Source organism: Neolamprologus multifasciatus, chromosome 7, assembly GCF_963576455.1.
Source record: "Neolamprologus multifasciatus chromosome 7, fNeoMul1.2, whole genome shotgun sequence".
Taxonomy (NCBI): Eukaryota; Metazoa; Chordata; class Actinopteri; order Cichliformes; family Cichlidae; genus Neolamprologus; species Neolamprologus multifasciatus.
In genome coordinates this window covers 13540119-13684297 of record NC_140445.1, presented here as the reverse complement: position 1 = coordinate 13684297, position 144179 = coordinate 13540119, and the positions used below count along the sequence as shown (strand labels likewise).

Genomic DNA, 144179 nt, shown 5'->3' with positions numbered 1-144179 from the left:
GGCTGACCATGTTCATCCTTTTATGACCACAGTACACACATCTTCTGATGGCTGCTTCCAGCCATGTCACAAAGCTCAACTCATCTCAAACCGTTTCCTTGAACGAGTGAGCTCACTGTACTCAAATGGCCTCCTCAGTCACCAGATCTCAACCGAACAGAGCATCTTTGGGATGTGGCGGAAAGGGAGATTCCCATCATGGATGTGCAATTGCTCAATACTATCCTGTCAATGTAATCAAAAGCTTTGTGGAATGTTTCCAGCAACTTGTTGAATCTATGCCATAAAGAATTAAGATAATTCTGATGGTAAAGCTGGTACTTGAAATATGCACCTAATAAAGTGGCCAGTGAGTATATATGATGAGTTTTGAATCTATGAACTTCTCCATTTCTACTTGCTACTCCTTGGGCATGCATAGCATCATTAGATTGTAAGTCACATCCGCCTCAGATTGTTGCTTTATTATTGCTTTTAGAAAGGTAAGACAGCAAAGATTAAAAACAACTCAAGGCTTCACAACAGGAGTCCATAAATTGGTTGGTAGAGTCCATCCTTAGTATACTCTTTATGGATCATACGCATTCCATCTCTACTTTCCATCTGATCTTGGTTATAATAGTTTTAATCTGACATGATTAGAAGGATTTCATGGTGACAAAATCTGTCCACAGACACACATGCACACACAGGCTCGGTGTAAAAACAATACCAGCTTTACTGTTTCTGCTGGTAAGTGAAAAAACCTTGAGATTACCTTGATTAGATTAGAGATTAGATAACGCATTTGCATTTTCATATGGACTAATGATGTGGTGTGCTTTCTGGATTGCTGCCTCTCTGCTGGACCTTACCGAAAGCATGACAAAGGAAAACACACCCTTAATTTGGCTAGTTTGGCTTTACAGACATGAAATTATGTTGTTACAGTTGTTTAACAACGTGACTGAACCAGATCCATAATTGTTGCTGGTTTTAATAATAGGTGCAATAACAATATGCGTGTGTATTCAATTCAATTCAGTTTTATTTATATACCAAATCACAACACCAGTCACCTCAAGGCGCTTTATATGGTAACGTAAAGACACTAGAATAATAACTTAATTATTATGTCTTCGATGCTGTGTGGCTTATACAGTTTCTGGGAGTCTTAGTTTACTCATTCTCTAATCTCTATATAATAATATAACTGACACTCTGGTCACATGTTTTCTTTAGTCATTTTCCTTATCATAATGCACATATTAGACAAATATTGGGACTGCTTTCTTGCATTGCAGTATCTCTAAATTTAGAAACATCTTGTCTCAGAGTGATGCTGAATATACTAGTTTCTGTAATTATTACTTCTAGGCTGGACTACTGAAACTAATTTTTATCAGGTTATTCTAAAAGCTCCCTGAAAAGCCTCCAGTTGATCCAGAAGGCTGCACAGAGAGTACTGACAGGGACTAGAAAGAGAGATTTCTCCCATATTGGCTTCCCGAATTTAAAATCCTGCTCCTCACATACAAGGTCTTGAATAATCAGGCCTCATCTTATCTTAAAGACTTCATGGCACTACATTACCCCAATAGAGCATTTCACTCTCAGATTGGGGGCTTAGTTGTGATTCTTAGAGTATTTTAAAGTAGAATGGGAGACAGAGCCTTTAGCGTTCATCATCAGCTATTGAATCATGTAACATCTTGTTTTTAACAACCACAATAGCCTAGCTGCTTTGGCTTTCACCTTATGAGCCTGTGTGTGAATTGAGAACTAGGCTCAAAGCGCATGTCAGAAAAGAAGATGTAATCTTTAAAAGCAGGCATGACAGTGGGTGAGTTGGACTGACCCACTTTCCAATCAAATGGAAGCTGAGTGCCCAAGTGGCAGAAGAAAAAAAAGAAATCCACAGTTAAGTACAAAACTGCAGTTTCTCAAGTAAGAATCAGAGTGGGTCTCCACAGACACTAATGTTAAAATCCCCAGCTTTAAAGCAGATTGGTTATGCTAACATAGACCGACTTGGATAAAAACACCTTTTAAGCATGTTTCTCATTAAACAAATGATCATTTCATTTAAAATTACAGATTCATACGAATGCACCATGGTTAGACAGCCATTAGTCAGCCATTGCTTCTAACCACAGACTGTTCAGAAGATGGATGTAGCTCCAGAGTCTGAAAATGAGTCAGAATGCTTTAAACATGTATTGTTTTTGATTGCCTATAGGGGCAGCACATGTAGTTGCAAAAAGACTAGATTGTTTGTGGAAAAATAAACCGTAAATGTTTGACCTCCATAAAAACTTTTCTGATGAATTTATGAGCACACTAACTACTTCCTGGTCATACTGAATGAATAAAACATGAAGTTCATTTTGTTAATTATGGTCATCATTAGAATCAGAGAAGAGAACGATACAGAATTTACTTTTTGCTTTATTTGTTTTTCTTTAACCAATGAGCATGCAGTGAAATCCCCCTTCCTTCACCTTTGTTTTCAAAGCATCATAATAGCAGCAGTGAACCCACTCAGTCATCCACTCAAGCAACTTGAGGCTTCACAATCTAAAAGCGTCACAGTGGCTATGTCCATCTTTTATACAGAGTGTATGATATTGCCCCAAGCAACCCCAGACTAATGTACAAATGTCCAATCCAGATTAAGAAAATATAATTGAATTTTTCTGTTATTCATTATAAGGGCAGGGAGGCAGTGCAGGGATGAGCACTGTTTCCTCTCAGCAAATGTATTCTAGGTTTAAATTTGCTAATCTAATTGGTGATTTCATACTGGCCGTAGGTTTGGAGGTGACTGTGAATGTTTTTTTGTCTTTATTGGTTTGTGCCCCCTCCAAGCAACCCCATAGTCAGACAAGTGATCTAAAAAATGCATGTACTGTTCATTTTGCACACATTTCACACATCAGGCTCGAGCTAAATATAGCCATGATGAAAAGAATAGTTACATAGTCATGCTAGTTTGGAGATTGGTAGTATCTGCCCTCTTCTAGAGGAAATGACATTTGACGTCTGCCGCGATTAAGCTATTTCAATGTGATAACGCAGTTGTAGAATGATTTATAATATCTAGTAGACGGACATGCGTACCCAAACCGATATGGTCTCTTTTTTTAATTCTATCAACTGTAAAATCATGTAATGTGATTATCACAGAGAAGCATATTTTCTTCTCCCCCCCCCAAAAGCACAAGAGTTGTGAAAGAACACATTCATCACAAGTCAACAAAGACTCCACAAAAACAGACAAAAACACATCTCTGACTGAAAAAAACCCTTTTAATCAGCTACTCGTAGCTTTTTTTCTCTTCAGCTGAATGCCAGAAATGTTCAGTGTTGTGAGTTTTCAGTGAAAGCGTTAACTGAATGCAACTTTTCATACACTGGAGAACATTTCTCAGAAATAAGTTTATCATGTAATCTTTTATGACCGACTGGGGGAAAAATAGCTGATTGCCATTGATTATTTGGGCAAAAATACGGATTATATAATAATTACAAAACATGTGAAATTCTTTCTTTACTCTCATTAAGTTATCAGATCCATTCATATTTCCCCAGCTGCTCTCACTGTATTCCCACTTAATTTCCTTTTCAAATATCCATTATAATAAATTATACATTAATCCACTTACATATACAAGCTTCCCCATTGGTCAGCTGCATACAGAAGAAGATGTGTGAATTGGACTGGACTCAGCATGACAAAGTGGGAAGGCTGGGCAGAAAAAGAGGAGATGGGGGAAGGGAAGGGGGGGGAGGTTGAAATAATCTCAGCTATGTATGTGTTCTCAGCACCCCGTCCTCCCCTGGCTAACCGCATCGGCGGCCACTTGAATTAGCGGCGGAGGATTATGGGCAGAGAGCCTCATTAATCTGGGCAACAAACAGTGGCCAGTGTGAATATTTGCACGCAGAAATTGAAAAGATTAAGTCCTATTTGACAATGACTGGCAGGCTCTGCGCCGCAAGAGGCTACTGTTAAATATTCATATCCTGGACTCCTTCTTTTCCTCTGTCAGCTTGTCACATGTGTGTTTGTTTATGTGCAAATGGAAGCAACATGCACAGACAGTAAGGAAGATTCTGGGATTTTTGTCAGTCATTATGGGCAGTCAGGCCTTCAAATTGAATATTTCTTTACATCAAACTGGTCGAACTTGAGCGTCTAATCAAATCTGCTGAATTCGTTTTGATTAGACTGTTTAAATCATAACTTGTGTATTTTTTTGACATGCAGAGGAAATATGTTGTGGCTATGGTATATATAGGCAACACTCAGCCTCATCCTTCCCACACACACACACACACACACACACACACACACACACACACATTAATGACCAAAAAAGAGGATGGGGTCTGCTGTAACATCCCATCATCCTGGCCGCCTTGTCAGCCTGGCAGGAGATTCCCTCCTCCAAACATTCAGCAAATACACCTGCTATTCATTTCCTACAAGGCAGAGAAGGCTCGCCAGACCTGACAAAGCTATTTACCCACCTCCAGCCCAGCCTGTGCAGACGCTATCGCTAATGTTTTCCCTTCTGCAGGAGATCAATATGTTTGGAGGCAGACAAACAACCCTGCTCTGCCAGGCAGGCTCTTCCCCGTTTAGCAGGCCACCACTGGGGGCCCTGACAGCAGATGTACACAAGCGAATCAACAAGCGACGCTTCTCCAGAGTCAACACTGGACACAATCAACAGTGCAGGATCTACAGTGCTAAGAATTAACACTGCAGCCCATATGTGCCATACCAAGGATCAACACTCATCCTCGCTGGTGTGCCAAGTTATGTCTGCTGCCAGAAAACAAACCACAGAAGGAATATTGATCCAGGCGCAAGCCAGGGGAATCGCTGAAATTTAAAGCTGTTGGAATGAACATAAAGCAGGAGAGTATAGTCAGCTGGAGAGCTGCTCGGTGCGAAATGCTTAGGACAGGAAAAGCGAAACGATTCAGACAGATTCAGAGGAGCACATAACTTTTCACCAGATAAAATAGGCATATAAGCTTGGGCAAACAACAGCAACAAACCCAGACAATACAAACAGAAAGAGCCAGACTAAACCAACATCCAGGTCTCCCAATCTTCTCCTCTGGATAAGCCCTCATCCTCTCTAGGGCCTCCCCTCTCCCACTCTCCTCCCATCATGTTTCCTGTCCTCTCATTTCACCCTCTAATCTTTACCTTTCTGCTCTTCTTGTCATCTCTCTCTTTTCTTGCTTCTGCCAGTTTCACCTTCTTTGATTTCTTCTCGTCTACTTTCTTTTTTTTGAATTTCTTCTTTTGTCATTTCCTCTCATCTTGTTTCTGTCATCTGTTTTCTTGTCCTCTTCTCCACTTTCCTGGCTACTTGTTTCATTTCTTTCCCCATTCTGTTTGATTTATATCTTCTTATTTACACCAAATTTCAGCTCTTCTTCTTTTGTATGCTCTCGTTTCTTCTCCCCTCCTCAGCTCTTGTATCTTCTTGTTTCCTCCTCTTCTCTTGTTTTCCTCTTCCTTTTTCGTCTCCCATTTATTCTTCCCAACTCCTCTGCCTTTCCTCTGCTCTGCCCTTGGTTTCATAATTTTATTCTTGCTTCCACTCCTCTTTTCCTCATGTGTCCCAGCATCTCATTTTATTTCTTCTCTTCTTGTAACTTCTCTTTTTGCTTTCTTTTGTCCACTCTTCTTACCTTTCATCTTTGTTTTTCCCCACTTGTTTTAAAATTTGTGTTTCTATTCACCTCATTTTCTTCTTCTTTCCTCTCCTCTTGTTTCCTTTCCTCTCCCATAGCTTATTCCCATCTTGCTTCCTCTCCTGCTTATGATTGTTCTCCTTTTGTTTCGTTTACTCTTCTGTTATTCCCTCAACACCTGTACCCCTTCTTTGTTTCCTCCATTCTCCAACATTACTTCCTCGTTTATTTCCTCATCTTGTATTCTCCTCTCTTCTTTTTATTCACTCAGATAAAATCCACCTGCGTTTTTTTCAAAGAGAAAGAAAAGCATTACCTTCTGCAGGCTGTATATCTGCAGGAAAATCTTACTCCAATTTGATTGTCACTGTGGTATTTTACATTGGTAAATGTCCATGAGGAGGAGAGGAACAGCCAAAGCAGCTCATTTTTATGTGCGTGCGTGTGTGTGCTGAAGGTCCATGGTGATCCACAAGAAATATGAACAGAACAAGTCAGTTCTTAATGCATTTGAATATTCTTTTCTTTTTATGGCATGTTGAAGCAGCTGTGTGCAAATGTGTATGTGTTTAAGGTGGTCATGGCATGGATTTCTGGTTTTACATGTGTGGGCGTGTGTGTGTGTGTGTGTGTGTGTGTGTGTGTGTGTGTGTGTGTGTGTGTGTGTGTGTGTGTGTGTGTGTGTGTGTGGGAGCAGCAAAGTGAGTGTGTAAAATTTGTTCTGTGTTGTGGAGATAACACTGGATCCCTATCAGCTGCATCGGGGGGCTTAAGTCCCCAGTGGGTGTGAGGGGAGAATGAATTTTCCTCACTACTCTGCATATTACAGGATTACACTGCACCTTTAGATATGCTTGGGCTGAGCCTATCTCTGCCTTATGGCTATACGCATGTAGATTATTGAAATAGACTGTCACACAGTGAATGAGCTGAAGGAACACCACAGGGACTGCACCGCGTCCTGAAATGAAACACCAAAGTGAGATAACCGTGATAGGATTTTGGTTTTTCTGACATTGTTTGGAAAGAATAGTGCTTTATAATCTGAGGGTCTGACATTTTTTTTAGTTTTTAGTTTTTGTACACAAAAATAACCACAAATGTGATTCCCTACTGCCTTTCTTTGTTCACTAAGGGAAAAAGAATCAGCAAAGCACCTATAAAAAGTAATTCTGTGTTTATTTTGTAAAGGTAAATCTGAGCTGCAGCCAGGGCCACTGCAAAGAATTTCAGGGGTTCCCTTGTAAACAGCTCTCCTAGGCCCCTGAAACTGCAATTTCTGGCATTATCCAGGCTTGTGTTAGGCTCCGGGCCCCCCCAAGCCATTCAGACGCCCACCTTGAGTTTACATCAGGTGTGACCGAGTCTTTCATCTGTTACAACTTGCCTACTGGTGCCACATGCAGAGGATGTGTAGGCAGAAAATATGTAGGCAGTTATCCTGCCTTATGTCCTCTGAGTTTTATCGCGGACAAAGGAGGGGGAGGTGGAGAGAGAGCAAGGAGGGGGCCATCTCCTTTTCTCTTTTTTTTTTCCTTCAATGCCTCCTTCGCTCAGGCTATCTTCACCCCCCCCCCCCCCCCCCCCCCCCCCCTCGCTGCCTCTGGCTAATTACTCCTTTTTTTCAAATGCAAAGCAGCGGCAGTAAGTGAGATGATTTCTCGGCGGCCGCTTTAGGGAAAAAGCGAGGAGAGAGGAGAGAAAGAAAGCCACAGCGAGAAAAGAGGAGCCAGAAGAAGACGAGAGAGGCTGAATGGAAGAAAGAGGTGACTTTCTTTCCTCGGCTGGCAGGGACCTTTGAAGTTGGGCAAGATGGAGAGGCGAGGGAGGGGGTCTTTCTGTGAGGGGACAGAGGTAAGAAAAAAGCAAGGGAAGATCGTGTTAACGAGATGGCCTCTAAAGACGAATTAAATGGTGGGAGAAAAGAAACACGATCAGGCCTGGTCCTACTTATAGACTCCTCACAGACTCACTCTTTTCAACACCACGGAGGTGTTCCAAAGCCTGAATTCCTTAGCTCAGCTCTTTAAAAGGCTTGGAGTGTGGGGTGTGTGAGTGAGGGCCTGCTTCGGGGGCAATAGGATCTAAGTGTGTGTGTGTGGGTGTGGGTGCAAATGTGTGCACAGGAGGGTCACCCGTCCTTTAGTCACACATCCCAGCCCCTCAATGGGGAGGTCAGGGACTTACACACCGATGGAGGGTCAGAAGTGGCAGGGATTACACGTCTGCTCTAAGTCCCCCTAGATCCTAGTGTTTTCACTCCCTCTCGCTGTTTGTTGTTTTGTGGCGAAGCAGACGGAGGAAAGAAAAGGAGACGGTCGGGGAATTAGTGTAAAGCTCAGGAGATGAATGGGCATCTTATTCGCACCTCTTGTAGGCTGTTTTTCAGCAGTACCCCCCCCCCCCCCCCCCCCAACAAAATAGCCCTCCCATTCCTTGTCATAGTGAAAGCACGTTAGGGTTGCCTTTGTGCAGACAAAAGGAGACTCCCCTCCTGGCTTTCATGCTCCTGGTGGAGCAACAAGAGGATTTGGCCTGCCGTGCAGCACCCGGAGCTGTTCCTGCTATGATTGGACATCGGCAGAAGAGAGCTCTGCCTCTCCTTTCTTGATTAATCAAGTGATTCCAGTGCGCTCAATAACACCTTTTTTTAAACACACTCTTTCTGTGTCTCCATAATCCTATCCCTCACCCACCACCCCACCACCACCACCACCTACAACACACCCTTACAACCTACATCTGCCTTTTTTTTCACCCAACAGAAGAACTTTTTTTTATGAGCTTCAAGTGACACTGTGCTTATCTGATGTGTGGGTGTTTTATTATTATTTTTATTATTATTTCGATGTGCTTATCACCGCTGACATGTGAAAACATTAACGGGATTAATTTAGAGGATTTTTACAAGAGTTGCCCAAGAGTCGACACAGCATGTCATTCAAAACACAAGTGGCTTCAAATTCAACTAATTTTTCGATGATATTAAGAGAAATGATTTTTTTGTAAACAGCAATCCACAGGATGAGACTATTATTTGAGCTTTTTGGATACACATCTTTCCAGCTCATCCATCATTCTGGTTTTGTGTATATATCTATTGTGATTTACGTGCACTGTACCGCAGTCACACTGGAAAGATTATTCTCCAATCATTTCTGATGCTGCGTCGGACTATTGGGTATATTCAGTTCAGTGCAATTAAATTTAGCTTATAGTTCAGTTCAGCTGAAATCAAAAGCTAATATACTCTGACAGCTATCCTGTGCTCGTATGAACTGCGTTCAAAATAATAATAAAAAAAATTCACAGAGGGTTGAGCACTCGCGGTTACAAATGATGTTTATTTATTTTAAGTGACTCACTTGGTCACTGTGTTCAGTCCACTTGAGCTACAGTTTCAGGATTACAGACAATATATGAGAAACTATATATAGAATGTGTCAACTGTGTAACATCATGTGATTATGTGGTGATGACTTATTCAGCTGACTTTCTCCAAGGAGGGACGATGCCTCTGCATATGGTGAAATGCACTGCAAAGGAGTATTTTGCACTTGTTCAAGTTTAGTTCCTGTTGCAGAATTTGTGAATATCAATTGTTGGATATGATGAACTTGGACAGAAGCTGTTTCTTAGCAACACAATTTCAGTGACATAATGATAGATCTGCTCTTCTCGCTGAGCTTGCTATGGTCGAGCTGCTGGGGGCACTCAACCCCAAGCACCTTGGAAATAAAGCAGCATTATAGGAAATAAAGAAAAAAGGTATTAGAGAGTTGCTTCATCCAACACCCATCAGCTCGCTCCCAATAAAAGATTTTTTGTTAAAAACTTCCAAAAAGCATATGCCACCCCATCCATTTTGAATTGATTCAAAGGTTAGATGCAATCTTTAGATGTTTTGCGCACCCCAAACTACCTAAAACGTATGCACTTGCACTGTATTGCGGCGACGACACTTGCAGTGTCCTGTATAAAAACTCAGAGCTATCTACATTACTATAACTATGAGTGAAAGTCATTGTCCTAAAAACCAAACTGACCCTTTAAATTAGCCAATTGGTCTCGATGTAGCACCATTACAGCCTCTGCAGAAAAAAAACACCTGATACTGTAGATGCTATTATACTGTATTAAAGTCGGCACTTTTTAATATCTGACCCCAAAGGAAAATCTTTTTGTCTTGGAGAACATTTGTGTCAATTGCTATATTTATGGAGCCCAGTATTGTGATTAATATCTTTAAAAAAAAATGAAACCAAAAAAACCTCCACCCCAGTCCCAACAAGCAGGCCAAAAATAATTCAACCAGGTTATTTCTGGCTATGTTCTTTCTTGTGTCCTCGGTTTTGATATAAATGTGTGGGGTAAGTTACCGCTACAGAGCTTCTGCTCTGGAGAAAGACAAATGTGAGCTTCTGTGCTGAGCTGTGGTTGTTTTGAATAAACTGAGAGACACATAATAATACCAAAGCTGCAGTGAAGATAATCTAATCTAATCATATCCGTCTTCAGATAATTGCTCAGACATGCCAAAAATAAGACAAAGGTTGAACACAATAAATTCATGATTTTTAAGCATGCCACACTGTTAGGTCATGTGCATCTTGCAAACACCAAAGGCTTCTCCTGTGTAGTATGTTTGGGCACTTAGTGAGGTAACTTCAGGTTTAACTCTGGGTTTTCAGGGTTATGAAGGTGCTTCACTTCTCACCAGGGTACATCGTCATGGTAACATAGGCTGCAGGCCTAACCTGCTCAGATTACGGTTGAGATAAGAGGTCAACATGCACAAAATCACCGTCCACGGATCAATAAGTTCTCTGGAAATTAGTGTCATCACTCAAGATCTGATGGAGCAGAGGTAGTGAAGGTGGACAAGTTTAAATACCTGAAGTCAACCATTTAAAGTAACGGACAGTGCACAAAAGAGGTGAAGATGAGAGTGCGGACAGGGTGGAGTGGGTGGAGACAAGTGTCAGGGGTGATTTGTCACAGGAGGATAGCAGCAAGAGTGAAAGAGAAGGTTTACAAGATGATAGTAAGACCTGCTATGATGTATGGGTTGGAGACAGTGGCACTGACAAAAAGACAGGAGGTGACAGAGTTGAAGATGCTATTTTTGTTAGGAGTGACCAAAAAGGACAGCATTAGAAATTAGCGCATCAGAGGGACAGCCCATGCTGAGCAGTTTGGAGACAAAGTCAGAGAGGAAAGGATGAGATGGTTTGACCATGTGCAGAGAGGAGATGGTGGATGTATTTGGCAAAGCATGTTGAGTATGGAGCTGTCAGGCAGCAGGAGAAGAAGATGTCCGCAGATAAGATTCATGAATGCAGTGAAGGAGGACAAGCAGAGGTTTGGTGTGCCAGAAGAGGATGCTACGGTAGATGGAAGTAGAGGATACATTGTGGCGACCACTAAAGGGAGCAGCTCAAAGAAGATGACCCAATTATCCAGTGGACCCAAGGAGTCTTTAGCTTTCATTGATGTGCATCATGATTCTCAGCAGGTATTTTATTGCCTGCTGAGAATCTTGATGGTGTCATTTCCTGTGGGAGAATTTTAAAGACTCTCCTAAAACAGAGATCACCAAGGCCTCTTGACCTTACATGGCAATCTACATTTAAGACTACTCATCATTTCAAATTCTTTTTCTTTGTCCTCAATGTCACCAGGACTTCATTTGAAAGAATACTACTGAAAATGTTTGACTCACTCTAAGAAATGTCTATGAAATATATTCATTTAATCAAGTAAACTAATGTATTTATAGACACACCTACCTGTGCCTTAGTGACAGCCAAAGTCTACTAATTGACACAGTTTACGTTTTAGCCTGACTTTCTTTCTGCCTTTTAATGGATTTCATTTGAACAGTGTTCTCTGGTCCTATAAACCACTCAAGTGCTTTTCACATTACACATTAGCATAGTGTTTTTTTTTTAATGCTATACCTACATACTGTCATATACTCACTGCTATACACACTCTACCTTTGACTACAACAGTTGTGCTGCTGTAGAACAATCAAATTAGCATACAGCGATCTTGAGTCTAGGCATTTTTCTAACATATCAAACACATTTCAAGTAAAATTTTATTTTATTTTATACATTTTATAATTGACAGAAATTGCACTACATACAAAGATGAAATTAGGCTAAACAATGGTAAAAGTAATAGTAAATGCCACCACTCAGTCATTCATGCTGGCTCGTTAACCCTGCCTTTACCAGTTTCATTATCTCCATGCATTGTTTCTGTGCTCCATATAACTATCAGGGATGCAGCATGCACTGGTGTATAAACTGAACACCTGTCCGGCTGGAAATCTCTTTGTAACTCAGCGATGCTGTATCTGAATTCCTTTTGCCTTATCACCTCAGCAGCTTTGTATCTAGTTGCAGGAATTTCAGAGAGTAGGTGGGTGGCTGCTATAGATGCTACAAAGACAAGAGAAAAACACACACGGAGAGAGAAAGGGGGGGTGAGAGGTGGTGATAAACAGAGTTGGGTGGGGGGTGCCTTGCAACGATAAATCAAGTTCCAGACTAATCTATTTAGCATGCTCTCACCATTATCCTGTCAGTGAAACAGCTAATTAATTAACTGATTCCACAATGAAGAGGTTTTGAATGAGCCCATTTAGATAATTACTACAAGGAGCCGATCGGGCCAGTCATTTACAACTGTCACACAGGTTCCTGCTTTGGCAGCTGCCCTTCACTCTGGCCCTGGTCTTCATTGTCACAAACATCCTCCATACTGCATGGCAACGCCATCGATGTGATGTCTGAGCACAGATATATGAAACATAGGTAGATTTTTTCTTAAATAGTGTGAGTTCAAATAAACTAAAGTCGCACCTCACTGAATCGTTTGAAACCCTAAAAGTGAGAATGTCAGCATTAAAAAGGCAACGAATGAATCCCAGTATATTTACACCTTTCTTGTTTCTGTTTTTGCCAGAATTGTTGCTGTTTCAAAAGCTGACAATTGGACATTTTATCAGCATGCAACAAGGGAATGCAGCAAAGTACAAAGTGAGACTGGGGATTACTGATGAGCACATTTAATGAGAAAAAAATCCAAAAGATACATGATGAGATTTCCCTTTTACAAATGACAGCCAATGACAATTATCAGCATCATTGGCTGCAAAGTTAATAAAAGCCATTTATGTTCTTGTTTTTCATGCAGAGGTTGGAACCTTGTCTGGATGCCTTGATTTGAAAATGAAATAATTCCTTCCTTTTATGCTAAAATGATGCTGATAATCTGATTGGTATTTTCAAAAGCTGCCCGCAGCCACTTGCCCTCAGTGAGGCTGTTTATCAAATCTGACTGAGGTGAGAAATAATTCAAAAGACCGTGAACCTCTGTGTCCTGCTTCTCTCTCACATATATCGGTGTGACGGTTAGCACTTTTGCCACACAGCAAAGATGGTCCTGAGTTTGAATCCAAGCTGGAGCCTTTCTGTGTGTGTTTAGAAAAGTTTTCCCCGTGTCTGTGTGCGTCGTCTCTCCAGATACCCTGGCTTCCTCCCATGTATGGGTTATGTTAACTGATAATATGTCTTAGCTCACACGGACTGGCAAACTTCACAGGGAGCACTCTTCCTCTTGCTCTGTGACAACACCTGGCATACGTCTGTATTATCTCTTTTTACACAAACTAATTACATAAAATTTACAAATGATAACATTACTAATGCTTTTTAAAACATTATTTCTTCTTCCAGTACTGTTAACAGTAAAACAACTAATATTTACATACTTTACCATTTATTACTGATGATGATTAAAGAGCATTAGCATGTATTGCATTCTACTTGTCAACAGTGACATTCTGATGACATTGACACACAGAACATTTTACTACATTCTGTTAATGATGATCAAATGTTTGAGTTAACCTTGTAATAAAGGTTTCATTACTGATATGTGTGTCTGTTCTCATTCCCAGGGTCTCAAATGATGGTTTGTCAAAGCTGGCGCTTTAAAGATAAGGACAAGGTGTCCTTTGCCAACACTGCTGTGATGCACCAGTCATGGCAATACTGACACCAGGCTCACTTGCAGCCTTTCACATATGGGTGCTTATGGAGGACTACTAGGAGTTTTTAATGAAACACCATCTTTTCATAAATCTGACCATGTACTTTTAGAACCTAAATCAAACCTAGAAACGCAGAAAACAAAAGTAAAAATTAAGTAAAGCAGGACAGAAAACCAGTGGTCTCCCAGAGGACGAGCTTGATATTTATGTCACTGGCACATCACCTGCCTACTTAAATGCTCTGTAAAAGAACTATTATAAACACACTTTTAGCCTTGTAATAGTCATCAAATAGACACACTACGTTTTTTTTTCTTTTTTATAGACTGAAACAAAACACCGGTATAATAATGATACATGGTTTATAAATTAATTAGTCAAACAATTAGTAAACATTATTTACTCTCTTTACAACGTTTTTCATTATAATTTATTAAAAACGCTCATTAGAAAGTGTTGCCCATGCGATCATAAGCAAGTTCAACCAGACCTTTTTTCATTGCCAGAACCAGTCCTGTAGTTTCCTTCAATTCATTTTCCACTCAAAATACTACACAGGAAAATCAGAGACTATAATGTGTAGCATGGCAGTCCTGCCTTACAATTATGAAAGGGTCTAGATTACAGTTTTTTCACAGTTGTTTTGGATTTGTTGTTGAATTGCAGTTGAAGTTGTCAAAGCAGCTACTACTTGTGCATGTCAGAAATAGCATTTCTTGATCTTTGGAAATATTTGCTAATTATTTAGGGGCTGACCAGCACAGTTGGTTACAATTTGAACAATTACTGGATCTAAATATATATTTGTGAGCAAAATAAATCATATATCTATCATTTGAGTTGTTAAACTCCCCAAAATAAGTTATGGTATTTCAGTGTGTTGTGTCACTAGATCCAATATAGTCCACATCTGCAGAGGATGTGAGTCAGATGCAAGAGTTGAATGTAATACCTTGTGCTTGAAATCAGCATTAACTTTGATAGACAGCATCCACAAGTATGGATGTATGGATTTTAGAAAGGTATTGCATTACTCGCCCTGTGTCACAGATTTTGAAGTAATGTATTCCAAACTAAAGCCACAGTAATAGCACTGTGTGATTGTTGCTGCAAATACATTGTATTTTTTACATGCAGTCTTTTATCACTGTGGGCATGGGCTAAACCAGAACTGGTCCACTTTGTCAATTATAAACATTTTTTACTTAGAATTCAGAGCTGCATTATGATAAAATTGTGAGGTTTTGCAGGTATAAATCTTTCTCTTCTATTTTCTTTTCAACTTGCAGTTGAAGTCCTCGATGTACTAAAGTGTCACACCAAAGAAACATGACAAGAGCTGATTTGGTAGACACTGTACAATCAAGTATTTTTTCCAGTGTAAACAGACTAACAGATAACAGCACGTGAAAAATAGGTTGTGTGCTAAAAAAAACAACAACAGAAAAAACCCACCATAACTATTCTAATCTGAGAGGGTCAAATCTGAAGTGGTCCACTCTAATAAGGAATTAAGGAAAAAAACAACCCACCATCGTAGGAGGAAGTTAATTAGCTGTGCAAGACGGGACACCGATACTTAAGCTGCTATCTTTTTAAATTAACAATTACTTGATCAATTCTGTTTGATTAAAGGAACATGATTGTCATTGTCATTGCTTCTTTCTTCTTCTTTTTTTTGTGTACAGCATCTCATTACTACTGCAGATTGCATTTGAAGACTTTTCAGCACATCTTCAAACAGATTTGGTGGAGTTGTGGATAGCTTTGTATATAGGTCTTATTCCAGTCCACTCCTTATAAAAGACACGTCTTATTCATTAAAACTGAGATTTCAGTGTTAGGAATTACTTTTTATACCTGAGACAAATTGGCTGGTGAAAAGAAGATGGAAGAAAAGGTATTGAAGTTAAGCTTACACAGTCTTTAATTGTTCCAAACTCTTAACCACATTCAGCATGCATTTAAATTTTAATGGGTTGCTCGAGCTTGCTGTGGTCATGTAGGTTGATGAGGGGAAAAACTGTTCTACACCCCTGGGTCACTCCGGTCACATCACCCAACTGTCCACATATTCACAGTCCAGTCCTCTTCATAGTGTGGGAAAGCGTGAGTTAAATCCAGACCACTGCTCTGAGTACAATGGCCCAAAGGTGGTTATCTCATTGCCTGAGTCACTGATCAGGGTTTTGTCTTGTCACCTTTTTTCACTCAAGCAGCATCAGACAGCTCAATCCACTCCATCAGATCAGAGCTGCTCTCTCCATATCTCTCCTTTCCCTCCTTTTCTTTCTCTTTCTCTCAATAATGGTCAATCCCACATCAATACGCAAGGCTTCTTTCACTGTGTCCATTCCCCAAGGTGGCCTCATTACCCTAGGGTGTTTTGTTTGTTTGTTCCTTGGTTAAAGAAGCTGAATTGAGCAGCCGGCAGGGGTGGATTGGAGAGAGAGAAGGGCTAAAAAAAAGGGGAGGGGGAATAAAGATGTGGTTTTACAAGGGAACAAGGGGCAGAGGACACAAGAGCTCCTGTGGCCCTGGAGAGGACAGATCAGCAATCACAGGGCAGGAGGCCATGGGAGAATGCTTGCATCAGTGATGATGATAATAAGAATGATCACAGGCAATATGATGCTGGCACTGATGATGATATATGTTGTGCTCTGTAACGCCATATGTACACGTTAAAGTGAACACACTGAATGTTGTTTTAGTGACTCCCAGGAATGCTGTCAGCTTGTTCATATGTGCAGGTAAATTGCGTGACCAGGCATGAGTGTTTACTTCAAGCATGCTGTCACAGACAATCTTTGAAGTGCTTCCTAAATACTAGTCATAGGTGAGAGCATTTACTCACTACAAATACAGCCTGCTATTATTGCTCTAGTTTTACTGTTATTCAGATAATAACTCATTGATTAATTAAGTGAAGTGAAAAATACAATTCAGTTTAGAGAAAGGTATAGTACGCCAATCCTAATCATAGACTGTATGGAAAATATGGACGTATCTACCCTTGTTTTTGTGTTTTAGATTATTTATTTATTTGTTCAAAAAGACGTTGGCATACTTTGACAAATGGAGAGTGTTGGAAATTTATGAGCTGTTGCTAGTGCTGGCTCCCTAGCACTTTTCAGAAGATGCATTTTTTTATTCACTCAGTGTTCTGAGTACTATTTGCCAGGCATATCTGTCCTTTGTTGATCATCCCAGACACTGGGACAATGTTCCACATTTTAATAAGCATATGTTTAACAAATATGTTGCTCAAAAGGAGATGTGCATCCTTACTAAAACCCAAAGAGAGCAACAACTGAAATAAGAATTAATTATTTAAGTACTTTTTGTAATAGAAAAAAAGGGAATAGGAGTGTAAAATGACAACTTCATAATCTCATAAAATCAATATATTTATGATTTTTGTATTTACTTATCATGTTAGTTGAGAAAAACACAAAATAAAGTACTTGTATTTGTTCTTTATAGAACTGATAACAAAACTATAATGGGCACTGTTTTTTGGAGGGTTTTTGTGTTTTGTTTTGTTTTTTAAAACTAAGATATATAAAATTTTCAGATTACCTCTCAGCATTAGTAACACAACCGGTATTACCTCACATAATTACGCTCTTTGCTCTAACGCATTACGTATGGTGGGAATGGCCACTGGACCAAACAGAAACTCCATGTCAACACACTTTACAAGGGTGTGTTGCATAGAAATAAACTTCCTGTGTACAGTTTTCATGAAGATACAATTTAACTATGGAGGCCAAACACATTTTTCATACAACGCTGTAATCAGGTTTTTTAGCATTTAACATGGAAGTCTGTGTGGATTGCCTTGTTCCTGGAGCCAACCTCTAATGGCAATTAGAGGAACATCAGTTTTTGACATTTCCAGATTCATTTTCATGCATGATTTTGATGTCTCATAATGCCTCACTTCCACATGAAGTAAGCAACATTTGTCAAGCAAATATTTCCTGTTACATAACACAAACGTTTAAATGTGGAAATTGATTTTATCGTTGGAAAGTCTTATAAAAACATTTAAAAGAGATGTCAAATAGTATTAAGGTTAAAAAATGAAATAAAACTAAAAATAATACATCACAGTTGAAACCCAGGATAACAAAGATAACCAAAAAGCAAAGCAAGTGGTTATAGCTATTATTTCCAAAGAGATAATAAGACAGGGTACTTAATTCACCTCTTTATACGTTACACAGTGAACTGTTTCAAAACTTTAAACTGACCATCCAAGTTGTTAACATGTATTTTATATTTCTGCTTATTTCCTTTCATATTTGTGAATCTGAATAGAAAATGACATATTCACACCAACCCACACACGCACACACTTTACACTTAGCGAAGGACATGAAGGCCGATTAATTACTAGGAGTAGGTCATTTTAAATCTGGTGGAAGGACAGCCTGTTGTTCCTGCAGAATGGGTTGTAATTAAAGGAAGCCGAGCTGCAGCAGGCAGAAAAGGCCACACATCAGCCCCTCATGGGCCTAAGATGCCACTGATGGGAATTTATGGTTCCCCCTCGCATGTGTACGTGCCCACTGCACAGCTTCAAGCCTTCTAAATCACCTTGCAGCCTGGAAATAACTGTTAAGATGCAACAAAAGTGAGCACCCTTTATAAAAAAACTGGAAAGTTTCCTATGTATAACAAGAAAAACATTAGCTGTACATTATGCAAATATAATATGTATTCACTAAGAAGAGGTCACTAGGAGATAACGTGAAATATAGTCAATAGGTAGCAGTCAATAAAGGCAGACATCGTGCGTCACGTCCACAAGAAGTACAATTTAGTATAGACAAATTTGAGAATGCTCTCTTCCCAAACAAATAGTGAATTGATTTTATGACTCCTCTCCAGCGGGGGAAGGGGATTTATTTGAACAAGCCTAAAGTGTCTACAGTACTTCACTAGGCAATGAAAACGGGACACTACATATTAAACTATTTTTCTCTCCCTTTCCATAAAAATAATATTTTTTTCTCATTTTCTACTTTTCTGCAACATTCATCGTCATTACATCCTGCCTCAAATACACACATTTTTCTTTTGCTCCCTCCCTTTTTTGTCCCCTTCCCCTGAACCGCGCACACAACTGCCCGTTTTTACCTCTCTGGGAAATTTTTTAACACCGCGATTCCTCTCTTCTGCCGCTCAGTTCTTTCCCTATCACTCCATAAAACACTCCTTCTACCCGCTGCTTTCTGACGTCTCTCCTTCCACCTCCATCCATCTCCTCCTCAGTCCCTCCCTCCCCTTTCCCTCTCTATCCCCTCCCGACTACCCTACCACCACCACCACCACCTCTCTCGCTCTCACAGCCGTTCACTCCATTTTTCTGCACATGAGATTTGCCTAACAATAAGTGGCTCTGCCCAAGGTCAGATAAGAGAAGCACAGCCCAGGAAGCAACAGCCACTGTTTCTTTCATCCCTTTTTTTTCTCTCCTCTCTCTCCTCACAGCTTTCGAATTATCTCTGCAGCACATAATAATAATTACTGAGGACGGCAACATAGAGATAAGAATGCAGAAGCTGAAATGGCGAGAGAGAAAGAGAGAGAGGGGGAGGGAGGGAGGGAGAAAGAGAGAGAGAACGAGAGAAGGGGGACAGGTTAGAAAAACTATAGCAGCAAGAAGAAGCATAGTAAAGGTATATTAGAGAGGCTGTGAGGCATGAGAGAATGAGGATGGAAGGTAGAAGTCAGATGACAATGTAGAGACAGGCACGAGGAGAAGCAATAAAGGAAAAATCGAGGGGAAAAAAGAAAAGGAAAAAAAACATGTTGGTGTTATTCCATATTTTTTTCACAGTCAAAAAAATCCCACGACTAGACTAAAATCAACAATGTATTAGTCCTTTTAAAATAACGTCCCAGTGCTGGCCTTAAGCTATAAGGCAATTGGTTCCTACTGAAGACATAAAATGAAAAACAGCTCACTGATATATGATTTAATTTCTGAAAGTAAATTTCCAAAGTTAGGGACTGTAATTTTTAACATATACTGAAAAGCAAGGATGAATTATAGAATTTGTTGGGGAACATTTTCCACTACCGATTAATGCGTAGTTTGTGCTCTGTTGTGAGTATTTACCAGTTCAATGTGACTGGGATTTATGTCCATATTGACTGATTCTGCAACTTATTTAGCTCCGGTGCAAATGTTACATGCCAGCAGTTATAATAATGCAACAACATGCTACTAAATGCGGCAGAGTGGCTTACTGATCAGAGTGATAACAACTAGTAACAACTGAGCTCTATGACACAGAGAAATGGGACACCGTATATCAACATAATGACAACGTCATTGTTGGTATGGGTCATTTTGGAGATTTGTTGCCACGTGCAAAAATGTATAATATATCCAAGGACACAACTGCTACTTCAAAATGAATCAATCCCCATACTAGTATGTCAAATTCCTCGAATCTATAACAGAAAAAAATAAATATTTATAGGCTTTTACAAAAATTATTTTGGTCTTTTCCAGTTCATAACAATTAATTTTTCAGGTGATTTGGTTTTTCTAACTCACCCAAATCCTTCAGAGCTTCAAGCTACTTCTGACTGATAGATAGACAGTATAGCAGCTTTAGCAGGATCATCTCTGCTTATTTGAGTCACTGAATGGGGCCTTTCAACCATATTTGTGTTTGTGCCTTTCAAAACATTTTTAATCTAGTTATCAAATAAACACTATGGATAACTGAGTGACTAAATTCTACATACAGCCTATCTTAGGGATGGAAATTGATAATAATTTAGCAATTTCAATCCCATAATTGATATCACTTATCGATTTGATTTTCAATGAGTCGCCACCATCACTAAGCACCATATCAAAGACATTACATTCATGCATATTAATTGTATGCAGTGTGGTCAAACGTCTTGTGCACGTTGGCGGTATTTCCCCACTTTGTTGTGAGCAGTGTTTGGTTCGTTACTCAATAAAAGTAATGTATTACAGATATTACACAGAACACTTTTCTTTAAACTAATCCAGAATGAATGACCTGAAATGAATTGTCTCATAATTACCATTTATCAATATAAACCTATAGACTACAGTCCCACACATCAAATCCCTATTCTAATGAGAACACCTTATGATCTTTCTCTTAGTATTTAGGTATGAACACAAGTATCACATAGATATCACCAGTGATTCTACTGTACAAACATGAAGAGGTAGAAACAGACACTGCAGTCTGACTGCTCATTAAGTTGTTACCTGTTGAAGTTCAAGGTCTGGCTGGTGGGCTAGGGTCGGCATTCACTCAGCTAACATCCCTCTGGGTTCTTGGCTAGTTTAGCATGAGCATGGTGTCTGTACATTTTCTTGCAACGAACCACAGTTTTTGGAATAATCCCACTGTTCTGTTCTGCATGCAATTAACACTTTACCATCGCACAATTGTTCTGTTGTGGAATAAAAATGAATGCCTATATCCACACTGCACTGCTACATTCCTCCTCCTGCACACAAACTGAAATCAGCTGATTGTAGCACATGTGCGAGTGGAACCGATAAGAGGAATGAGTAGGCAAGCAGACTAACCATTCCAATGAACTGAACTCCTGGGACCGTTTTCAATTCTCATCCCTAGCCTATCTGGAAGCTTGCCGTGTAGTTTCTGTGAGTGAAATTGTATTGGTCAACAAAACTGCTAGCATATACAGATAACTCAGCACTCCACCCACTCCACTCCTATCCAAATATTGTCACTTCATCTTCAGAGATTACACAAATCCGAGTGGGTGACAGTGCAGTGGCTACATCCATCCTTTATATACAGTCTATGGTTGACATTTAAGTGATAAATAATTCTTGCAGCTATATTGCCCTTAAGATTTGTCCATCAGCAGTAAAGGCGTAAATAGTGTTGCTTTATTTTGAAGGTTTGGTTAGAGAGATAGTTGGGTCAACAAAATGATGAGTTTTGATATAACAGGCTGACAATGTCTAATAATTATATTCACCATTTTTCACCATCTTAACTAGGCAAATGTTTTTTTCTTTCTGATTCAAGTTCTTTGACTGTTATTCTTCTGGAACTGTGATTTTTAGATGCATTGGAAGGCACTGAGAATGGATGTTGTTCTACAATCTGGGAGGAAGCTGAGAACACACTTATATGTGTAGCACATGTTTTTTGGCATTTAATTTGGAGGACTTGTTTAAAAGGTAATACACAGAAAACATGACTTAGTAACACAAATAAACTAAGTATTTAAGTAATTATTTTTTTAGACTCTTTCATACCCAGACAAATTTCTTCATTAATTTCTGGCAAACTTCTGCCCATGTGTTATCTAATCCAAGCGAGAAGTAAATCCAAGCAGACACAAAACAAAGGAAATTGCTTTCTCTCTTTTTAATGCTAACATGTGGTTCCGTAGCATTTCTGCACCTGTGACAATACAGCCCTCGCTCTCTCATCAGACCTGTGCTCTGCGGGGGTCAAATTGCCATTTTGCCTCACGATGAAGTGTCTCCTAAATTGATTATATTTTCTCAATCACTCTGAAAAAGAAAAAGAAAAGAGGGCAATTTCTCTTCATGAGTTGTTACACCTGCACACACACTCATCTGCCTGGCTGACTGCTGGGTACTGGCAAAAGCTATAAACATGTAGAACTTGCAGGGTGTAAGTCAGAACACACATATTAAGAGTCTCAGAAATTCTGATTATCTTGGCTCACAGGAATGATTTCAACAAAAAGTCAAGCAAACACAAGCACCTACACAAACACACATACACAAATTTGTTCCTCGAGCCATCCTGCCCTGCCTAACCCCTGACCTCCATATCGCAGGGAGCAGGGTAAGCTTCAAAGTCCCTGAGCTGCTGCTCCCATACCCCTCCACACACACGCACACACAAACGCTAACCGCCACTGCTCGCCACCTCCACCCACCCATGTCTCACCCCTCAGTACTCCGCCCCCAACCCCCAGAGGACCTGCTATCAGCTGGGCTGAGCCCTTCTGCACCAGCCTGATATCCACGTAGGACTGGAGGGAGGGGCACCAGCAGGGGTGAAGTACAGAGAGCTGTGATTTACAGTGAGAGACAGAGAGTGAATAAGAAGCAGTCTTTCTGTATTTCTATTTGTTATCGTGGCTCTGTCTTTGTGTGCACCTTCCATATGTGTGCGTGTATGTCCTTCTTTCTCTGTGTGTAGCGATGATTATCACTAATGTGTTATTACTTGAAATGATGGCAGATTAGCCCCCACCTCCACTGGCCAAACCATCCCAGTTCCACCCCCTCTCACCATCCATCCACTGCCCTAGTGTCACCTCTCAGAGTGCCGGCTGCAGTAATGTCATTTTGACCACTTCTTATCTCCCAGCTCAGGCCCTGTCACCTGGGTGACCCATGAACTAACCATCAAGACAGAAAGAGAAGAAAGAGGAGTAGGAGGGGTTTAGCAAGTTTGAATGGATGACTTAAGAACATGAGGACAGAAAGGCAGGGTTTAGTGAGGGCGGCTTCTCTACTTCTAAAATAGCAGTGTTAGCAAAAAATGTTTTTGTTTGAGAAAAAGATCCGGCACAGTTAATATTTCTTCATTTTCGAAAAGAGAGCCAAAGAGAGATTTGTGGAAACATTCAAGCCTTTAAATGAAGGTCTCCCATGTCAAAGATTGTGCCAGATCACTGTACCATAAGCTTATAGATATATAAAAGATGGATGCAACCACAATGACACCACCCTTCGACTTACAAAGTTTAGTGTTAGTTATTAGTTAGTAATTGTTATTTTTTTTGTTTGTTTTGTGTCTTTGGAGATGAAATGACTTGGAAATGACTATATTTAGATGAGAGAATAAATATGTAATAAAAATAAACACATTGTTTTTAAGTGTAAAGGTGGAGATATTAATAGCAGATATGAATGTTACATTCACAATCTATGGCTGCAGCTAGCTAACCTACACTGTTAAAAAATACGTAATTTAGGTACTTTGACCTAATTGTTTTTTATTTGTTTTTTTCATTACATTTTCCTGTTTTGTTTAAGCACATCAAAAATCAATAAAATGACACTAACATACTATGAATTAACATGTAAAATATAAATAACATGGAAAACTGTAAATGTGAATAAACACAGAAAATGGAGGGTAACAGAAAGACAGAGCCTTTAAAATTGTGAGACTTTTAAAAGGGCGTGTTTCCACCATTGAGCATTTTATGAATGTTAAAAAATTATACAGGTGGGCCATTTATGTGGATACACTGTAATAAAATAGGAATGGATGGTGATATTAAAGTCCTGTTTGTGGCACATTAGTATATGTGAGGGGGCAAACTCCTCAAGATGGGTGGTGACCATGGTGGCCATTTAGAAGTCGGCCATCTTGGATACAACTTATGTTTTTTCAATAGGAAGAGGGCCATGTGACACATCAAACTTATTGGTAATGTCACAAGAAAAACAATGGTGTGCTTGGTTTCAACGTAACTTTATTCTTTCATGAGTTATTTACAAGTTTCTGACCACTTATAAAATGTGTTCAATATGCTGCCCATTGTGTTGGATTGTCAATGCAACCCTCTTCTCCCACTCTTCACACACTGATAGGAACACCGCAGGAGAAATGCCAGCACAGGGATCCAGTATCCGTAGTTTCAGGTGCTGCACATCTCATATCTTCACACCATAGACAATTGCCTTCAAATGACCCCAAAGATAAAAGTCTAAGGGGGTCAGATCGGGAGACCTTGAGGGCCATTCAACTGGCCCACGACGACCAATCCACTTTCCAGGAAACTGTTCATCTAGGAATGCTCTGTCCTGGCACCCATAATGTGGTGGTGCACCATCTTGCTGGAAAAACTCAGGGAACGTGCCAGCTTCAGTGCATAAAGAGGGAAACACATCATCATGTAGCAATTTCGAATATCCAGTGGCCTTGAGGTTTCCATTGATGAAGAATGGACCCACTATCGTTGTACCCCATATACTACACCAAACCATCACCTTTGTTGTTCCAACAGTCTTGGAGGGATCCATCCAATGTGGGTTAGTGTCAGACCAATAGCGGTGGCTTTGTTTGTTAACTTCACCATTCACATAAAAGTTTACCTCATCACTGAACAAAATCTTCTGCGTGAACTGAGGGTCCTGTTCCAATTTTTGTTTTGCCCATTCTGCAAATTCTGTGTGCCGATCTGGGTCATCCTCGTTGAGATGCTGCAGTAGCTGGAGTTTGTAAGGGTGCCATTTGTGAGTAGCTAATATCCGCCGAAGGGATGTTCGACTAATACCACTCTCCAGTGACATGTGGTGAGTGCTACGCTGTGGGCTCTTGCTGAATGAAGCTAGGACAGCCACTGATGTTTCTTCATTAGTGACAGTTTTCTTGCGTCCACATTTTGGCAAATCCAACACTGAACCAGTTTCACGAAACTTAGCAAGCAGTTTGCTAACTGTAGCATGGTAGGTGGGTGGTCTCGTAGGGTGTCTTGCATTGAAATCTGCTGCAATGACCCGGTTACTGCGTTCACCAGATATCAACACAATTTCGATCCGCTCCTCACGTGTTAACCTCTTTGACATGTCAATGGCTGTGAACAAAGATAAACTTGTAAATAACTCATGAAAGAATAAAGTTACGTTGAAACCAAGCACAGCATTGTTTTTCTTGTGACATTACTAATAGGTTTGATGTGTCACATGGCCCTCTTCCTATTGAAAAAACAAAAGTTGTATCCAAGATGGCCGACTTCTAAATGGCCACCATGGTCACCACCCATCTTGAGGAGTTTGCCCCCTCACATATACTAATGTGCCACAAACAGGACTTTAATATCACCATCCATTCCCATTTTATTACAGTGTATCCATATAAATGTCCCACCCTGTACTTCTCATACCTGTGGTGTTTCTGTGAAAACCTTTAAGGTTAGCTATGCATCATCAAGGGCTGCACAAGACTGAGGCAGTCAGTAAACATGCTGTACAGCAGGTTGCAAGACTCACTTCAGAAATTACAATGCTTTGAAATGCTTTTTATCATGACAATCTACTTTAACCTTTGTTGTAAAAATGTGAGACTTTGCAGACTTTCCCTTTATAAAGCCACATGAAAAGTACAATTAATGCAGTCCTGACGGTAGAGTTTACGTTGTTCCCTTATTGGTCTCTCTCTGTGGTCCTTAAGTGTTATACATTCTGTAAAGCTGTTTTTTCTTTGTGTCCTTATTTTAGTTATTGCTTCTCACTTTCCATTTTATTTTGACTGTCTTTTGTCTCCTGTGTATTTCATTTAATTTTTCTTTCCTTTTTATTGTTGTCTTGATTAGTTTCAGCCAGCCCTTGTTCCCTAGCTGTGTCCACTTCCCCTAATTCTCTTGGGTGTATTTATAAAAATTTTCCTTTGTACATTTTTTTTTAGATCTTTCTGTTAGCTTTGCCTCATGTGTTCACTAAAGAAGTTTAGGTTTTTGGTGTTTATTTTTTTCTCTGTGAACATTTGTTTCAGTATCATGGACTGCTGAAAATAATACATCCTAATTAATGCATAGTTTTCAGTTTAACCTGATTCCGAGTTCCCTGAGTAATTTCTGGGGACAGCTCTGGGAATTCCTGAGGAATAACAATTGATTGACACGAGACTGGGCTATGACTGTTTTGTGACAGTTGGTCAGAAACATGCTCATGAGGTCATTTTGTGGTGATGTTTGTTCTGTTCCTCCTTGCACAAAGAAGTAGTTACTAATCCTGCAGCTGGGTTGATGCTCTTCTAAAGCCCTACCTAATTCTCCCTTGTAACAGCCTTTCTCCTGGTATCGTTACCACACTCTTGAAGACACAGCAAATATTCTTGCAACAGAAAATATGGATGTTCCACCCTGGATGATCCAGTATTTTTCTGGCATCCAATCATCTGGAATATTACCAGTTTTTCTTTTACAGTGTGGCTGCCAAAACTGAAAGAAAACTGGAGACTGTCACAATGAGGTTTAAATGTGACCGTATCTGTGTTTGATATGATATCCCTCTAAGTACCACTAAAGTCCCAAAAATTAGAACTAATTATGCTGTTGCTGAACAGGTTGATTATGCATCCAAGATATTTATCTTGGAATGGGTTGGAAAAGATTAAATAGAAATAGAACACATTGTGATCTTACACAATTACAACAACAGCAACATGGTGGGAGATTTCAGGCAATGTGGACTTATAGAAATATCATAGCCAATTCTTCCAGAAAATACTGAGAAAGATACAATGCTCCTGGGGTCTGCTATGAATTTGACAGTGACTGTACATATGTACATCTGATTTGCATACTTGTCTGTGCAAAATCCAACACCCTCCTGTCTGATTTGGAGGCAGACTTTATCTCTATGTTTTTTCTCTCCAAATCTGCCAATGACTGACTGTTAACCCTTCAGAAATTTATCATTTGGCTGCATTGATTAAAAGATGAGTGAACTTATTATGCATTAAAGCATCATGTCAAAGCCCTGGCACGGCAAGATAGCGGCCTTATCTCGTCTCTACCTGATAAGAGACAACATGGGAGAGAGACAGGGCAGCGGCAGCAGCAGCAGGGTGGAGGGGGAGGCAATGAGCGGGTGGAGAGCTAGGCGAAAGAAGCAGAGCTGGGGGAGAGATACAAGACAGGAGGCTGGGGTAAAGGGTGGTGGGAGGTGGAGATGCAATTTAATGGAGAAACACAAAACTGAGGATATAGAACATTTAGAGCAGATGGAAGAAAATGAAGAAATTGAGAGGGATAGCAGAAAAATCTAACGTTGCCTCTGTCATAACATTAACCTCTTAACTGTGATTCTTATATTGCTTTTTCTGTCTGTATTTGAATTTTTCTCTGTTTTAATTTTTACTGTCCAGTGACAGACTGGCAACTTGTCCCGAGTGTAACACACATTTTGCCCTAAGACAGCCACAACCTCAGCTGGCTAAGCATAAGAGATGGATGGATGGATGGATGGATGGATGGATGGATGGATGGTCTAGTGGCTTATCTTTCTTTTTCCCTCTCTCATTCTTTCTCCCTCTCGCTCTCTCTCTCTTCAGAAGGTGTCTGTAGGGAGTCATGAGGGAGACAATGCAAACACAGGCCCTCTGAATAGAGAATGGGAAGAAGACAGCTGTTGGAGATGACAGCGATGGCTGTTAAAACGCAATCTGTCTCTCTTCCCACCGGCCTGTTGCAGACACACACACACACGCACGTATTCATCTGCATAGACTGTGGCTCATGTCTTTTCACAGAGGCCAGGATGTCACGGTGACACTCCCAACTGTCAAACATGAGTGTGAGAGCACACACTTCACAGCATGTGTCATGACGCACACATATGTAAATGCGCAGTATGCGAACAATGAGCACACGATGAAACGTGTCTCTATGACACACTGGTGTATAGAAAAGGTATAACAATGGATTAACATGGCACAAGCATGAGAGGGTAAGTGAAGGCTATGTGAATTTCGTACCATATTGATCACTGGTGAAGGAAATATTAAATAATTACTTCAATACAGATGCCAGTAACAGCCTATAGCTGCATTTTTCCATATTATTCGGTGAAAACATTTAATGTATATTTTCAAGGGACAAAAGCACTGTCATGACTACATTATAAATTGCATTTTATTTGTGAAGTTGGTCAAAAACAATTGTTTTTATACTTTGTGGTACTTTAATACTCGGCGCTGAAAAGCTTAGAAATTTGGTATCTAACCAGATTCTTACTCTGGATGGCATTACCTTGGCCTCCAGTAACACTGTGAGGAACCTTGGAGTCATTTTTGACCAGGATATGTCCTTCAACGCACATATTAAACAAATATGTAAGACTGCGTTCTTCCATTTGCGCAACATCTCTAAAATTAGAAATATCCTGTCTCAGAGTGACGCTGAAAAACTAGTTCATGCATTTATTACTTCCAGGCTGGACTACTGCAATTCATTATTATCAGGATGTCCAAAAAACTCACTGAAAAGCCTTCAGTTAATCCAAAATGCTGCAGCAAGAGTACTGACAGGGACTAGAAAGAGAGAGCATATTTCTCCTGTTTTGGCTTCCCTTCATTGGCTTCCTGTTAAATCCAGAATTGAATTCAAAATCCTGCTCCTCACATACAAGGTCTTAAATAATCAGGCCCCATCTTATCTTAATGACCTTGTAGTACCATATCACCCTATTAGAGCACTTCGCTCTCGCTCTGCAGGCCTACTTGTTGTTCCTAGAGTATTTAAAAGTAGAATGGGAGGGAGAGCCTTCAGTTTTCAGGCCCCTCTTCTGTGGAACCAGCTTCCAGTTTGGATTCGGGAGACAGACACTATCTCTACTTTTAAGATTAGGCTTAAAACTTTCCTTTTTGCTAAAGCATATAGTTAGGGCTGGACCAGGTGACCCTGAATCCTCCCTTAGTTATGCTGCAATAGATGTAGGCTGCCGGGGGATTCCCATGATGCATTGAGTTTTTCCTTTCCAGTCACCTTTCTCACTCACTATGTATTAACAGACCTCTCTGTATTGAATCGTATCTGTTATTAATCTCTGTCTCTCTTCCACAGCATGTCTTTATCCTGTCTTCCTTCTCTCACCCCAACCGGTCGCAGCAGATGGCCGCCCCTCCCTGAGCCTGGTTCTGCCGGAGGTTTCTTCCTGTTAAAAGGGAGTTTTTCCTTCCCACTGTCGCCAAAGTGCTTGCTCATAGGGGGTCATATGATTGTTGGGTTTTTCTCTGTATCTATGAAGCGCCTTGAGGCGACATTTGTTGTGATTTGGTGCTATATAAATAAAATTGAATTGAATTGAATTAATGTGTCACAAAGTGTTGTTTCATGTTATAATGAAGCAGACCATTTCTTGAGCTAATACATAAACAATTAAATAAATAATTACTTTAAAAAGTAAATAAAAAGTGTCAAAAAAACTACAGTTATTCAAATGTCTTGATGCATGCTCAATCATCCAGGTAAGGAAATCCAGGAAAGTCTGTTCATCTGGACATAGCGTTTTCAGTGGGAGAAACATTTCATCACTCATCAAAGTGACTTCTTCAGTCTCAGCTGACTGCAGGTTTCCCCAATCTTATAAACAGTACATTTGCATAATGACTGAAACCAGCCCAGTGAAGGAGCAATGGGCTGGGAGGTCAGTTCCTTAGTCTTAATTATGCAAATTCTCATGACCGTTGACTAACAACGACTGACCAAAACCCACTGATCAAAACCCACTGATCAAAGCCCACTGATCAATGGCCATGAGTACCATTCACAGAGAGTTGGAGAATGGCTGCAATCACAGCATTGTAAGATGGCAAAAGATGTACCCTTAGGCCCCCTCCTCGATTCAGAAATGGTCTTTCCCTTTTCATGTAAATGGCCTCCTTGACTCCGTGCTCAAACCAGTGTTCCTCCCTGTCCAGGATGTGTACATCCTCATCATTGAAAGAGTGTCCACTGGTCTGTAGGTGTGAATAGACTGCAGAATCCTGGCCTGACGAGGTAGCTCTTCTGTGCTTCGCCAGAGGTTGTTTGGTTTCCCCGATGTATCGACCCTCCTGGCACTTAACAGCGTACACTAGGTTACTCTGTTTGTGTCGGGGGACCCGATACTTGGGGTGGACCAATTTTTGGCGCAGCATGTTTTGAGGTTTGCCAGGATTTATACATCGGGGAACCATAATTCACAAAAAAGCCAGTCAACTTTTTTTAAATTAGAGTTTACACATTTCAACTTAAAATTAAATGAAAACCTTTCACTCTACAATTATGTAACTTATAGGATTCATTTAATGAGATTTCCTTGAGAGATTATGTGGCAATATGTCCACCTAAAGCTTATATCAGGAATCGTCTCAGCTCTTCATTTGCTTTGCTTTCCCTTTAAAAACTTTTAGAGCCTCACTGAGATATTCTGACACTTTTTAAAACACAAAACAGTTTGTTTGTGTTCACCATTATTTAATATAACAGAATAACAGTCACTAGCCAGCAGCTATCATAATGTTTTCATCAATTTTTGAATTACAGCCTTATAAATTATCATAAAAGGTGTGCAAAGGTGCATTGTTGTAGCATAGCATGTAATGCATTTTAAAACAGTGACTTGATATGTGCAGACTTCAACAAATTTACACAAGGGCAAAACTTTGAAGCTAACACCAAAATAGTGTGAAAGTTTTGCTTATTTGTGCACAGAAGGAATGGCATTTAACTGGAAATATTCCTAACTACAGAGAGAGCAGGTTAAACATAAAACAGTGAGAGTGGGAGAGACTGGTTTAAAGTCTATTAGTCAGCCTGCAATCAGCACAAACAGCTAACTGATGGGATTCTGGGGTGGACAGAGCAATGTAAACGGGCAATTTGCTCTGTATCTGGCATCCTCATCCCCCCATGGAGGAGCAAAGAGGTGTGAGGGAGGGGGTGCAAGGAAGAGGAAAAGCAAGAAATCGCAAGTAGCGACAATCCTCTGTCGTTTATGTTGGTGTGTGTGTGTGTGTGTGTGTGTGTGTGTGTGTGTGTGTGTGTGTGTGTGTGTGTGTGTGTGTGTGTGTTGCAGTGTGTGAGCAGTATCTCAGACTGCATACTCCACTGACAGCAGGAGATAAACATAGGCCTGTGCTACTGACCACATGATTTATCAACATGAATTTCACCCCCATCCACTATCTCCCTCCTTCACTTTCTCACTCACTATGCAGACTCAGGTGGAGCTCGCATGAAAACGCACCAGTCCACTCATTAACTGTCAAAATGCACTAATGAGAAATAAAGAGACTGTCTGAATTTTCTGGATTGAGGGGAATGAGCAGCACACCAGCACACACAAAAGAAGAGAATGAAAGAGAGACAAAGAAAAGGAAGGGCAAGGCAGACAAAGAAGAAAATGTCAGAACAAACTTATTTTAGAAAGATGACCAAAAAAAGAAAAACAGAAGACAGCATTAATCCGAAAGTATTAAAGATGAGAAGTGTCACAGACGTTGTTAAATATAAAGAGAAGGCCTTGCATTAAAGCTGTTTTCTTGCAGTCAAAGAAATATTCAGAACTAGTGAGAAAACCTTGATGGGCACTCACTATTATGTACATGAATCTATGCACGTGCACATAGACACACACACACCTTGCAATTAGACTGTTCCCTCTGCTCGGTTTGTGCGAGGGGGCTCTGGTGTTGAAAAGGGTGTTAATACCTTGTCTTCCTGCATCCTCACTCCTTCCTCTCCTTCCTTTATTTCGTTCCTGTTACCCCCCTCAGCTACTCCCCCACTTGGAGCACGATTGGGGCAAAAGGTGCCAGACACTCTGAGCCAGACCAGGGACTAACTCTGCTGGAGAGGGAGAAAGAAATAATGATGTAAAGAGGCTTGGGATTGTGCGCGTGTGTGCGCGTGTGTGTGTGGGCCTGCGTGTGTGTACAAGCAGTTTTCCGTGTGTCTGGTTCGAACAAGTGTTAGCCTGTTTACTTACTGTTTGGACTGTGTTGATTGTCCCCCTCTAACCTTGCTTTGCTTGATGAGAATGACTTTACAGAAGTGCTAACTAGAACCCAAATGTTAGGCTACAGATAGCATGTCTCCCTCCACAATCTGATAAACCATTCAAAGGAAAGCTGAGCAATGATGGCAGTGAAGAACGTTACACTGATTTGGACCATTAGAAAATCCCACCTGTGTTTCCTTTATAGGCATAATTTTTCTCTGGGCTAAGCTTTAAGATGACCCGTTCTACTCCTCAGTTTGACATTTATTTTTCTAAGATTCTACTAGAATAGCTTTGTATGATTCAGAGTTCAACATAATCCTTATTTATTATTTATCTTATACTAGGCTTCAATGCAAACCCACATTGCACTCTATGTCTGAAAAAAGCTATTTAAGCTCTTTTCCCTTCAAGGCCACCCTTGTTTTAAATCAACATCCTGTTTAAACAGCAGTTAGGAAGGGGTTTTGTGCTCACAGTCCGAGCTGTGCTCGAGATGACCATATTAGTGAAATCCTCTCTGTTTGTCAAGACTACTAAAACTTGTCTGAAAAGGAGCATTTAGAGCAGCCTGAAGCCTGAATGTTTGGCTCACCAAGATCACTTCTATACGCTGATCTCTTTATTTGAAACTTAAGCAGTGTTTAATATGAGCATCCACCACTGTAACAGGATATGTGACAGAAAATTAGCACAACAGGTTCAATTAAAGCCTTGAAAGGGACTCCAAAAACAGTTGTCCCTAGGTGTGGTTGCACTTGTGCATATTAAATTAACAGTATATCCTTTTCATGGTTCGTACACTGTCACGAACTGAGCTGCAGTTCTCAGTCTGGTGTGCATGATTTGATTTTTTCTACCTAGTACTCACAAATATTGAAAAATAGACACTATTCAGGAAAGCTAGAAAAAAAAGAGAAAAAGAAAAGTCCAGTTAGTCTATTCTTGGATCTTATCCTTTTCTGCACACATGGCATATTGATCAGGATTGTTTTTAACAGACTGCTGTGAGGTCCATTAACCTATGGTGATGACAAAGCATTAAGAGGCTAATGTGTCCCTGGGGACTATAAAGGGCCAAAGAAGGATGACTAGGACAGTTCAGCAGACAACACTGCTCTGCTCCTTTTATTCAGAGTATTAATAGTTTAAAGCAATGATGCTGATGGCTTAAAGTCTCTCAGGAAGATCTAATAATAAGATTTGTGCTTATTATACAGTAAATATCAATGAAAAGCACTCCATTGTGTTTTGTACAGTTTTATGTCCATATTTATGTGGATTTCATGCTTTAGCTAATGAATTTACACCTTAACTGACCAATAACATCCAATTTTGGCTTTATTATTTACAATCCAAACACACTGATGCTGAAATTGTCAGAACTAGCCACAACTAGCCAGGACCAACTGTGAATTATCCAATCAGTATGGAGCCAATATGTATCACATTAGTCATAAACTTTTTCACAAGTATATTTTTTTAATCTAAATAAAATGCAGAGGTAGCACTATATATCCAGGTTAATAAACAGTAAATTAGAAGGTAATTAAAATGCATTGATTTTATTAGTTAATTTACTTTTCACAAACAATGAAATAATAATCCATAAAACCATAAAAATTGTCAAATAATTGGTTTGTAAAACAAACTATCAGAGTAACTCTCTGGATAATTATTTAAAATATACTTGCTGTAAAAGAAAAAAAAGCATGCTGACATATAACTGATGATGCATTAATGGCACAAATCGCAAGACTGGGATCTGGGGCCTGCAGTTTGTGTCCTTTTTCATTCACTGTTTAGTTCTTGACATGTGAGGAATTCATTTGCCCTCATGTGCCACAACATGTACATTTCAGGGCCAACACTGAGGAACACCTTTGATGTTGTAGAAAACAAAGCATTTCATTTCAAAAATCACACTAGTAACAATAAAAAATATATAGATCATGGTATATAACACATTATGTGCAGATATCATCAGAATGCTATCTCCTATAAGCTGTGATGCAATAATAATATATTCAAAAAGTAATTAGTTTTCATTTAAAAAGCTGACCTACAGTTAAACTATAGCATCAGTGATGACTGCTAAACAATATTATTGTTTCTGTACAAGTAAAATACAGTAAAGTACAATAAAAGTGCTATTTACTACAGCTTACATAACTATCAGTTCGCTGTATACTGGCGCTGGTTACTAATGTTGAATGAAAAACTGATATGAAGCATGAGACACTGTCTTTGTTTAACCTTTGCCAGCAAGAGAGTAGCTTTAGGCCTCATATTTCCAAAGATAGAAACCTCTTGCTTAAACGCTGAGCAACATAGCAACACTGCTAATTAACCTGAGCAGTCAGATAACTAGGCAAGTTTAAAAATACAAGAACAGGCACCACTTTAAATTTGAACAAATCATGAAAATAAATATATAACAAATAAATATATAACAGATAAATATATAACATATAATATATAACATATATATAACATATAATTTATTTTATCAACTTTTCTTCTGACGATGCTGTCTGTGTTGAGAGCTCAGTGGATCTGCGTTCGACTACTCCACCTAGGCTGCACTGTCGAGCGCAGATCCACTGAGCGCAGCGCAAGCTAGCAAGACAGAAGCTAAGCTCATTGCAACATGGCAAATTGAACCTCCCCCACCCTCATTCAGATCTGGCCTTTAGAACTATTTTGGACTTCATGTGAAGTATGACCCTGAAGGTAAGCGCGTCATGGACAAAAGTAAAACAGTATGTCGGATGTGCCACGCAATGCTCAATTACATGGGTGGGAACTACTGCGTTAGCGCAGTTAGCTCGTTAACGTCTTGACGCCGTCCAGCCCCATGCACGGGGCAATCCGCGGTAGCTTGTTAACGGAGATTTGCCGTGTTGTGGCGTTAATGTCATTTCAGATTAAGCACTACAGCACTAGTGGGAACACAATGAATATGACTGCACATTTACGCAGACATCATCCTAGTGCAAAGACAAGTGGAAGCAGACAAAAACAACAAGCACGCATGCTACAAACTACCTGAGTCATTTAGACCAGCGGTCCCCAACCTTTTTCGCGCCACGGACCGGTTCATGCCCGACAATATTTTCACGGACCGGCCTTTAAGGTGTCGCGGATAAATACAACAAAATAAAACTAGTACCGGTACCGTAAAAAAGAAGATTTATTCATAACACACGTGAAAAGACCCAGGAAAACCGAGTTAACAATAAAAACGATAACAAAATAACGCTGAAAAACGATAAAAACCCTGAAAACTATACATTTCACACCTGAGCCTCAACTCTCGTGGCCCGGTACCAAACGACTCACGGACCGGTACCGGTCCGAGGCCCGGGGGTTGGGGACCGCTGATTTAGACAGCCGTTAGCACATGATTCTCCTTATGGGGACCTGATATGTTTAATATGCTGCTGAGAATATAGCCCAGAAGAAGCGTATAGTATAGCTTTTATTTTGGAAAGAGCCATTTCTCTGTAATAAACTCTCTTTTCCAAAGATGAGTGATTTCTCGATCAGATACAATTATTATTTTATCCCCTTGTTGTTTCAGCAACATTAAATTTAAAAACTATACACTTGAGTTAAAATATATATTTATAATTTTAATAAATGACAAATTAAAAAAGCATGAACATTTTTTTGTATCGAAAAAATATCGAACCGTGACACCAAAGTATCAAAACCGAACCATGAACTTTGTGTATTGTTGCACCCCTAATATATATATTACAATTAATAAGCAAGTCAATGTAAAAGTGAGTCACTAAAACAGTTTACAGATTTTTAGAGCTAAACATTTTGAGACCTTTTTCTTTTTTACACGATTTCTCTTCCAAATAAAATAGGCCAACCTGTACTGGTTTAAATCCTGTCCGATATCTTGCCTGTTTTTCCCTGCATTATTTGACTTCTGTATAGCAGAGTGATTGTCTCAATAGGTGCAGTGTTATTATCACGGACAGGTGAATCAAGGTGTAATAAAACAAAATGATCCTTCAACAACCAGCTAGTTGGCGGACAGTGTGAAAGAAAGAGTTGCATGAAGAATTCTACACTGGTTGTCTTCAAAGTATTCAGTGAGCTGACAGAGCGGGATGAAGAATGTGCAGCAATTTCATGTTAATTTATTTGTTGTCTCATACTCATTCTGTGCCTGTGGCAAGCATCAGGCAGATCCAACAATGCAACTGTCCTCCTGTCATCCACTCACTTTTCTTATTTCATGCTCAGCTGGGAAGCCATGTTGTCTCTGTGACTGTGGTATCTAGCATTCAATCAAAACATCTGTGGGGCTGAAGCTGTTCTTCTTCAAATTACTTATTTGCATGTTTTCTTGATTATTTTCCTGACATGTGAAAAGTGCTGTGGAGATTCCTGCAAAGAAGCAGAAATTCTTCGGTCCTTTCATACCTTTATTCTTCTCATTTGTGGTCTTTTTTTTTCTAGCTTGGGCCCTTTTTCAGCCTCTACTATTTCTTTATCAGATTCCCTTCCTCCATAATTACCACTTATTAATTTTAAATGAGAGCCCTAACACGTTGCATGGTTTTAATACAGCCTGTTAATATGAGAGGTAATTTATGGGCTGTGGGTGGGATGGAGGGATGACGGAATGACTGTCGTCCATCACAGAAATCATTATAGACTAGAAGCTCTCACTCTCACTTTATCTTAGAAAAAAGCTCTTGCTGACTCCTTAGCAGGAACTGATGATACACAGGTGAGTGTCAGGTAACCCTCAAACAGACCACATATGAAAAAAGACACTCATTTAAATGTCTTTCTAAATTATCAGTGTGTTCAACTGTGAGAAGAAACCCCAGAGCAAACATATTTCCCCATCTCTGCTCACACTCTTTCTCTTCTTCCATTCCACAATTTCCTTTCTTCTCCTCTCCACTCCTGTCTTTGTGTTGCATGCCCCATTTCAGAGGCTTTTCAGGGGCTGAAGTGGCGCTTGGCTATGCTGAAGTGTCTGCACTGCTGTGCCTGAGCCTGCAATTCACCGACTATATATATGTGTGTGTGTGTGTGTGTGTGTGTGTGTGTGTGTGTGTGTGTGTGTGTGTGTGTGTGTGTGCCCGAGCCTGCAATTCACCAATTTCACCGCTAATTAGCCCACAAAGGCTACCGGCAGGGAGGAGCAGAGGAGAAGGAGGGAGAAGAAGGTGGAAAGGGGTGGCATACACGGGAGGTCCAGGCCTGGTGGGGGTGGTGATGCTGGCACAGCTGAGACACATGGCACGGGACCAGACAGACATCTTTATGTGTGTGTGTGTGTGTGTGTGTGTGTGTGTGTGTGTGTGTGCGTGTGTGTGCGGGAGAGAGAGAGAGAGAGAGAGAGAAATGGTGGAGAGCATATGTGTTTCTGTGAATCTGTAGCAGTGTGTCAACACATGTATCCCATGGTCACTCGCTCCTGCTCTGGTGATGGCTGGGTTGGTTGCAGCTGTAGTTCAGCAAGTCTTAACTCCTGAGGCTAGTCCCAGCATGCCCAGTAGTCCCACTATGCCCGTTGGCACAGGCTACTGGTTCTCTGCCATCACTCTCTCTCTCTATCTCTCTCTCTCTAACTGTGGGAGTGAGAGAGAGAGAGAGAAACAGAGAAAGAAAGCGAGCAAGAGAGAGAGCGAGAGAGGTTCGCGTCCTTCTTGCCAATTGTTTTACTACACAGCAGACAGGGGCCTTCCAGGGAGGCAGGCTGCCTGCCATCAGAACTGTGGAGACTGTCCAGTGTTTTTATTTTTGTTGTTTATTTGTTTGTTTCTTTCATTGTGTTCTATGTGCTCTGTGTATTTCCACATGTACACACATTTACATGTCTATGCAACCTAAGATTTGCACAGTATGTGTACAGGCTGTTTATATTTACATACAGTATACAGTTCTAAACGCACACAAACAGACACACAATATGTGTGCGTATCTTCTCATGCATGTGTGAATGTTCATACTGATATGTACGCAAACATATGCCTGTGTTTGTGTACATATGGATATGTACACAAACATATACTCGGTCCCTAAATAATTGAACAGTGACTTTGTTTTTATCATTTTTCCTCTGCATGGCATCACTTTAAATTTGAAATAATCCAATCAAGGTATGACTGAAGTGTAGGGTATCACCCTTAATTCAAGGAGGTTTATAATTATAAATAGAGGGATTATGTTTAATACTTGGATGAGTGAGTGGTGGAGCAGGGACTAGAGCTACGGTTCGTGTTGTTGCCCATTTCCTGTCCAAAGACATGCATGTTAAGTTAATTGGTGATTCCGAATTGGTTGTAGGCATGGATTTAAGTGTGAATGGTTGTCTGTCTCTCTGCCATGTAATGGGTTGGTGCCCACTGTCCCGCTCCAGCATCTTGCAGCCGTAGTTGGTTGCATGAATGGATGGACGGATGGCCAACACTGAGGCCAGGTGAGTGACTTTGACTTAAGAAGCTCTTAGATTGCTAAAGCTTCATATTTTATACCACCTGCACTGTGATATAGTGCCTTGTTGGTTTTGACCATTTGACAAAATCGGAGAAGAAAGTAAAGCCCTATGTAGAACAATCAATGTTGACATAGGAAGTAGTATTCTCAGGACCCGGGCTCCCTAGTGGACTGTCTCTTTTTCTCTGCTTGGTTTCCAGATCATCTGTGGCTGGGACTCTTGAGTCTGTGCCAATCAGGGGGCTCCTACTTGAGGCATGGGATGACTGCCAGTCATCACTAAAAGGTTGATCTACACTGGAAGCGAAACCCCGGCTTCTGAAACTCAGTCTTCTTCTCGAGTATTTCCTGTGGCATCACCTTAGTGTCTTTTGTCCTCCCTGTCCTCCCTGGACCCCTGGACACATTTTTAGTGTGTTCCCTTCATGTCAAATTAATTATGGTGGTATAAAGAGAAAAAAATATGAAAAGTCACTGATGGTAGATGGATGGATGGATAATTATGAAAAGAGAAAATAAATAAATGTATTGTTTAATAGTTACTTATGTTGTTATTGCTACATGTCAATACTTGTATGCAGTAAAGGTGGTGCAGTACGGGGGGGGGGGGGGGGGGGGGGGTCATGTAGATCATGTAGAATTTATCAATAATGGCAAGTACTGCAATAAAAACATGAAATATATATATATATATATATATATATATATATATATATATATATATATATATACACACACACACACATATATGTTATAATGAAACAAAGACAGGCAGAAGGAGAAAAAAAATCTGGCCTTGCTCATTACCCTGACCTTTGTATTAGAAGGTGAAAAAGATGAGATGAAAGAATCAAAACACAGAAAGCACTGACAGTAGAGAGGTAGGAAGGTAGGAAGGAAGGTAGGTAGGAAGGAATGAGAGGGAGAGGAAGGGAGGAAGTAAGCCAGGTAGGTAATGGTATATGAGTAATTGCATTAAAGGAAGTTTGCTGATTGACAGTTTTCAAAAGATGCCCATTTAGCAGACTGGAGTAGAAAGGGGCTGGGGTCTGTGTGTGAGTGACACCTTCCTTACCCTGTCTCTTCTCCGTGCTCACAGCTGATGGATTAAAGCTCTGGACAGGTTTCGGCCCTATTGATCTTACCTGCCACGGCTGCTCACATCAGTTGCCGGAGGAGGGATAAGACAGGACAGAGAGCAGAGGGCAGCGGGCAGCAGGAGGGTTGCAAAATGTTTTCACACCTACCTGGTTTGAACCTTATTTTATGTGAACTTGGGGTGATTAATCAGCATTTTATTCCAGCATTAACTGTTTATCTCCAACCAAAAAAGTCTGTAAATTCAAGTGAGAATAGGGAACTTAATGTTGTTTGCAAGGTTTGAGCGGGTGGAAACATTTTGCTAATTAGGTGTTTCTGGACTAAATGAAAAACATCTTGTTTGCTACTTTTTAACAAGTCTGCGAAGGCTACATGGAGCCATAATGAGATCATAATGCTACTTATCAGCATGATTATCTCTTTGAATTCATGATAATAAAAAGTCATCCTCCTACCCAAATAAAGACACAGAACACACAAAACAAAAGTCTGCCAGCAGTTCTGTGAGGCTTTGAGTGTTAAAAAGAAAATTCTAGCATGCTGATATTAGGTAGTTTGTGTTTACAGAACCCTGTTCATCATTTTAGTTCAGCATATCAGCGTCCATGTCACGACAACATGTCACGACAGATAAACTGAAAGATATGTTTAGCCAACTTATTTTCTCGCATTTCCCTTTTTGGTACACTTAAAGATAACTGAGTTTAGTTAGCGAATGTGAAAACACCCCGGGGCGACGTTTGTCACCACAGATTCAGTATCGAGACTCATTTCATGTGGTAGACTATCACCATCCTCCATGCTGGCTTATCTAACTAACTGATAAATAACACAGTCTGTCACAATGATAACAAGGTCAATTCAATAGGCTGACCAACAGCAATGTTTTCCCCAAAGCGTTGAGCAGTCACATCTGATGCCTGCGCTGACCTCCATGCTAATGAACAAAACACAGGAGAGAGAGAGGGAGATAGAGCAAAAGAGAGAACAAATGAATATGAATGAAAGGCAAATCTATCAGAAACACGCCTCCTTTAAATAACCCCCTCCCTCGTTCCCCTCCTCCACTCCTTTCCTCACGCTCCCATCCCCTCCAACCCGTTATATTTTATTCTCCAACGCGTGGTGAATTTAATAAATATATGCAAATGTGTGCTGTGGAACATGACGAGTGTAAATCAGGCGAGGATGTTCTTTGAGCGCTGCTGAGATTGAGGCTGAGAGCTGACCCTGGGTTAATCATTTTTCACTTCCCTATCGCATTCAGTTCTGCTGCCTGTGTGCATGTGTGTTCCTCTGTGTGTGTATGTGTGTTAGTGTGTGTGTGTGCGTGTGTGTGTGCGTGTGTGTGTGTGTGTGTGTGTGTGTGTGTGTGTGTGTGTGTGTGCGTGTGTGTGTGTGTGTGTTTGTGTGGTTGTGTGTGTGTGCGTGCATACGTGTACAACTGTGCTTCTTGCATATGTGTCCATCTGTGCTAGGGGCAATACACAAGGCATTAAAAACTTTGTACACATGGTTGTATTTACTTTAAAAATTTATGCAAAATGATGCCAGCAGTTTCAAAATCTAAAATCTTAAATCTAAATTTTGTTTTTTCACAAGTTTACTTTAGATTTATTTCCATAGAGGTATATGCTGATTTATTATTATGCTGATATTTAAATAATATAGATTTTAAAGAGCTTTAAAGTAGCAGTGAAAGGTTAGAAGATAGTAGTGCTTTGTCATTGCTTCTGGGCTGCACATGCTTGGAAATGGAATAATCTAAAGCAGTTAGATTCACTAACTCTTTGTGTCGACTCAAACTGTCATTGTCATTTAATCCTTTTGTTTTGCCCTGTTTTGTTCATCTGTGGTTAGACTGACAATTGTAAACGATGCGATGTTAGCGCACTATCAGCGATCTAAATGGCCCAGGTGTGTAATGACTGCTGCCTCTTGGACTCGTGCTTAATTACTTTTCTTACATTTCAAGCCAGCAAAAGCGTTAACACATCGTTTTCCGGTTTGACAATGCAATGCAACCATCACACACTGAGATCTATTTCACACTGTTGTTTGGTCCAACTGTAAGTGTAGATTAGTATTTTAAAAGTGCCAGTAGCACTGGACAAGTGACAGATTCATCAATGACTACTCCAGTTGAGGTTAGATATTAATTAACATCCTCAACCTTGCATAAAGGGACATCCCCATCTTATAGATTTGATATAATTAACTTGCATTTTATCAAAATGCGGCTGTTATATATATAAGTAAGGTGAGATCAAAATCTTCAGCGATTACACCAAAGGGCTACCTCGGGAGCTGAAAAAAATTAAGTCGACACTGAAGCCACAAACTGCAGTTTCTCTAAGTGTCACTTGAGGTTGGCTCTAAAAGGAAATCAGTCCCTACAGACTCATGTTAAAATGTTCAACTTTACAACACTAAAAAGTGAAATAAAATATACAGATATTCTTTTTTATAACTCATCCACCTGGTTACTAGAGTTAAGGGACACAGGCTGCTGCATATTGGTGTCTGCTATGTCTCAACTCCTTTACGAATGTAGCTTGCTAACCCAGCTAGCATATAGCTAACAAGGCAACCTTTTGGATCCAAAACAAACAACAAAAACAACAAAAACAACACTGAAGCTTCAAAATGTTGAGGCCAAAACCAGTGGGAAATGCCACAGTAGCCATGTCCATGTTTTATACTGTCTGTGCTACATGTTAGCAAAAAATGCATCAGATTCAAGGGTTTCGGTCTCTTGTGTGCAATTTCAGAGAAAATACAAACAAATCATCACAACAGTGTAGTAGTAGTGATTAGTAGAGGTTCAGAGGAAGACCATATAATGCATTAACTCAGAAATCATCATAAATAATATAAAATACTACTATCAAATCTGTTCTCCTGGTTATGATTCTGGCCCTGTTTTAACTCAAAACCAAACATGTTCCGTTTTATTTACCATATTCGTTGACATACTGAATGGCATGCTCAACTTTTGCAGCTGAAATTTAAAAAAATCATTGCTCAGGGAAGAGAGTGAAAAAATATGTCTTGTGGGTCATCCTATTTTATTTTATTTTTTAAGCCAGCCTTTGGTATTGTCAGAGCTTCAAAGGTTGAAACTGAATGTTAAAAATAAAGTTGTGGGTGTGAATCATGCAAACATAACCAAAATACACTTAGAATAACAAACTGGTGGCCCCGGTGGCAGCAGAGACATTCAAAGAAGAGTTCTTGTTTAGGTGTCAGAAGTTTTAGTCTCTGCTGAGAACAGAGGTCACTGCTACTGGAGCTTTTGCTGCTTAGAAATTCATGTTCTAACTTTTCATAAATGCATCTTCGAAACTAACAGAGACCCACTGTGTTCTGATCTTTGCCTCTTTGCTGTGCTTTTTTTTCTTGTGAAATGTAAACACATTCAAAGGTGGCATTCACTGGTTTGCGATTTGCTTACATCATTATTCACATCTGAGTCAGAGCCCAGAATTTAGTCCCAACTTGTAAATGTCCAGCTAATGTAAGAACAAAAGTATCTATATTTAGGAGTGATCTTTAATATGGGTGGCTGTCTAAATACATTCTACAGCTTCTTTATTGAGTACCTGTCATGCTTTCCCCTATTTCTTGTCATATATATGCTATTAGAGGGGTCGGTGGTCATGTTAAAGATGGCCAAAGTTTCAAAGAATGAGATCAGTGACGTCGGTGAGAGAGGATATCCCTAATATGGTCATCCAAGGTACACACTGACTGTGAACAGAGAAGCCCCACCTACCTGCTGTTTACAAGGAGCAGCCGAAGAGCTAAATAGGGTTGTTTCAGGCAATAGATGAGCCCAGTATAAAATAAATAAGGATCATTCTGAACCAAGAATAAGAAATATGCAATTGAAAATGAACTGAAGAGGTTCCTTTGAAGTATTACAAACTCAGGTGATGTTCACGTTGTTGTTCATATATTCAATTGTGACACCTGTTGCTCTATTATTTGTTTAGTGTCACCTGAAGCTACTTGAAATCCTCCCACATCCATCACTCGGCATATTTTTCAGATAGACAGTTAAACTTCAGGGATATCTGTCTGTCATAAAACATCAGCCATTGTAACTCCATTTTACTTGCTTTGGTGCAAATGAAAGTGACAACAGGTGCACCAGAGAGGCAACAACAAGATAACCCCCAAAAGAGGAGTAGTTTTCTAGGAGACAGCCACCTTTTTGAAGTTATTTTGTTTGTTTGTTTTTAGTTCAAGTTTAGCTTTTCTGCTAGTGTCCTTTTAACTGCTGGTAACATGAGACAGTACCTGCAGTGCATTCAGCTTGCACAGGTAGTCCAGCTCCTTCAGGATGACACACCCATAGTGTCATTTTAAGACAGTTTGCCGTGTTTCCCATGGCTTCAGTCCAGCATTTCCTGAAATACTGTGATGAAACAGTACTCCTTCTTTTTTTATCGAAAGAATGAATGTACTATATACAGTAAAAATCCCTATATAGCCTAATATTCAGACCAAAAAAATGCAATTTGTCATTTTGCATAGTTAGCAGTTTTACATGGCCAGGGCTGACAGGCACATAATATCAGAATAATAGCTGCAAAATTATTTGTTTAAATTGAACATGTTTAAGATTAGCATCACTTGTTGGTGCTATGTAGACATGAGCCTATAGACTAGCAACATCTGTTTCCCTTTCCTCAGCATTTCATCACACAGCTTCACCAGAAATACGATTTGGATTGTATTGAAGAAGACGTTGTTTAGAGGATAACATCTACATTTTTTCTTTAATAAAACCAAAACCAACAGTCAGTTTGATGAACTAGCCAGCATTATTTGTACATCCAAAGACTATTATATCTCTTCCTCAAAAACTTTATTATGATGGACAGTCATAAACACACACCTTTTTTGTCACAAATGCTCATAAGAACAACATTGTGTGGAGCTGGAAACACTCCCCCGCAAATGTGCTGCTTGCTACAGTTTCCATAGCATTTACTAAAAAACAACACTGACACACAGGCTGTAGTAGTCTTTCATAAAAATGTTTTAAAAAACAAAAAGATTCACATCACCAACAGAAATCTGTGGGCTCGAGGCTGAGAGACAACAAGAGGATACGGGAGGTTGGAAGACTAATGACTTGTTGGGTTTGATACTTTTATTGGATTACTTAACAAAAATGATAAATATTACCTGACTTTTCTTTAACATGCTGGATAATTTTGCTCCAACCTCCTTCATTATCATTTGCAGAATATGAACAAGTAGTTAATATTCATGCCATACTAGAAGGTAAAAGTGTTAATTTTACTATATCTCTTCTTTCTGTGATCATACATATGAGCAGAGTCTTCACCTTACAATATAAAGTGCCTTGAGGCAAATGTTGTTGTGATTTTGCGCTATATAAATAAAACTGAATTGCACTGAATTTAAGTACACAGCCAAGTAATTAATGACATTAGAGCAAGCGCACTAGTATAATAAAAAAAGAGAAAATGTAAATTGTAAATATAAAACACTCAAATTGACTCTACGTGGCTTCTGTACCTGCTCACAATTAGTTTATAGGAAACAACAAATCTATTAAAAGGAGCCTATTATTTTGATAATATACAGATTTCGATTCTTATGATAGTGAATCATCATACTAAACATACATATGAGCCTCCCACCTACTTTTTCAGATCTTCTGTTTACTGCCAGGAGCATCCAGTCAAGGTAGGAGATGGGAGCTAAAACAGCTTGTTTTATACAGAGGATGAACTGAAGGACTGAACAAAGATGAACTTGAACAGGGATTTACACAAAGCTGCTCCAGCAGAGTCCTAAAATAAAAAATATGGAGCTGTAGCAATAAGTCCTCTTTAAATGTTTCTATGCTGCTAAATACAAGTTTGTAAGGTGTTTTGTTTTGTAAAATTATGACATTAAATTGAACTTAAAATTTCTGAGGGGAATTTTTGTTTGTTTTTAGTTCAAGTTTAGCTTTTCTGCTAGTGTCCTTTTAACTGCTGGTAACATGAGACAGTACCTGCAGTGCATTCAGCTAGTAGGTAGTCCAAGTCCAAAAATATTTTACTGTTAATATTTTTCTTGCTGCGTGAAGCACTTTGCATTAAAGGTGTGTCTGTGAATAAAACTGAAAGGAGTTTATACGAGTAATAAAATGAAGTAACAGATGTTTTCTTTTTCACCTTGTTATCAGCTCACATCATTGAAACAAAGAAATAGCAAGCAGTACAGTAATTCTTTCCTGCTAATGCTTTGTATCTCGGATAAAAACTAAACGGCGTGCTATTTGTTGTCTCCAGCTCTGAAACAAACTCTTCTAAAGGTAAACATCACCAGTGAGAAACACTTGAGAAAACCCTTAAGAGGCACATCAGTCCTAAATGTGAGCTGTTCGAGTGAGGAGCACCCTCACCGTCTTCACATGCAGCACATTCCTGTCCTTCATTGATTGCTGGATGCCTCACCACAGGCTTTTCTCTGCTCTTTTCAAATGATTGCACTTCTAATCAAACATAATTTACTCACTATCTCGGCCCTCTCCGCAGCCCCTCTCACCCCTCACTCGCTCACCCTCACCCATCCTCACCCCTCGCTAGCCCCTAGCCCAGGGCCTGTTGCCAAGGCAACCGGGATCTCATTTCTGAAGTGTCAGTTTGCATTATTGTCTTCACGCTTTCCAGCAATAACCTCTCTTCTCTCTCTATCTCTCTTCCTCTCTCCAGTCAGTTTTTATGTTCCTGCCTCACAAATACACACATATACATACATCCCCTACACACACCCACACCCACTCCTTGGTCTCATAGTGCTTCATTTCAGTCCCTTTCGACTTTATCCTTTAGTTATTTTGTCAGTGCTAACCACTTGAATTTCCAGTCTATTTTATCTTTGAAGGCTATTTGGGTTATATAAAGCAATGCAAACAAAACATGATGCACAGAGTATATTCTGTCATAGCGTAAAATACATCACCTGAAATAAGACCACACTGAACATCTGAGTGATTTAATTAGAAATCCTTATTTGTGGAATTTATTTCCCTAGCTAAAATGGGACCTAACACATAGATGTGTCCAAACACTGAAGCAGTTTTTTTTTTGCTTTCTTTTGTTTGTTTTGTATATTTCAATTTGGAACACACAAATATATACTCAAGTTTACATGGTTTTTGATTTTTGGAGCAGAAGTGTAGTGGTGGACTCTTTTCCAACAAGTCCTGGACACTGGAAAACCATTATAAATTTGGTTGCTACAGTTCCTTCAATGGCCACTTGAGGCTGGCTCCAAAAGTGGGTTAATCTTCACTGATTCAATTTCAATGTAGAGTAATATAGTTCGAATATGGAGCATGAAACTGATGTGCTGCACACAGAGTTTATAGCTATTGCTAATTGTCAACCCTTGTCTCTTGTTAAATTCTCTTTTTTACCACTGGCCTGGAGGTGAGCCCATTTTACAAGCATAGTAACTCCGTTATTGTTTGTGCAAGAGACAAAATTTAAGAAAAGGAGATGAGCTTTACAAGGCTATCTGGTCTATCATAGTAGCACAAAGCTATTGCTGTTTATACACAGACAGAAAAATCAGCTACCCCTGGATTATACCGTGTATGCTTTACATTACCATAACTCCTCAACCACTTGGGGCTAGAAAAATTCAAATGGTCCCTCTCATTTTACAGTCAAAGTTACAAAATAAATTCAGGAAGGCTATCTGGTACTTGGATGATAAAGGGTTAAAATGCCCAACTTTGAAGGAGAAAATATTTTGTGCACCTGCAATAACATAAGTTTTTGTTTCTGAATCACTTTCTAATTGTATAACTATTTCTTTTTGTTTTTGTTTTGAAAGTTGCAGGTTTTGACTGGCAGCTAATTCAACACAGGCTTTCTGCTTGACCTTAACTCCACAAACTACAGTCACTGAACTGGAACTCTCTACTCTTTTTGGTGCTTCTTGAAGCATTTTTAATTAAAATTGTCTGACATATTGGTCTTGTTGTACACCTCAAAAAGAGTGTTTAGTGTGTTAAATTAGTGCTATTTATTGGCCTGTTGGTTAGCACTAATTATCCATGTATGTTTGTTGCTCCCATGTAGCTGACTGACCGAGCTCGCTAGCTTTTACTAATAACAGCACTTCAGCTTTTGGTCCATTTGGACAGAATGCAAATAATGAAACATCAAAATAGTGAGTCAAAAAAACAGTTGGTGGCGTTACAGCAGATCCATCCATCTTTTATATGCGATTTATGGTTGAAATACATTTGTTATGCACTCATTTAAAGTTAATTGATATTCCTACCCTTATCTTTGGCCGTGAGCTCTGGGTAGTGACCAAAAGAATAAGATAAGATTTCGTTTAAGATATAAGCAGAGGAAATGAGCTTCCTCCAAAGGCTGGTGGGGCTCCCTTAGAGGAGGAGGAGTTGTATAGCTCAGGGCACTGAGAGTACAGCTGCTACTGCTCCACATCGAAAGAGACAGTTGACATGGTTCAGGCATCTGACTAGGATGCCAGAATCCTGAGTGTCTCCTCGTGAGGTGTTCTGGGCATGTCCTGCTAAGAGGAGGCCCCGAGGGCAGAACCTGGACATGCTGGAGAGATTATATCTCTCAACTGGCTACAGAATGCCTCAGAGTCCCCCAAATGAGTTGGAGAAGGTGGCCAGGGAAATCAGGGTCTGGACTTTTCTGCTTAGACTTATTGATAAACGTAATTTTTTTTCTAAACAATATGATATTTTATAGGAAGTGTGTCGAGGTGCAATAAATCTGACAATAATAATACCTGCAAGTGGACAGTTTCTTTTAACTGGATTTGATTACTTACAGAAACAGGAGGCTGGCGATGATCAGAGGCACCTGAATCAATAGAGATTTAAGAGCTCAGGATTGGAGATCTATTGGAGGTGTCTTATACACAGCCCTAACAGAATTGTAAGCCAATTTTGAAATGAGGTGGGAGCCAAAACAGCAGCAGTGTAAGTAGATGTGCAAAGGTGTTACATACATTTTAGGCAACAGGAGGCAGATTTGAAGAGCATGACTCCACTAAACTCAGCAGCAAAATTTACAAGAAGTGAATGAACACATCTATTGCCTACATGTAGTCGTGTCAGGGCACGTTATGTTGTAAGGTAAAATGTAATACTGGAGACATTCCCATGTGTGCAAGCACTTGGTGATGGAGGGGAGGAAGAGGTCTGAGGCAGAACCACACTCAGGGACTGGTAGCAATCTGCTTATCTGGTAAGAAAACACCCAGTGTATTTGAATTCCAGGAGGAAAAGCTCAGCATGGTCACAGTGACCTCCATCTGGATCTGTATGTGGAGACTTTCCACTTTATGCCACCATTACTGATAACACTACTGTCACTGCTACTATGAACTGTGATGTCAACGCAGTCCCGTAACCACCTATGTTTATGCTTGAGGTGCACTCAGCTTACTGCAGTAGGTGTTGCAATTCATGTTGGGGTGGCTGTAGCTCAGGTGGCAGAGCGGATCAGCCACTAACCAGAAGGTCGGTGGTTCAATCCCAGGCTGCTTCAGTCTGCATGCCAAATATCCTTGGGCAAGATACTAACCCCATGTTGCTCTCCGATGCATCCATCGGAGTGTAAATGTGTATGAATGTTAGCTACTTAGCACTTAAGTTTAGAAGTGCTTGTGTGAATGTGTGTGATTGGGTGAATGAATTAGCTGTATAAAGCGCTTTGAGTGCTCGGACAGAGTAGAAAAGCGCTATATAAGAACCAGTCCATTTACCATTTACCATAAAAGAGAATAATAACAGGTTCACCACTGAAATACAAATAGAAGTTGAACTGAACAAAGTGACTGCAGAGTTTGTTCGTTTTTTCAAAGTTTTTCAACTCTCATCTATTTTTTTTAGCAATTTCCTTCTGAGTTACCTGAGAGTCTCTATGCCCCTTTATCTACATATATTTGAAATATATGCACAGAGTAACCTGCTCACACAGTTGTGCCTCCAGCTTTGCACCAGGTTACAAAAACAGGGAGCTGCACAGCAAGCCAAATCAACACCAAAGCACACCGTGAGCCTGAAGTTGTGACATAATTTTTCTCAGATGCCACCATTCACAAGGGCAACAATGCCAAGCATAGACTGTTAGCGTGATCACTGCCTCATGCCTAGGAAAGAGATTTAAAATTAATTGTCATTAAGACTTTAGTGAATTCCAGTTTTTTCCTAACATATGATGGTGGATTACCGTGGTCCTGGATAATTCCTGCTGGAAATTATTTACTCCATATTTGTACTCTACAGTGCTAGATTTGGTATTATTTTTGCTATTTTGTATAATGCACTTAATGTATTTATTTTAAAGGCAATCAAATAAAGAAGAACTATAAATAATAATAAAAAAAATAGCTGCACATTTTCCCCCAAAAAATAAGACTTCTTCCATGTTTCAGGAAATGTGTTCCCATTTTTGTTTGCCTTGTACATTTGTGAGTGAGGTGATACACAGTATAGTGTTACATTCAGTTCAGGTGATCAACAGGTGGTGGTGATGGGCCAAAATGGCTGTAAACAACACAGGATTCATACTTTGAAGACTGTCAACTTTGCAAATGTATGGAGGAAAGAAGTGAATGCATCATATAAACAGAATGTGGTTTTGGACATAAAAGTGGATGTAAATATGTTTTGTGGTCAATGAAAATACTGAAATCGTGGCAGCTGTGGATCAGGAGGTAGAGTAGGTCATCTACTAATCAGAAGGTTCATGGTTCAAACCCAACAAAAGTATCTTTGGGAAAGATATCAACGTGGTCTACAGAGTATAAATACGTGTGTGAATATTTGATAAAAAGTACTTTTATGAATCTGTGTGTCAGTGGCTAAAATAGACGTGTAGTATAAAATGCTTTGAGTGCTCAAGTAGAGTAGAAAAGTGCTATATGAGAACCAGTCCAATGGCAATGCTACACATGCACATTCAGTGGTGAAAACCATTTTACCTCAATGCTGTTTATGTTGAATGCACTGATCGAGTGTCATATTTGACACTATAACTAAACTTACCCAATACTTATATATATACATATATATATATATATATATAAACACCCAGCACGCCCCTGCGGGCGGTTTTATCCTTCAAGCTCGGGTCCTCTACCAGAGGCCTGGGAGCTTGAGGGTCCTGCGCAGTTCCAGGACTGCGCTCTTCTGGACAGAGATCTCCGATGTTATTCCCGGGATCTGCTGGAGCCACTCGCCTAGCTTGGGAGTCACCGCACCCAGTGCTCCGATTACCACGGGGACCACCGTTACCTTCACCCTCCACATCCTGTCGAGCTCTTCTCTGAGCCCTTGGTATTTCTCCAGCTTCTCGTGTTCCTTCTTCCTGATATTGCTGTCATTCGGAACCGCTACATCTATCACTACGGCCGTCTTCTTCTGTTTGTCTACCACCACTATGTCCGGTTGGTTAGCCACCACCATTTTGTCCGTCTGTATCTGGAAGTCCCACAGGATCTTAGCTCGGTCATTCTCCACCTCCCTTGGGGGCATCTCCCATTTTGACCTCGGGGCTTCCAGGTTATACTCGGCACAGATGTTCCTGTACACTATGCCGGCCACTTGGTTATGGCGTTCCATGTATGCCTTGCCTGCTAGCATCTTGCACCCTGCTGTTATGTGCTGGATTGTATCTGGGGCATCTTTACACAGCCTGCACCTGGGGTCTTGCCTGGTGTGATAGACCCCAGCCTCTATGGATCTTGTACTCAGAGCTTGTTCTTGTGCTGCCATGATTAGTGCCTCTGTGCTATCTTTCAGTCCAGCTTTGTCCAGCCACTGGTAGGATTTCTGGATATCAGCCACCTCCTCTATCTGCCGGTGGTACATACCATGCAGGGGCCTGTCCTTCCATGATGGTTCCTCGTCTCCCTCCTCTTTCTTGGGTTTCTGCTGCCTGAGGTATTCACTGAGCACACTGTCAGTTGGGGCCATCTTCGTGATGTATTCTTGGATGTTCGTTGTCTCATCCTGGACTGTGGTGCTGACACTCACCAGTCCCCGGCCCCCTTCCTTCCGCTTAGCGTACAGCCTCAGGGTGCTGGACTTGGGGTGAAACCCTCCATGCATGGTAAGGAGCTTTCTTGTCTTTATGTCAGTGGCTTCTATCTCCTCCTTTGGCCAGCCTATTACCCCAGCAGGGTACCTGATCACGGGCAGGGCGTACGTGTTGATGGCCCGGATCTTGTTCTTACCGTTCAACTGACTCCTCAGGACTTGCCTGACCCTCTGCAGGTACTTGGTGGTTGCAGCTTTTCTAGCAGCCTCTTCATGGTTCCCATTCGCCTGCGGGATCCCCAGGTACTTGTAACTGTCCTCTATGTCTGCAATGTTGCCTTCTGGTAGTTCAATCCCCTCAGTTCTGACTACCTTCCCTCTCTTTGTTACCATCCGACTACACTTCTCCAGCCCGAACGACATTCCAATGTCATTGCTGTATAGCCTGGTAGTGTGGATCAGTGAATCGATGTCTCGTTCACTCTTGGCATACAGCTTGATGTCATCCATGTACAGGAGGTGGCTGACAACTGCTCCGTTCCGTAGTCGGTATCCGTAGTCAGTCTTGTTAATGATCTCACTGAGGGGGTTCAGGCCTATGCAGAACAGCAGTGGGGACAGAGCATCTCCTTGGTAGATCCCGCACTTGATGGTGACTTGTGCTATGGGCTTGGAGTTGGCCTCTAGTGTTGTACGCCACATCCCCATTGAGTTCCTGATGAAGGCTCTTAGGGTCCCATTGATCTTGTACAATTCTAGGCATTCCAGTATCCAGCTGTGGGGCATTGAGTCATAGGCCTTCTTGTAATCGATCCAGGCAGTGCACAGGTTGGTCAGTCTGGTCTTGCAGTCTCGGCTGACTGTTCTGTCTACCAGTAGCTGGTGTTTTGCGCCTCTGGTATTCTTGCCAATTCCTTTCTGTGTCCCGCTCATGTATTGACCCATGTGCCTGTTCATCTTAGCCGATATGATGCCTGACAGGAGCTTCCATGTAGTACTGAGGCAGGTTATTGGTCGGTAGTTGGAGGGGACTGGTCCCTTCTTGGGGTCCTTGGGGATCAGGACCGTCCGACCTTCGGTTAGCCATTCCGGGTGTCCCTCGTTAACTAGCAGCTGGTTCATTTGTGCTGCCAGACACTCGTGGAGTGCAGTCAGCTTCTTTAGCCAGTAGGCGTGAACCATGTCGGGCCCTGGTGCTGTCCAACTCTTCATACTGGAGACCCTTTCTTGGATATCTGCCACTGTGATGGTTACTGGACCTTGTTCAGGGAGGTCGCTATGGTCTGCCCTCAGATCCACTGGCCACTGAGCATTGCCGTTATGGGTTGCGTCCTTCTCCCATATGTTCTTCCAGTATTGCTCCGTCTCCAGCCTTGGTGGTGCTGTTCTCTTATTAGTGAAGTGATATATGTATATATATATATATATGTATATATATATATATATATATATATATATATATATATATATATATATATAACCTCATTTCATAACAAGCTGATGATATCCCATGGAGTGACCTAAAAGCTTTAGTTTTTAGCATTAGCATATAGCATGAGCTAAAAGCTAGCTGTAGGTCTGGGATCGTTCTCCTTCTGAGGGACTCCACCTATGCTGTTGAGTTGTACTTCGCTTGTAGCTGCAGTTTCAAAAAGTGAAACAGAGGTCTTAAGCAGCTAATAGACACTTGTTATCACCCAGAACAAAATAATGTAAAAAAAAAAAAAAAAAAAAAAGTAGGCTAAAGAAACATTGAAAATGCATCAAGTTTGTCTGTATTTCTCCTTTCTTTTTGAGCACAGAAATGTAACCAGATATTTCACATTATTTCAAAAAAGAAAAAAGTAAGTAACTGTATGTGTATGTGTGTAAATACATTATTATTTGACTAGCACATAATAGTATTAATTATAATTAAACAAAAATCACAGTACACATTACTCACATTACAACCAACACTAGTCTCCAGTATACCAAAGGTTACTAACAAAAAAAAGGTGTGGGTTGGGGGAATATCTGGCTAAAATCAAGTAAGTTCCAAACATTACCTGGAAGACAGATGGTTTTTTGCTTAAATCCCAAGTCTCCTTAAAAATTGTTGGTGGCTTTTTACCGCAAAGTGTTTTGCTTATTAATTCTGTGGTTTATTCATATATCTGTTACAGAGCAACTTTATCATTAATTTAGTGTTCTGTTTATGAATATACCACTAGTTCAGTATTTACTCTTCTGGTCTCTACCAAATGCTCTAAATCACATGTGTCAAAGTCAAGGCCCGCGGGCCACATCCGGCCCGGCGTACATTTATATCCGGCCCGCGAGATCATTTTATCTAGATTTATTATTATTGTTATGCATGGCCCGGCGATATGAGGTGCTAATAATATACAAACAACAGATCCCATAATGCAGCGCTGCAGCCTCCTTGCTGAACGCTAGGCTATTGACTATGTGCACGTTAGCATATGCTACTTCCGGTGCGGAAACTCCTGTGGGGAGCTTTGTTTCCGGTGTCCTATTCGCGCCTGGTTTACAGTCCAAAACAAGTTAAGCAAATGAATGAATCAAGCGGCGATTTACATTTCTATAGATGTCTTGGGCATTTACCCAATATATCTGTAAATGATGTTAATCGACTTGTCGATATTTTTCCCCGCGCCTCAGAGCAAAAGAGAAAAGGGATTCAAATGTTATATTTCTCAGCTGTCCCTCGTTTATCGCAGGTGTTATGTTCTAAAAATAACCAGCGATAGGTGAAATCAATAGCCAATTTTATTTTTTGACGGTGCAAAACGTTTCTTGGACATCGTGGACATACAGCACTGCACTTCAGAGTCACACTGCTAGCGATTGATGCAGCGATTCTGTACAGGAGAGACGTCACGGAGGAGATCGCCTGCAGCGATCAGGACGCAGGACACAATGTGACGTAAAAAAATAAGCATGCAAACTTGCACTAAAAAATCCGCGAAACAGCGAGGTGAAAGGTGAACCGCGTTATAGCGAGGGACCGCTGTAATTTTGAAGGTAAGTCACAACATACCCTTCGTAAATACTAATGTATAGAAACCCTTACCAGCAATCATTCACTTTTTGTGTGGCTTTTTTCATGGTTTGTTAACATGCTGTGTAGGTGTGTACTTGACTAGCTGATATCAACATAACGGGGAAACATCTGGTTTGACTATTCTTCACCTGTAGTTTGAATGCTGAACATTTGCCTGTTTAAATCATAAGACCAGTCACTATACAGAGATGTGCTTCTGGATGTGGACGATGTGTCTTCTGCTGCAGTGATGCAGTTCTGCTTGTGTTGAGTGATGTAAACAACTGATCAATCTAAACTTTTTAAACGTCAAAATTGATCATTAGATTTTTTTATGACACAACAGTGGTGAGTGTTCCCACCTTCTGCTCTTTGTAACTTAATCTTTCCGTTTTCGAGTTTTGGACATGATTGTGGAGTATATCTTTGCAGTAGCGATTGACCGCAAAGTAAAGCTACCGGAAATGTACAACCCCACATCCGGTCATTAGCATTTTCTCGTGCACAGGGTCATTTTGGGAACATTCCCATGTCAATCAAGTCAAACTTCTGTTATTGCAAAGCTAGCCGCTCACAATGGTGGAGAGAAAAGTTGATTCTGAAAGCAGAGCCTTTCAGCGCCAGTGGATGACTGAATATATGTTTACAGACATTGCTGGTAAACCCGTGTGTCTTATTAGTGGAGCTAATGTGGCTGTAATTAAGGATTTTAATTTAAGACGGCACTACGAGACAAAACATCAGGATAAGCTGAAAAACCTAAATGCAGAGCAGAAACTACAGAAAGTAGAAGAGCTAAAGAAGAATCTGACATTTCAGCAGACGTTTTTCACCAGAGCAAAATCACAAAGTGAAGCTGTTGTGAAAGCAAGTTTTATTGTAGCATAGGAGACAGCCAAATCAGCCCGGTACTACTCTGAAGAGCTGCATGATGAAGGTGTGCGATGTCTTGTGTCCAGACAAAATGCAGATTTTGGCAAATGTGAGGCTGAGGAGCGCCGGTGTTGTGCGGTGAAAAAAGCAGACTAGTCAGCAGGATGCGAGTAAAGATGCAGGAGGAGAACTGTACCGGTGAGTTAACAGCATATCACTGCATCATACACCAGGAAAGGCTGTGTGGTAAAGTCTTAAAAATGGAGCATGTAATGAGCACCGTAACGCAAACCGTAAATTTTATTCGAGCTAAAAGTTTAAATCACCGTCAATGTCAGTCTTTTATGTGGGAAATAGATTCATAGATACATTCCTTATCATACAGAGGTCTGTTGGCTGAGTTGGGATAAAAAATCTCAATAGAGTTTTTGAGCTCAGCAAGGAAACCTGTCAGTTCATGGACATGGCATGTATGATGCGGTGAAGGCATTTCAAGTGAAGCTGTCACAACTGCAACTTGCCTCACTTTCCCTGTTGCCAAGTAATGTTGAACCAAATCAGCGCACTTTGCTGAACTGCACCTGTGCAGATTCAGATGGAGCTGCAGTGTAATGATACACTCAAGGGAAAGTAGGACACTGAATGGCCCGCACAGTTTATTAGTTCCATTGCTGAAGCAATGCCCCAGCTCTGTCTACATGCAGCTCCAACCTTGTATATGCTTTCATTTATTTTTTCTGGGGTTTTTGGCAGCATGTTCATATTTCTAACTTGCATAATTTTGACAGGATATATTTTTATGAAGAGCAAAATATTTAAAGTTAAAGGTTTTTTGTTTTTTTTTAAGTTTATTTAATCTGGAATAATATTCCTGTCTGTTTTTATTCATATTTATGTTTAAAAAAAAACATTGTTTTAGTGTGTTCAATAAATGTTTATCTTGTTTGGCCCGCGACCTAAAGTGTGCCTTGAGTTTTGGCCCCCTGTGCAATTCAGTTTGACACCCCTGCTCTAAATGTTCAAACACGATTAGCAAGTGGCTAACTACCATTTGGTGCTCATAACATTATGTACTTAAATACTGGGAAAAACACCAAATGCAATGAAAGAATTTCTCAGGTGGATGCTTGAACACAGTGAGGTGATTATACAAAGTGAGCAAGAGGCTCATAAAACAGTGAAGTGTTTTTGAAGGTCTGAAGTGAGCATTACCTGTGATCGCATTCTCATTAGAAACTAAGAAGATTGTGAAGTGTTGATATTCCCTGCACTCTGAAGATGTGTGTGAATATGTGAAAATGCCGATGTCAGAAAAGAGAGAAGAATCCCTTCCTCCGTTTGATTTTAGCTCCAAACACCAGCTGAAGTGGGCACAAAGGAGATGAAGGATACAGGAACAGAGAAATGCTGATTTATATTGGATGTGCAGACTGCATAGCCATAAGTGAGAATACAGAGGAGATGCTCAGTGAATACCTTTGTATTGCATAGCTCTAGGAAATTTGGTCTTGATCTATATGGTTTAGTAAGTATTCGCGAGCTGACTTTCAAAGTGAGAGAAAATAGATAAAAGCTGTGCAGAAATGGTTGACCTTGCAGTTTAAGAAAGATATTAACTTATAAAATATATGAAAGAAACATAAATTAAAAAAACACTCTAAGTAGTGACTGAGAAATATGAGGAACTACATACTATCAAATAAAATTATAAAATATTTTTACTTTACTTGAGTGTATACATTTTATCTTTATAATTTTACACTTGCGCAGTGTGGATCTGACTGAGGAGTGAGGACACTTTGTGCTAATATGGTCCTTGTCTATTTTACTCTATCCTGGAAAATCATTTACAAACTGATATCATGTTGGAGTCATCAATTTCAAAATTGGCTACTGAGAAAAGAAACTCATCAAGAAAGTGTTTGCTGAGGTTACAGATATTGGGCATCAGGGTCAGTTTCTCATAGTCAATACAATAAATTATTTATTTTTGCAACCACGTAAGTCACCTCTCCGCTAGCCATTAAAAAGAATGCAGGTTTAATCCACTTCTGCACTGACTTTACTTTACAAACCCATCTTTTATATACAGACTAAGCTATTTCAGTTTGGTCTCACAGGATAGTATTTAGAACAGAAAACCTGCTTTATAAAGTAAGGCTTTAACATGGTAGGGTGTAACAAACAGATGCTACTAGCTGCGTTAGAGAAAAAACAGCTGTTTAGGCCTTTGCTGCTTCAGTAGTGATTTTTAAGCAGTTGTAACATCGAGTTATAGAAGCAAACCTTTAAATCAAACGACAATAACAATACAAAGGATCTTGCTCTAGCTCCTTGTGTGTATCGGCCATTTTTCTCTATCTGAATATGTTTAGATTTGGGGGCATCACATAATCCATCATCACAACTGTATTACTTCAGATATTTCCTTATAAAACATCCTGTTTTAAGTTTAAAGAGGTTTAAGAGCTGTAGAGTGCACATTTTGGGGCCAATACTGATGTTGAAAATAACAAACTGGTTTCTAACTAGGGATGGGTACCGGTATCCGGTGCCATGATGGCACCGGTTCTGACATAAACGGTAGTAACCAGACCGAAAAGCTGCACACATTTCGGTGCTTTTTTTTCGGTGCTTTTTTTTCCTGAGATGTCATACACTTTGAATTCTAGCCAATCATTTTACGTTTCCGAGGATAGTAGGCGGGTCCAGGTACGTACGTTCTTTTAGAGCAGAGCTACAGATTAAAGGCGAAGCGGTCAAAAGTCTGGCTGTACTTCACAGCAAAAGATGCAAACTCAGCAGCCTGCAACAAGTGCTTTAAGCTGATACTGTGATACTGTCAAAGGAGGTAACACCTCGAATCTGATGAAACACCTGGCGACGCATAGCGTTTTTTTAAAAGCCGAAAAATGCGCCGTATTTGATAGCTTGCTGCGAGACCTCACACCGAGCGCACCTACTGCTGGTGGGTTGCCTGTTATCGGACCTGGAGTTAGCAACATCCCCCAAAAACCCGAAGAGGACAGTCCTGGCCCCTAGCCCTGCCAGTGTAGCAGAAATGATGATGATGGCAGCAGCAGCCGTTCTTCTCTGCGTGAGTAGCTTAATGTTGTTCGTGTGTAATTTACATTGAGTAGGCTAACCACGTTATTACATTAATGCAGTAAGGTGAACTAGCAAACATCATCATAGCTACATGCGGCTGTCTTCTTGTTTGATGGCAGATACTCTCTTCACCCTGACCAAAAAGGCTAAAATGACCAAAGAAAAAGTGGAAAACAGCTAAACATGAGAGGTTTTTGGACAAAATTTGTGTTTTTTCCATTGTTTAAGCACTACTTCCAGCCAAGAGTGATACCATATATGCCCCATAGCTGCAGAAAAGGCTAACATTGTTATCTTTTTACAAAAAAACAGCTGAACATGAGAGGTTTTTGGACCAATTTTGTGTTCTCCATTCTTTAAGCACCGGTTTGAGCACCGTTTAAGCACCGGCACCATTTCAAAAATACCGGTTTGGCACCGGTATCGGATAAAACCTAAACGATACCCATCCCTATTTCTAACAGTTATTTTTTTACAGTATTTATTTGCTTAATTAACAATTTTGAATTGTCTTTATTTGTTTCATCCTCTGACTTTTTTCAGCTCGTCATCACACATGAAAAAGGATAAGACACACCTGATACACAGTGGCGACTTACATGAATATATGACATATGTCAGTATGTTGATATCAGTCAGTAGTGACAGAATTGGCTGATATTAATAATTAGCTGATATATCAATTGAAGGGAACATTTGTTTACAGTGTTCTTATAATTATAGAGGACTGATTGATTAAAGAATAATGTGCTGTGGTTCACTGAATAATCATATTAATTTTTCAGGTTCCAACTTCACTGTTATGAAGATTTTCAGTTTTGTTTTGTTTTGTTTTTATTATTATTTTTAACTATATAGCTTTGGGCTTTGAACCTTTGAATCTGTAGGACTCTGTAGGCCTGTGGGGTTTTTTTTCCTTTTTCCTTTATATTTTGCAGCTCAAATTATTAATTTGTGGAAAAGAATAAGATTGTCAATAATACAAAAAATACTTGGCTGCAATCCTACTTTTTTTTATTACTATTGATTGATACCAATCAGGTTCTATAAATATAAGCTGTCTCTTTTGTGGTTAAATGATTTCTGCATATGAAAAGAATAAATAAATTAAAATTTGAGTGTGTCTTGAAAATCATAGCTACTGTATTGCCTCTACAACTTCAACTCTGTTGTCTCATTCAAGCAACTCAGTTCACAGTGCAGGGCTGAGTTGCCAGGAGCCTCCCAGGACCTGGAAGGTTAATATTTGAAAGAAGGATGGCTCATAAATATGAGCAAAGGGACTTTTAATTAAATAAGCACTTTTTAAATATTCTCCTGGGCCTGCTGCTTTTGTTTAAACATGATTGATTGACTACTATCTCTCCAGGCAGGACCATTAGTTTCGCCACTCCCCACCATACTCTATCCCTCCTCACTTTTCCTCTGTTTTTCCAGATCTGCCAACATCTCTCCTCCCTTTCTCTCTCAATTACCTTCCTTTCCTTAACTCTATTTTCCTCCCTCCTTTTTCTCATTCATTCCACCTCCTCCCTCCCATTTTCTTTTGCGTTCTCCATGCGTCGGCTGTCAGCTTCCCTTCCTTTTCTCTTTTCATCATTGCACGTCCCTGAGTCTCTCTCAGGAGGCCCATATTTCTCCAAACTCATGACAAGGTAATGAGGCCATGCTAAATCCTACCACGCCCTGGAGCTACATCAGAAGGTGGAGGGGGCAGGTCAGCCCCTGCCCATCCCAGCTGCCTCCACATCTGTGTCAACTGCTTTAAGGCATTTGTCATCACTTGTACTCTGAATTTAAAAAAAAGAAAAAGAAAAGAAAAACACTTTCTGATTTCCACAACAATGCAGCTAAAAAACAAATCTGCTTTTTCAACAACCCCACTCATCCTTTTCTATTTGTCTTTATCTCCTTCTGCTCTTTCTCCCACTTCTTTCTGTTCTTCCTTCATTCCTTCCTCCCTTCAGAGTGGTGCTGTAGCAGCAGCCTGCCATGCTCTGCTGATTTCTAGCTGGAAGATGAAGATCGGCGGGGGAGCTCAGTCTGGCTGTGGGCAGCTGAGCGTTGGACAGAACACACATACAGACACACACACACAAAGAAAGAAATGGGAAGAGACTGTATGTGAGCCCAGCTATGAGAGGAACTGTAGGTGAACATTTGCACCTTGTCATACTGAAATCTTTAACTTCCAACACACATTATCCTTTTGAGAAAGAAGGACTCTATATTTATGTCTTTACACACGATGGAAGGACGATATATCTCAGCAACTTTGAAAATGTATTTTTGTCTCCAAGGGAGACTCTGCAGTTGCTACATTTGTCACTTGCATTGACATTTTGGTATTCTTTGTCATTATGTATTTTTTTAAACAGTAAATAAAATAATTAGCATTGCAAACACTATTAATGATAAGGAAACATCTCATTGTCTTGAAATTAATTAGGATGGACAACAGGATGTTTTTGATTTTTAACAAAAGTTGCATTTGCAAGAACGCACACAGAACAGCAGAACAGGCTTTTTCATAAAAAGAAAGAAAAATGGAAAATGTAAGAACAGTCGGCCAAAAATATTCAAATCTGAAGGCAAAGTCATCAAAGCTAGAAAGCACCGTGCCTTCATTAGTGCCTATTGATCAAGTGAACCGGACAACATGTTTACCAAACACTAATGATACTGCTGAAAAGTGAAATGCAAACAGAGAGATTGACATGGACAGGTCCATGTGTGGGATGGAGCGACACTCCACAGAGAGGAGGAGAGCCGGGAGAGGAGGCAGGAGAGGTGATGATGTGATAATGGAGGCGGTGGAGAGAAAACACTCCGAGGGTTGCACGGGAAGAGTATAGAGACGACGGATGCACTCCAAGTATTGGACAGAGGAGCAGGTAAAGTCGGCTGCAGGTGAATGGAAGAGAGGGGGGCTGTGTGGGAGAGAGGGAGGGAGAGGGAGGGAGGGAGAAAGTGAGAAGGGGCGGGGGCAGGCATATTAAAAATGCAGCAGTGGGGAGCAGGCCGGGGATTCACAGTAATTAGATGACAAAACGGCGGCGGGCTGGAGATGAGAGAGAGGGGTCACACACAATGCCACTGCCGCCGGGTAATTTGTAAGTGTCAATCACCAGCCTGCCAGGGGAAAAGCGAGAGGGAGAGAGGGAAGTGAGAGGGCGACGAGGGAGGAAGGGAGGGAGGAGGGAATGAAGAAGGGGTGCAGGCAGAGATAGAGGGAGTGAGACTGAATATGAGGGTGCTAGCAGAGAGGAAGGAAGAAAGAGGCTTTTTGGGGTGGGAGGAAAGGAAAAATCAGAACAGGAAGAAAAAACACAAATTTAAAGATAGAACAGTGTGAGACACGACCAGAGGACAAAGAGAATAACTGGAAACTATGATTTTGGGGGGGTTGGGTTTTTTTTATCTCTAAAAATCTTGTTAAAAAGTAGTGATATCATTCAGTTTGTCGTTACACATTATTTTCAGTTATGTATTACTCTAAGAACAGAGTATATACACAAATACAATCAAACCCCAGGACAATGCAGAGAGTAACATTTAGTCTGCAGGGCTTGGAGAATTAAAAAAAAACCCTAAATGTTTAGCATAACAGTTTTCAGTTCAGCAGCTTAGTTTTGTTGAGATTAAAAAGTTCTAGAAACAGTGTCTCACTTAGATTGGACAACCATGAATTTTCCTACAGACTTCCCCTCATTATTTGTTTAACAATCGTAGGACCAGCACCACAAATCTGAATGAATTAACTCATAAATTAAAAAATAAAATCTAATAAATAAATTAAACCTCTTTCCACTGTTTTCTGCATGGGTGGATACTGTTATAAAATCAAAAACTTTATTTATTTACTTAAAATAAGAGTGGCCAAAAGCCTTTATTTTAGAAGCAGAAGAAAGAATGAGGGAAAATACAAAAATGACCAGAATCAAATGGTCCAGCCTTCCTTAATAAACTGTCAAGTCCCTTCTAAACTTCAAAATTCAGGTGCAACTGCACAGAGAGGTTCAGCTCTATGAGGCACCACAGGAGTTGAATGAAAATGAGATTAACCTTAACGGGATCAGCAATGTATGTAAATATTCGTTATGTTATAGGCTAATTTATGGCTTTTTCTATGTGATTTGATAGACAAATGAATGTGTGTGTGTGTGTGTGTGTGTGTGTGTGTCTGCAAGACAGGTCTTTCATTCTTTTCAGAGTGGGTACAATGGGGGTGGAGAGTTGGGGTTTTGGGGGGCAGTTGTTGGCATATTTCCAGCATGCCAGTGAGTGAGGACCCAACACAATGAGCATGCAGCACGGTGATGTTGGACAGCCAGCCTGTGCACGTGCAAACACACATGCACGCATCAACAAAATGGGGTAAAAGCATGTCACAAGAAGAGGAAGGGAAAAAAGTACATAATCTGTCTTTACACATGCAAAATACTTGTGCCGAATATGTAGTGTAGCAGGGAGTCAGGGCTATGACATAACAGCACTGACATATAAAGGACTCTTCAGGGGGGAAATGTCCTGCACTACAACTGGGTGCTTTATCTCTGGGCTTGCACACACCTGTACAGGCATGGATGCATGAATACAGACACGAAAGGTTAAAATACTGCATGCAACCAGGAACTAGGAGCTGATTTGTTTAATAGTTAAAAAGAAAAACATAACATGGAACAAATATATTTTTCTTTAAAAAATGGGAGATGTTGATTGCTGTTTTTTCTCCTGCTTTTATTGATCCAAGCAAATATGGGTACTCAGACAGAAAGAGCTCAGAAATAATTCCTACCCAACAGGTTTAAAAGTTTGTAAACTGCAAATTGGAGGAGTATTAATTAAATATGCAGAAATAAAAGTCAATTAAAAATCTTCAGAGTTGAAATACACAGATTAGAAAGAATCATCTAAATCTCACATAGACAAGGGTAGAGAAGTAACCTCCATCTCTGCCTTAATTAAATAGAATTTGGAGCACCGCAACACACACATGCACACAAAACACCTTTGAAAGTGTCTTAATTGGGAAATGATTAAAATCCTCTTTTCTTCCTTGTTTATTCTTAAGTTGACAATTAGCAGCTCATAATCAGCAACACAGTTGTTGTTACTTCTCCTCCTCTTAACAGCTATTACATGTATTATTTAAAAAGTTTAAACAGATTTTAATTTACACTGACTACTATGAAAAGGATGCCAAGGCCTTGGAAACACTGCCAAAGGTCTAGGAATACTGTGGTTATCGCTTACCCCAGTGCAATCAATCGGAAAAGCTGTAGATATTTTTGATCGTTTGGAAATTGTTTAGTTTAGAAAATACCAGAAAACGAGGGGGGGAATCCCATCAGATATTACAGTTTACTTATTAAAAGCAATATTGTACATTAAAAATAGGCTGTGGGCATATAAAGTATGTATTATTTGTGGTTGATTGCATTTACTTAAAATCAGTTTTAAAAATTGAAAATTAGTGTGGATCTGTTTTTTTAAACTAGTGGATCATTTGAGTTTTTTTTAATTTAAAAAGCAGCTTATTTCCACATTAAATGCCACTTGCTTTGATAGCGATCAATAAATGCTGTGAAATGAAAAGTAAAATATTCTGTGGAATGAATTAGGGTGGCACTCTTGAGCAGCATGGAATGGGGGAAAAATTACAGGCACTTGATTATATTTAGTTACATTTCACCAGTGGCAAATTGCTTGTTTTGTCTGACCAACATGTTAAACGAGTTAAAAATATGCAAACTCGTTGCCTCAGAACAAGTAAGCGCTAATTGAAGATGCTGAGTTATTATAACATGTCTATTTCAAGTGTGATATTTCAATTAAATAGTACAAATAACCTTAAAAAAAAAACATAAGTCACATGAACCTGATACACTGTGCAGGAGCATGTGTGCTGCACTGTACATAACTTAGGTGTGCTGACTGAAAAAAGTAAACAAACTGCAAAACAGCATACAGACACAGGCAAGTGATTACAGTGAAACACTGATAAGACAAATATGTTGCAGAGTAAAACAGGACAAACAAGTAAGAGTCTCTGCACTTGAAAAGTGTGTGTGCATGTATGTTCATGTGTGCATCCCTCTTATCTCCAATACAGTCTGACCAGAAGGGGGAACCAAAGAGGGGATGAAGAAGGAGGATAAAGGAATGGAAAAGAAATCAATAAATTATGGCTATTGCTACTACAATCACGTCCCGCTAGGGATAGAGTGGTGCTCGGACTCTAGAACAGCAATGGCAGCATGGTTAGGCTTGTAGGGTGAACAATGTTGCAGTTATCATTAATATTGTAATCATGTATGTTTCAATTCATCCTCTTTCTCTGTAAGATCATCATGTTTGCCTTTTTTCTGTTAAGTTTGACTTTTAGTCCCTATTCTGAGATGCATATATACTTCTTATAGATGGAAACTGGCCCACTGGGTTTGATCCTTATCAAACTGCCCCCAGACCCTGATGAATGGGAATAACTTAAAAGAACATGATGAAATGCTTTTTTCCCTAAAACTTAAGTGTTTAATATTACCTTCAATTTTTTTTTCCAAACTGCCTTTGCCCCTATACTCAACAGTTGGACTAATTTAGCTAACAGCTCATTAATACGCCTGAACATGAACACTCGAGTCTAAGTCATGGTGTTCCATTGCAAGTTAAACCTTAAAACTGTTCCCTGTCAGATCACAGAGCAACAACAATCAAAGATGAATTGTAACATAACTGATAATGTCCATTCAAGGGAAAAAACAAGCATAAATCAGTAGTATTTGAACATCTATGCAGACAATAATTATGGAAAACTTAATTTAAACTTGTTTCTCCTGGAATGTCAAAAATGGCTTGGCTTTGCTTCCTATCATTGTATGGAAACATATTTGAGACAAAATCTGATAGTTGGTCTGGAGTGGATTAGACAAGCATGTATTTATATAGTCGTAACAGTAAAGATTAGAAGCACCTTTCTACTGTAACTATGGAGATTTCAGAAAACAAATAATATAAGACAACAGCTGTGCACAGTGCCTCCCCTATTGTGTGTGCGTGTGTGTCAGCGTGTGTGTAACCTGACAGCCTGCCACACAATAGGGGTCCAAGTGAGTGTGAATTCTATTCGTTCCCACAGCTGCCATTAACAGACGGAATAAACAGCCTCTTGCTAATAAAGTGAATAAATAAATAAAGCTTAAGAGGCCTTGTTTACCTCCTCAGTCTCTGTTGATTAGTGCTACTTAACAAAAAAAAGCAGGATTCGGTATGTATGTGTGGATTAACTCTTTGTCATTACAGTCAGGGTTTATATGTTTACTTTGGTAATTACAGTTACTCGAGAATCATGCTGTTTGGTGGATTGTAAATCAGATTATGGTTAATGTAAAACAGCAGCAAGTGAACAAGAAAGCAGCAAAAGTGTCTGCAGAAAGTTTTAGTTTCCACGCTTCAGTCATAAACTCAGTCACTGTTAAAAGACAAGGCTGTGAGAGGCAGTATTGCTGTTGTTGCTTTACAAATGTAGAAAACCATACAACACGTGGCAGCAGATTTGTTTTTCTAGAATTGCTCAACGATTAGTTCATTAAGAGTGAGTGAGTGAGTGAGAGTGAGCAGCTTCCGCTTCCTTGGTGTACATCTGGCTGAGGATCTTACGTGGTCAGTACACATAAACAAAACAGTGAAGAAGGCGCAGCAGCGCCTCTTCTTTCTCAGGAGACTGAAAAGATTCGGCATGAGCCCCCGCATCCTCAGGACCTTCTATCGCTGTGCCATTGAGAGCATCCTCACTGGATGCATCACCACCTGGTATGGCAACAGCACCGCTTACAACTGCAAAGCTCTCCAGAGAGTAGTGCGGTGCTCTGAACGGATAATTGGAGGTGAGCTTCCCTCCCTCCAAGACATCTACAGGAAGCGGTGCCTGAGGAAAGCGGGAAGGATCATCAAGGACTCCAGTCACCCCAGCCATAAACTGTTCAGACTGCTTCCATCAGGAAGGAGGTTCTGCAGCATCCGGTCCCGAACCAGCAGACTGAGAGACAGCTTTTTCCACCAGGCCATCAGACTGCTGAACACTTCATAGACACCTCACCTTCACTACTGGAACTTCAACATTATGCACTCCATACTGTATATAAATGCCACTTGTTTTGCACAATATCCAACTACCAACCTCTGTATATTTTATATATTTTATTTATTGTTTACTCTATTTAATTTGTAAAATATGTATACACACACACACACACACACACACACACGTAGAAAAATATATTTAGTATACACATCCAGTAATGCCTACACTCTTATATTGTACATATATTTATTACTCTCAGATTTAGCCATCCTTATATTTTGCTTGTCTTATGTTATTGTATTTTTACACACCTCTGTTGCTTGTGAAGCTCGCACACAAGAATTTCACTCGATTGTACTGTACCAGTGTACCTGCACATGTGATGTGACAATAAAATTGATTTGATTCGATTTGATTTGATTTGATTAAAAACACTGAATAATCAATTAATTTGCGTCTATTTTGTGTGATGGATTAATACACCCATGCTGCAGCATACGCGGAAATGGTTTAAATAAACTACATGGTGCATGTGAGTGTTTATTGTAATAGCAAAGCCCAAATGAGCATTTTATCATCTTATCATGTGGCTGAGGCACACGGGAACAAAAATGCAAGTTACGAGCAGAGACATTATAGAAGGAGCTGAAATACCACTCAAGGAATCCTAAATTGAAGTCTGTGGCAGAATTGTGAAACACTAAAGATGGCGTTTGTCCTACCCTTCCCTTCAAGAGCCAAGTAAGCAGCAGACTTGGGAAACATGTGAGCTACTAATGGTTTTTATAGAGGTTCACAACAGTTTCAGCTGTGTGGTGGCAGCTATACAGTCAAGGTGAAACAAACTACGCCTGTTTTTGTACTTTGTAGTTGTTATCAGGACATAATAACAGAAATGTGGTTTGGAAGTTTTGGAAGCCTGCTGGTATGAAGCATTCAAGTGTGTGTTAACACAGTGTCAAGGAGGGATCTTAAACAAGTAATTGCTCCTGCCCATAAGGGAAGGGTTAAAAAGGTCCAAAACAAACAAAAGGGAAAAGATTAATTCCCATATGTGGATGTCCCAATTAGTATGCTGTTAGATAAATATCATGGTCCCCGTTAGTTTTTTAAAGTTCATGGCAGTACAATTAGAAAAGGTCTTAACAAGTATGTAAGCTTGTTTGGATAGGTTTGTCAGGAGAAAGCCAGATTTTTGGACAAATGTCCTTTGGACAGAGGAGATCACAATGCAGATGTTTGGTCACTGTGTACAGTGGCACATTTGGTGAAAACCAAACTCAGTGTATCAGCTCAAACAACTCAGACCAGCTGTCAAGCATGATGGTGAAGGGGTGATGACTTGGGCTTGTTTTCCAGCCCCAGGACCTTTCCATCTTGCCATTGAGCCAAGAATGAACTCCTGTTTATTCCAAAGCATTCTAGAGTCATCTCCGACAGGTAAAGCGCAACCAAAACTGGATCAATCAATAATCCCAAACACAGCAGCAAATCGACAACAGAATGGCTGAAAAAGAAAAGAATCAAGGTTTTGCAGCAGGCCAGTCAAACTCCAGACCTCAACCCAGCTGAAATGCTGTGGCGGGACATTAAGACAGCTTTCTATAATTGAATGCTGTTGTAAAGAACAGTGGGTCAAAATTCCTCCACAACAATGAGAGAGACCGATAAAGTCATACACAAGGTGATTATTCTAGTTATTGCCGCTAAAGGTGGTTCTAAAAGCTTTTGAATCATGGAGTGTTTTCACACACAGCGTCTGCTCTTTGGCTTTGTTTTCGTTAACTGATCACACCGTGCAATATGTCATGTGTTGTTCATCTGACTTAGAATTCATCTAATTTAAAACTTTGTAAGCAGATAATTCAATATCCAGTCCTGACTTTTTACCATCACTGTATCCACTTGTCTAAGTTGTAAAGATCTAAGTTGTTTTTTGTTTTTTCTTGGCTTACTCTATCCACAATATGCTCAATGGGATGAGCAGAGATGCTGATGGTGTCAACATTCTGGACTGGTATTTAATACATAAAAATCTTATAATGTTACATATAATATTATCATGTTCATAGCATATATTATTATATTACATTAATTATTATAAATAAATACATACAAACTCAAAATTTATTTTGTGGATTAAATTATCTAAAGGTTCTTCCACTGACAGGAAATTAATGGTCGTCTCCCCCTTCAATAGGAGTTTTACAGTACCTCAGTCAAGTCAAGAAAGCTGCCAGGTAGCAAGATGTGTATCAAGAGTTTTATATCAGAGTTAATTTAGTGGATAGTGTTTTGTTGGCATTCTCCCCAGAATTTCTGTTTTCCCAAATTGAAGAATTTGAAGTCTTGTTAAGCCAAATTGTTATTTGATGATGGTCAAAATAGGTATAGGTAATAGATGGGAAAAGATGACTGTAAATCGTTGGTGACTCATACAAGAATAGAGTAGAATCAGCTGACATTTTCTTGTTAACTTTATATAAACAGAAAGAAAATCTGTGGGAAAGGGTGTAGCTTCGCTTTGCATAAGAAGACAGAACATAGACAAAGCAGCAGGGAGCCTCTGATTTTTTTTCTCTGCACTGTCTACCATATTCTGACTATTTTGTGTTTTTTGTGGTTTTAACTTTTTTCAATTGGTTTGACATTTTATAAACTCACAGCAATTTTAAAGTAAGATCAAGTCCAAGTCACATTTTAAGGTGGTCAGTTTAACTGATTCACAATGGATACGTTCTTGTGGGGTTTTTTAAGTGTGTTACCTCTTCTTTAAAGCTGCTTTAACATCACACCTGAGTTTTCGTCCTAGAATACAAAAGCAGCTATGCAAAACAGTATTTTAAGATACCATTTACACTATATTACACACACAGACACAGACACACACATCATTATCTTTTCTCACTTATCTCTAGTGGTATCTAGCCATGTAGATACTCTTGTATTTGAAATATCTTTCACTGACTTTACTGCCTACATGCAAAAACAATACAGGTTAACCTGTCTGGTGTTCGCATTCAAGGCTGTTGCTATAATTGACAATACTTAGGTCATGTCCTTGAATTTTCTTTAAGGAGTATGGTGTTTTTAGTCATCCCAAAGAAATTAATTTTTTTCTTTTAAACCACATTTTGTCTTATCACATGTTATTCCTCTATGTGTGACAGGATAATGTCACTTCAAGGTCTTCAAGGTCTATTTTATCGTATGCAGGAATGCAATTTGACTGTTGATTTTGGAGGTTTCCTGGAGAGAGGTACTGAAGGTAATGTAATTACTTTAAAAAGGGAGATTTCTGAACTCAGCTTTTCTAAAAATAGCAGCTATTGCATAGCCTACACAGACTGTATATAAAAAATGGATGCAGCCACGCGGATGTGACCCAATGGTCACCATTTTTGGCATTTTGAAACCAATTGTGACTAATAATGTGGGGTCTGACTGTGAAAATGAGAGACACTGAAGGCTCGTTGGCTAATAATTATGACTCACAAGGAGTTAGCCAAACTGAGTAGTCACAGTCCTGATGTGCTAGCATCATTTTTCAGACCAAGAAAATCCATCTATGTTTTACTAAGACTTTAAAATGTGTTGCAAATTGCAACAAATTCACACCATAAAGTGTGGCCACATTGTGACATTCTTACAATGCTCAAAGCTGAAAAAGCAGTCATCAGTGTTCTAGGAATCTCAGGAGATTTAGGTGTTCAGAAGATAGAACAGACATTTCCTGATTCGACTAAATGGACAAATACGTTGCTTTATAACTTGGACTACTGTTAACACTATTACTGCTTTTGGCAGAAATAACAAGCAAGAAATAAAGCGACTTTTATGGTCCTCTAGTGCTGATCCAGCTATAAGAGGAACAATGATGGAAGGGGAGGATCAGTGGGAAAATGTTTAGCTGCTGGTTGAAAGACTATAGTGTGAGGCGGGTATAGAGAGTGAATGGAGATAGAGACAGAGGATAGAGGGAGGTGCTGGTGGTGGTGGTGGGAGGGTGCAACAAGATGGAGAGAGACTGCCTGCACATACTGTCAAGGCAGTTAATATAAGGTGTGGAGATAAGGCCCCACAGACAAACATTGACCAAATCAGGCATTTCAGCAGCGCAGCCTGAACTGTCAGTCAGCCTGAGAGACAGACCAACAATCAGCACTCTACCTCTGATAAGGGCTCTACTGGGCGCGTGCAGGAAATAGCCAATCTGCAGCCGGCCTGGCAAGGAGGGTGGATGGCGGGGAGTGGGATGATGGAGAGCAAAGGGGTTAGAGGGAGGGAGTGGATGTATAGACAACAAGTGAGGGAAAGTGGCCTATAAATTTCCAGAGAAATGTGGACCGAGAGTTCACGGAAAGTGATAATACCTGAGAGAAAAAGGGGAAAGAAGGAAAGAGGAGAGAAACGGGATATTCCTGCGTACCACACCCAAATCCTTTCAGAGAGAACGCGATTCAGTAGGGAATATAAGTGACTTGGTTAAAAAAGAGAGAGGGAGAAAGAGAGAGAGAGAGGGAGAGACAAGAGGTGTGATATCGACTCTTAAAATAGCATCTCTCCCCAGTTTTTTGTCACCTGGGAACAGCTTGCACAGAGAATGTGAGAACTTGGTTTAGACCAGCACCTTACATTAATGATTTGCCAACAGCTTTGACTAGCTCATTCTTCAACATGCCATTCGCCTTGCCTCGCACACAATAGCATCATTTCATCCTCTCTATTGATTAATGGAGCATATAGTGTGTGCAGGCGCGTGCACGTGTTTGCAGGCCTGAATGTTTTTCAGCGTGCCTGAGTGACGAATAACGCTCCCTATTTAATGAAAGGCTCTGTACAGGCTACGAAATTCCCTCATAACAAAATAAACACATCCAAAATACTGGAGCGGATGCCAATGGAAATCCAAGTCAGTTGGAAGGCCACTCCTCGTATCTTGGATCCACACTGGCCCCTGTAGGTGACATCGAGGCACTGCAGGCTGGCAGCAAGTTTGAAGAAATAAATTCCCAGCTGTTTACCTTTGTCAAACACATTTAGGCTCCTCCAAGCAAAACAGTAAGGAGCCCCAACAGCTGGCGAGTATTTATTTTCAGAAGTGGAGTCAGAGGGGTGTCTGAGCTTCCTTGATCATGAACCAAACTGCCATTACCATGACCACTGATAACAGTAGGAATCGTAAACAAGCTAATCACCGAGGGCCTATTTGTATTCTCGTTTGTGTTTGCACACGCTGATGTGCAGGGGGGAGGGCGCAAAAACTAGAGAACAGGCGAGGGTGGCAGGGGAGAACGGGGAGGGTCTCCGATGGAGGGTGGAGTGCGTGTGAAAGGGTTAAGTTCCCTCCCTGGCTGCATGCTGCTTTCCCTTGCTCTGTCAAGCCCCATTAAACCTGCTACACCACAGCAATATGGTGCCATCAATTACAGGCACGCTGCCATCAATGCAGAGCGCAGAGGAGAGGAGAGGCAGGAGCACATAAACAGGACAAACGGCCACATAAAAGACATAAAGCCCTGCAGCCTGCCTCTCTCAAACACACACAAACACTCTCTCTCTGCACCTTTTACCTTTTTGAGGTGTCATTCTGTTTCTGAATGAGTCTGGGTTTGTTTCAAATACAGATGGGAAAGAAAAAAAACTGCACAATGCATGCATTCCTGACTCTTTCATGATACTGAGGCAAATTTATGAAAAAGGCTAAAAACTATGTGAAGATTTAGGCTCACTGTGTTAACTGCAGTGTGCTTCTACTGCCCCCGTGTGACAGATGAAAACCCAGTCACCAGTACAGAGCCAAAATAAAAGTCCAAACTTTTAAAAGCGCATATTAACTTTACAGCACTCCACGCTCATCATCTTCTCATCATCAAAACACCAAAAGATCCAAAAGCAGTGAGAAATCTTCAAAGTGACACAAATCTGCATTTCATCTCTTTTGCATGTCTCAAATTCTTTGCTGCATTTCTCTCTCGGTGTCAGACAAAGAACCATTTGTCTGAGATGGAAAGCCATTTTTACTGACCAGCGAAGAGAAAAAGAGCCACTCTTTACTTTTGGGTGCCGTATTGTCTTCAGTACAACAGGTCAGTGAAAGACACTGACAATGTCACAAAGCAACTGAAAATCAAACACTGGGAAAATCGTTAAGATGCAATGTTGCTGTGCACCACATACTGCTACTGCTGAGTGGCATACCTCTTCACTCACTTTAAACACCTTTAACATGTCTCTGAGAATGAAATCTGCTGAATTTGAATCAGGTATCTTTTTTTTTTTTTTTAAATTACATCAAATACAAGCAACTATTCCAGTACATATTTTTGCATGCTGTAAAAATGTGGAATTGGTGTATGTTGCATCGGAGTAAAAGACACAAATCTGATAAGTAAATTGTTTGATTTTTTTAAAGATGTGATATAAAAAACAAAAACGTTCACAATGAATAGACATTTCTCAGTAGAAAATACTCAAATTAAAACATTTATTTTTGTCTTCTTTTGTGTCTCACTCGTTTGATAGCAACTGGGCAAAAAGCTTTACCCACCAAAATCTGACAGAGTAATAAGGAGACACACCGCACACCCATTTTGAACTAGTTAGAACCTTAAAGAACTGGATTAGGCAATTTTTATATTTTTTTACATTTTTTTTTTACATCAATGACACTTGATTAAGCGATGTAGGCAGCTTTAATTTTTCAATACAGCAGACACTCCCTCATAACGTATCTTACAGTTAATTGTCGTGTCTGAACCACATAAAAAGATTAACACTGATTATTTACACCAACCATTCATCTTTTAAAAGGAGGAGGAAAATGATACCAGAACACCTATATTTATTTGTAATCTAGGTAAACCAGTCCTTTAAGATGTAAAACAGAGAAACGTACACATATGTTAAATGTAAAGAAACCTACATATTTACAAATGGCCTCCAACTGCGAGAGTTTTAGGTCGAGTTTATCTGTGAGGAAGAACTACTGCTGCCGGAGCTCTTGGTTTTCTGCCCTCTAGTGGCACTGGGCTGCCGCTGCACTCTCTGGCTGGAAGCCTCCCTAGTCTTCTCACTGTGGCTGGTACCGGCTTTACTGCGTACTCCTGAAATGAAGCAAAAAAGAAAATGCACTCAGGGAAAGGAGGAAATAAATGTTTAGGTGACTGTTATAGGACTGCTTCACATATACCATGCAATATGGCATTTTAGAAAAATAAAAATGGAAATGATAATGACGGGGAATGAGAAAGTGCAGCTGATAAAACAGCTCGTTTTCTTATATACTTGACAGTATGTCACAACAGCACTGCGCATTAACTATGAAGTGGCGAGAAAGTGCCCTCAGAAATTATGAACTGCAAATATAGCATGTGTCAAGAGACCTGACTATTTTACTGGTGAAGGAAAAAAAGAAGATTTTTTTTATTATTATTATTATTCAGCACAACTGAAGAATAGACAACCCGAACTCTCTTTAACTGTTTAATTAAGTAGTCTTCAAGAACATTTCTCTAGGCTTCTGAAGAACATTTGTTTTCTTCTCTGTCAAGATGATTCAATACCACTTCAATAATGGTGAGGTCAGAGTTTTAGGGAGGCCAATCCATGACCGATTTGTGTTCTAGTTTGTGTTTTTCTATCCAGGTATGCTTGTGTGCATTGGCAGTATGTCTGGGCTCACTGCCATGTGGGAAAAATAAACCTGTTGCCAGCTAGATTTCTTTCTTTCTTTTAGCTTTCCAGATGGGACTGTATGGTGGATCAAAAACTGACGGTACTTTCTATGTTCTCAATTCAAGAGAATATTTTGACAAGATTATTTAAAGTTTCACATTTGATTCATCACTCTATAAAACCTGATGCCACTGATTTTCAGTCTAGGTCTTTTGAAATATGGCATACCTCTGCATTTTCTCTATGTTATGTTTCCTTCCTTAAGAATGGCTTCTTGATGGCCACCCGTTCCACTGAGCATATTTCAAATGAGGCTTCAGCAAAGAGCAGATGGATCAGCTGAAGGGCCAGATCCACCTCTCAGGTCCTGTGTCAGTTCTTTCTGAAACTTTTTCCCTATGTTTTAAACACATGACTGTCGGATACTGTCCATATACCGCAGACAGTTTTCTGATGTTAACTTTGGCATTTTTTTAAAGATCCTGACAAAGAATTGTTTTCTTGAATATTTTACAGGTCAGTTTCAACTGGCTTAACGGAAAAAAAAAGTCACACCTCTAAAAATGATCAAGTACAAGGACTGGACTGAAAAGGAGTGAAAAAGCAGTCAAAGAAAAACTCTGAAGGGCCTTTAGAAAGCCTGGAGCAATATTTCTTAAGACCACTTTAAAAATACTGGAAATTACCAGTACTACCCCTCAGATTCCTAGAAGACATGCCTACGGAATCAATTTCAAAACCCTGTCATTATATTCTTGAAAAACCTTTAGGTCAAGGTTAGTGAGATTAAAACTCACCCGAGATTTTTAGTAGATACACCTATGGTATCAATTTGAAGGTGCTATGTCGCTTCGTTCTCAAGTTATTGCATTCACAAACTTAAGTGTCCACACTGCCCTTCACCCACCGAGCTGGGTGGGAGGGCAGCAATATCCCATGAGCCTTAGCAAAAATAATAATACAGGAAAAAAAAAATATATATTGTTCCAGCTGATAGTGATATTGTTTTTGTTTTACAAAAAAGTATTTCTATAGCATTTATACTCTCCATTTGTACTATAATCACAGATTTTAGCATTCTTTTGTATTTTGAAAGTGCTTCAAGTTAAAGTTCTGTATTTTTATATATATATATATATATATATATATATATATATATACACACACACACACACACACACACACACACACACACACACACATACATATATATCTATCAATCACTAAACTGATGTAACCATTTAGAAATACAAAATCAAGCCATTGGGGTTGCTTAGGGTTAAGATTCTTAGCAAGTCAAATGTTTAATCTGTTATTTAAAAAGTCATAAAAAGCTTGGTGCTCGCACACTTTTCTCTGCTTTATTTGTCAAGTTTAAGTTTGTGACCATTTATACTGAAGAAGACTTCTTCAATAAGTGAAATCCTGAAAATAGAACTCAGTAAGTGCATATTGTATGAACCAAGTCAAGATCCTCTTTTCTTGTTCCGTCACAGGTTAACCATCAAACAGCAACATAAAATACTTTTTTTAAACTTGTAAATTCAAGTTACTCTTGTGTAAAAGAATCAATAAAAAGAGTACTTCAGAGGGTTGTTTTTTTTTTTAACTTTCTAGCCACTTAAAAACAAAGGGAAAAAAAATCCACTGCACGGTGAATAAATCTCCTTGAGTATGAAAACATCCAAGGGCAAATTCAATTTTTGTGGTCCACACACAATTGCATGCATGCACATATAAAGAAAGCACAGCATGCAGTTTTTTTTCCCAAAATCCTGCTCCATATCAAATGGCACATAAATACAACTTTTGTTAATGAGAAAGGCAAGCAAGTGGGCAGATGGAGGTGAAGGACAGAGTGCAGCAAAAGGGACCTTGAGAGTGAGGAGAACTAGTGTCTTGGGGGCCGTAGACCACAATCTTAGTGTTGACCCTTGTGGCTCTGGGGCCTGCTGCTGTGGGGGGAGCTGCGGCAGGTTTAGGGCTCTTTCCAGAGGCCAAAGAGTCCTCTTCTTCAGGAAACAAGACACACAGAAAAAAAGACAGAAAAGAAAGAACCGACCGGGATAGAGAGGAAATCAGAAAAACCTGCAACACAGTGAGGATGAGCGATTTGTAGATGAGTTTGCATGACTATGCCTGTCTTCAGATGCCCTCCTTTTATGTGGAAAACTGTGCTGTGTGGGGTGAAGTGAAGATTGGATTTAGTTAGTGAGGTGGGGTAAGGGAAGAGTGCAGCACAGAACCTCTGCTACAGCACGTGCAGAACTTAAATGGAGGAATGTGATTATTTCACACACTTAAAAAGCAAAGAGAGGAGCAAAGAAAGAATATAACATAAATTTAAATTAATAAAATAAAAACTTTAACATTCTGAGTCTTTGCATCAAAAATCATATCTGTAGCCACACACACGCTTGTTGTTATCAGAAATTACTGTTACCAACAACTGGGCTTGTTTGCATTGGAAAGTAGGTTGGTCTCAGGACCCCCTCTGACCAGTCCTCTTCCCTAATGTTCTATTCTTGGACCTTTGATGTTCTCCATTCCCACCAGATCATACACCAATCAAGCATAACATTATCACCAACTGCCTAATATTGTGTTGGTCCACATGGACTCCACTAGACACCCTAGAGGTGTGCATTGGTATCTGGGACCAAGAGGTTAGCAACAGATCCTTGAAGTCCTTTAAGATGTGAGGTGGGGACTCCATGGATCGGACTTCTTTGTCCAGCATATCTCACAGATGTTCGATTAGACTGAGATTTGGGAATTTTGATAGTTTATACAACAATTGTTTATATATCGATTAAAAAAAAACAAAAAAAAAACGACATACATAATTTATGCTAATATAATAATGATTTGTGGCATAACTATGCTACACTTTACAGAAGACAGTTATGAGTTCTTTCTCCTTCTAGCCTTGGCTTTCATTAAAGTAGCAGGGTTTTATATTGCCAAAAATGTGAACCCACACAGCAAAACACATCCTGAACTTTTCTGACTTTCAGAGTGTTAAACTGTAGGTGACAAATGACAGCCCTCTTTTCCTAAGTCAATTGTGACCTACGGGGTGACATCTGAATCTTAACTAGTGTTTGTGGCTGCTGCATCCTGGACTGACCAATGGTGGGTTAGGAGGACCCAACAGAGGGGGAAAACAGGAACGGACTACAATAAGGCAGTATAAATGGGGAGACTAAATCTTCCCAGCCTGATTTCTGCAATGTTTCTTAGTTAAAAGAAGGTAGAGTATGTGAGCTGAAAGATAGTCAACATTTAAATGACAAATATACATATACTTTCAGTTGCATTACATCCATTCTTCAGATTCTTCAGACTAACCTCTGGCTTCTGTGTGCGCTGTGGTCATGCTTGTGGTGTGGGCGCCAGCTGAAGGGTCTCCACCACAGCTTTCAGCTACCCTCTGTCCTGCACACATTGCCTTCAAGGTCTGGAAGACTGCTTGAGGAGCCACATTCATCTTCAGCAAGTCCACTATGATTCTGTGAGGAGGAGGAGGAGGAGGAAGGGGGTGAGGACATAAAACCATGGTCCTCCATGTAACCCACAGATAAGGTTATTATTAAACATACTTAAAAACCTCCTGATCCACAGTGATTCCTGCAGCCTGAGTAAGTTCGAACAGCTCAATTTCTTCGGCGCTGAGGACTTTCTTCTTCTTTATTGCATATTTCTGCACGTTAGATGTGACAACCAGCGCAGGGGAGTCAGGGGCGGAAGGAATCGTTTGTTGTGCTTGTTGAGACATCACTAATGAACTGAGGGGTTAGATTAAATAAGAAAGTAAAATAAGGTGCAATGACCAAAAGAAAATACAGCGTAAAGAATGAGAAACAAGGCGTAAGTGAACCTCCTCTCCGAATCAAAAATATCAACATTTATCAAAAATATAACCACAATGAGACTTAAATGATTAACTCAGCAAACGCCTGATTCCGTAAAATTAAAATTATACCTACGATTACGAGCGCAATGCTCAACGTTTAGTTGCTTCTGTTTGAGCCAAGCGTGACGCGCCAAAAATACGTCATTGTCATGCGTTCCATACGTAATCCACTCAAAAAATAAAATAAAATAAATAAGTATGTTTTTAAAAGTTACATTATTCAGTTGTCCGTCACGTCTTCATTTAAGATTTTAAATCCGTGTTTTACAACCCCATATTAATTTTAAAAACTCTTTCCAAGAGAAAATCTTGCCGCTACTCAGCTATTTTCAAACGCCCCTGGTTATTTTTTGGGGGCAGGGTATTTTTTCGTAAATTGAACATAAATGACTGGAAATATATAGGCACGGTAGCCTATACTAGTAGAGATGCTGAAAGAGCGAAAAAGAACAAAACCGGAAGTGCTTCTGGGGATTGTCCTCTCCAACCTGCTCGGGTCTCTGCGCCGTCGTCCCAAGAATGGCCGCTGCTGCAGCAGGAATAAACAAGCAGGGCGCCGTAGCGACGATGGAGCCCTGTATCCGACACGGGAGAGGAGCTAATGGGAGCACGGTTAAGGTTGTAATGTTGTCACTACAATCTTAGATCCAACTACATGTCGATCGGTGGTGTTTGGCTATTTTGTTATGTTGAGCGAATGACCGACATCAGGCTTGCCTCTGACGCTTTTGATTTTGGGCGAACGCTGCTGCGTTGGCGTCGTTGGCAGGAGGATGTCAGAGCTTTATTTTATAGATCGGACCAGAGTCATGTGTAAACACTGTTTCACAAGACGATCATTTTTTAGCGCTGCATTATAAACTTAGACTGGTGCACGTTGACATGGCTGGTATTTGTGCCTGCATCATGCTAGCAGATGAGCTGGCTGGTCTTCCGTCGGTAGTTGGCGTCAGTGCTAGCTGTGGTTCACTGCTGCAGCTCCTCTGTGAGGTGTGATCGTGTCAGAAGATGCTTTTCGTACTGCTTTCAATGTATTCACTTAAAGATCACTGAAAGTAGAAATCAGAAGTGTTATCCAGCTGTAACGCTACAGGTCAAGATGACTGCATCCGACTAGTTATTGTTCTGTCTGAGACCTTATAGAGCATCTCTCTGCAGTAACCCAGAAGCATCTGTACCCTCCTGTGATCGGGTGCTTTAATACTGGTATTGGTTTATTTGCAGGTGCTGGAATGTGGTGTTTGTGAGGATGTCTTCTCTCTCCAGGGGGACAAGGTCCCTCGTCTTCTGCTCTGCGGCCACACGGTGTGCCATGACTGTCTAACCCGGTTGCCCCTCCATGGCAGAGCGGTCCGCTGCCCCTTTGACAGGCAGGTCACTGAGCTGGGTGAGTGATGTCATCACGCTTTCCAGCATCGTATATATAGCGGACACATATGTGTAATACCTGCTATATAAATCGTGAAGTGAAATTTAGTGTCTGAATCCTGAGACTGATCGTTCTTCTAAAAACAAGAGCATAAAAAGAGCTATCAAAACCAACTTAAGAAACTTAGAACAACATCCTGTGATCTGCACATTTCTCTTTATTTGACTTCATGCAAGCCCCATTAAAAAAGAGACTTTTACCCAGAAGTTGTGAAAAATTGAAGTTGCCTTTATTACAAAAAACATTATTCTTGCTGCAGAAATCCATGATCCAGTTGAGGCTAAGGGTGTTTTTGAGGGCATGGAGCTCTACAGTGCTGGCATTATTTGCCTTTCAAAGTGAGTTTGCTTTCTTCACATTTGCTTAGGGGACTCTGGAGTTTGGGGTCTAAAGAAAAACTTTGCTCTGCTTGAACTCTTGGAGAGACTCCAGAATGGAGCGACTAACCAGTCAGGAATGGCAGAGGACGCCTTGAAAGGCATGGGAGAAGTAAGGCAGCTATGATTTTACTGATAAGAGATGTGTCACCTTCACACCTTCTGCATACTTTATCCTCAATCCATCTTTTTATAAACTAGTGTATAATTCGCTGCGACGAGGATGAGAGCCACACAGCCTCCATGTACTGTACCGTGTGTGCCACCCACCTGTGTGGCGAGTGCTCTCAGCTCACCCACTCCACTCGCACACTGGCCAAACACCGGCGGGTGCCACTGGCCGATAAGCCCCACGAGAAGACCTTGTGCCCACAGCATCAGGTCCATGCCATCGAGTTTGTCTGCCTGGAGGAAGCTTGTCAGTCCGGGCCCCTCATGTGCTGTGTATGTAAGGAGTACGGCAAGCACCAGGGCCATAAGGTAGCTGGAAAACTTGTTCCCATATTAGATATAGTCACTGAAAAAGATATGGTTATATATTGCCCTATTTTCCCTAACAGCATGCTGTTCTTGAGACTGAAGCCAATCAGATTCGTGCATCCATTCTGGACATGGCCCACTGTATCCGAACCTTCACAGAGGAGGTGTCCGAGTACTCGAGGAAGTTGGTGGGCATCGTGCAGCAGATAGAAGGTGGCGAGCAGATAGTTGAGGATGGAGTAGGCATGGCACACACTGAACATGTAAGACAAAGGGCTTCTTAATAAAACACGAATGATCATGCTTCTGTTTTGGCTCTTAGATCTTTCCCATGTGTGCTTCAGGTCCCCGGCACAGCAGAGAGCGCCCGCTCCTGCGTCCGAGCTTACTTTGCAGATCTGCACGAGACCCTGTGTCGGCAGGAGGAGATGGCGCTGAGCGTGGTGGACGCCCATGTAAGGGAGAGGCTCATCTGGCTGAGGCAGCAGCAGGAGGATATGACCATCCTGCTGTCTCAGGTGTCCACCGCCTGCCTGCACTGTGAGAAAACACTTCAGCAGGTAGGAGATGTGAGGAGTACTGGTGAGTTTAGGAACTTGTTTCTTTCTTTTCCTCACCCCAATTAAGATCAAAGCTGTGGTGATTTTGGGGAAATGCTTGCGTAATGCCGTTAAAGGTGTGATGTGCGTTGCTTCTTTTGTCTTTTAGGACGACTGCAGAGTTGTTCTGGCAAAGCAGGAGATCAACTGTTTGCTGGAGACGCTTCAGAAGCAGCAACACCAGTTCACTGAGCTGGCAGATCACATTCAGCTGGATGCCGGCATCCCAGTCACCTTCACTAAGGTACACGCTGTCGCTGCTCATAGAAATTTGCTTTTTTAAACCAAATGTGTTGCAAAAAATGGAAAGGCCTTGGGTTTTCCTATAAATGTAGTAATGACATTGAAAATGTCTTTTCAGGACAACAGGGTCCACATTGGTCCAAAGATGGAGATCCGCGTAGTGACTCTGGGGCTCGATGGCGCTGGAAAAACCACCATCCTATTCAAGCTGAAACAAGATGAGTTCATGCAGCCCATCCCAACCATTGGTAAATGCACTTGCAGTTTAATGGTTCACAGAGTCACTTTAGAGTCAGAATAATACAAGTCTTTCTTTTTTATATATATATTATCCTATATAAAGCTTGCTTTTGATCTTTGTCCAAGGTTTCAATGTGGAGACGGTTGAATATAAGAACCTAAAATTCACCATCTGGGATGTGGGTGGGAAGCACAAGCTCAGACCCCTCTGGAAACACTATTATCTAAACACTCAAGGTATGTTTTGTGCTTTCTGTGCTTTGGATATTTATAGCATGTTCTTGGATTTAACTAGTACGTTTGTGTGACTTGGACCACTGACAGGTGAAGTGAATAACTTGGAGCATCTAGTTAAATGCACAGTTTTGCTGGGAAATCTTAGCTTTGTGTGTATTTCACTTTGACGCTCACAGACGGTATATAAAAGACAAATGTAGTCACGGTGCCCATTGGGTCCAGTTTTAAGGCCTTTGCTTCTAGTATTTTGGCCAGAAGTATATTGGAGCCATAAGTAACCATATTTGGACAAGGACATGGTCTGTTAGTGGAGTTAACTGCACAGGAGTTCATATTAAGTATTCAGTAATTGTATTAAAAATACTATAAAACACGTGAGGTTTTCTGACTGAAATTAGCAGAAGTGAGGTCCAGCAGAGAGCTGATTGCAGGTGGTGTGGATTCCCAAGTTTGTGAGGTGATGTAGGATTTTTAAAGTCATTTAATACTGTATTTGCATCTGCTGAAAACCTCTGGGAGTTTTAATCCTGGTGACACTGACTTTAATAGCAAGGTCAGTGGTCAACTTTCAGAAAATAGCATATGATTTTCAAACATCCATTTATCCATCTGCTAGGTGTCTAAAGGTTTAGCACTGGTGACCACCAGTATTTTTTGAATGAAGCTCTGGAGATAGTGGATATACTTGACAAATGATGTTGAAGATGGAGCAGTCAGCAGGGGGTAAATAGGAAGTTCACAGAGAACACTCAAAGATGTAGTGAAAGATGACAGGGTTAAAGTGACAGAGGAGGATGCTAGGGTAGGGTGACATGGCAGATGATCTGCTGTGGCGACCCCTAAAGGGAGTAGCCAATAGGAGTTCTCTACAGATTGACTCAATTTCATAGGCAGGCTCAAGGGTGTGGTGCCAGTGAGAGGTCAAATGCACTGTGATGTAAGGAAACACCAGCAAATGGAAAAAGAACTGTCCAAAAACACACAACCGAAATTAAAATAACAACAACAAAATATTTTTACGGCGACAATAATGTGACTGAACAGCTGCAGAAGTGACAGAAACCAAAACATGTGTAGGGTTGAAACGAAACACATGTAAAAGAAGGGGAAGATTCATCAGTGATTTGAGAGAGAAAATGTTGCATTGTAGTGTGTGTTACAGTCACATAGTTCACATAATACTCTCGATACATGTTTGCTATTAGCCGTTTGCTGTCACTTTCGCAGTAGTTCCACCACATTATCGTCTCCCCAAAAACACTTCAGTTTAGTTTTGTGGCTTAAAGAAAAAAGTTAATTCTTTTATTGATTGATTTTTGGTGTGAGCTTTGCACAATTTGTTTCTATTTCCATTGTGTCTGATTGAAATTATGTTTTGTGAGCTTTTGTAGTGTTACTCTCGTTGCTTGTGTTTTGTAAGTTCCAGTTTGTTTGACTTCTTAGGGCCAACGTACAAGTGGCTATTTGAGTTACTTCAGTTTTTTGAAGCTCTGAGTTTGCTTCATTTTTCAGCCCTATAAACTGCTGCTTTGTGACAGCTTCCTAAACATTTTTTAACAATTCCTCCTGCCACGGTCTAAAAACTGTTCCGGTATGGCTCCGGGCATACAACAAAGCGAATAAGGCACTGACCGAGAATCCAAACTCCCCAGATCCCTATCCAATCAAAGGTCTGTGGAACAAGCCTGATCCATGGTGGCCCTATCTCCCCACCCAAAAGATCCAAGCTAATGTCCCAGTGCATGATTCCACAGACACTGGGACTGTATCTGACTGTTCAGAGCTGTATTAGTGTGTGATTTTACTGTTTCCCTCGATCAGCGTATGTTGACTTTAAGGTTTCTGAGAAACATTTGATCCCTATCATGTCACTAAAGCATTGCATGTTCAAAGGAAAAATCATTGTTGTTCATGAGTAAATAGACCTTTGCTTGCCAGACAAGCTTTTTGACCCCGTGCATTTAAAAAAAAAAAGAGTAATTGATTGGCTTTTTTTGTCATCTTTTTCGCAGCCATCTACTTCTAACCCACAGTACTGGGTAAAGTGATGGAATCATTAATGTTGTTACACTGTATCCTCTGCAGACCTGAAATATCTCCGGGAAATGTCAAGGCAATCCATCAGATAGTTGACATTTATGGTACAGACTGAACCATAAATGTCAACCTCTTTGTGGTGTGAGCGGAAAAGTCAGAGGATCACCAAAGTCAGCCGGTTTCATCCTTCGGGATCCATGCATATCAAACCAAAAAAAAGAACGGCTGACAGTGGCCACTGATGGGTTAAGGGAAATCACGGCACACCACAGAGTGATTGGTCAGACAACAGACCACAATAGTCTAGAGGTACTAGTAAAAGAGAGATTTTTTTTGTTTTTATTTCAAATTCCTGGTGGGGTGTAAAGAGATGTCTTTGTTGCACCTTCAATCTGTGTGTGGTTTCAGCACAGGGAGGGAATTAAACAAAGTTAGAAAAATATATCAAAATAAACCCAGTGGTTACAGTGGCTAAATGAGAAACAGGTTGATTTACAGCCTCACGAAACTGTGAGGCCACACAGCGTGGTTCTGGCTAACAGCAAAGCAAACCCTCATTTATCTTGCAAAATTTAACATATTCCAGCTATCATGAGTTTATTAACTTTAAAGTGTAGGCATGTGAAAGGCTTGTCGTTTACTTTAAAATAATTTGAGGACAATACAAGCAAATTGGCTGAAGTACATCAAGCATGGGTTCTGTTCAGAAGGAAGAATACCTTAACCTTTGATTTATATATTAGAGAGCTCCACATTTTTTGTCTTGGACTCTACTGAAGTAGCTTTGTGCTTGACTCACAGTTTAAAATAATCCTTATTTTACGAGGTGTGGTGATGGGCCTCAGGAAGTTTTAGCTGTTTTCCTTTAAGCAGGCTTTATTGTGATCAGCTGCCCCTCAGGAACAAGATTTACCTCACCCACCTGCATAGCGTGTGGCCATTTTTCAAACCTTTGTGGATATTGTGTTTTTACTTGATTTGTTTTTGTTTTACATTGGTTGCTTTCCATTTTTCATTTTAGGTTTTACCTTTTTGGGCTTTTAGTACATAGGACAGTAAAGACAGGAAAATGAGCCCTTACAGGCTGGCTAAATGATGCCCATGTCAGGCGGGGCTAGGGCCTCCCTGTATAATAGGCTGACTTGGTGCCAGATGTGATTTAAAAAACACAGAAGCCTGTAGACAGCTGTGCTGTTAGGTGCTAAGCTAAACTGTCCACAAATTCAAGTGAACAGCTCTGTCACCAGGCGCTTTGTTGCCAACATTTCAGTTGTTCACTAGCATACAAACAGTTGCATTACTGTCCTGTTGCTGGTGTTTAGTAGCAATACTTTCACCCTGGGAAGTAGCAATAGTTTCCCAGAGAGTTTGTAGTGCGGAGATCTGGTGGAAGTGTATTCCAAAGTCTTACGGGTAGGTTCTGTGTCCCATGGTGGTCGGGTGAGCAGGTATAACAGACAAAAGAGAAAATGAAAAAGAGCAGAGTGTACAAAAGGGTGAGTACGTATGGAAAAGATCAGATAAATATGGAAGAGCGAGGTTATGAAGGGCTTCGTAAGTAAGAAGGAGGATCGTAACATTGATTTGTAGGTGAACTGGAAGCCAATGGAGCTGTTTAAGAACTGTTGTTATATGTTCAGTGGATCTAATTCTGGATACAATACGAACAGCTGAATTTTGAATTAACTGCAGTTTATGGAGAGATTTATGAGGTAGACCATAGAGAAGAGAATTATAATAATCTAAACAAGATGTGACAAGAGCATTGATAAGTATGGCGGTAAAGTGGTACTGTTTGGAGAAAGTGAGGGATGCCCAGGCTTATTGCATGTTTGGGCCATCTTGACATCCACTCATGAGTGTATCCACTGTGCGGCTTTTCCATGCAAACTACTCCACTGCAGGCTAGCTTGTCAGGCTAACCTGTTGGGCAGCAACCCTTTGCTGTGTGAGGCTGCTACAGCACAAGGAGAAATTGTGATGCGCAATGATTTGGCCACAATGCTGTGCAGAGACAGACCCTCAACCCATTGCTACTGCTTTCCCGTTGCTGGAGGTCCACGGAGTATGTGAGGGTTTCCCCCCTGCTGATGTCACCCTGGGAGGTGATGCTAATGAAGTCTGAACTTTTAGCTCATAGGAAATATTTGAATTTATTTTTGTCACATTTATACAAGCATCACCCTTCACAGCATTTGTATGATGGAAGAAAGGGAAAGGCATCATAGGTCTGCTTTAACAGTAAACCAGATGTAGACAGAAGCCACAATCTAACTGTTATACAGGAAAATCTGTCCTGAACTGAGCCTACTATGACTGCACTGGGGAGAAAGCACCTACTGCTTTTAACAGAAGAGGGGTGGTGTCAGCCTTTTAGCGCTACATGTACAAAACGTTGTACCCATAGCCATAGTTGTTGTCAGTCTTGATGAGAAAGGTGTGCAGACCACTATTGCCAATCATCAAATGCTTTAATGGTAAATCTCTTTCTTTCAACTCTCATATTTGTGCAGCGGTGGTGTTTGTGATTGACAGCTGCCACCGGGACAGACTCATGGAGGCTCACAGTGAGCTGGCCAAACTGCTGACAGAGAAGGAGCTGCGAGATGCCTTGCTGCTCATCTTTGCAAATAAACAGGTAGTGTAAAGAAAAAAAAAAGACACGTAATCTTGATTAAGCTCAGAGATGAAAGGTTGCATCACCTGTCCACTTTACAGGACGTTCCCGGCGCTGTGTCTGTGGAGGAGATGACGGAGCTGCTAAGTCTGCACAAGCTGTGCTGTGGGAGGAGCTGGCACATTCAGGGCTGTGACGCCCGCAGCGGGATGGGCCTCCACGAGGGGCTGGATTGGCTCTCCAGACAGCTGGTAGCTGCCGGCGTCCTGGACGTCGCCTAAATGCCGCCTCCCTCCACATGCGGACTCTTTTCACTCTCCACCCAACCCCCTGAAATCTGAACACAAACCCCCAGCCTCTGAGCCTGGTTCATCAGTTCTCCAAAAGCTTTTTAACATGAGCTTCGCTACAAGGCTGCAGCTTTAAACCCGACTTCTCCACCTTTCCATCTCCGAGCACCATTGTCGGCAAAGAAAACAAAAGACGTATATATCTTCTCTAGCTTCGTAATATGGGAACTACAAATGTGTCTTCAAGCCTGCCCTTCCTGCTACTCCCGACCTCTGAGAAATAGTCACTGGACCTAAATCCTGAGTTGAGACTACGTCCTCCCATCCTGCTTTATGCCTTCATGTGGCTTACACACTTCATTTTTTCTTCATAGTTTAGGTGATGAGCTGTTTATCTGGCATTTATAGCTTTTGAACTTAGGTCCAGTTAAATGTTAGACATGCTCCTTGTGCCCTGACAAAGTGAACTGTGTCTGTTTTTTCTACCCCACATGTTAACTCACCATAACCCTCCAAATATGTGACCTTGAACTGAACTAAATGCACACCGGTCCATGTTGTGATGATAGTATCATTTATGTATGCTTTTTAGTGCGCTTCAAATCGTCCTGACAGTTGACTTTAGTCCCCTTTCAGTTTATTCCAGTACACTTGCAGGTTAAGTGAGATGGAACAGAAACGTTGCTATGGTGTAAAGGGGACCTCTTATGCACACTTTCAGCTCCATAATTTTATTCTTGGATTAATTTGGAGTAGCTTTGCATGATTCTCAAATCAGAATACTACATAGTCATCTTATACTGAGGCTTTGGTGACAGTCTGCCCCACCACTTGGACTTTGCTCCAAAGTAAGGTTTCAAAAAGCTTTTTATTCCCCCAAGGAAGTTCTAGTTATTCCACTTCCTTCCATAGATTTCAATTTAGGATTCTTTGACTGCCACACGTCTGCAACAAGCTGTTTTCTTCTGATTCACACTGCCATGACCATATTAGGATATCCTCTCACGCTGGCATCATAAAGAGCCAAACTTATTATAATGTCACCATTCTAATAACATACAAATAGCAGAAAGGAAGGAAAAGCATAATAGGTCTACTTTAAATGAACACAGTGGCTTCAAGCAGTCTAACATTCAGATTTTGCCTGGTCATCTACCGTAAACAATAGCAGCTGATTTTTTTCTTTGGATCTTTGTGTGCAAAGTCTTTTGTTTTGTTTTTAAGAGTGTGAACATATTTAAAAGCCACAGCTGGTAAGGTTTGGTTTGAATGTAGTGTTTTCTGTTACTAAGCAACTGTTTACTGAGCTCACTGATGAGCAGGATGGGCAGACTTTACTTTGATACAAGCTGTTGTGGGTTTAAAATATAAAAATCAGAGTTTTTAAACGCACCGATTCTGCCACCGTTTTGTTGAGCGTACTGCACGCAGAATTTGTCGACTGCACTCGTCTGCCGCCTCTCTCCCGAGTTTCCATTTGAAAGCAAATGAACCACCTGCTGTTTCTTAAGTAGACTATGAGTGTTAACCTCAGTACGAAAGAAAAAAAAAGTCGTGAAAATATTGCTCTATCCTACACAAGTTTTTTTTTTTTTTTTTAAATGTTTTCGTTTTTCTGGAGTGCTTTTAAGATGGTACACCGTTAATCAGCCTTCAGTAATTCTGTAATGTGAAAGTAGTGAAACGTTAAACCTAACACTTACACTTGTCTTGTTATTGAGGAACCATCATTTGAGTTTGATCTTTATTCATTGCTATGTAATGTTAACTATTTGTACTTATGTATAAAAATATTTAAACAACTACAAAAAGAAAAATGCACGTGTGAAAAGCCTTGCCGCATAGTTTGCGACATCATTTCAATTTGTTTGGGGGTTTTTTTGGAAACGTAGAAGCACAAAGTGCATTGAAACCTTTGTTACCAGTGGACTTGAATATGGCTTTTGTAAATTATACATAATGTGATGCTCTATAATAAATTTATTCGACTGGTAAAGTGACTGATAGTTAAAAAACACCTCAAGATGAACATTCAAAGCACTTCTTACTACAAATATTATTCACACGGTCACACAGCACTTGTCTCTATCATTCTCTCTCTCTCACACACATGCACACGCGCACACACACACACACTTGCATCGGGGCAACTCAGGGTTCAGCATCTTTCTTGCCCGATGATACTTCGACATGTAAACTGGAGACACTCTTATAACAACATTTGGTCTTCTTTAATAAATCGCTGTACATTACATGACATGACAAAGGCATACAATTACTTTATGGTGATGTTAATAATGCTGATGTCTTCATATGGCTTGTCAGTCTTCGGGTTGACTTTGGCATTGGAGATCCTCTGGACTGCCTCCATGCCTTTAGTGCACCTCCCAAACACAGTGTGCTTGTTGTCAAGCCAGGGCTGCAGAAAAACAGAAGCACATAAAGAAATTTTTATATATATATATATATATATATATATATATATATATATATATATATATATATATATATATATAAGATCAACATATGTGTGATATATATAAGCACTTGTTGCACATTGCTGACCGAGGTCATTATCCTTAACTAAATAAAAAACATTTTAGTTAAATAAAAGGCAAAAAGCAAGACATTTGAAAAACACAACTAAGTTAAACGAGGGTGGTGCAGAGGTTAGTGTCGTCAAATCAAGAGGGCTTGGATTCAGCATCTGGGTGGAGCCTTCATGTATGCTGTTTGCACATTCTCTCCCGGTACTCTGGCTTCATCCCACAGTCCAAAAATATGTATGTCTTACCTAACAGTACTGCCATCCTTGTTTACACCTTGGTTACTCTAACTCTCTCTCTTTTCTGTCTTCCTCTAATGTCCATACAACTTCAACCACTGCTTGCATCATTACCAAAACTCCTTCCATTGGATTCCACAGCTGTCCTTCAGCAGCTCCACGGCTTCTGGTAGATTTGATTACAAGATTTTGCTCCTCGCATTTAAGGAGATTCACAACCTCACTCCACAGTACCTCTCTGAGCTGCTGCCATTTGCACTCTCAGGTCTTCTTTCTATTTCAGAGTCCCTCCTTCCCATTTGAATACCATGAGGTATAGAGCCTTCAACTGTTAAGCAGCTAAGAAAATGCATGGATGGATAGAACTAACCCCAAACTAACTAAATTTAAGTCTTAGTCAGATCAAATCTGTCAACACAACCTGTAAAATGAGGCTTTGGTGCACATTTATCGAGACTTAGGTGGATTTTTTGTTTCTGCATTAAACCAATGCTGAAACTATGTTATAAGTGCAAACCTTCTCAAGCATACACCAGTAACTACTCAATAACCTGCCCTGCTCTTCTGACGACTGTAGCTACATGTGGTTTGGTTCAGCCTGCAATGTCATTGTTTACTCCTATTCATGTCTGGTAACTATTTTCTCCCCATACTTTTAAATTGACTGGAAGAGATTTGCTAACTAGAGTTTTGGCACCAAAACTGCAAAGCAAGATGGGTATAAATGCTGATTACCCATTATGCATAGTAAGCTCTGCATAAAGTCAACACAGAATCTTTATCCTGAGAAAAAAAATTCCCCATATAACAACAAAAAGACTCAAACTAACAATTCATAAAAAGTCAATTGAAAACTATATAAAAACAAACAAACTCAAAATTTAAAAAACAAAACTATAGTAATTCTATCTCTAACTTCACCCCCCATTTAGAATAATTTGCGTATTAAACCGTGAGTCTGGCTCATTGAGTGATGTTGTGGATTTTGAAAACTTTGGTAAATGTGATGCACCAGGTCTGTGTAGGCTTCCATTACACTCTGAGTGCCTGACAGCATTCGTGTTTACTGTTGCCATGTTACACAGAAACAGAATGAAACCCAACACTCTGCTTGGTCATTTACATGTAACGTTACAAGATTGCTGACACTGATGCTGTTCCGGGAACGACACCAGACTTTGCTGAATCCTGCATTTTCTGCTGCATTGCAAACAGTGTGTTAATATAAATTAAAAATTACTTCATCTGTAGTTATGGTGAAAGGAAAGTGCACAGTAATTTTTAAGGTTTTACATATTAAGATGTAATAAAACATTATCTAGGTGTTATGAGCACTTTGGTAAATACAACCTTTCAACATTTCAAGCAGGTTGAGGTGTGGACTTTGGGTCTGACAGCTAAAGGAAACACCTTGATTCTTTTCTTTTTAGTCATTCTGTAGTAGGTTTGCCACTGTGCTTGGGATCATTTGCCTGTTGCACAACCCACTTTCACTTTAGCTGTCAGACAGATGGCTTCACATTTGACTCTAGAATAACTTTGGTTTACACAGAAGTTTCACCGTCAAGTCAATGGCTGAAAGATGCCCAAGTCTAACCATCACCTCACCAATTACATGTTTAGGAGCTGATGTGAGCGGTTTGCGCTGCCATGCCATTTGGTTTCACCAAACCTGACACATTATGACCATAAGTCCTAAGATTTGTTAAAATAAATATGAGACAGTGTCATATTTTGTTCTTTGTCTGAGGTTGTATTGAGCTAATTTACCCAGTTACCTAAATTGTTTTTATTATGACCTGATAAATAAAATCTTAGAGCCAATAAAGGGTGTACTTTATATAATCTTCTTTTTACCATAATTCTAATTATAAGTTTGAAATGGTAATGTCACCATCTTACATGTAGCTGTCGTACTTTTTCAGAAAAGTAAATTGACATATTATTCACACAATGATAAAATACACGTCTGAAAGTGGTTTTAGTTGGGCTACTTACAGTGGGTACCACGGTGATAAAAAACTGTGAGCCATTGGTGCCGGGGCCTCCGTTTGCCATGCTAAGTGTGTATGGGCGGTCGTGTCTCAGCGTGGCATGGAACTCGTCTTCAAACTCCCCTCCCCAGATGCTCTCTCCTCCCATGCCTGTTCCTGTGGGGTCTCCAGTCTGAATCATGAAGCCCTGTCAACGACAAAGAGACAAACACTCAGAGCCAGAATCACACAGTTGATCGCCAAGATTCATAAAGAAAAAGGACAACGTACCTTGATCACTCTGTGGAATATGTGGCCATTGTAGTATCCATTCCTGCTGTGGACGCAGAAGTTCTCCACAGTTTTGGGGCATCTAAAACCAAAGAGAGGAAAAATTCTGTTTCTGTCTTCTAAAGTGAAAGGAGGACCCAAAAGCATTCACACTGAGGACTTACTCCACAGGGAAAAGCTTGATGTGGATGTCTCCCATAGTGGTGTGGATGATGGCACTGTCAGACACTCTCTTGGGGCCCTCGGCCTGTGTGGCGGCCATCACCTCTTCTTTTGAGGGCTTCTCGTTAAAGATGTCTCTGTCTGAATCGGCGCTCTTGGTATCCTCTGGTTCTCTCTTCGAAAACTTCAAAAAGAGACGACAAAAAACTTATAGTAAGATAGGAAAAAATGCAGCGCTGTCACTTTGAAATGAATGCCTTTCTGTCTCACCAAGTAAAAGCGGTTCTTCTTAAAAGCACTACAGAAGATGGTTGGGTCAGGCTCTACGTTCTGTAAGGCAGGGTTGTCAGAAGCTTTCATCTCCACAGTGGGTGCCACTTGCATGGCCTTTGCAACACCTTGGAACAAACTCAGCTGAACCACACGGATGTTCTCTAGCTTCCCAAGGATCCGCACACATCTAGAAAACAAGACACAGGGCTCGGGAGTTATATGTCTACATAACTCTGTATGTGAAGTGGTGACGTTATCACATTTGATTTCATTAGTTTGTATACTACAATTAAAATACTCATATATACTCATTTATTACGAAACACAACTGAGATTCAGTCTCCACCTTCATTAGCGAGCATACCTGTTGGTTTCCACATTGATGACCTTGATGCCCAGCATGGTCCCATACAGAACAAAGTGGCCAGTCTCATCAAAGATGATGTTTGCCAGCCGGATACCATCCACCTTCTCTAGTTCTCTCTCCACAGCCATCCGCCTCCCAAACTCCATGTCAGGAAGCTGCTGTCTCATCTGCTGCAGCTCTGTGAACATCTAACACACATATAGCAGCTGTGAAAAATTCGTGCAAAATTCATAACGCTAGCAATGATCCAGGCTGAAAGGTGAATGGTAGGTTACCGTTAATGATTCATCAAACACTCGCATTAGTTTTCCTGTTAGGAATCGGAAGATCCTGACTTTCCTATCAGAAGCGATGGTGGCCATCTTCTTCCCATCGGGGGAAAAGGCAAGGCTGGTGGGATAGGTTTTGTGTTTTGCAAATTCATACAAGTCAGTGTCCGTTTTGTATTCCCAATCCACATGTCTGGGGAACTTGAATTCATTTGGAAGGCCTGTCCAGTACTCCAGCATTCCTGCTTTGTCAGCAGACACAATGACTCGAAACTTGGGATTCAGGCGGATTTGGGAAAGCGGTGCGGAGTGCATTTTGTCAAAGACATGGAGGGGGTCGTTGCCTCCCCTGCCATCATAGATGAAGATTTTCCCTGTGGACTTTTCTGAGCAGGCTACTGTGCAGATGGCATCTCCAGGATTATAGATCCACTCAGACTGGCCTGGATGAAAGCTACATATAGACAGATCACAGTAGAGAAACCAATCAAATTAAAGGAGAACTTGCACTCCAAATCTATCAGCAGTAAAAACATTATTGTGTCTAGCCAGAAAATCTTCATTTAGACTCACCCCAACTTCAGCATATTGATCATGTCAAAATTGACCACGTCAAATACTTTCATGGCCTGATCATCACCAACGGAACAGAAAAGGGCCCCTTCCGCACTGACCGCAATGCTTTCTATCACACCTGGGCAAAAAGCAAGAACAGTGTTTATACACATCCTTTTCACTCATTAAAGACATGTTATATTATAAGATACAATGCACCGGGTCTCCATAACCTCCTCTCAGTCCAGTGCCACTCAGAATATTAAAAAGAAGTTATCACAAATTAAGTTCATACCGAGATGACTTCGAAAGTGTTTGACAAACTCTATCCCCTCGTCCTCCTTCTTCTTCCAAAATTTGACATGGCCATCCTGGCTGGCAGTGAGGATGAAGTCTGACCTGAAACAGCACAATGTTATGGCGTTATTTCAGGTTCAGCCCACTTTTCCCATCCACATCCCATCTACTGATGGAGTTTGACAATCTTTATTTGAAGTAAAGAGAAAATAAAAAAATCAGGATTGTGAATATGGATGCATCAAAGTTTTTCTTTGTTTGCCTGTTTTGTTTTGGGGGTTTTGTCATTCAATTTATGCCAGGGAAACAGATAATAATACACTTTCGGGCTAAAAGTGATAAGACCCAACAGATAAATGTTAGCCATTACTGACGATAAAATGTCATCTTACATGCTCACAAGTCAACAGCAAACAACACAGCTTATATCAGCTGATGGAACTTCATTGTTATTACAGATACAGCACTCAGTGGCTTTTCAAACAAACAGTGAACAGACACAACCAACTAATAACATGTAATACAGCCTGCAAGGTTCCTCTATAAACAGAAGGCTGCAGGAAATTGGCATGACTTGTCACTGGAATGATAGAAAATACATCAATAATAATTATTAAAACGGCTGCCCACTCTTAAATAAAAGAATTACTAAATTCTGGTGCTTCGTTTAGATTTCCCAGGTGATGGTATCATAAACGTCACCATATTAGGTTGACTTTTTTTTTTTTTTTTTACATATTACGTTGGCACAAGCATCAATGCTAACACTGGATCAGCACAAAGAAAATCCTGGAATATGAAGTATGCTGGCAATACTAATAATTGATAGTTTAGGCATTTTAACATTGCATCCCTTTTATTAAGGTGGTTTAATAAGCTGGATGTAAGCGAGTAGTGCTGTAAAGTGGAAACGCTTCCTCACGTATAAAGGAAAGTTTCCTTGTAGCTGCTGACTTACTTTGTACAAACTAAGTGTGTGATGACGTCCCTGTGCATATAGCTCCGTTCATACATTGCAGCCGACGGGAGGTTGTCCAGATAGACACGCTCGTACTCGAGTACTGAGAGAAACAAATACACACAGAAGTTAACGGACGGCGTTTGGCGCTTTATTAGCAGTGATTAGAGAGCAGTCGCAAAAAGCTGCCAGTGTGCCGAATGAACAGCCAGAATCCCACCTTTCCTTTTCTTTGCCTTTGTGGCTTCGCTTGGCATGGGTCCAACCCACTCGGCATCTTCTTCGTCCCCATCCCCATCATGATCATCATCTACTTTGCGCTTCAGTTCCACATTCTTTTCAGTAGCCGCCATTGCCGTGATCGCCCGTGTGGTCCTTCCGTAAATTCGGTACTTCCGTTCAGCGCCTAAATCTCTGATTTCTTTGTGCAATTGTTTTTGTTTCAAGTCCAAGTTGCTAAAATCCTACAATTATTAATTATAAACAACATGTTATGTGTCTTACTTTTTCTCAAGAATGCACAATTATTAGGATTAATGAGATTACGCTGTAATTACACGGAACTTGTTGTTTCCAGAGGGGCTGTTGTGATAGCGCACTAGGAGCGATCCAAAAATCTGTTTCACGGGGTGAAGTACCGAGCTTGTTTTGGATTGTTTTGTCATCAACACTCTCGGAGTTTGATTCACGTGCGAATAAAAGTTTTTTATGTGTTTTATGGAAACAGAAAAAAACAAATTAAGTGACGTTCTTTGAAAAAAACGGAACAGAAAATCAATAATTAAACCGAAACCCCCTATGTTCTCGGAAGTAAACAATCAACTCATGTATCTCCAATATGGCTGTAAAGAGTGAAATGTGAAATGTATCACATTTAAAGTTTATTACTGTAACAAACTTTACTATCTGTATTTTCGAGGAACCCAAAGTTCAGATCGTGTGAGAATATATTTTTTATTCTGCTAACAAAACACAGAAACGTAGCGGCAGGATGAGCAACATTTACATTCAAGAGCCACCAACAAATGGGAAGGTAAGCGCCAGTTTACAATTTAAACTTCAGTTTTTCCGTGTATATTGTTGCGGGTTTGTAGGTACCAATAGCTAGCCAGTCCTAACACTGTTTAGCTCTGAATGTATAATTTCGTGGTCTTTTCGCAGGTCCTGTTAAAGACAACAGCAGGTGATATTGACATTGAGTTGTGGTCCAAGGAGGCTCCTAAAGCATGCAGGAACTTCGTGCAGCTGTGCATGGAAGGTAAGAATTCACCAAGGAAGTGCAGAAACCACTGGAGAACAACGTCAAATTCAGTTTGCGCTAAATTAGGCCGAATTATTCCAGGCGTGCCCTTAAAATATATTGGTTTGGTAAAACTAGCCTCTTTAAGCATTAGGCCATGATGCGTGTAAGTGTCATCTTTTTATCTTATTTTGAAGATTATTGATGGACTAAAATGTGAATAAATGTTGAGTCTTAGACATAGTTACTTATATAATTCTTGTAAGCAGAGAAATGGCTGCTATGAGTGTACATAAGACTTTTTTTAATCCCAGAAACTATATTCAGCTGAGCTCTGTCTTTATTTAAATGTCCTTGTTGGCTCAGATTTCTTGAGGGAACTGTTGTTGCCTTATTGTTTTTTAGTATACAGTATGTCTTGATCTTCTAGGTTATTATGATGGTACAGTGTTCCACAGAGTGGTGCCTGATTTCATCGTTCAGGGGGGAGATCCTACTGGGACAGGGGCAGGCGGAGAGTCCATCTATGGCCGACCATTCAAGGTGAGGCTGCTTTTCTTCTCATTTTATTTTTAATTCTGAAGTGGATTTCTATTTCCTATGAGCAGGTGACACTAAAATACGATGTCTTCTAAACTTTCTTTCACCTTTCAGGATGAGTTTCACTCTAGGTTGCGCTTCAATCGGAGGGGTTTGGTTGCCATGGCAAATGCAGGGCCACATGACAATGGCAGTCAGTTTTTTCTCACCTTGGGACGTGCAGATGAACTCAACAATAAACATACCATATTTGGCAAGGTAAATCTGTAAGAACATGATGACTTATTCTCTATCTGTATTCATGATTGAATGCTGTCTTCAATGAATATATGAATATACCAAGATTATTGGCGTTTTCCCCAGGCAGGATGTGCTAAGAGTGTGCCTGACCATTTCTATTTTCTGCAATCCCCACTCCAGGTCACCGGAGATACCGTGTATAACATGCTCAGATTAGCAGAAGTTGAGTGTGATGGTGAGGAAAGACCTCTGAATCCTCACAAGATCAAATCTGCTGAGGTATTTTAGTTCATTCTATTTTACCTGCTCAGCAATATGTTTATCTAGCTTCTGTAATTTAAGCTTTTCTTTTTGTCTCTCCTAGGTGTTACATTCTCCATTTGATGACATCATACCTCGTGAAATAAAGAAACTCAAAAAGGAAAAGGATAAAGAAGAGACGAAGAAATCACAGTCAAAAGCCACAAAGTGAGTGCTCAGCCTTCATCTGTCTTTCAGATTGAAACAAGATCAAGACTGTACCCAGGAGCACCTGCATTTTTGTACATAAGGGAATATATTATGCTTATTTCCATATCTATATATAGATATATATTTTCTTGCACTTTACTAGAGTAGCTTTGCATGATTCACAGTATAAAATATTACTCATTTGTCTTATACTGAGTCTTATACCGAGCCTTGGTCTATGGTTCATCATTTATGTAAAAAAGGTTGAACCTTTAAGGTAACCCATTCTATATGCCAACTTTTTTAGTTACCCCCAGTGTTGTATCTCCTTTAGCTTATCGCCTGCCAGAAGACTACAGAGGTCATAGACCACAAAGTTATTCTGAAGTGAAATCAAGTGTTTACAAACAGTGAAAGTGTCCACTGTAGCTGCTGTTTATGCTTCTCATACACCGATCAGGCATAACACTGACAGTGGTCACACTGATTATCTCTTCATCATAGCACATGTTAGTAGGTGAGATATGTTAGGCAGAAAATTAACTTTTTCCCCCCAATTGATGTTAGAAGCAGGAAAAATATGCTGTGGTCAGTGTCATTGGCGGCCTGGCTTATAGGCGTATTGAGGCGCGAGTGATGGCTGGCCCGTGTTTCAATCCAACAGTTGAGATACTGTAGCTCAAACTGCCAAAAATGTATTGCTGTTTCTGATAGAATCACAATACACTGTACAGTTGTGTATGCATAGGCACAGACCAGTCAGCACAGACCAGTCATTATGCTGACCCCTGTCCACCACAGAAATCACCAAGCAGTAGTACTGAACTACAGAGCAATGGAAGAAGGTGGCCTGGTCTGATGAATTACGTGGATGTGCATCATTTACCTGCATTACACCTACAATCAGGCCTGTTTCATTTTTCAAAAGTGGTTTGAGGACAAGAAGCACAACAGTGAGTTTTAAGTGTTGACTTGGCATTCAAATTCTATTTAGAGGATCTGTTGCTAGCATCATGGTGCCAGATACCATAGCACACCTTCAGGAGTCTTGTCGAGTCAGGGACCAACACAATATTAGGCAGGTGGCCATAATGCCTGATTGGTGTATGTGCTGTTATCCCTGATCTTTGGTGTTTTGTGTACATGTTGGTGTTAAAATGTTAGAAAACAATATATTCACACAGATTGTTTAGGTCAGTATGAAACCTCTGCTTTTGGTCTCTTGGCTCCTCGGGATTTATTGTACCTGTGCTAACATCATTATTATCATTATTATTTGAAACTTTGGCCCTGGTTTATACACTATATGGACAAAAGTGTCTGGCTACTTACACGTTACACCTACAGGAGCTGATCGGCCATTGAAACCCATGCAACGAAGCCAGTAGCACGTCATAATTGTGCTGATGTGAGGCTGAGAACTCTGTAGTTTCTAGGTCAGCAGAGCATTGATGATTACATGCATTGTGCCTCAGCATCTCAGTAACTTTATATGGTCTGCCACGCTGTGATTGAGTTGTTGTGGTTCCTAAAGCCTTCCTCTTTGGAATAATGCCACTTACAATTGATCATGGAATATCTTGGATGGAAGAAATTTCACAAACTAACTTGCTGATCCTAATTCAGGTCTATGCGCCGTGTCATGAAGCTTTTTAGAGCGACCATTCTTTCACAAATCTTGTGAAGGCAGACTGCATGGCTTACATACACCTGTGGCAATGTGACTTAAAACACCTGAATGCAAAGATTGGCAGGTTTGGTCCAGTATATTTGGCCTCATACTGTTAGTCTAGGTCCCAACACTTCCTGTTCTTCTCTTTAAAGAACCTGAATGATAGCCTGAACTAGAGGTAATGGTGTTAATAGGTCCTCTTTAAACTGATTACTGTTTGCTTCATGTTTAATTTGTTTTTAGTGCCAATAATGTTATTGATAAAGATTTATAACAATATGTTATTTCCCTGCAATTACCCATGTTTGTGTGTTTTGCAGGAATTTCAGTCTTTTATCATTTGGAGAGGAAGCTGAAGAAGATGAGGAGATGGTGAACCAAGTCAGCCAGGTACTGGATCGTAAAACCATTATATGTGGGCACCTCTGACATTTACTCTTGTGCCACTCACACATCATAACTAGGTGTATATTAGAAATATTAAGAAATTTCCAAAAGTACATAGACATGTAAATAACTGTTGTCTGGGCATTTTTCTTTTCTTTTCTTTTCTTTTCTTTTCTTTTCTTTTCTTTTCTTTTCTTTTCTTTTCTTTCCTTTTTTTAAATAGACATTCAAGGGAAAAAGCAAAAGCAGCCATGACCTTTTGAAAGATGATCCCAGACTGAGCTCTGTTCCAGCAGTTGATAAGTAATTCATTAATAGTTATAAAACTATTTTAATTTCCTTTTAAAATTTGAATTATTAAAAAGTCTGAAAAAGTTGGCTCTGCTCACAGGGGTAAGAAGAAAAAAGCATCTGCATCTGGTGATGCAGCTTTGGTAAGTCTTTTAGATTTTCCTCCATTTGCACTCAGAGGTGAAGTATCAACATTAGTATTTTGGGGTGGCTGTAGCTCAGGTGGCAGAGCAGGTCAGCCACTAATCAGAAGGTCGGTGGTTCGATCCCAGGCTGCCTCCTGGCTGCATGCCAAATATCCTTGGGCAAGATACTAACCCCATATTTGCCTACTGGTGGTGGTCAGAGGGCCCGGTGGCGCCTCTGTCAGTGCCCCAGGGCAGCTGTGGCTACAATGTAGCTTGCCATCCCCAGTGTGTGAATGGGTGAATGACTGAAAGCGCTTTGGGGTCCTTAAGGACTAGAAAAGCGCTGACTTGGTCCATTTACCATTTACCATGTTTGATGTGTTTCTCCAGTCAGGTGACGAGGCTGATGATGATGTTGAGGATGACATGGACACAGATGAGGAATATGACTCGGAGAAGAAAGAGAAGATCAGAGAGCTCATAAGTAAAAAGCTAAAGAAGGAAAAGGGTGGCGAGAAAGTGGCAGAGCCCACTGAAGAGGAGCAAGAAAAAAAGATGAGCCGCAGGTATTTTTTTTTTTTTCTTGGTTGTTTGTTTGGTTTTTTTGCAACCATGCTGCAAATAAATTCAACTGAACTACTAGAAAATTTAAAACGTAGGTACTGCATAATGATCTCTCTGAAATTATGTATTTTGAAAAATTTTACCACTAAAAACTGTTGCGTGTAGTTAAAATTACATGGCTGCTAAAAACAAAAAAAATAGTATTTCATAGTTTTTTCAGCAGCGTCTTATGGTCGTTGTTGAACTTGTAATGTGGTGTGAAATCCTGGTGGGGGAGCTATTGGACTATGTAATATATAGATGATGCTAAACCTTACCTGTTGCTGATTGTTATTATAACTTTTATTTTTCTGACAAGGAAAATATTTAGTAAGTCCAAGAGACAAAATGTTACTTTTCAATGTTCATAGCTGCATATTTTTTTCTTTTTTCAATTACGTAATTGTTAGTCTGAGATTCCTAAAGACATAGCAGTGCAACACAATGATAAACAACAATTTGAAACCCACAAATTTCATTCAGATGTGATAAATAAAAGCACCAAATTTCAGTTTATGAGAAGCAGGAAATGGTAAACCTTTAGCATCTTTACTAGAAAAATGTCGTTGTTTTAGCTCCACCTTGACCTAATCTTGAAATTTCATGACAACAAGAACAAATTCAAGAGAGATGAGAAGGATTTGTATAATATTTTAACAGCTCAGTGGCCTAGACACAGTAGAAACAATCATTAGCTCGTATTAATTAGTGCCTTTCTGCAGCAGCAAATCCTCTTGAACAGTCATGTTTTGTCTGGCAGTTTCTCTGATGCAGTCGTGGTTGGACTTTGTTGTACAAATTAATGTATATTTAACAATTTAGATTTGGTGTTACTTGTTCGTGAGCTATTTTAGATTGTCATCCTTTAGTGCCACCCTTACAGCCACTTTGATGCTGACTTGCTCACTATACTGGAAAGAAGGTTTTTGGGGCTCTTGAGCTCCAGACTGAGGCACTTGAGGCACGTAGGGAGGAGTGGTTCATACCTTGGCGTCACTATTTGAATCTTTAGTCATGTTTAATTTGAGCACCCACCATTGTAACGATATATGTCACAGAAGATAAGAAAATGCATAATAGATACCCCTTTTTAAGTCATTAGTAGCAAAACAGGCATATATTAACTGGATTTATTTAAAATATTCCTCCTGAAATAGATGGAGAACCTTAATCTTTATTAGATTTTTAGATAAAAGTGAGCCCAATTAGTTATGAAAAAAAGTTATAGGGCCAACTTGGTTATTTTTATTCATGTGTAGTGATTTATCCAGTTTCAAAAGCTGGATCCAGAGAATATTTGAAGTTTTGGCTTGAAATGAGTTAAATTACAAATACGTTATCACAATACATTTTTACAGGACCCTGTGTAGTCTTACAAAATAGTTAGTACACCCGATCATAGCTTTAGCAGCATTCACTGGAAATAATTGTTTTGTGTTTGACCCTATCAATCTTTCACATCGCTGTGGAGGAATTTTGGCCCACTCTTCTCAACATTGCTTCAGTTCATTGAGGTTCACAAACATTCGTTTATGCACGTTTTTCTTAAGATCCAGTCACAGCATTTCAATCAGATTGAGGTCTGGACTTTGCTGGGCCATTGCAACACCTTGATTCTTTTCTCTCTTTTTTTCAGCCATTCTGTTGTAGATTTGCGGCTGTGATGGGGATCACTGTCCCGTCGCATGACCCAGTTTCAGCAAAGCTTTAGCTGTCGACAGATGGCCTCGCATTTGACATTAGAGTATGTTAGTATACAGAGGAGTTTATGGTTTACTCAGTGATTGTTAGGTGCCCAAATCCTCTAGCTGCAAAACAAGTATATATCATCAGGCCTCCCCCATCCTGCTTGACAGTTGGTGTGAGGTGTTTGTGCTGATATGCTGTGCTTGTTTTTTGACAGAAATAATCTCCACTTTGACCTTGTCTGTCTGAAGAACATTGCTCCAGAAGTCTTTTTGTTGTTGTTGTTGGTTTTTTTTTTAACCACAGTCTATATAAAAGACAGGCACAGCCTCCTCTGTAGTTTATCTTCATGGTAATCTCTTTCTTGATCTTCCAGTGTCAGGAGTGACCATATTTAGACAAGAGCTTCAGTGGGCTGCCCACTAGGAGCTGTTGTGACCTGAGGGTTGCTTTGGCCAGCAGGAGTAGAAAACAGTATTCTTGAATGATGCGCAGCTCTCTTACTCACCTATAAGCTTTTCCACAGTGTCCATGGGAGCAGGTGTGGACCACAAACAAATAGAGGCAAACGTGCTTTCTCTCTTTCTCAAGAAGGCACACTATGTCTGCTTGCCTCTTCCTGCGCATAATGTTAAATCACCTCTCAACCACCTTTCCTCTCAAAAAGGAGAGGTGGTTGTGGACCAAAAAAATATGATGGAACAAAAAACAATGCAGTTAAATACTTAAAAAAAATAAGTATCAGTCCTGAACCAGTTGTTATACATTAAATGTCAATAAATCTGTGTGTGAAGTTTTTTGATAGTTTGATTTGATGCTTGAATGCAAAGGTATTCATTTCTGTGTTTGAGCTAATTCAGGATCTTTTTGTGTTTTAAAAGTGTGACTCTTTGTTTGCATTTGTCTTCGAGGATTTTTTGAGGGTGGGTCACTCTGACTGGTTAATGCTAAATGTTTGGATTTTTAATCTGGATAACTTTCATTCCACATTAACATAGTGAATACATGTCATGGAGTATGGCTATATCCTGGTAGTGGAATTGTATAATTCCATTTGTTTACAAAAGGCACCATAAATATTTCCGAACGTCCACTTTAGTGGCTTCAGTTTGCAGAGTCCTAACACAAAGCTGACAGCTGTAGGATACAGCTGTGTGTCTGTCAGAACATTTGCAGCCCTAACTAGAAGCATCAGTGAAGTTCACACACGAGATATAAAGAAGAATCATCCTCATACAGTTTTTATGAAGGGAGAGAAACTGAAGCTATGGAAAAACTGCTCCTATTTAGGGAATACTCTATGAATTTTTATTGGAAATTTGAAGTTGGGCGATTCACAAGACAGACTAAAAAGAATGATCTAAATCAAAGTAGCAGAGACTGAAGAATCTTACTGCTCCTATGCTGTTAGATATAACCTGGAAGCCATACATTTTAGACATCCTGCTTGAAGAAGTAGGAAGTTTGAAGTTCTTATTAAGAAACTAAGACTAATATCATGCACCCTGATTTCATGAGTAGCGGTGGATGAACTTAAGAAAATTTGAGGTCAGAATTCAGAAATTTCAGACCATAAAGTCCTAGTCAATAGTATCTGAAAAGCTCCAAACAAACCACTAGATCCTCCTTTTCCCATGATACAGCTAACTTCACATTTAAACTTTAAGCACAAGCCCAAACTTAGAATACCCAATATTGTATAACTGATAAGTGTTTTTCACTTGTTACAAAACTCTCTTCAGAGCCAAAGAGACATTAAACAACTGATTTCAAAGCCTCCTTGTGACAAGTACACTAAACTTGCAGTGGCTCTTCAAGAAAAATTGTCTACTAGAAGTCCTTATCTCCAGTTCTCCTACTTTTTCCCCAAAATGATTTATTTAGTTCTCACCAATGAAGTGGAGTCTAACCTGTTTTTTTACATTACCTCCAGCTCTGTCAATACACACCCACTTACTTTGATACATTCTCACAAACACATGCACACACGCACACCAAAGCTCGCACATCTCAGTTGTTTCTCACTGGACCAACATCAGGACTCTGCTCTTTGAAGCAGGAAAATTGGCATTCAACACAAATTGCTTACTTAGCAGTAAACAGCACGTCTGTCCAAGCCAGCCGTGTGAGCGCAATGGAGGTGAGAGTGATGGTGTGTGTGATAATATTTGGATGAAAATGACCTGTGGAGAATGGAGAGAGTGATTTAACAGTTATCTCTCCACAATATCCTCTTCACAGGTAGCTCTCAGCACACATAATCAACATACCCCTCTCTCATTAGTGCTAATAGGATAAAGAGTGGGCCCCCAGTCAGATGTGTGTGTGCGTGTGTGCGTGCCCTGACTGACAGCCAGCCCAATGCAGGCAGACTGCAGTATATTAAACACAAGCGCAGATTGTTTTGCTACAAGAACTGTAACCCAACACAGTGGTTTGTCTTGGCAGGGAATCAAAGAGCAGGCTGGTAGGTACAGTGTTAGTACAGGACAAAGGGGGCATTGTTGCAGGGTGAGCTTGCTCTCCCACCGTTGCTTTGCTTTGGGCTTTCAGCTACTTTGTCCGCAAGGAAGAACACCAACTGCTATCTAGTCACCTGGGAAAAAGGAGGCAGGATGTTAACAGCAGTCACTAATCTCCATTCTGTCTGATGGCCTTCACTGCTGCATGACTTCTGCTATTTGGTCTTTCATTTAATTCCTTTGTACTTGCTATGTGTGTGAGTGTGAGTATGTGAGAGAGAGAGATACAGGTTTGTAGTGACTTACGGAGTAAATTTTACAAAGCTCCCCCTATTGCTGAGAAAACCATGAAATTAGGAGCGTGCATGAATCCAAAATAGTTTTGACTTGATGTAAAAACTGTCTTAAGTTGCTTTCCAGGATCCAGATGATATTCCACTGCAATATTCCATCATTGCAAAATGCTTGGACTTGTTCATATTCAGCATTCAGTTTCCAAATAATAGTTTACCTGTGAATACAACTTTAAAACTAAGGACACAATTGATCAAAACACATTCATTTCTCCCAGAGTTTGCCTCAATTTGTTGTGTAGTCGATGTTGTGGGTACCTCTCTTTAAGCCTTTACACTTACAGTTTGACACTCCCTTTATGTTACTATTGATCAAGTGCCTTTGCTCTTTCAAGTGGGCCTCTTTGTCTTGAGTGGGAGGGTGGGGGGGTGCTTTATAAAAGACACTACGGAATGAAGTCCCAAAAGCAGTGTATGTGGTAGTCGCCACTTTTGTTAAACCCGACGGGGCATGACTGGGGAAGCAAAACGCTTCCATATGGCTGTGGGACACAGGGTGAGCTGCTTCTGCCAGCATGGCCTGGCTCCCTCTGCTGTTTCTGGTAATGGCTTTTTAGTTACAGCAGACTGAAGATAATGACAGAACAGCACATCCTGTTATTTATTCCACTTGTTATCACTTATGTGTATTTGGTGACTTAATAATACAGATGGAATTACTTTTTTTTTTTTTAATTCAGTGTGTCTTCCAGATTTTCATTTTCATGTCATCCATAGAATATTCTAATTAAAATTACATTTGGTAGGGACTTGTGTGTATTTTTAGTGTAGGTGTATACACATGATACATAGAAATGTATTTAGGTGTGAATAAATGTAGGAAAATAAAGGATCCAGTATCTGATTTACAGTGACTTTTCAATATTGATTATGATGTAGATTTTTTTTCTTTAGAGTGTAAGAATACTGGATTTTGGGGCCCAAAGCCAGCAGCAGTTTTGGGGTAGTAAAAATGTATTCATCAGCACATTGACTGTTTTTGTTTAATATATATACTCTGCTTTTCCCATATGTTTATGAAAAGCTATGCGGGTCATTGTTCATTAACTTTAGCTTGACTTTGCATTACTGTCTGCTCCTCTGTGATGCAACTCTCCTACATGTGTTGCAGACAATACTAAGTGTGTTTTAAACAAAGAAGTTGAAGCCATTCTGTAGGACATTCTGTTTAATGACACTATTTCTGAAGCTACCCAAGCATCTTTTTTGAGTGTTGTACTATATTACAAAAAGAAAGTTTTACAGCCAGTATAAGAGTATGCCAATATCAGTATATTATATTGGCTGTAAATTAATGTTTAATGTTCCTTTCAAACATTCCCAGCCCAAAGAAATTCGAACATCATAAAAGAAAACCAGGAGATATTCTCATCTGAGGACATGGAACCAGTGAATTTGTATATAATATATAATTTCAAGTTATCATAGTGTCAAACTCCTCGAGAGAAAAGAAAAATCTATGTTCCCTCTGGCACTCTGCCACGTGCTCTAATCAAAGCTGTGTGTGTTTTAATCTTGTGAATGTCTTCTTAATTCGTTGAGTTGTTTAGTCTATAAAATGTTACCACAATTTTCCAAAACCTGAGAGTAAATGTTTGTGGGAGAGTCAGTTTACGTTAATATAAAACAGAGGAAAACCAAATCTTCACGTCGGAGAAGGTTTTAGTTGAAAAACGACTATAAAGATTAATCATTTTTCAAACGAGTTGCTGACTCGCTTTCTGTTGATTGACTAACTAATGAATTGACCGGCCCCTGTAGTTCTATTCTTCATTTGTTGGTCTTCTGCCACGTTGAGTCTGTTTCTCTTTCCACATTTCAAACATCTTTTCAGTATTTAAAACACCTTAAGAAAGCATTCCCTTAGCTTTGTGGACAGTTTACCTTAAATGAGACATCAGACACTAATTATCCCGACCAAGCTGCAGACAGTATGTCACTGTGTATTAATTGGCTGCACTTGTCTCTTGTCATTGGTCATAACCCAGTGCGTTCTCAGGGAAAGGTTGCAGAGATCATGAAAGCATTCAGCGCTGCATTTGTACAGAAACCTGCTTGAGATAATCCAGTTCTTGGCAGCAGAGTTGTGTATGTTTTGGAACTGCCAGGTTTACACATCTCTGGACCACTGTAGCATGTCTGCACCATATGGGGCACTTGCTTGCTGGAAACAGTTCCATACAGCAATGCATATCTAAGATGTGTGAAGTTTTGAGGGGTTTTTTTTGTTTGTTTGTTTTATATAATTCAAAGTGAATAAAAAGCAAAAGTGAGGCTTGGACTGTAATCGGCATCATCATCTGATACTGTGCACATTTATGTCAAAATATTTAAGTGAAGTAGAAAATGTGAAACTAAGTATAATTCATACAGTTAATAATCTTTGACATTAATGAGTTACTTCCAGCATAACTGATTAGATGAAGGCTAAAGCATCGTTTCAAAAATTAGGCAGGTGAAGCGCTCTAAAAAGGAACCTTGGTCCACTGCGTTGACCTAGATCACTTTGCAAAATCCTGCAAATTCCTGTGTTGAGGTTAGATTCTTCAACTCAAGCTCACAGTTCTCCTTGGCTTTTGACCAAGCCATGGAGTGCCCCCCGAGGGGAGTTCACCCAGCCACCTTGTTATTCTAGCACATTCATCCACATCACTTGCTCAGTCATTAGACTGGATTTAATCCAACGTAGCAAAGAGAAGCTGCTGCTGCCACCCTTGTGGTGTACTTACTCTAAACAACTCTGAGGTGTTAAATTTTACTTTTAGACATACTTTTGACCCATCTTAATCACGCTGTGGCCACATTTTAAGTGAAAACTGTTTGATTTCTGTCAGTATTTACATTTCGTGAAAGCCATTTGAAGGCAAGTTGAGAATACAAAGAAATCCAAAAAAGGATAGCACAGCGTGCTTGTCTATTTTGGAAAAACTATTGAATTTTTGATGAACCATACAGTCATCACTTTACTATTTTTAAGGTTGTCAAATTCCTGTGTCAGCCTCAGACTCCTGCCAGACACTGGAGTATTAAATGCAAGGTTCGGAATCATGAGTACTTGGTCTACTGCCAATCACTTCATATGCTTTCTTTATGAAAAGTTAATCATCCACAGCTCTCTGGTTTTCACATTTCTTGAATTTTCAGGAGTGACAGTAGCTGGCAGCCCCAAAGTACACTCAGACCACAGGGGCTAGTAGGGAGTCACAAAAAAGATTGATAATATATCTAGTCCTGCCAGTTTTGGTCTATTTATCTGGCAACAAATGACAACAGATGAGTGCCTCTCCGATTGGCCTTGTTTTTTAAAATGATTGTTAAATTCGTCTCTCCTGCTGGCAAATAGATTGCCTTATTGAGTAAAGGGATGGGTAGACTTGCAGAAATGGGACAAGAAGGAGCTACCCTGTGCTTTGTCTGTCCTTTATTCTCTTCTTCAGTTATTCTTGCCTTGCACTGAATGAAGTGTTGTTAAAGTGTTATTTTCTTTTGGGGGTTTTTTTCCTTGTTTTTTGCTGAACCTGAGTTATAAATGTCCATCTTAACATTGATAATGCTGGCTGCCTAAAAAAAATCTATGACTAAAACATGCGTTTACATACATTAGACAAAACATTGTGATTCGGACTGGGCAACAAGTGTAGAAACAGAGTAGTTTGTTGTGTTATGATGTGAGGGTCTTGGGAGGAATTTGCTGAGCCCCGAGGTGTGTCCTAACAGGTGTTGGTGGGGCTTTTCCTGTCCTTTCTGCCCTTTTTTCTTTATTGGCACCATGGTTATGGGGCTAATTGTTCAGCTGTTGCCTTGGATACATCTCCTGTTTTCCTAATGGCAACATGTCAAGGCAGGCCAAAAATGATCACGTAGTCCAGTGTGTTCTTTACTCAAAAATAGGCTTGCAAAATCCTTCCTATTAATGCCCATTAATGCCAGAGAAGTGTCAGGGATGATGTTCCTATAAAACCCACAAGAGATACTAGATTAAAGGGCATTTGGAAATCCCAACTGTATGATCATCAGTGCTGCCAAAACTACAGAATCTCCTCACTATTAAATGAATGGGGAGCTTATGTATAAGGATAACATAATATAGTGTACTGCACAGCCTTTGCCAACAAGTCTTTACTATTAGAATGGTCACCTGAGCTCAGTGAGCTGTGAAAGATGGCTACTGCCACTAGTAAAATAACAACAACAATAATAATAATAACAATAACTAGTAAAAAGCAACATGCCTATGTGACTTTTTGGAGGCAGGTAAATTTGTGTTGACTAGGTGCACTCAAAAAAAAAGTATTAAATAAATCCTAGAAAGGATTTCCATGTGATTAAATTGCTTTATTTTAGCATTATTCAGTTCTATTATTCCAACTTAATGTACTTCAGTTGGACCAACTTAACTTGGACCATAATTCATTAATGATGAATCAACTTATTTAATGCAGTTGAGTCCAACTTAGTTTAACCCATGCAAATTACATTAGTCCAACAAAAGTAGTTGCTGCTAATAAAAAGCCATTTATTAATGCTGAAATCCTTTCCATGATTAAGTTCATTTAAAGAGTTATTTTTTGAAATGTTAAAAAAAATTCTGGATAACATAAAACTTGCCAGTCTATCACAGGGCTAACACAGAGAACAATTTCCAGTCACATTGACACTTATGGATAATTTAGAATTACCATTTAACCTAACCCCACTAACTGCATGTCTTTGGATTGTGGGAGGAAGTCAGAGTATCCGGAGAGAACCCATGCAAGCCATGCAGGCCAGATGGTTGATTTGAACTCAGGACCTTCTTCTTGTGAGGCAACAGTGCTAAGCAGCGCACCACCGAGCTGTCAATGATTATTTACAACAAGTACACAATAACAAGGAAAGATATAGATAGATATAGATTTTTTTTTTATATATATATATTTTTTTTTTTTTTTTTTTTTTTTTTTGTCGATATACAATAATGATGGCATACACGTGGTGTGTGTAGGCTTTTCTGCCTCTTATAACCTCAGTGATTTTCTTTTGGTTTGAAATCGCATGTGATCTTGTGGTATCGTGTCCAGGCAACTAACCACTCCTGCAAGACTGTATCATGTCATTTCAACAAGATCTTATATGAGTCACCATAGAAACATAAAATAATTTTGATCAAATTTTGTGCCATCAGCGTTAATCTTGCTAAAATGACGTTAACGCCATAACTGCATTAACGCGGCAAGCTAACCGCGGTAACATGTTGACGCAGTGCAGCCCCATGCACGGGGCAATCCGCAATTGTTAACGGAGATTTGCCGCGTTAATGCAGTTATGGCGTTAATGTCATTTTAGCAAGATTAACGCTGACAGCACTAATTAAATTACAATTTAGACTCTTCTAAATGTAACAACCACCCAAATTCACTTTTTTGAGTGTTTGGCTAAAGAGGCTAAAACCTCAATCTTCAGCTGGTCAACCCTGTGATGTTTCAGTGTCCACAGCAGCAGCTAATTTCAATTAAAAGGTCTAATATTTTTTAACTTGATAAACATTAGCAATCCTAGCACCAGCATCCTTCAATCCTTGCATGCCTTTACTGAATATGGTTAGACAGTACCGGTGAAATAGTCAATACACGGAACAAAAGTCTTAGTCCCTGGCTACATTCAATACCAATATTATTAAGTATTAGCCATTGTACCCAAATCGTATCAGATGGTAGCAGACAAGTTTTAAAATTGTTACCAAGAAGTACAAAAAATTGCTAGAACATTGCATAAATGGGAAGAGCAGGATCAAGCATGTTTTTGAAACTTGATCTGTACTACTAGTAAGGCTGTTAAACCCTCTTTCGTTGTGTGTGTGTGACTTTTTTTTAAAACATCTTAATGAAAGTGCAATATTAAATTATTGGAGCTCAGCTTGCATTTGCACAATCTTTGTTAAATCTGACAGTTGGTATTAAAAAGGTTTGTTGCTGCCTTCATCACCTTAAAAAAACGAAATAGTTAACTGGCCACCTACTGCAGTAATTCTGCAGTAACGTGGATGGAGAGTTTTCTGCTATCATTTTAATCAAAGAGTACCACCAGAGAGACAAAAACCCATTCATCATGTGGGAGTGTGAATAGCAGCTGGAGTCTTCAAATTATTACGTTCTTTGCCCACCTATGGGTTTTCACATCTGTGTCGCATTACAATGCTTTATGTAAAATATGTCTTAGAAAAGAGGTTTGTTGTTATTGATTCTTCTGTAGATTGAGCTGAGCAAGCAACTTCCTCGCATAGGCAGTGTCTGCCAACCAGTTTCTACCCTTGGCAACTTAGTTTGGATTCAGCTGAAGCTATTTTTTTTCTTCAGGAAAACAGAGGACTAACAACTGTATGTCTGACTGATTCCTTATGTGTATCCTCAGAAGAACCAGGAAAGCTAACAAGGAAGAGACATGACATCAAGTCAGACACAGCTGTTAATATTTGCTGAGCCACTTACAGTTAAAATATCACTCAGTTTGATGCCTCAGTACTTTGCCACAGACAATGTCAGAGAATTAAACAAATATAGCACTAGCTACAAACACAAGAATCAAAGTTCCACATAAAAGGAAAGAGAAAGGATATAAATGAATGTCTGTCCAGAAAAGCAGATGTAGGAAACAAAAGCAGCCATTGTTTGGTCTGGAGATGCCTCAGATGTTTCTAGGCCAGGGGCCCAGACTGTGCAGCTTACCTGTGCTTTGTGGCTCTGCAAGTGAATGGGATGAAAACAGAGCTGTCAGGCAGTACAAAAATATTATCATTTCTTAACATAACATATCTGCTCTGTAACTGGCAGAAGTCTCAGTCATATGATGGGGAACAATAATCAGCATTGCTGGCCTTGTATGAGCTGGGCTTCAGGCCGCCTGCCAAAAAGGACACCACCTTGGAGTTAAGGAAGTGAGGATGTGCCTTGGCCTGCCTCTGTCATCCAGTTAAAGGTTTTACAAGGGTGGCTAGCCAGGAGAGGAGTGCCTGGGATAGTTATTGCAGTGCCACTTGAGCGGAGGAAGTATAAAGTTTTTTATTACTTCTGCCACTCAGAGCATTGTGTATTTTATGTATCGAAAAACATTCATATTTAACTTCATACAACTTGTGTAGTGCTCTGATTTATATGCAAATTAATTATGTGCATGCTTTTTTGTACAAATATGAACATGATACTGACCTCATTAACAAATTTTGTTGAGGTCAAATTTAGCTTTAGATTGCCAAAAAAAAAAAAGTACTGTAACTCAGTTTTAAAAACCAACCCCAGAGATTCATCACTTTCCGTTTATATCGCAAAAGGGATGAGTTTATGGTCTGAAACACAGCTTTGGTTCTTGAGCAGCTCAGGTTGAGCGGTTTGGAGACAAAGTTAGAGAGTGAGACATTTAGAACATGTGTCAAGGAGAGAGACTGAATATATTACACACATAGGATGTTGAAGATGGAGCTGCCGGGCAGGAAGAAATGAGAGGGACCTGAAGGAAGTTCATGGATGTAGTGAAGGGCATGCACTACATCAGGCATGCAGCTGGTTGGTGTGACAGGGGAGGATGCAAGTGATAGGGTGAGATGCAAGCAGATCTCTAAAGGAAGCAGTCGAAAAAAGAGGAAGATGATTTTGGCTTTAGACTGACTGGCTTTGACATGGTTCTTGTTAGTGATTACCTGTGACTTGACTTGGAAAGTGTCTAAATCAACCTGGGATTTAATTTTTGAGTTCCTGATCTTCACTTGAGACCAAAGACTCGCCTCTCTCCACTTTGGTCTTGACCACAATAAAAAGATGGGTAATACCCACTGTGACATCATCCACTGGTTAGTGAAGTCCTGTTTGAAGTGTCAAGTTGAGTGATTTGGCTGTCACCACTTGGATGTTTTGAAAAGCGATCAGATGAGCGAAGAACCGATTTGAATGAGAAATCGGGGGACACTGGTCGTTTGCAGGCTAGCGTCTTGTTTGACTCTAAATGGGAACTATAATTTAAAAAGTGAACATCATGTTGTATTCAGTAAGACTTCAAACAAGCAACTAAGGGCACAAACTCTCGAGGAAAGTGTTTTCTGTTTACTGAACCAACACCAGCTTTTCCATGTGCCTTCTTTATTCTGTGTTTCGTTTATGTGCCCACCATAATGACAAGTAGCAACTTGTTTATAAAGACATTTAATATTCTTAAAACATAAAAAAAAATGTATGCCTTGTGTTTGTTTTGCGATGAAGCCAGTGGAGCCAAATGTCTGTTCAAACTATTCTCTTCTTGTTTGTAATGGATGACTTTTTTCTTTGGGCCTGCCGCTCTGGGATTCTTCTTGTCTGTTAACAAGTGTATTCCTTTTATAACAGATGTATATGTTGAGTTTATGATCTCAAAACTGTATTTCTCCATTTACAGTGATGAATTACGGAAAGAGGCGCGACAGTTGAAGAAAGAACTGCAGGCCATAAAGCAAAGAAAAGAAGAAAGTTCAAAACCTGCAAAAGATGAAGTCAAGGAGGGTATGTGTGCAAATGTTTAATCCCCTACATGCACTCTTAAGTGTCCTGGTGTAACCCATTATATTTTAAATTTATTGGTGGCAGATGATATAGTGGGTGTATATTATATGTATATAATATATATTTATAGGTTTAGGGTTTCTTTTAATGATCTTTAAAAGTAGATCTAAGTGTGAAGTAAGTCTCTAGGAGGGTGGTCTGTGCTACATTCTCTGCTAATGGACACTGAGACAGGCAACCCTCTGATTTTGTCAATTAGTTGCAGACGTCTATTCCCCCCCCCCCCCCCCCCCCCCACCTAAACGGCCTGCATTTTTGTGTTGAAGCTTTCTGAAAATTGCATGGGTAAAAATTGTTGAGTGGCCGCCATGGTTGCACATCAAACCCAATGTGTTTGTTAGTTTGCAGCTTTGGCCCAACTAAATTCTGTACAAATCTGCCCCCAAATCTCCTCTGGTCTTCACCACACTCCAGTCTGTCATAATGCCGTCAATCACTGGATTTTTGCTGACGCTGAAACGCATTTTTGAGAATTACAAAAACCACTCAGACACAGAGGTTAGCCTGAGGTTGTGTGCGTTTTTGTGCAACAAAACAAAGTGGTTTACAGGGGGTGTCTGCAGGGAGCAGCCTAAGTGTGGGATTACCACCAGCCAAAATTTACAAAAGTCCACGAAGAGCTCTTGTTGCTCAAACATTGTTTTTGTCTCCACAAACACTGATGGAGTCATGCTTTTAAGTAGAGACACAGACCCTAATGTTTATTTGCTGCCAATTGGCGGCATGATTTTAGATTTAAGAGGACAAGATGCAGTCACTATGTTGTACTCCAATACTATCATAACTACAATTCTTTTGCTCCCTCTAAATTTGTGTTGCTCTCAATTATATCTTTATTCTAACACTCACTAAAAAATCCACTTATTGATTCAGGTGTTGAGACAGTAGCAGCCTTGCATTGTTATACCTAATGGCGAGTAGCCTAGGCTCCTCTATTATCTTACAAGGTATTTAAATTCAGCCAGGGGCCTTTGTTTTGTTCTTTCCTGTCAGCTTAGCCAGAGGCAGGGGTTTCTTTTAAAGAGTTCCTCGTTACATTTTTGTGTTGGAAACAAAAGTTAATTCCATTAAATGGAATGGATAGATGTCACGGGCCAATGGCCGCTGCAGGGGAGACGGATGTCTGCTTAAATGCAGTAAATCTTGTAACTCCACTCAGCCACAGACGAGCACTGTGGTGAGGTTTTTGTTTTATCTCATCTCACTGGAGAAGCTGTGCAGCAATAAGGGCTACGCACACACACACACACACACACACACACAGAGACAATGCCATCCCTTTAAGCTAAAAATTTTCTCCTGATTCTGCTTTGACCACTTTGTGAAGGTCAGCGTCTGGTGCCATTCGCTCACATGTCTCTTTAATTGGTCAGTGCTGACTCAGTGACCACATGATGCTTGTTTAAATTATTTTGCATCTGTAACAAATCATCGGGGGGGGGGGGGGGGGGGTTGTCATATAATCCACTAGATATGTTCTTGGTAAATTATGTCATCTGAGATATGGCAAAACAGGAAAGTCATGATGGCATCTCCAAATTCCCATTTTCTGCAGCTGACAGTGGAAAGTCCTAGAGATGATCAGTTTACTATCACTTACAAGGCAGTTAAAATATTATTAAATGCATATTCTTCAGCCTGTAATATACCAACAGTGTGTATATGATTCTTGATCTGCATGCCTGCCTGATGTCATTCTGTGTCCATTCATTATCCTCACTCACCGCTGTGCCTGGCATTAAACTTGATTGGCCTGAAATGCAAACCGTCTCTTCAGAATTCACCTTTAACACACAGTTTAGTTCATCACAATCATCACTTCAGTTTTCTCTTCAGCTTTCACAGAAATTATAGCATGTTCCTGCAGTCTGGATTTCTCTTTCTTGGCATGACCACTGGGTACCAGAGCCAAAAATAAGAGAGGCATTCTGAAACTACTGTCCATTCAAAACCCTCTAAAATGATGTGGCAGCATACTTTATCCCACTTAGATATTATACAGGTCTGCGTGTGTATTCCTGGCATTGTATTACACTGGTGCCTTGTCAGTCATGTTGTTCATTTTTAGGACATGTATCAATTGAATGCTATATGAAATCCCAAATACTGTGATTGGAATTATTATTTTAACTGCTCAGCAGATCAACTGGGAGTCTTAGACCAGCTTGATTGTTTTTACAAAACACATCTTTGGTATTTTCATCCACTTTAAACCCCCAAAAGCGCTGCTCAGATAAAATAAGGTAACTTATTGCCTTGTTTTTTTTTTTTAGTCAGAAATTTTCCTAATTTGATAGCATGCGATCAAATTATGTCATCTTAATGACACCCAGGAAGCAAGTACAAGTACAACATGGTGACCAGAGGACACAGAAAACTGATAACATTCAGTGACAACGGGCAACATAACCACTAGAAACATTATGTAGCCACTTAAAAATTTCTCTGCTTTGAGACAAGCGATTGAACCTACTGCCAATTAGAGGGTTACCTAGGCAACTCGAGACAAAAATGTTTGCTAGCAACCAGCAGGTACAGAGCAATGCAAGTCAGGGAATTGAATCTGAATTGCCAACGACTCTGAAACCTGCCAGTAGGGGACATATGATAGAGTAGTATAAATTAGAACGTTACCTAGGCAACAGGAGCCTGGGATGTCCACTAGTTACCAATCATCAGCTACAAAGTGATGCAAGTAAATCACAAGCACATCACTTCTTGCATGGACTCTTAATGATGGAGTCCCTTTAGTTTTTGTAATGTCTTGCTTATTTTGTTTATTCAATTCAATTCAATTCAATTTTATTTATATAGCGCCAAATCACAACAAAAGTCGCCTCAAGGCGCTTCATAGATACAGAGAAAAACCCAACAGTCATATGACCCCCTATGAGCAAGCACTTTGACGACAGTGGGAAGGAAAAACTCCCTTTTAACAGGAAGAAACCTCCGGCAGAACCAGGCTCAGGGAGGGGCGGCCATCTGCTGCGACCGGTTGGGGTGAGAGAAGGAAGACAGGATAAAAGACATGCTGTGGAAGAGAGACAGAGGTTAATAACAGATATGATTCAACACAGAGAGGTCTGTTAATACATAGTGAGCGAGAAAGGTGACTGGAAAGGAAAAACTCAATGCATCATGGGAATCCCCCGGCAGCCTACATCTATTGCAGCATAACTAAGGGAGGATTCAGGGTCACCTGGTCCAGCCCTAACTATATGCTTTAGCAAAAAGGAAAGTTTTAAGCCTAATCTTAAAAGTAGAGATAGTGTCTGTCTCCCGAATCCAAACTGGAAGCTGGTTCCACAGAAGAGGGGCCTGAAAACTGAAGGCTCTCCCTCCCATTCTACTTTTAAATACTCTAGGAACAACAAGTAGGCCTGCAGAGCGGGAGCGAAGTGCTCTAATAGGGTGATATGGTACTACAAGGTCGTTAAGATAAGATGGGGCCTGATTATTTAAGACCTTGTATGTGAGGAGCAGGATTTTGAATTCAATTCTGGATTTAACAGGAAGCCAATGAAGGGAAGCCAAAACAGGAGAAATATGCTCTCTCTTTCTAGTCCCTGTCAGTACTCTTGCTGCAGCATTTTGGATTAGCTGAAGGCTTTTCAGTGAGTTTTTTGGACATCCCGATAATAATAAATTGCAGTAGTCCAGCCTGGAAGTAATAAATGCATGAACTAGTTTTTCAGCGTCACTCTGAGACAGGATATTTCTAATTTTAGAGATGTTGCGCAAATGGAAGAACGCAGTCTTACATATTTGTTTAATATGTGCGTTGAAGGACATATCCTGGTCAAAAATGACTCCAAGGTTCCTCACAGTGTTACTGGAGGCCAAGGTAATGCCATCCAGAGTAAGAATCTGGTTAGATACCATATTTCTAAGCTTTTCAGCGCCGAGTACAATGACCTCAGTTTTATCTGAGTTAAGAAGCAGAAAGTTAGTGGCCATCCAAGTCTTTATGTCTTTAAGACATTCCTGCAGTTTAACTAATTGGTGTGTGTTATCTGGCTTCATGGACAGATAGAGCTGGGTGTCATCTGCATAGCAATGAAAATGTATGCTATGTCTTCTAATGATGCTGCCTAAGGGAAGCATGTATAATGTAAACAGAATTGGTCCTAGCACTGAACCCTGTGGAACTCCATAATTAACCTCAGTGTGTGAAGAGGACTCTCCATTTACATGCACAAATTGGAGTCTATTAGATAGATATGATACAAACCACTGCAGTGCAATACCTGTAATACCTACAGTATGTTCTAATCGCTCTAATAGGATATTATGGTCAACAGTATCGAATGCTGCACTAAGGTCAAGAAGGACAAGCACAGAGATGAGTCCACTGTCAGAGGCCATAAGAAGATCATTTGTAACCTTCACTAAAGCTGTTTCTGTGCTGTGCTGAGCTCTGAAACCTGACTGAAACTCTTCAAATAAACCATTCCTCTGCAGATGATCTGTTAGCTGTTTGACAACTACTCTTTCAAGGATTTTTGATATGAAAGGAAGGTTGGAGATTGGCCTATAATTAGCTAAGACTGCTGGGTCTAGAGATGGCTTTTTGAGTAAAGGTTTAACTGCAGCCACCTTGAAGGCCTGTGGTACATAGCCGATTATTAGAGATAGGTTGGTCATATTTAAGATCGAAGAATTAATTAATGGCAGGACTTCTTTGAGCAGTTTTGTAGGAATGGGGTCTAAAAGACACGTTGATGGTTTGGAGGAAGTAATTATTGAAGTTAACTCAGAAAGATCAATTGGAGAAAAAGAGTCTAACTTAACATCAATGGTACTAAGAGTAGCTGTAGATAATATTACATCTGTGGGATGATTATTGGTAATTTTTTCTCTAATGATAAAAATTTTATTTGTGAAGAAGTTCATGAAGTCATCACTAGTTAACGTTAAAGGGATGGTTGGCTCAAAAGAGCTCTGACTTTTTGTCAGCCTGGCTACAGTGCTGAAGAGAAACCTGGGGTTGTTCTTATTTTCTTCAATCAGTGATGAGTAGTAAGCTGTTCTGGCTTTGCGGAGGGCTTTCTTATAAAGCAACAAACTATTTCTCCAGGCTAAATGATGATCCTCTATATGAATTACAAAAGGCAGTATATCACTGAATTGTGGTTACTTTAGGAAGGCATGTGTCATGCATCTATACAACAGCAACACAAAGCCATCTAAAAATTCATTTCAGAGAGGTTGTTTTGTGTTTCTTTTTAAACAATCAGCAGAGCAGCTTTTAAGTTTACACAGTTTACTCCGTTTAACTACCTTTATTTGTTACTTCTTATTGTGCCACTTTGACTTTGTTAAAAACTCCTGATTGTTTAACAGAGAATGGGGAAAACTTGATCCTGTGAAAGGGGCGTTTGTCGTCCACAACACACCTCGGTTGCTATAACAGCAGCTTGATTTGTAGCTCTCTAGATCCCAGGTGACAGGAAAGGGGAGGAATATAATTTAAAATGTCATCAAACTCAGGAATAGTCAGTGACAACAGCTGGAGAAGGGATGTGTGTTCTTCGTGCATGACCTCAGGGCATCATCAGTCAGCATCCGGCATGTCATAGATTGCAGCAGAGGTGACTGGGCAAGAGATGGAGGAAGATCACGTGTTTGTGTCATAAATCAAGTCAGAAAAAGGGCGGCCCCTCTAAGCAGCACAACAGACTTCAGTAATGACACCAGTCAAGTGGGGGAAAGTGTTATACTTTGATTTTTTCCCCCCTTTTTTTGTGATCTGTGTGCATTTGGTTTGGAAATTAAGTGATTTCTTATTTGGAGTTATTTGCAAAGGATCCACCAGAATTTCACTCACCAAAACTGAAGCACTCACTTCTTGAATCAGCTGTACTGTACCACGAAGCAAGTTACATTATTCAGTTCAGTTTTTGTTTGTATAGCACCAAATCACAACAACAGTTACCTCAAGGTGCTTTATATTGTAAAGTAAAGAGAGAAACATCAGACAACTCCCTTTGAGCAGTTGGTGACAGTGAGAAGGAAAAATTCCCTTTTAACAAGATAAAATCTTCAGCAGACCCAGGCCCAGGGAGGGCAATGTCTTGTCTTGTCTTTTTTTTTTTTTTTGTAGTTATAACACATTTTGTATTTGTCTTTTATTCAAACCAAGATTGACCAATTACTTACATGAAACATGACCTGTCCAGTTTGTTATTCTATTTTTTTTTAATCATATCCTCCTGAGAACCAAGGAAAAAGGAATCTCCCCATTGCACTTTTTTGTGATTTCTTTCTTCTTTTACAGCTAAAAGAGGCCACCCAAACACATGTGATATCAATGGAAAGCTCCTCTATTTAGTACTTTGGGACTTAGAAGGTTACCTGAAATAAGTCAAAAGATATAGACCAAAAACAAATATCCATTACAGAGGACATAAATGAACAGCCTGGTTCTCAGGAGGATATTTAAGGGTTTCAGTTGGTATAGTCTCTAGTTAGTTGTGCATGCTTGGGTCATCTAAACAAGCTTTTCAGTAAGGTCTGGTTCATATGCCTGCCTTAAGTTCTTTGTTGTTCTGTTAGTTTATTTTGGGAAATATGTTGTCTCATGAACTCATAAAATAGCAGCTCTCTCCTAAATGACAAGCAGGGGCCTCGTGTGTTTTCTCTGTTGCATCATTTATTTAGTGCAGCTGAATATGTCAGAGCATCCAGTCAGGAGTGGCACAGCTTGGCGAGTGAGGTGACGGTGATCTGGGGCTTGTGTCTGTGTGTGACATCACATTTTGTTGTGGAAAGAAAGTGCTCAGACAGCCAGCAGACTGTGCTCACTGTCTGCCACTCTGTGACTTCACAGACTGTACGCCTGAACTCTGAGATTTACAGAAGCACATTAACTGCATGAGACACAGATGTCAGCACGCTGATTGTCTCTCCTATTCACGATGAGAGAATTTTTCACACATACTGCAGAGAGGACAGTTTGGTGGAAAAGTATTCCCAGCATACTGTGATTTTACCCTCTCTGTCTGTACTTTGTGACACACACAGCTCATACAGTACATCTGTTGCACTAGACGGCTACAGTCTAGTTTCCTTCCTTTTATTTGTATTAGAGATGAAACTAAGGAATATCTTCATTGTCAGTTAGTTCAGTTGGTTGTGCTCTCACTTATATTTTATGTCTGTAAATTAGACAAAACATAGAAAAATAAAAATATTTACATTTCAGAAGCTTTATTAAGTGTTTTTTTTTTTCACTTCATGGGTTTTGTCCAGCCAGTGATGTGAAACAGAAAAAAAGCAAAAAAGAATGAATCAACAACATGATTAATCCTCTTCTTTTCAGTGCAGCTTTATTTCCACATTAGAGACCAGCGATGATTAGCTAAAGAATCTCCGACTCCTGCAAGTCAAGCTCCACATACGTTATAATTTAGTCTAGTATATTTTGAAGTAGCCTAACAGTTGTATCAGTTTCTGTATGTAGTCAACAAAGGCTGTTAAGTACAGTCAGTGCAGTATTTTGACATTTATTCAACATTTTGACGTTTATAGTTTCATTATCAACTGGAGGATATGCTAATAATAAAACAATAAAATAATGAGTCTCTTTTTCTTATTTGAATTCAAAAGTTTAAAAAGAGCTTTTGATCTTCAAATAAACTGCTTAATTTAAAAAATATTTTTAAAATGTACTCCTGTTCAGTCCTTTCAAACAGGTTCAGACACTTGGAGATGGTGCAAACCACTATTTTCCTTACATTTGTCACCTTCTATAATCATTAAAAAATAATAATAATAGATTTTTTTAATTCCTTGATAATATTTCAGTAGGACCAGTTAAGTGACCTTCACTTCTCTCAAATCAGCTGAATATGTTCACACTTGCTCTAATCTGTGCTAAAATTTAACTGACTCGGTTAAATCTTAAGGCTCGTTACGTATGTCATCTTTGATCAGGAAAAAAATGAGGGATGATTATTTTATTCCTTCGCTGTGATGGTGAGCAATAGCATGGATACGTACAGAGCATGACAGTCTGAGGTGGACGGACTATCTTTTCAGTTTTCTGGCAATCATTGTCATGGAGCATGTACAGCAGCATCTGTGAAGGCTTTTCCTTTTATGTTTTCTTGCTGCTCTTGTTCTGTTTTTTGGGGGGTTTTTTAGTTTTTTTTTTACCTGTTGTTTGTTAAGTAGCAGTTAATTACACTTAAAACTGAACATCTAAAAATAAATATTTATTCATTTATTTTAAATCTGGTAAAACATCCCTGAATTCTATTCAGTTTAGGAACAGTTTTACAAGTGGTCAAAAAGACGAAACCAAAGACAAAGACTATTATTAAAAACCTCTCCAGTTATCTTTGCATGAACCAGTTTGAATTTTAGACCATCCAAATAATGTAATTTTGTAAAAGTTAAAACTTCTTGGCCGGCTTTCATTCTGGCTCCCTCAGGCCAGAGAGTCGCTCATCCAAACAAGCTCAAACTTGGCAGTGCACTTAACTCATTTCCTTGGCAACACAGCCTGCAACCTTGAAGTGGTTTGGATAAACAGTTGTTGAGATAGGTAAAGAACAGTTGGAAGTACGGACATGCAGAGATTTCTCAAGTTGTTAGTTAAGATTTGTCTGATTTCTTGCTTTGCTGCTATAACAGCTGTCTACTTTGTCTCTTTTGACTCTCTAAAGTGGAGAAAAAGCCAACCAGTGAAGCTGTGGCTGAGTACTTGGAGGGAAGAAAGAAATATGAAGGGCTCAAGAACCGAAAACTGAAAAAAGGCTCAAGCAGAGAAGAACAGGCAAGAGGGCACAATATGTTGCACTAAATTACTGAAATTGAAATAGACTGTAAATTCTGTAGTTTTTAACGTGTGTTTTAATGATGTCTGATCTTTACGGTAGACGCTGGCCCTGCTCAACAGCTTCAAGTCCAAACTGTCATCGGCCATCACTGAGGGTCCACAGGAGGACGTGGAGGAGCTGGCAGAGGATGATGACAAAGGATGGTCAGTGAGCTTGACACTATTCGAGATAAATAAGCGGGATATTTTCATTTTCTTCTTTCATGGTCATCTTTTAGGAAAGAATCCAGAAATTGTTCATTTATTTCAATTTATGCAACTGAATAAAGCAAAGTCAAGCATGATCATGAGCCTATCCCACCTGTCTTAGGGTGAGAGGCAGGATACACCCTGGACAGGTCGCCAGTCTGTCACAGGGCTACCATTCGCACTCACATTTACTCCCGCATTGGGCAATTTAGTGTTTCCAATTAACCTAACCCCACTAACTGCATGTTTTTGGACTGTGGGAGGAAGCTGAAGTACCTGGAGAGAACCCACACAAACACGGGGAGAACATGCAAACTCCACACAGAAGGACCCTGGCCTGACACAATTATGTTAAAAATGACTATTTAGTTCTTTAAAATTTGAAGACATTTAAAAGATTAAATGGAAGACGGTTAAATTTTCATTTAAATGTTGCTTTTGGTTATTTTTTAGTTAAAACTTGCTGATTATAGTGTTATACTCATAGACAGTAATAAAGACATAACCACTATGATGTCACCCAGTGGTGTCTGGATTCCCATTTTTGAAGTTTCGAGATTACCGTTTTCCGCCATCAACATCTTGGTTGCAAGAAAACTGATGTAACAAGAAGAGGTGGGTCTGAGTGTAAAACCACTGACTCATCGGCAGATGGTTTGTGACTGACAAGTTGTTAGTCAATGAGCAAAACATGGTATGAGCAAAAAGGTCAACAAAGAAAGCCTTGTCTTCCCCCCCCCCCCCTCAACAACCCCCCCACCCACCCCCATAGCTTTCTATGGAGGGAAAAGGCTCGGGCTGGACGTTTGTTTGCAACCCCAGCTATCGCCATCTGGTGGCTTTAAGACAGAATGCAGTTTTTAAGGCACTTCTGCAGTGGCTTCATTTTTCTGACAGGGAATCTTTGTCCATGTTTTTTGTTTTCTCTGGTTAGACTACTTTAATACATGAACAAACTTACTAGTCCAACTGTTAACAGAAGTGCTTATTCTATATAACTCCCCAAGAAAAGCACCACATCGTTGGTCTATAACTTAAATTCATTGTTCACTGCAGTCAATAATAGTAGAAACTCTGAGCAGTACATGAGCACATCAGTCCTCCCAGAGCCCAAGAAGCAGTCCGGCACACACACCATTTTGTGGACAGTGAAGTTTAAGCATGACAGGCTAACTAGAAAAAAGTTGTTTTATTATTTCATTCATATTATGATGACTATCGCTAAAAGACAACATAATATCAGGAGCAACAAACATGAGACAATGGAAAAAAAATCCTTCCTTGTACAGATGAACCTGAACTCTATAAGATCTAAAGCTCACTCCAAGTTCTGATAAATGTGTGTGAAAGTTCAGGTTGTGTGCTTGTGTATGTGTGTCACGTTGGGATTTCAAGCCACAGCCACCAGATTGGCCATCAGGAAATCAGGCCTGACTGTGTGTTTTCCTCTCATATTCTGTTTTTCACCAAAGATCTCAAAGTCTAACTGCACAGAGTGAGGGTTTGAAATGAATACCATGTGTTTGAACGTGAGCAAAGTGTCTGTGTGCAAGAGATTTAGAATAACAAAATCTGTAGTTCCTATTAGTCTCCAGAAGCCCCCTTGAAGTTCAGTCTGTGTGTGCGTATGTGTGTCAGCGTGCATATGTGGGGGCCCTAATGAATTTGAGAGAAGCCTTGGCTGGCGTTTGGAGCCTCTCCCGGCTGTAGACACCTCACGGTGTTGCCCCTGCCAGGTATGGTGAGAAGGGAGGGACGGGGCAGTAGCATAGCAGTCCTAGAAAAACACCAGTGGGGAAGTCTGTGCCACTCTAGGAGTACTGCGAACAGAATGTGGGTTACAACAGGTCAGACATTGGAAGTCAAGTCTGGGCCAGAGGAGGTAAACTATTCCATCTGTGTCTGTGTCTCCAAATTCTGACTCTCCCTCTACAGCCCCCTCCTCCCCCAACTCCTTCTGCTTTGCTAACACACAACCTCAGAGCCCACTCTCTCAAAGCAAAGAGCCCTCCATTGCTTTCACCATTCCTCCATATTCAGTAAATCCCACCCCCTGCTTGAGTAAAAAGAATGCAAGACAAATAAATAGAGGAAAAGCTTCTGTAGACTCACATTATGGCAGCACAGCGGTTTTGATAAGCCCCGAACGCTGCCTTTCCACATCATGTTTCAGAGCTGGATGACTCTGAGGCTGTATGACCGGCAGACTGTCATCACAGAGACTGCTAGACAAATTATCAGAGGCGGCATGCTCACGCAGCAGGAGTCCTCAGGGCCTGCCAGAGTCTAACCGTGACATTCTAGATGAGCTGTCACAACTCCTGCCGATTTCAAATGAACACAGGAGAAAATCCAGATCGCACCAACATACTAAAACACCCTAACCGCACAGACACGTAGAAGAGGTCATGCACGCTAGAACAACCCTTGTTTAAGTTTACAGCATGGAGTTTTGTTTTTTAATACAGGCATGTGGAAACACACTGAAACAATCTGTTGATCGTGAACTTTGAAGGAAACATTTAAAGATTTTCTTATTTTAGGTATGAACAAAACTACGTTTGCATTTCCATCTGGTGCTCTGGTTTCATACGACAAGCATAGCATGAGCTGATTGTAAATAGAAGTTGGGCACCACAATTGTTCCACCATGTAATGTTGGTTGGTATTTTTCATCGAAGGATTGACTCAAATGATGCACATAATATGTGTACCAGCTCAAGTTTGGGTTTTCATACATGAATTCAGTTTATTTCCCTAATTAAATCTCAAGTTTTAAACCAGTTTTTGACAGATTTCTAAAAGTTGTGTCGTCTTCTTTTTATGACAGGTTGTCTAATAGATTTTTTTAAAAATTAAATAAAGCACTATACTTTTAAAAAATTTGCCTTAACAAGCAATAGGAAAGGTTTTTTTTTTTAAAGAAACAAATAACATAACTTAAGATACATTTAAACCCAAGTTGTAGTCTAATCACAAAATGGTGTGTGTGTGGTTTATATTTTACTTTCCCTTCCCCCAATTCCAGTACCAGCACCAGGGGGGAGATGGGGGGTAATAATTTATAAAGGTATCTGAGTATCACACAACCAGTTCTGAACCAGTTACAGTGTAAAGCCACATTTGCAGCAACCCTGTGAGGCCATAATTAGGCACAAGTTAACATGTGAAGTGATGCTTGAAATGCTTAAAACATTGTAATGATGTACACTTGTGTGAATTCAGGTTCACAACAACAATTCTTTGTGTTAGAGTGCTAATGTGTGGGTCTGTGGAAAAACTGTAGCAAAGACCACCAGAGTCACTAGGGTTAAGCCCCCTTGGACTTCACCTTGGAATTTTTTTTTGTTGGGAAATGCCCTCCTTCTTTTATCTGGTTTTTTAGAAAGCCACAGTGAGGGTAAGCCACACTAGGTAAATAAACACAATACTATAGGCTTAATGTCAAGAAACACTGGTGATTTTAAAGCATCTATTTAAGTCATTTTAGCTACTGTTTAAAGAACACTATTATATTGACAAATTAGACTCTTAGTCTTGATTTAACATTTCAACTGGGTTTAAAGGTTCATTAAGTAATCTTTTCAGATCATTAAATAGATAAAATAATGTTGTAGCTTCAAAATATACGTTGATTAGTGTGTAATTATCTGCCAGAGAGCTCGATTTTGGTTTCATCTGACCAAAGGACGATTGATGGTCAACAGTTTGCACCTTTTCAACCAGCTTCTTGATCTTGTAATCCATTCCAGACCTGTGTAGGTCTACAGACTTGTTCCTGCCACCCTCTTTGGTTTTCCCTAATGGTGATGTTTTATAGGCTTTTCTATTCTACTCAAAGCTCATTCACCCATTCAAACACATTCATACAAGCACTATTTTCTATGCCTAAATGCTTTCTATTTAACATTCACATGTTTTCACACTCCAATGATCACATTGGAGTGCAACTAAAGGTTCAGTCTTGCCCGAAGGACTGAACCACCAGCCTTCATATTGGTAGATGACCTCTGTCTACCTCCTGAGATACAGCCACCTATCAGGAGTATCTGTAATTGATTCTTTCCCACACAGCCACAGAGCCGATCTGCAGGAGCCCAAATTCTAGCTGGGTTGTATGGCATCGAGTAGTTATTTCACTCAATGAAATGTAAATCCATTTATAATTTTTATGTAATATTTTTTTCTGTATTTTTGGTTTATATCCTGTCTCTTTCCATTAAAATGAAACAACCATAAAAATTAAAGACTGTTAATTTCTTTGTGTGAGCAAACTTATGAATTCAGCAGGAGATCAAATAGTTATTTTCCCCTGCTTCAACTAATTATTGGGTTTGTTGTTATGAAACTTCTCAAAGCAAAGGAGAAACTGGCCTCTAGGTAACGGTTCCATGGAGCAGTGATTTAGTGGATCCTGTCCTGCTGTTCTTTGAACTCTCTCCACCTCTCTTTGTCTGATTTAGGATGGCCCATGTTCTGCAGTTTGATGAGCAAAGCAGAAAAGTCAAGGATGCCAACATGCAGGATGAGGACACCTTTGAGATCTATGACCCACGCAACCCCGTTAACAAACGCAGGAGAGAGGAGAGCAAGAAGATCCTGAAAGAAAAGAAGGCCAAGAGGTGAGGTCACAAGGTCATAGGTCGTGCCGAAGCCATGTGACTAAAACCGAAACTGGCCGTACAGCATCCTGGCAGTCTACCTTTTCATTGCTTCAAACCCGGCTTCGTTGAACCATTTCCTGGTGCGAACATTACAAATGAGGATGCTGAGCCGAAAACATGATGTTCCCGTTTTCTGTGAGGAAACGGCTTCTTCACAGCTTCACCTGAACTCATCAGGAGGAAAAAAATAGTGAACCTTACATGTAATGTTCATTTATATGACTTTGTATTTTCTGTTTACAGTTAAATGTGAGCCTTTGTTAGAAAAATAAATACCAATCATAAACAGCCTGTAATGACTCTGTTCTGTTTGATTTTAAACAAATGTATCACTAAGGAGCCATTTTTCAGGATAAATTGATACTCTAATGCAGTTTGTGAGGCCTTTCTTGCTTACATGGAAGGGGTATAAAACCTGGTGTATGTGCCCACTCTCTTCTTTCCATCTGGCATCAACTATTCGTGTTTGGACAGCTCATCCATCCTCTGCTTGCACTGGTGCTATGGCTGACTTCCACATTCAAGTGTTTCTTCAGATTTAGTTTGAACAAATATGCAAGTAAATCTCTTGTGTGGACACCCTACTATTCACTTAGCTTTCAGCCAGTCCACCAGACCACAACAATACTTGCACAAAAAAATGCTTGCCTAATATCATTTAAGTCAGGGTATGGATACGGAAAAGCTGAGTGTCCTGTGGTTTCTGGCACAAGGATGTTGACAGGCAAGTGTGGCTTCTTTTGGCTTGACGGTGATGGTCTTTGTCATGTTACTCAAGCCTTTCCTAGATAGTTTTTGTGGTGTCTGGACCCATTATCACTTCTGGGGAACACTTGTGCAGTCAGGGAAGGTGTTTGATGGTCAGCATCAATGTGTAGGTGGGCGGTACATGTCAAATGAATGCTATGACCTTCATGAACCTCAACAGAATATAGTATTGCTATGTAAAATGTTTTAGTCAGTCAGCCTGGCTCTGGATTTAATGTTGAGGCTGATCAACGAATGCACATGCTCCAAATCAGCTATATATTATGGGTCTTTACCATTGGAATACTGCTTCATGGTTATAGCCAGTTAAAACAACAGAAAGTACCACATTCTGTGGGTCTTTGGATATGAAAAATGAATGAAAGAATGATTCAAACCCAAGCAACAGGGAGTAACATTTCACAGGTATCCTAATATGCAAATTTCCAAATTTTTAAGTATGTTTGCATGAATAAAATTCATCTATTTTGTACTGGGCATTGGTGCAGTCCCTTAGCTCATCCTCTGTCTGGAGAAAAAAAAACATTTTAGCTCCCTTTCCCCCTGTCTTTAAGCCAGCTTTCTTGGCAGCTCTTGCTAACAGAAGGTTGGCAAGGAGCAGGTAGAAGGAACAGCAGGTGGGAGGAGCTTCTGTGCTTACAACTAGAGCACCAAAGTGCTCTTACTTACCAATCAAAATCAAGAAGGGGTAGGTCTTAGAATATCAGCTCTCAACAGTTGCAAAGAAGAAACTGATTGTAGTTGTCACTGAGGAGCCAGTAAATTGCAACTTAACACTGAAGAAGTAGCCTAGCAATGATTACAGCGCTTGAGAGAAGCCCTCTAAAACTGAGGTCATGGGGGATTTCAGTTAAAAAATGTATGGCTGTGGACACAGAGCCTAGAATGGACAATTGATACCACCCTTTTCCGTAAGACAAATATGAATCTACAGCTGTTAGTGGCTCAGCTAGCTGGAACTGGAAACACTGTGCCACTAGTCTGGCACAGTCCACAGAGCAGGTGTAAAAACATCATTACACATTTAATGAACAGTTACGAGAAGTATTGATTTTCTCAGTGAACTTTCTGCTATGATTGCGTACTTCACAAAATATTAAATAGAAAAACAACTTTTTAATGCTGGGGTAAAAACCAGAGACAGCTCAGTCATCCGGACACATTTCTTTTTCATTGTCCTGCTCGGGTCATCACTGGAGCAGTCAGGGCTTGTTGAAAACAGAACTGTTCAAACACTTAACCCAAAAATGATCAGCTGCCGTGTGCGACCAGGAGCAGCACACTTTTTTTTTAACTGGACTTGTGGGATTATGCTTAAATTTCAATATGAAACGAGACGTACAGTTAATGTTACATTAAGAGGCCAGCTCTTCCCAAGCTGCTGAAAATTGAAAACAGGTGATGCAGTGGCCTGACCGACTCTGTGCTTCTGGGTCTTGCTCACGATTAAACATGCCAGTGTTAATAACTGAGATATTCTGAAATGTAACGAGAGATTCACTTTTTTCTTGAGTACGTCATAAAACAAGCCTTGTAATACTCTCATGCTCTTTCGCTCTAATTTCTAATGGCCACACTGGCCTTGAAGACACTCCTCAGATAAATTAGTTCTTTACAAGGACTCTGCTTGCCAAGTAAATCGGTAATTTATGTTTGAAGAGAAGCCAGAGAGAAAGACAAGGTAGAGAATATTTAGCATCTCTCTGCGTCACTGCACCCAACTTCAAGTAGAAAATACCCCTCTTTTGCTCATCATGTGATTCCGGAGGAATGAGATGGGAAGGTAATGGCATTATCATGCTCTTCCACTGCCTTCTCCTTCTGCCCTTGGGTGTAAGCATTAAAAATGACAAGCTAATTCTTCTAATGTCTAAAGACATGACAAATTAAATTAAACATTCATTTTGGAACCAGGGTGTTTTGTTCTTCTCTTTCCATGTAACTTGTATTTATGACATTAAAGAAGGGATTTACCGTAAAGCCCATAAGAAAGCAAGGTTCTTTAGATTTCTAGATTGCAAAACCACTGGGGGCATCTGATCATTCCCAAAAGTCTGTATGGAGTCTTTATTACAATGACAAATCCAAAGTCAGATAAACAACTATCTCAAGCAATGAAAAATACAAGGAGACCTGGTCTGGCCCCCTCAGTGCCCTTATCTCAGCTTGATGGAGTCAGTCTGGGATTACATGTGGAGACAAGACAGAAGAACTGTGGCAAGTTGTCTCAGTTGCTTTCTCATGTGTTGAATAGCTATGCAAGAGAACACATGTGTGTTACTGTGACCATGAGTCCTCCCTCTATAGCTAACTCCTCTGGGTGCAATGGCCAGAAGAAAAATGCAAGATCAAAGAGGAGATGGTTTGTACAGGCACAGCAGAGTGTCATTGTTAAGCTCTGGCAATTCCCAGACGTCCAAGGACAGAGCAGTGAGTTCATTTGTCTCTGCTGTCAGCTTTTTGTCTGCACCTTATTGTTGAAGGACAAATTCAAAATTTTCTCACTCTATCCTAATACAGCGCTTGCATACCCATGACTACACTGAAAGATTTGCTGGTGCTCAGACTGCTCTTCTTGTCCATACATCAGATAAAGTAATTTCACTGTCAGTGATGAAAGCTTATGTTGTATCAGGACTCTGCAGTTTAAGTTAGTTTAATTAAACATGTATCATTGAAACTTGGAATATGGGGTTTAGGAACAAATTCTTTCTTCCTCCTCAGACAGGGTTTGCTTGTGAAGGTGAAATAGTGTAATAGTAGATACCAAAATGAAATTTTATCAGATCCATGAATTTAAAAGATAACCAGACAACAGCGCACAGTGCATTGGTTTACAATGCTCAGAAGCAAGATTGTTTTCTGAAAGTGCACAATGTTTATTTGTGTAAAATAGTGTTTTGTTAGAATAGAATGTCCTCCATCCAGGATCCTAATTACATAACAGTTATGTTATATTAACAGCCAAATGTCTCTAGCTGTTTAAACTGCAATTTAATATCTATAACCTGGTACTGTGTGATGTTAGAATAATAAGGAAAATGTTGTTTCTGCAGTAAATCAGACACTCCAATTATAAATTATGTAATTAATACGGATGTTGTTATAAGCAGAATTTTACTGTTTGGGAAAATGTAATGAAAAGAAGGATGAGCGCAAGTAGCAACCTTTTGAGGTTGTGATATCACAGAGAATCACTTCATCAACACTTGTGAAACAGGACAGCAGGACAGCATTACCCTGTTGTTTAAATATAGTCATGTCCTCTTTTAAGCAAGAAAACAAAATGCCAGTGCCAAAATGGCTAAATTCAAGGCTTAAATAGTAATATCATAGTGCATCTATGCAAGGTAATAGACATGAGTATGACATCTGGCACAAACCTATTAAACTACAGTCACACTATAGAAAACGGCGACAGGACCAAAACTGTTGTGAGCATGTGCATTGGACTTGTGATCTTGTTGCTTTTGAAATGGTTGCTTGAAAGCACGGGACTACACCTGCAACCACTTGCAGTCAGCTGCCATCCTCAAAGCAACGTATATGCATCAGTTTGTGGTTGAACTAAGTAAAACTGGAAAGAAAGTACAGCAAATCTTTTGCAATTTTTGTTATGTTTCCAAATCTGTTACTTCATATACAGAACTTCACATTAATTGTTTCCTTTCCATGTCTAGCAAAACCTCAAAGAGTTTAAATATATAGTGATTGCAGTCACTTCGAGTCAGTTTGCAGTTGTTTGGAGATAGGTTGCCTCCCACCTGGCAACCTTAAGACTGAAAGTGGTCGTCCAGAGGTTGAAGGTGTTGCACGCTCAGCCTCTGGTCAATAAGTTGTTTCATCCCAACTATTTGCCGTCAGTCGCTGATAGCAAAAAATTCAACACAATCACCAAGCAATTACCAATTGTTCCTAAGAGGTTCCTGTTTTAGCTCTAGTCTAACTGAGCCATTACTGGAATTGGTGCTAAAATGTAAAACTATGAATCTATTAATTATTAGCTTTAGCTGTGAACTAAAGTGGTGAACACAATACATCAGTCAGTATATGAGCAAATTAGAAAGGATTTCTACACAACACACAGACAGGAGGAAGAATTACAGTCACCAATAACTCTTTTGATGTACATATGTGCATGTGGGTATTGTTTTAAGGCAGAAAAATGTGAATTGGTATTTTAACATCTGCTGAATCAGGGCTCCTTCTCCTTTAATATGCTTTGCTTAGATTAAAGTCCTCATGTCACTGATCATATTTCACAGCTACTGTATACGATTTATTTTTCATATAGACCAAGTCTTTCTCTTCCCTATTACAGCGCTTCCTCTCTTTTTTCCCTCTGTATGAACACAATATTCTCAAACAGTTCTTCTTGTGTTACACCAGAACAAAATTAGCAAGTGCTTTTGTTTTAACATACTAAGCTGATAAAGTAACACAGAGCAGTCTTTGTCTAGCAGTGTTGCTATGTTCTTTTTGTTGCTGGTATATTTATGGATCATAGTTGAGACTACTTAGACACACCTTGAAAATGACATGCCAGAGCAGAGATGCCAGCCAGTGCTGGGTGATGCAGAGAACTGCCCGGGTGTTGGGATATGAGCAATAACATATTCATTTTGCCAAATATTAAGTCCAACAAAGGCCTGCCTGTGAAATTTCCAATACCACAGCAATTGGATAGGGCTGAAAAGGAATGAATGCAATTCTCTAGAAACTGAGTGCACTGAAGGACACCAGTGTAAACAATAAATTAAGGCCAAGACTACAACTACCACCAAGGTTAAACTAAAAAGAAAAAAAAAACCCTCAGAAAAGCTGCGTTTTACCTCAAACTGGAACGAGTCATAGAATTGAGTTACATGGGCATGAGTTGCTTTGTCAGATTTTATGAAATGTTTCCATTTCAGATCTAAAAGTCTAAGATGAATTTATTTCATATACTGACAGAGTACAGGAATATGTAAATATACCTGTATTTTGATAAGTGCCCAGAAATGTATGGTTCACATGGGCCTCAGTGTGGTTTGGATTCAGTGCAGACAAGAATTCTATCCAGTCACGGTACAAAAGAATCCACTGTTTAATGACTGTTTCCTCAGCTCGGCCCCAACATGTGATGCAATCTGACATATTAGAAATAATTGCGTGCATGAATGTCTTAGCAGCACTGAGTACTGCATTGAGAGGCAGCCTCTAATGCACCTAAAATTGATGAGATTATACTTAATAGTTTTGATCATTCTTCTTAATGTGATTTTTACTGATATTTGAGTCAAGAATCATCCCAAGGTATTTAAACCCACTCACAATTTCAATCCTCTCACCTTTACTGAAGGTTTCTGCTCTAGCAGGTTGTTGTATTATTCAACCCAACCGTTAAACCAATCAGCATTAGATCAATTCAATAGGGAAAAATGAATTTTCCCCAACCGATTGTGAGTGGTTGCTGGTAATTGCTGTGAAATCAGTTACTATTTCCCAGTATTGGTCAGTGACCCCATGGTAACCATTCGTTGCTAAAGAATAACATGTATTCTCTGACCAACTACATGGCAGGTTGCTTGCTACTGCCATGTGAAATTGGTTGCAAATATGCAGTGTTGGGGAGTAACGAATACATGTACCGCCGTTACGTATTTAAAATACAAAATATGAGTAACTGTATTCCGTGACAGTTACCGTTTAAAAAGGTGATATTTAGAATACAGTTACTTTGTTGAAATAAATGGATTACACGGCGGTACTTCCCTGTTTCATATTGTCGCGGGTCAGGACTGTTTGGGTTTTGTTTGACAGCTACGTTCTGTTGTTCCAGGCGGCAGCGTTACGGTTGCCATGGTTACAGGGTGACGCTCTCTCTCTGCGTGTTTCCTGGGTGAGAGAGGCCTTTTTGTTGTTGTTGTGCTAAGCTAATAGGCAGAAGGCTACAGGTATAGCTCTAAAGAATGTAGCATCATGGGCAGTGTAGTCTGTGCTGCAGGGAGAATGGACTGCCATACACGTTATGTGTCTGTGAGCGAGGGAGGGAGAAAAAGGAAAAGTACGAGCTGTCATCGAGCAAAAACGGGAGCTGGAAGCATGTAAATATAATAATAACCACTGCAGCCAAGAAGAGTGCCTGACGAGCCCAGTTGTAAGTAAGCTATTAAGACTCGACTGTACACTGTGTTCGTGTTTTCCTCCAAAAACAATAAGTTCCGTTGGAGCAGCCTTTCAACGCCTCTCTCTGTCTCTCGCTAGCAAAGTTGACCCAGACAACAAAGTAAAGCTAGTTTTCGGCTACGAGCCTGACACAGAACCCACCGTATTAGCCAGAGGTCCCTTTAGTACGGTTCGGAGCCGCGGACCTTCAGTAACAGTAATAAATCACAGCAATAGTACATTCATGTAGTTGTAAACAGCATGATAATATATTAAGTAATCCAAAGTATTCAGAATACGTTACTCTCATTGAGTAACGTAACGGAATACGTTACAGAATACATTTTGGGGCATGTATTCTGTATTCTGTAATGGAATACATTTTAAAAGTAACCTTCCCAACACTGTAAATGCAGGTATATGAAAGTGCACCACTTTTTAGTGTAATGAGATTTTTAAATGCAGAGAACATTTCAGTTTTTAGTTTTGTATCAACCACTTTTTCTGTGTTTTATAAAGTTATATTAACCTCCACATTCACTATTATTAAATCAAAAACAATAAAAAGTTTGTCCTTATTCTTTTCTTTTCTTTAAATTTAACACTGTTACATTTCTTTTATTTTTAGAGACGACCCTCAATCAATGTTCTGTCTCACCGTGTTCAGACTGGTTATCCATTTTCTTTTAGGGGATATTTGAGATAGAAATTAAAACTATGGAATAATTCATAATGATGTGCTGTTGTCATTTTAACCCACAAAGTTTACTCTTTAGACAAAAAATGGCACCTTTTTAGACAGCTGTTTGGGGGGACCTGTGTGTATGTGTGGGAAAATGTGTTAAACGATAATAAAAAGTTTTTTTGTTTAATCCCCCCGCCAAAAAAAGAAAAAAATCAGAATCAAAATCAGACTTGCAAACGCTCAACCTCAGCATGAGACAGTCATGAGCGAGAAAATCAGTGCGTCTTCACACAAAGCCAGTGTGGGCAAAATGACATTCTCTCTGACTCACGGTTCAACCCCCAACCTGATCCATGTGAAAAAGCCTCCAAGAAATGGAAAAGAAGAATCAGGAGCTCCAAGGAAAGCTGATGAAGCGCTGAAAAAAAAAAAAAAGAAATTCTTCATGAGAAGGAAGAACAGGACATAAAACAGAAAGACATGCAGTGCAAACTCCAAGACATGGAGACAAAATGCAGAGTGCTGCAAATAATGAAGAGTTGCTTCAAGACAAAGAGCAACAGCAAGAAAGAAAGAAGAAAAACTTATTCTCCAGGACTTTGAGAGGAAAAATGAAATGAAGTACAAAACAACTAACCAGGAAGGAGAAAAGGAAAAAGCTGAAAAACAATGTTCAGAGATGCAGAGTGGGAACAATGAAATCCTGAGAAAAAACACAGAGCTGAAAGAACTTTCTAACAACTTGAAGTGCAAAAACACTGACATGCAGACACAAAAGCAACAGCAAAAGAAAACACATGAAGACCAGCACTGTCAAGAAATCCAGAGGAGAAATCAGCAGTTAGAAGACATGCACAACAAAATACAACAGAGAAATACAGACATGCACAAGGCAAAGCTAACACAGGAGGCAACATCTAAAGAACTGAAAGAAAAGCTTGAAGAAAAACAAGCAAAATTAGAGGAAGTGCAGAAAAGATGCAAGAAACTTGACAAGCAAAATGCAGAAACAAATGTGTCAGATCAATATCTTCATTCAAGAATAATTCATCTTAAGTATAAAAACAAGAAAAAAGCTGCACTTTGAGTTTACTTTTATCTGAGGGTTTCTGCATTTCAGGTCTGCTCTCCATCTACCACACAGCATGCCTTGACAATATTTTCTGTTACTGCAGCATCGCAAAAGGACTTAAGCCATGTTTTCCATACAAACCTGGCAACCATCAGTCCCAATAAACAAGTGGTTGCCAGAGAGTCATGGACTAAGATAAGATAAGATAAGATAAGATAAGATACCTTTATTAGTCCCACAAGGGGAGATTTCGCATACACTAGTGTCTATGCCTGTGTGACTGAGGCCTGAGGTTTTTTAACTCCCACAGTCCCAGATGGATGGGTGGATATTTTTTAATTATATTTCTCTAGAAGTGGACATTGCTAAGTTTTTCAAGAAGTCTTACAAGAAGCACAAAACTTATCCTCAGGCAAAGAAAAAAATGTTACAAGCTCAGACAGGTTGTCCTTCATCTATATCTCACTGTGACTTTTACAAAAATCACACAGTACTGCTGTTGTTACTTCTGACACATACTGCTCTGTTGAGTTCAGTGCTTATTTGGTTGCTGTGTTACATTACCTAAATAAAGTGTAATCACTTTTGTGCTATGGCTATGTGTAGTATGTTTTCCAACTTGTTGTATTTCTTGTTGTGGTTTCTGATGGCCAGGACACTGGAGAACAATTTAATAAAATCAGAAATTATATATTCTGATTGCCTAGGGTTAGAGTTTGGGTTTGGTTTGGAGTCATCACCAATTATGAATTAGACCTCCAAACGTTTACAGTGGCTCACAGAACCTCATAGAATACTGCAAATCCAAATATTTCCTTCTGCAACTGAAAGTTATGATAGCTGCAGTAGTTTTATGAAAATTGTGTTATCTGCACAATTTTGTTTGTAGGTGTGACTTGTCCTTTTTTTTTTACCATCTTAAAGACAAGAACAAGGGCTGTAATGGACTTCTGTTCTCTTATTATTACAACTTACTGATGAATCTCTTTTTCACTTAATTGAATTGCTTTCAAGCAGACCATTTCATCTTTACAGCCACTTTTTCACAGTAACGAGAGAGCGGCGAAATTACAGACACTATTAAACAGGATGACTTTTTCCTCCAGAAGACATTTTGTTACCTCATAAATTAATTACAATTACAGGCTACTAAAAGAATAGATCTTTAAAAGGTTTCACATTACTGGAGCTGTCAAACGCTTGGCGTGCCTTGACTGGATGTCCTCAACATGTCCATGTATTACAAAGAGATTCACCTTTTACTGTAGCAGTGAAGGACATGCAAAACAGAGACAGAAGCAGCATTACAATGCAACTGAATGGCCTTGTAGTTTTCTGCACTGCCTCCTCATTACCATTTGTTCTCATTAGCTTTCTCTCATTTATTAGATGTAGACAGCTGGAGCAGAAAAGGATGAATCACAACATCATTCACTCCTGATGGATTTCATAATGTCCTGAAGTGAGGATGTCCTTAAGCGTGCTGCATATAGAGTACGCAGTTCAACAGCACACACACACACACACACACACACACACACACACACACACACACACACACACACACACACACACACACACACACACACACAATTATTCAGCCCCATCCACAACCAAGCAAGGGCTCTTGGCTTTATTCCACTGGCCTAAGTGATTGGCTATTGATTGCTTAAACATATAATCCACTTACCTGCTGTCTGTCCTGCTGACAGAGGACAGTAATGTAACAAAGCCGTATCCTTTAAAGACAACCCAGCTGGTAAAACAGTACACACTGCTTTTGGAGAAAGCCAAAATTGACAGTTTATTTAGCTTTCTGAAAACAGGGAGTAGTAAAAACAGCACTATGGTGCTGCTACTAGGATATCGCTTGAATCCATTTGGTAACCCTTTAAATTTTCAAAAATCTGAGTCTTCTAGCCCTGTTTTTGATTTGGTTTTGATGATGAAGAGAGAAAGATTCCAATTAAAGAATCCTTAATAGAAATCTCTGGGAGAATTCTATAATGACAAAGATGCTGAACGCCCCACTTGTGATCCCAGTAGAGCCGGTCAAAATAGGAAAAGATGTAAGTCAGTGCAACAATGAACTTTGTTGCACTGATACATGCAAGTTAGAGTTTATGTCACTTTCAGCTATGTGGTGGTATTATTGTAGTAAAATTGTATATATTTATATTTTTCTTTGATCTACTTTCTATAACTTCCACTAACATGGCATTTTTTGTTTTTTCAGCGGAATAAGCTAGAGATTATCTTATTGCCACTCCAGATTGAAACATTAGACTATGTGCAGTTCTCTGAAAGGCTAAGTACACACTTACTGTTTCCAAATTAATTAAAAGCTGCTGCTTATGAAATACCCTTGAATAACTGATTTTCAGCATGTATAATAGCATCTGCTATAAAAGCAGATGTTTTGGCAGTTTACTGCTGTGGAGCATTCAGATGCATGATAACACAACACAACAATCTTCCCAGGAGTGGACAATCTGAGAAGTTCAACACAAAGTCAAACCATGCAATGTTCAGAAAAATTGCAACCCCCCCCCCCCCCCCCTCAAAAGCTACATTCAGACTCTACAGGCCTCAGTTAGCATGTTGAACATTGAAATTCATTACAGTACAATTACAAAAAAGACTGAACAACTATGGTTTATTAACAGACGACCTCTTCTAAAAAAGAAGGTAGCACAGCTGAATGAATCACATGCCTTCTGGAATAATGGACAGATGAAACTGAAGCAGAGACCTTTGACCATAATGCATATCACCGCATTTGGTGAAAAAGAAACACAGCATATGTATACAAATACCTCATACCTAATGTAATGCACAGTGGTGAAAGGGTAATGAGTTAGGCTTTTTTTTTTGCAGCCACATGACCTGGGCATCTTGCAGTCATTGAGTCCATCATGAGCTCCTCTGTATACCAAAGCATTCTGGAGTCAAATGTGAGGGCACCTACCTGACAGCTAAAGCTGGGTTAAAACTGGGTCGTAAAACTGGAACGGACAGTGATCCCAAATACAGCAGCAAATCTACACAAAAAATGAAAAATAAAAGACTCAAGGTGTTGCAGTGGAGCTTCAAAGGATCTGAGGTCCAGATCCTTTGAAAGCTGTGGTGGGACCTTAAGAGAGCTGTGCATAAACGCATGTCCGCAAACCTCAGTGAACCGACGCAATGGTGTAAAGAACGGTGGGCCAAAATATCTTGATGCATGCTCAATCATCCAGGTAAGTAAGTCCCCAAAGTTTGATTCTGGTCATCTGGACGTAGCGTTTTCAGTGGGAGAAACGTTTCATCACTCATCCAAGTGACTTCTTCAGTCTCAGCTGACTGCCGGTTTCCCCAATCTTATAAACAGTACATTGCATAATGACTGAAACTAGCACCACTGAAGGAACAATGGGCTGGGAGGTCAGTGGACAAGTGGGTGAAGAATTTGTCTGACAGACAGCTCGACCAAGCAGAGAAAAACATCCTTGCTAAAGTGTTGGATTTGGCGGTGAGAGACAAATCCCGCTAGTGGGACTGATCACAGCCACAAAAACAGCAATTCGAAACAACAACATTGCAGACATGGAAGCAGAGCAACTACGGACGAAAGTTTCAGCCTGTCTCAGCAATATGAAGCCCCCAGCATCCAACATCAGTATGGAGGAGAGGAAGGCACTCACATCATTTAGCAATGACAACAACATTATCATCCTTCCAGCAGACAAGGGTAGGCGCAGGGTTTTGCTAAACCAGAAAGACTATCATGAGAAAATTATGTCACGGCTCAGTGACGAAAATACTTATGAACCCCTGAAACGAGACCAAGGAAGTGATTACAGGAAGAGCGTGATAGACTGTCTGAAGCAGTTAGAACAAGACCGGACCTAATACTACAGGCTATACCCAGGGGAATCTACACCAAGTCTGTATGGTTTACCGAAGATACATAAACAGGGTGCACCTTTAAGACCGATTGTCTGCATGATCAATTCAGTCACCTCTAACATCTCTAAGTTTCTGGCTCCGATCCTCAACCTGTTGGTGGGCAGCTCTGAACACCACATCCAGAACACCTTGGATTTTGTTGAGAAGGTGAGAGATGTCATTATGGAGGCAGATGAAACCATGTTCTCGTACGATGTTACATCTCTCTTCACTTGTATCCCAGTCACGGAAGCGTTGGAGGTAGTTCGTAAGAGATTACAGGATGACCCCAGCCTCAGCAATAGGACCACTCTCAGCACCGACCAAGTGTGTTTGCTTTTGGAACTGTGTCTTAATTCCACCTATTTCACATACAAGGGTCAGTACTACAGGCAGAAACATGGGTGTGCCATGGGTTTCCCAGTTTCACCCATCGTGGCCAACTTGTACATGGAAGAAGTGGAAAAGAGGGCTTTGCTATCCTACCCTGGAACAACACCAAGTCATTGGTTCAGGTATGTGGATGACACCTGGGTGAAAATCAAATCTCAGGACGTACCACAATTCACGGATCACATTAACTCGGTGGACCGATACATCAAATACACCAGGGAGGATATGAAAAGTGAAAGGTTAGTCTTCATAAACAGTCAGATTTTCATCAGTAATGGGGGACATCTAAAAGCTGATGTGTATAGTAAACCTACACATAAAGATCAGTATTTAAGGTTTGACTCACATCATCCACTGGAGCATAAACTGGGTGTCATCAGGACGCTACAAGACAGAGCGAACACCAGCCCCACTGACACAGCGGCCAGGGAAGCAGAAGAACATCACATCAAGAAGGCCCTGAGTAAATGTAGTTATCCCAGCTGGACTTTTGTCAAAGCTGGAAATGCGCCTAAAGAAAGCTCCAGCTGATCCAGGAGAGAAGGACAACCGCTGCCCAAGCAAAAACCTGTAGTGATCCCATATGTGTCAGGAGTATTGGAACAGCTGAGACACATTTTTTCTAAACACCGAGTCTCTGTGGCTTTTAAACCCCAAAACACGCTGCACCAAAGACTGGTCCACCCTAAGGACCGGGTCCCCCAACACAAACAGAGTAACATAGTGTACAGGAGGATTGCCAGAATTTATACATTGGGGAAACCAAACAACCTCTGGTGAAGCGGATGGCACAACACAGAAGAGCTACCTTGTCAGGCCAGGACTCTGCAGTCTATTCACACCTACAGGCCAGTGGACACTCTTTCAATGGTGAGGATGTACACATCCTGGACAGGGAGGAACACTGGTTTGAGCACGGAGTCAAGGAGACCATTTACTTGAAAAGGGAAAGACCATCTCTGAATCGAGGAGGGGGCCTAAGGGTACATCTTTTGCCATCTTACAATGCTGTGATTGCAGCCTTTCCCCAACTTTCTGTGAATGGTACTCATGGCCATTCATCAGTGGTCTTTGATCAATGAGCTTTGATCAGTGGTTGTTGATCAATGGTCATGAGAATTTGCATATTAATGATCAAGGAACTAACCTCCCAGCCCATTGTTCCTTCAGTGGTGCTAGTTTCAGTCATTATGCAAATGTACTGTTTATAATATTGGGGAAACCTGCAGTCAGCTGAGACTGAAGAAGTCACTTGGATGAGTGATGAAACGTTTCTCCCACTGAAAACGCTACGTCCAGATGAACAGAATCAAACTTTGGGGAATTACTTCAAGTATTGCTGCTAAAGCTGGTTCTTTCCTCTTTTTCACATGACTGTGAAAGTCAGTAGCTGGAAAAATATGATTTTTACATTATTTAAGATGTTTTTAAATGACAGTTTACTTTTTATGACCTGGAAACTTTATTTCACTCAATCATTTAGATAAAGGCTTTAATATATTCCCAAACAACAGATTGGAGGTTCTACTAAGACAGCTGCCTAGTTGTGAGACTTTGGTTTAATACAGCAGTGTTCTTCTAGATGAGAAGAGCTTCCATTAAAGTTTTCCTCTTTGTTTCCATTTTCCACCAAAATAAAAATAGCCACATCATTAGCCACATTCTGCTGCACAACCCGCCAGTAACAACTCCGTTCTAGGCTTTCCGTGGTGTATACAAATACATTTCTATGTGCCATATTTCAGTTCATTCACAAACACTGCCCTGCTGAAATGTAACAGTATGGCATCCATATACACATTAGTGTGTTTAGTCCACTGAGAAAGGTGTGAGGAAAAGCACATTGTCCTGGCATATGTGATAGCATGGCTGTTGCCTTCTCCTATGAAACTAGTGGCCCTCAGGCCTTTGATCTCACCCATGGCAGTTCAGTCTGGGCCTCAGCTGTGGGAAAAAAGCAGCAGGGCTTAACAGGACAGAGCCCAGTAGATAGCAGGTGCTGAAGCCATGACCTTCCCATCCCAGGCCAGCATTCCTGCCTGTCAGACCCCCCGGATCCACGCATGCAGTGTCTCCAGCCACACCATCTGGAGCTGTTTGTCCTGCTGCACTGCGTTCAAATGGAAGAGTGTCCAAAACACTTCAAGCACTCATCGCACATACTGCAGTGGCACAGCTCTTCTGATTAAGATAAACCTTTACAGTGCTACTCTATGTTATTCATCACTATGCTAATCCTCACACCTCTCAGCTGGAGAATAGGCACACAAACAGAGGTATGACAGGGCCACAGGACCACAGCCAAGAGTAAATCCACAGGTATTTGGGGTTCTAAACTTCAAGGGGTGGCAGATTGTTAAGTCGGACACACAGCAGAAAACTCTCGGAGGAATTCCAGCATGTAGTCGAGCCTGAGTTCTCAACCTGGGAATTGTTGGTGTCTTATCACTGGTGTATCTTTGCACAGCTTTGTTTTGTCATAGCTTGTAAGATATTGTGTTGCTGATAAAACACAGCAATGGCTTCTTTCATTGTCAGGAGTTTGCTAGAGAAATCTGATCCTCGTCCTCTCCACACCTCTTATCATAAGTAGCCTGCTAGCTCCTAGTCTTACTAAGCCGATGTACTGGGAATCACACTATCACTCCTCCATTCAAGTGTCTCCCTGCAAGTCAGAGAGACTAATTTTATCTCCTTAACTATTAAAGGTAACATATAACGGTAAAAAGATTACACTTTTCTTTCCTGTAGTCTTCATGTTATAACTAGTTGTGAGCATGCAATGAAGTGCTAGGTGGGGTACTCTTGTTTGTGTTTGTGCAGTTGAGCGATTAGCTTTTTTTAAAAAAAAAAAAAAGATTTTTTACCTTCATGCTGGACTCTGCTGTTTCTATCCCCCCCCACTAACTATGCATAGCATCATCACTGTCATGCTATATGTCTGTATTGGTTGCATACCCCAAAAACCAACCAACCAAGCTGCTTTTGAAGCCAGTTTCTGGAGACATTATAGCAACTGAACTGCAGTTTGTGGAACTTCTGCTTTGGCTTCATTTTTTTAATCCTGGAAGCTGCCCCTTGCTTGGTTCTTCTCCTGCTGTATTACAGTTGAATTGGAAATCAAAAAATCAGTTGAAATGTTGCACAAACACAGGAGAGCTAAAACCTGTTCTTTTAAACTTCCATTTAAGAGAAAATCACATAATATCTTTTTTTTTTTTAAGTTATATTTGACTAGTTAAAAGTGCAGTTGTAGCTATTGTTGAATGGCCTATTGTTAGTCCTCCCAGTCAACCAAGAAACTACTTTTTCATGTCACCATCCCAGACAAATAAGTCAGCTCAATGGATTGGTGGGATTCTAAGGCCTGAACTCACGAGACTTAAGACCTGCAGCCCTGAAACCAAGAAAGGTAAATACCAGTAAATCTTGCTTTCATTGCCTGGAGGCTTCTTGTCCATGTGTACATTCACAGTATCCAGTGGATGGCTTCTGTTTCTTTCTGTTTGTGTGTTGAGTCTACAGCAAGCTCTCATGGACGTATGTGCTCACATAATCAGGTGTAAATGTTTCATGTAAGGCAGTCACCTCATGGCTGTCAGGTCATCTGCAGATACACGATCCCTCAGCTTCTTATTTTTCTCTCTCTCCTTGTCACCTTAAGCTCCACAGGTTGGGGCTAATGTAATCACAGACCCCTGCAGAAGGGCCAGTGTAAGAGACAGAAGCTGGGCCAGGCATACAGGTATTCTAAACTG

At 40.1% G+C, this 144179-nt stretch overlaps 4 protein-coding genes across 4 annotated transcripts; 2 read left to right on the top strand and 2 right to left on the bottom strand.

The window, feature by feature from the left end:
• Positions 1-73676: 73676 nt before the first annotated feature.
• Positions 73677-79094, bottom strand: mzt2b (mitotic spindle organizing protein 2B). The gene is made up of 5 exons (XM_085168607.1): positions 78713-79094; positions 78326-78511; positions 78075-78235; positions 76598-76735; positions 73677-74152 (listed from the first exon to the last, which is right to left on the bottom strand). Exons 2-5 carry the CDS (start codon positions 78499-78501, stop codon positions 74004-74006), a joined length of 624 nt encoding a protein of 207 aa, XP_085024733.1. The 5' UTR covers positions 78502-78511; positions 78713-79094; the 3' UTR covers positions 73677-74003.
• A 24-nt stretch (positions 79095-79118) lies between these two features.
• Positions 79119-89535, top strand: trim23 (tripartite motif containing 23). The gene is made up of 11 exons (XM_085168602.1): positions 79119-79257; positions 79864-80026; positions 80436-80557; positions 80647-80925; positions 81006-81188; positions 81270-81485; positions 81634-81768; positions 81886-82015; positions 82134-82244; positions 86795-86919; positions 87000-89535. The coding sequence occupies exons 1-11, from the start codon at positions 79159-79161 to the stop codon at positions 87177-87179; spliced, it is 1743 nt and encodes a 580-aa protein (XP_085024728.1). The 5' UTR covers positions 79119-79158; the 3' UTR covers positions 87180-89535.
• ppwd1 (peptidylprolyl isomerase domain and WD repeat containing 1) lies at positions 89061-95509 on the bottom strand. The gene is made up of 11 exons (XM_085168604.1): positions 95339-95509; positions 95119-95221; positions 94159-94262; positions 93882-94002; positions 93315-93762; positions 93037-93227; positions 92670-92859; positions 92402-92583; positions 92238-92319; positions 91972-92154; positions 89061-89607 (listed from the first exon to the last, which is right to left on the bottom strand). The coding sequence occupies exons 1-11, from the start codon at positions 95469-95471 to the stop codon at positions 89464-89466; spliced, it is 1881 nt and encodes a 626-aa protein (XP_085024730.1). The 5' UTR covers positions 95472-95509; the 3' UTR covers positions 89061-89463.
• A 409-nt stretch (positions 95510-95918) lies between these two features.
• On the top strand, positions 95919-133774 carry cwc27 (CWC27 spliceosome associated cyclophilin). The gene is made up of 14 exons (XM_085168603.1): positions 95919-96151; positions 96280-96376; positions 96789-96901; positions 97013-97156; positions 97319-97417; positions 97503-97606; positions 99581-99650; positions 99871-99950; positions 100039-100081; positions 100457-100632; positions 113571-113674; positions 122404-122513; positions 122617-122720; positions 127229-133774. Exons 1-14 carry the CDS (start codon positions 96110-96112, stop codon positions 127389-127391), a joined length of 1449 nt encoding a protein of 482 aa, XP_085024729.1. The 5' UTR covers positions 95919-96109; the 3' UTR covers positions 127392-133774.
• Positions 133775-144179: the final 10405 nt, after the last annotated feature.

Bases quoted from the DNA above. Each gene is read 5' to 3' on its own strand.
- mzt2b (XM_085168607.1), bottom strand. From the start codon at position 78,501: ATGTCTCAACAAGCACAACAAACGATTCCTTCCGCCCCTGACTCCCCT. The intron at 78,236-78,325 runs GTATGTTTAATA...TCCTCCTCACAG, and splicing joins GTGGATCAGGAGGTTTTTAA to AATCATAGTGGACTTGCTGA. The intron at 76,736-78,074 runs GTTAGTCTGAAG...TGTTTCCTGAAG, and splicing joins AGCGCACACAGAAGCCAGAG to AAGAGGACTCTTTGGCCTCT.
- ppwd1 (XM_085168604.1), bottom strand. From the start codon at position 95,471: ATGGCGGCTACTGAAAAGAATGTGGAACTGAAGCGCAAAGTAGATGAT. The intron at 94,263-95,118 runs GTAAGTCAGCAG...GTGCTGTTTCAG, and splicing joins ACACACTTAGTTTGTACAAA to GTCAGACTTCATCCTCACTG. The intron at 94,003-94,158 runs GTATGAACTTAA...CTTTTTGCCCAG, and splicing joins ACACTTTCGAAGTCATCTCG to GTGTGATAGAAAGCATTGCG.
- trim23 (XM_085168602.1), top strand. From the start codon at position 79,159: ATGGCCGCTGCTGCAGCAGGAATAAACAAGCAGGGCGCCGTAGCGACG. The intron at 80,926-81,005 runs GTAGCTGGAAAA...TTTCCCTAACAG, and splicing joins GCAAGCACCAGGGCCATAAG to CATGCTGTTCTTGAGACTGA. The intron at 86,920-86,999 runs GTAGTGTAAAGA...TCCACTTTACAG, and splicing joins TCATCTTTGCAAATAAACAG to GACGTTCCCGGCGCTGTGTC.
- cwc27 (XM_085168603.1), top strand. From the start codon at position 96,110: ATGAGCAACATTTACATTCAAGAGCCACCAACAAATGGGAAG. The intron at 97,607-99,580 runs GTGAGTGCTCAG...TGTGTTTTGCAG, and splicing joins TCACAGTCAAAAGCCACAAA to GAATTTCAGTCTTTTATCAT. The intron at 100,082-100,456 runs GTAAGTCTTTTA...GTGTTTCTCCAG, and splicing joins CATCTGGTGATGCAGCTTTG to TCAGGTGACGAGGCTGATGA.